At 44.4% G+C, this 144,179-nt stretch overlaps 2 protein-coding genes and 1 long non-coding RNA gene across 3 annotated transcripts; 1 reads left to right on the top strand and 2 right to left on the bottom strand.

Moving 5' to 3' along the window:
- The first annotated feature begins 48,724 nt into the window (after window positions 1-48,724).
- PHGDH (phosphoglycerate dehydrogenase) lies at window positions 48,725-85,873 on the top strand. The gene is made up of 12 exons (XM_077119725.1): window positions 48,725-49,027; window positions 60,321-60,472; window positions 62,076-62,141; window positions 65,712-65,766; window positions 65,867-65,965; window positions 75,759-75,891; window positions 76,372-76,520; window positions 78,108-78,260; window positions 81,855-81,999; window positions 83,375-83,505; window positions 84,477-84,714; window positions 85,582-85,873. Exons 1-12 carry the CDS (start codon window positions 48,890-48,892, stop codon window positions 85,734-85,736), a joined length of 1,614 nt encoding a protein of 537 aa, XP_076975840.1. The 5' UTR covers window positions 48,725-48,889; the 3' UTR covers window positions 85,737-85,873.
- Window positions 64,663-65,578, bottom strand: LOC143649778 (uncharacterized). Its single transcript, XR_013159171.1, has 3 exons — window positions 65,426-65,578; window positions 65,210-65,292; window positions 64,663-64,785 (listed from the first exon to the last, which is right to left on the bottom strand). It is a non-coding gene; the product is annotated as an uncharacterized LOC143649778 (long non-coding RNA).
- A 4,532-nt stretch (window positions 85,874-90,405) lies between the features above and the next one.
- Window positions 90,406-113,300, bottom strand: HMGCS2 (3-hydroxy-3-methylglutaryl-CoA synthase 2). Its single transcript, XM_077119724.1, has 10 exons — window positions 113,110-113,300; window positions 107,463-107,917; window positions 104,043-104,168; window positions 102,382-102,546; window positions 100,886-101,051; window positions 97,589-97,759; window positions 96,344-96,450; window positions 95,640-95,765; window positions 92,378-92,489; window positions 90,406-90,747 (listed from the first exon to the last, which is right to left on the bottom strand). The coding sequence occupies exons 1-9, from the start codon at window positions 113,211-113,213 to the stop codon at window positions 92,383-92,385; spliced, it is 1,527 nt and encodes a 508-aa protein (XP_076975839.1). The 5' UTR covers window positions 113,214-113,300; the 3' UTR covers window positions 90,406-90,747; window positions 92,378-92,382.
- Window positions 113,301-144,179: the final 30,879 nt, after the last annotated feature.

Below are 144,179 nucleotides of genomic sequence, written 5' to 3'. Positions count from 1 at the left end.
TTGAATAAATGTTTCATTCTTAGTTGTATGGCCATAGGACAATTTCTAGAGACTTCAAATGGTTCTTTTTTGTTATTTTCATCTTTAACACCAATGGTTCTTTCTCTGGGGAGAAGATCCATGGAACTTTTCACATTGCCATTTGGAAGTGTTTCATTCATCTTTATTTCTTAGTTTTAAGTCAGAGGTTTAAAAAGTCCCTTAACAACCCTGAAGGCCTCTTGTCATGTGTTCTGAATCTTTGACTCTTAAGGCGATGGACTATGCATCATGCTTGCTATAGTCATACCTCTTCTGAGAAGAGTGGCACAAATAATGGTTTTCACTTCTTCAGATTGCTATACCTTGTGACCAGTTAATTCTATGACCCTGACCATGATGGCCTGAACTAGGAATCAGAGGCAAGAGAAATTCAACTGTCCATAAGTCAGCTTCGTGTGAGACTCTGCCTATCTGAGGTACCTATTGGATGGTGGCACAACCAAATACAAGCCTGAAGTGTGCACATAGAGAAGCAGCCACACACGTCTGCTTGGAAGAGAATGTCAACTGCGTGTTCACTAGGGCTCTTTATAGAATCACCGCAGAGGTTGCTTCTGGTCATAAACCAGGCCTCACTTTGAGTTGTAATCTTGGAGAAGGGGCTGACGTACTACTTTTATGTCTCCTTGAATGTTCTTGATGTAGTCAGCAAAGTATTTGTCTGTAGATACGGGTACGGGAATGACTGTAAGTACCCAAATATGCTAATTGTGTTTTATAAGACAATGAATCCTTGTCCCAGTTCCCTGTAAAATTTGCTGCTGGGCCAAGAAATTGGACTCAAAGTGACTACATTTCAGTAAAAAAAAAAAAATGTTTTTTCCCTGTACTTTCTTATTTCCCAGTGCATCCTTACTGTGAGAAAAGCTGAGAAAGCATATTCTTGGCAATCTGAAAAGGACAAAAGAATTGTTTGTCAGAAACATATTTTTAAATAGTCAGAAAGAAGATAAAGCTGCTGGTTCAGATTTAGAGGGGAGAATTGCTCAGAATTGATTGGAAAGCGCTCAAGAACACTGCCATGGTGTTAAGTCAGATCAAAATAACAAATTACAGTCTAACCTTATTTATGAAATGTTGGCCAAAATACCAGTGAAACAAATGTGACAGTACTATTAAAAGAAAAATTGTGACGACAGATCAGGTTTATATCAAGGATAAAAGGGCAAAGTAATATTTAAAAGTCTTAATATAATAATATTATATTGTAATATAATATAACAATAATAGAAGAACGTTTCCTTAAAAATTAGAAAGAATATATACTTCAGACAATGAACCAATATTGTGCTTTGGAAGTCATTCCATTGCAATGCTTGCTATCTGTACTATTATTTATGTTTATTTGAGAGGATATGGCTACTATGTTATGAAATGAAATGGAAATCAATGTGATAACTTTTAGAAAGGTGAACACAAAACAATTTCTATTTACAAATGATAATATCCACTAGAAAACACAAAGAAACCAACTGAAGAAAATTGTTTAAATTAATAAGAACAAAAAGAAAAAACAGAAAAAAGACACCAAAAAATAATAAGAAGAAAATTTTTTAAAAATCAGTAAGAACAGATTGTCTGCTGCAGGCACCCTGCTGTAGTGGCTACTGCCATCAGCCTCTCACTTCACCGGCTGCTATCTCTCCAGACAGAAATTCAATGGGAAAAAAGGACAATTCTGAATTTTTCAGAGCTCTGGAGGAAGATATAAGCTGGAGAAGGACCTACAGATGATGAACTGACTAGAAAGGTGAATCTCAGGTACTCTCAGCACGGGTGGGGCACAGAGACACAGCTGCAATCGCCTCCACTGCGGACCCAGAATCTAAATTCTGTCACCGCATGAGACAGACCCACCGTTTTGGAGACCTGGGGGACGGGGGAGCACATCTTCAGACCCACGTCTACGAGGAGTAGGGTCTGAGAAAACACGGCCCGTCTGGACGCTTGGGTCTGAAAGCCCTTCCCCCATCCCCGAAGGAACTGGCAGCTGGTGGTCTGATCTCTGCCTGGTGATTGGCAGAATACGGGGTCAGCTGGGGAATCTTCTGGCACAAGTAAAGTGGGGGTACAGCCCCACATTGGCCAGAGTTGGGCTGGCAAAATGACACAGTAAACCCGCAATTTCAGCCCCTTCCAGCCAGAGGTACCTGAGCCACAAGGCAAGCAGCCTCTGAGCGCGCTTACGTGTCCAACAGCATCACCTGCCGGACAGACAGAAAGTGCGACGGGGTGAAGGGCTGTTCAGATACTCTCGGAAAATGTATCAGAACCACTGGGACTGGTTTGGACAACCCGTTCGGGAACCTGCCCCTTTGCTGGCTGAAAAGTACGGACCATCCAACTGTTAAAACAGTGACTTAGAACAAACCAGGTCTTGAGGGTCAGTGAAAAACAGCACCGCGGAGACCCGACGCGCCTCCTTCGCCCGCGGGGACCCGGCGCGCCTCCTTCACCCGCGGGGACCCGACGCGCCTCCTTCGCCCGCGGGGACCCGACGCGCCTCTTTACCCGCGGGGACCCGGCGCGCCTCCTTCACCCGCAGAGCCCTTGCTGCGGTGCCTCGTGCCTACCCCCATCTCACCCCTGAGGCAGGCCACTGTGAGCATCTGGTTTTGAGCCAACAAGAACCAGAAAAACAAGAGCTGGAAAACTCTGACAAGTTAAACAGAAGCTATGCCAGAGATCTAGAATAATTTTAACTGTATGCCAAAAAACAGAGAACAAAGCAACCAAAAAGAAAATGCAAAAGAATAAAAAAGACCTCCAGAATAAACTAATCAAGGGAATAAGATGCCTAAGCCAACAGCAAAAAATTATGGGTCATGTTCTAGTTTGCTAGCTGCCAGAATGCAATATACCAGAAACAGAATGACTTTTAAAAGGGGGAATTTAATGAGTTTCTAATTTACAGTTCTAAGGCTGAGAAAATGTCCCAATTAAAACAAGTCTATAGAAATGTCCAATCTAAGGCATCCAGGGAATGATACCTTGGTTCAAGAAGGCCGATGAAGGTCCCTTTCTATCTCAAGTGAGGAGGCACGTGGCAAACACAGTCAGGGATTCTCTCTTGGCTGGTAGGGCACGTGGCAAACATAGTCAGGGTTCCTCTCTCATCTGGAAAGGCACATGGTGAACACAGCATCATCTGCTAGCTTCTCCTGGCTTCCGGTTTCATGAAGCTCCCCTGGAGGTGTTTTCCTTCTTCATCTCCAAAGGTTGCTGGCTGGTGGACTCTCTGCTTTGTGGTGCTGCAGCATTCTCTGCTCTCTCTGAATCTCCTTCATTCTCCAAAATGTTTCCTCTTTTATAGAACTTCAGAAACTTATCAAGACCCACCCAAATGGGTGGAGACATGTCGTCACCTAATCCAGTTTAACAACCACTCTTGACTAAATCACATCATCCAGGGAGATGAGCTGATTACAGTTTCAAACATACAGCATTGAATAGGGAGTGGGATTTTGATTAAAAGATGGCTTTTCTAGGGGATATACATCCTTTCAGACCAGCACAGGTCACATTAGGAAAAAATGAAGATATGACCCAAAGGAACACACTAACACTTTAAAAGAGATAAAGAAGTTGAAACGACTACTTAAAGGCGTTATTGTTAATTTTTTTTTCTTATTATTATTGATATTATTCTAGGATTAAAATTTTGGGGAACAATTCTTCATGGACCCCTCACGTTTCTACACATCTTGCGAGGAGAGGTACGGGCAGCCTTTATTCCAGATATATGTAGAGACATTTCAAGGGCATATGTATAGAAAATCCTCTTAAAGCAAGAGATGAATTCTCTGTCCAGAGCAAGGGCAGGATTTTTACTGTCCCCTATAAAAAAGATAGTGCCTTCCTTCAGGACAAATTTCCTTTATCAAAGATTTGGTTTCCCGAAGCTCAGATTTCTTCTCTTGCAATGCACTCGTGCTTATGCAGGTAGCACCTGACCTTCTTTACATTGTCCGGTGGGAAGTAGGGATCAGGGAAACGGTGCAAATGCTGGCACTCTGGCTATGGCTAATGCTGTGGAAAATAAAGTCCTTTGTCTCTGACCCTGGGATCTTTGGTCTTCCGCCAACATCCACGAAACAGTGGCAGGCTAACTTCTCAACTGGCGAGTAGGGAAAAATCTCAGATCCTGCACAGGTCTGGAGAGACACAGCATGATGGAAGGATTGATTATTAAGCTTCCTAAATTAAGTTACAGTTTTAACCTAGTCCTGATGAGATTTTTGTTTTTTATTTTGATAAAATGATTCTTTGGTTCAACTGAAAGAATAAAGAACTTAGGGTTGCTAAGAATTATTTTTTAATTTTTTTAAAGAAAAGGGGAGTAAAGGGGTAGTTCTTGCCTCACCAGATATTAAATTATTCATAAAGCTATAGTACTTTAAAAAATAATTGTGGTTCTAAAGTAAGGAAAGATAGGGAAATAATAGCTCAGATGCAGATCTTACTGCACAGAAGAAGTTAAAATATCATGAGGAAACCATCACAAATCAATTATAGAATTGTGATTTGTCCTGGATCAATCACAAGCATGTGAACTACTGAACAAATAGTGGTTCCAGAAAACTAGTAGGACAAATCAATTTAGGATGCAATGATATGTTAATGCAAATATTTCATGGATATGATTTAAATATGGAGAACCTATTAAGCTATAAGCAAATAAAAACAAAATCTGAAAGAAAACCTGATCTCTGAATGGGAAAGATCACTTCAAAAAATTTTTCCAAAAATTTAAAATTATCATATACTTTGACCCAGCAATTTAAGAAAATATAAGCTTCAACTGTTGAAATGAAGATTTTATGGCTCTACAATCACTATATATCTTGCTTATTGCTGCAACCACTAGAATAGCAGACATTCAATAAATATTCGTGGAAGGATTGGGAAAAAAGTTTCACAAGATGTCATTGCAGGCCTGTTTATGTAACTCATTCTCAGTTGGTAACTCAGCAGTGTAATGCAATCTCACCCTGTCCCCTGAGATGTCAGTTAAGTTGGCTTGAGAATCCTAATATGCCCTGTAGGGTATTCATTACTCTCCCCTTGATTTCTGTGAGTTTCAGGTGTTTTATTTTCTTTCTTTCTCAGATTTCCAGCTCTGCCTGGATATTTAATCTTGCTTGCACTTCACCTCTTACAGGTGATCTCATCTCTTTGATCTGGACCAATCGAGATGTGGACCTCAGATCCCTTTCCTTGATTTTCCCTTCTTCATTAAATGAAACAGGATAAAACAAAATAGCAAAAACACCTTTTAAGGCATTCGAACCTGTAGCAACTCTTAAAGGTTTAGATAACAAATGGAATTTTTACAAGCACACAAAGGAAGCCATTCAAAAAGTAATATTAGACATCCTCACACACAAAAGTCTTGTGGCTGCTCTGCCATGAGGAATTTCTCACCGCCCACCTTTCTTCACAGCCCCGATGTCCTGCAAGTTGTTTGGTGCCCATCTCCATTTCAGAAACGTCCCACATCCTTTTAGTTCCGTGTTGCATGGCTTCCCCTGGGACTACTTATGGTTAATCAAGCTGCCTCACTGTTTTACTGTTTTATGTATTGGAACTTCACTTTCCAATGCTGGACCCATCTTTGCATATAGAAAGCTTCTATAATACTTCTGAAAGGACCGCTAATTTGACCTCAGACTTTAGCAATACAGAAAACAAGTAGAAGTTTCCACATTTGAGATATTTTTTTCTCTTTTACTCATCAGGATTTATAAGTAATAGGGATGTAGTAGATATCTGTTTCCCTTTTGATATAATATAAGATTTTCCTCTCCTCTTTCATGGCAGAAGTGACTGCAGAACAGTTTGGGTTTTAAGTCATATTTTTTCACCCAGTACCTTTGTAGTTATAAGAAATTGGAAAAGGCCTAAGTGATCAACAGTGGAAAATATCTGGTTAGATATCTATGGCACAAATAACTAAAATAATGTAACAGATTTACACTTTACAATATATAAAAGTGGACCAAGATTTGTTATTGAGTTTAAAAAAAAAAATCTAGTCACAGGAATGCATTTATAATTTGAAACTTTGGCAATGCCTGGAGACATTTTTGGTAGTCACAGCTGGGGAGGGGAAGGCTGGGAGAAGCCAGGACGCTGTTAAACATCCTACAATACACAAGACAGACCCCTCTCTGCACCCACCCCCAATAGTTATCTGACCCAAAATATCAATTGTGCTGAAGTTCAGAACTCTGTTCTAAATGAATGTGTACCATACCCTTAACAATCGTATCTCCAAGAGTTGATATATGGAGGAATTGTATCTTTTTGAAGTCATTAATTTCTGTTTGCATTTCTTCTAATATATTATAATCAGAATTATTTTCTGAAAAGCTGTAAGCAGTTGGATGAGATTTCTCTTTTAAAAATTCAATATAATGTAATCAGATTGCACGGAGGAAAGGCAGGCGTTGAGAGGGCAGGGTCTGAGCAGCCATAACGTGACTTGTTTCCTGAAGACTCTGAGCTTGGTGGGTAATGGGCTCCTGGAAGAATCAGCCTTCCACTCAAATGGGAGACTTTCCTCCTAAGAGCACACCTCACCTGGCGCCGCTTCTCCCTAACTTCCCTCTGGGGTGTCCGGTCTCGAGGAGATGGTAAAGGTGGTGTTGAAGGACAGGGGATTACAGGGGCTTTGGGTTCCTCCACATTCGTACCTCACACACAAGGTCCTGGGGGCTGGGGAATGTAACTTTAAGTCGTTTCATAAAACACAAATACACTTATGCAAGGAATCGAAGTCATAGTCTTATCTGGAATCTTCAACATTGTAAATTTTGCCTTTTTTTGTTGTTGGGAGTTGTTTTCTCAAACTGGCCTTTTGAGCGCCACCTGGTGGGCAGACTTCCATTAACGAAATCAGACGTACTCCAACTTCTCCCCGCAAACCCTGTAGTCACGTGACGCCATAGCCCACATTTAAGTTTCTCTCTGGACAGGACCGTGCCTTATTTTCAATCTCCTGGCACCGTGTACACTTGGCACATTATAGGCAACCAGAAATTGTTGAAAGAGTAAAATTGGTCCATTATATGTTGGAAGTGGATATTGAAATCAACTCTGAGCTGGTGTGGGGAGAGAAGGAAGCAGCTGAAAACCAGAAGTAAGCTGTTGTGATTGTGACGGGTGAGTGCAAGACCTGGAACTAAGAAACGAAGCTAACTCCAGGCCAAGGAGCATTGGAGATCCCAGACAGGCTGCTGGGGGCACACAGCAAGCCCAGTAGAGTTCTTCTGGAGCCTAGGCAACTTCTGATAATATCAGCCCCAGGATCTCTTCCATGATGAAATGCCATGTGTGATATGCAAACACTTGTGATTCAACTCATTCCTGTCACTTGAGCTCTGTACCTCTCGATTCCCCAATAGCACAATCAATTCCTGGCCTCAGGGAATCAGGGAGTAACTTCCCCTTTTAGAGAGGACGGCTACCTGAGTCAGGACACCAGGCCAGTGTTGCAAGGTTGTCACACTCTTCAAAGGAAACTCTAAGTCTTCATTAGTAGGTGAAATCCCTTAATTTTCCAATGTTGGCTCAAATTATTTTCTTTACAAAAAATTAACCCACTTATTATGAGCTAGAGATGTTTCCAGTTGTGGAATTTCTAATGTCTTTGGTTCCTTCAGTCTATTTTTTTTTTTTTTTCTCTTTGCATGGGCAGGCACTGGGAATCAAACCCAGGTCTCCTGCATGGCAACCGAGAACTCTGCCACTGAGCCACCGTCCCATCACCCTCCTTTGGTCTTTCGATGGCAGACTTTACTCTGACTGCAGGAGTGGTGTCTTAGATCCAGACACCACCAGCTGCTGTTTTCATGCAAGAACCACAATCCCAGACGCCCTAGTTCATTTGAGCATTTAGGTTTTGCCATAGAAGGAACAAGTGTACTTGGTACACTGGTTGACTTCAATTCTTCACCATTTTCCTGAAGAAGGTGCAGTAATGGGCTCCATATTTACCTACGGTTCTGACCTTGGTGGTGCATTCATCCATGTTGCACAAACCTGCCCTGAGCACAGAGAGTTCAGGTTACTTTCTGAAATACGCTGTGGGTCACCAGTTATTGACCCGGCAACTAGAAGACCTCCAGGCTTCTTTTGGCTCTTCTGACTGTGATTCTGACCTCTGTCCACATCTATGCATGGCTAGTTTTAAAATGAGATCAATTTATAATCTTAGGTCAATTTGAACCACAGATTAGGAGTGTGCTTTCTTTGAAGTTTCAGGACAATTAGTTTCTCTTGAGGAGAAAGACAGAAGAATAAAGAATTAGTTAAAATATCTTCAAAGCAGCGCTTCCACCTGACTTGAATGCAGCTCTCTCCATGCTTCTTCTCTGGGACATATTTTGTGCATCTGAAGTAGATCAAGCTTCTGCAGTCTGACCTTTTCCCACTGTGTTGGTTTGCAGGCGGCCGGAATGCAACATAGTAGAACAGGAATGGCTTTTATAAAGGGGAATTTAATAAGTTACAAGTTTACAGTTCTAAGGAAGTGAAAGTGTCCACCTAAGGCACCCACAAGAGGTTTCCTTCACTCAAGAAAGGCTGATGGGTCAGAAACACCACTGTCAGCTGGGAAGTTACGTGGCTGGCATCTGCTGGCCTCTTGCTCCTGAGCTCCATTGCTTTCAGACTCTGTGCCTGTGGGGGTTCCTCACTTTACTTCTCCAGGGCTGGCTCTCATTTCTTGGCTTCCCTTGACTCTCTCCAGGTTCTGGTTTGCTTAATATCTCATGGTGACGTCTGCTGGGCTCCAGGCGTCTCCAAACATCCATGTCTCTGTTCTCTGCCTGTCAGCACTGCTCTGAAGTTTCTTTCAGCGCTGTCATTTCTGTTGTTTCTGTTAGCTCTCTCCAAAATGTTTCCTCTTTTAAAGGATTCCAGTAGACTAATCAAGACCCACCTGGAATGGGTGGAGTTACATCTTCATCTAAACAAAAGTTAACACCCACAATTGGGGGTGTCACGTCTCCATGGAGATAATCTAATCAAAGATTCCAATCTACATTCTTGAATCAGAATTAAAAGAAATGGCTGCCTCCACAAGATTAAATGAGGATTAAAACATGGCTTTTCTGGGGTGCATAATACATTCAAATCAGCACACTCATGTTGCAGCCTTTTCCTAAACTTTCTGTTTTCATATACCTAGAAGCCAATGATATTATCAAACTGATTAAACCAATGCCAAACAAGAACAGACTTGATTCTAAATCAATGAGATTTCACACTGCAGTGTGAAATCAATGAGATTTCACACTTAAGCTCCTTGTGGGATCAATTCATCTCTAAGTCAGGATGGAGGTGAATCAGCAAGTGAGGACCAGTGGTTGTGCTGTGGGAAGGGGAGCTCTTGAAACAGTGAGAGCCAGGCAGGAACCAAAGGAATGTCACTGGCATTCCCATCCTTGGTAGTACTTTAAATAACAATCAGTTCAGGAAATTAGTGCTAAGCGTATCCTAAGCCAGAGGCAGGCAGTCTAAAGATATTTCCTTGGTTTTGTGTATTTACTTGTCTTCCATAAAGCAAGTGGAAGATTTGCTATGGTGGTTAAGTGCAGACTTTGGAACAAGACTGCCTGGGTTCAAACCACAGCTCTGCCACAAGGTCAGCTGTGTGACACTGGAGAGTTTTTAAATCTCTATTTGCCTTGTGTAGAGGTTAATCTAATCACTGTTGTGTTATAGAAGATAGTAACAGAACTCAACTTGTGGGGTTGTTATGAGTGATGAAGCAATGAATGAATGTAAACGTGCTGGTGACAATGTCTGACACATAATATACACTATATGTGCCAAAATATACATAAAGCAACTAAAAACATGTTATGACTCAGGCACCTCACTATGTCCTTAGTCTCAAGTGAAATTTCTGTTGTCAAGGAGTGCTCAAGAAATGATCCACAGAGGTACCTGCACGTGGCTGACATGAGGTGAGGTGACGGCCACAGGACTGCAGGAACCTGTGGAGACTTCTGGTATGTTTGGGTCTTGATTTTCTTGGAACTCAATGTGTCTGCTTAAGAATGAAGAATAAGGGTCAAAACAAAAGAATAAGGGAGAAGAAATTGTCTAGGAAAATTCACAGGATTATCGTACTAAACTTTGTCTCCCACAATATCATTCCCTTGGGCTTATAACATTTCAAGGGGGGGAAAAATAAATAACTGGTTTATCCAAGTATTTAATCCCAGTTGATTTGAGTTTCTCAAGGTCAAGAACAAAGTTCAATTCTTATTTGGTTCTTCTCTACATAGCAGAGAGCCTAAATTGTGTAAGAGGTCCAGAAATGCAATACGATGCAAAGATGCTTAATGCTGATGTTTGCCTGCGTCTAGGTTCAAAGAAATGTGAGCATCGAAGGTGAGTGGAGTAGGGATTGCCTCAGAGAAGGAGGGATGCATTATAAGAGGAAAAAAAGTGGGGAAAGAAATAATAAGGACAGCAGCAAAGGAAGCAAAGAGGCAAAGAAGTCTGCTTCGATGGTCCTGTGTTAAAGAAATGTTAAATATAGGGGTGGGGGATATTTTAGAGTATTGGGTGCTATGAGTATGGGAAATTTAGGCAAGGCAATAGTTCCAATGGCTAAGGAGTACCTATTTGTCCTCTATTTTTAATTTAGTGACCCCCAAAGATTACAGGGAGTAGCATACTTACATTTATTAGGATTTCCAGGTATAAATAATTTGAGGTCCCATATTAAGTCCACAAAAGTCTGCTCATTGGCACATTTCAACCAATGTTGGTTTCGAACACGTGTCGTAGAAGTGCAAAGACCAGCTGCATCCTTTTATCTTTTTGCTTTAAAAATATTTTGGATTTCCAGCTTGGTAAAAAAAAATTAATAATAATCCAAGGTTCGTATACCCTTGTTTTGAAAAGATAATTAACCCATTTTATATCTTTTCACTGTTGTTTTCTAACACATACTCTCAGTCTTGTGTTGGAAAATGTTGTGCACTATTCAGAAAATAATTAAAAGTTCTTATGTCAGGAACAACTTTGATCCTGCAAGCAAAGTCAGTACCGAAGGGGGGATGGCACAGCAACACGGCAGAAGGAACCTGAGTCCCTGAAAAGCCTCAGGGAGTAGAGATGCCTACCAGCCTGGACTGCTCACTATGGCGCCATCACCTATGGAAGAAGTAAACTTTCTTTTGTTTTTTTATGTAGAGGGGTGCATGGTCCGGAAACAAACCAGGTCTCCCACATGGAAGGCGAGCAGTCTACCACTGAACCACCAGAGAGCTTTCATTTTCTAAGCTAATTTTGGGACTTTTGTTATAAGCAGCTTAGCCTTTCCTAATGAATATAAAAATTGGTACCTGCAAGTATACACTGCCATAAAAAAAACCTTAAACAGTTAGCAACAGCTTAGCAGTCAGTGTTTGGCAGAGAGGAAAAGTACTGTGGCCTGGAAAGATCTTGTGAGCCCTGGTAAATTTTACAAGCAATAACAAGGAAGCCAGGCTGCACTCTCTTCTTCTGAGGAAAACTGCCTGTTTCTCTCCCAATTACGTTCCACAACACACATCGCTACTATGAAACCTTTTGGGTACCTAATTGTTTCCATATATCTGTACCCTCATAATAGTGGCATAACCTATCTGTTTACCCCCAACATCTGACCCACTGTTGGGCCTGGAAATACAGGTGGGACGAATAAATAAATAAATATTCAATGAGTGAATGAATGCATTACAAAAAAAATATTTTCTGATGCTTGGACTAATAAGATTTCCTATAAACACATGGAATTTTCAGATGTCAGGAGAGCGTTTCATTCATCCTAAACTGTGACACTCATGTTAATCATCAATCAAAGTAAGTCACTGGTGAGCCAGGGGTTCTGGACAGACTAGAAATGCCAGATAATAAATCCTAAGCCTTGTTGACTCACAATGTCACAGCTGGCCCAGGAAACTTTCTCTTGTTTCCTCCCTAATTTCTTTCTAAAAAATGGGCCATGATCAAAATCCAGAAGAATGATAAATTTGCTATTGAGGGGACGGAACAGGAAGCAAAGAAAAAAAAGAATAAAAAAATTCTTTATATAGATCTGTTTTAGAAAATATATTGGTTAGAGGAGCTCAGGATGTCTTATTTTTTCTATTCTTCTAATGCTTATGCTATGGAAACAGAAGGAATAATTTGTTCAGAAATTGTAGGACTAATAATTGGAGGATTGAATTTTGTGTATTAAGTTCCATAAAAGCCAGATAACAATAACATGAAGAGCGATCAAAATAAGGGAAAGAGGCTATCTGCAACCCTATCATCTTATGATATTTTAATTTTTCTATGTTCTGTCTCACACTTTGTTTGCTTATTTGTTTTGCAAAGATGTAATTAAACACACACACACAGAGACAAATCTTATGTAACTGCAGACTAGACCAGCCAGATCACACTAATAGTAACTAATCACACAACTTTTCTCTCCTTCCATCCTTATTCATTCTGCAGAAATTCCATTCCTCCTCAAATCTCTCCTGACAGCTTCTGGAGGCCTTGGGAATTAACCTTCCTAGCTCTCGTGCATCATCTCCAGTTTTCCTCTTCTTTTTTAGCAGCTGGAAATGGCATGTGTCGCTGATGCTGCCACAGAAACCTCCAAAACCTCAGGAGCTGCCCTGACCACCACCCCCCCCCCCCGTGCGAAACTTCCTTCCACCAGCCACGAAAACCTGTTTGTACTCCATCAGCAAACCCAGCGCCCAGCGTTCTAGAACCAGGGACACTGCTACAAAGCAGTGCAAACGAAGGCTCTCAAGGTCACGCATAGAGATTTCACTGAAAAAGCGCTTCTGGTTTTTGCAGACTTTTTACTGCGGTCTGTTCTCCCTGAATCTCTGAGTCCATGGAATTTGGGGGAGGGTAAACTAAAAGGCAGACAGCATTCTTCTCACAATCACTTTTTCTTCTTTATTGACTCTGTTCCTGGGCTGAGTGTTTGTGACTCCGTCTTCTCTTCCTTAGGATGGAGTTTTACTCTGGAGCTTCCTCAATCCTACATGCAAACATACCCCAGATGGGTCACTTCAGACAAACCTAAACATATTTAAAGCTTGGACAATCACAACTTAAGGTGCCCGGGGCTCCTGATACTGTAATGTAGATACAATTCTGAGTTCTGCCTTTTTTCATTTCACAGTTTGAGTATCTCCAGATTACGTGATCCTCAGTAATTATGTAAATGGTTATATAATAAATATTATATAGAATGGATATATCATAATTTACTTAGTTGCTCCTTTATTTTGGAAATGTAGGTTATCACTGGTTTTTCTTTAAATAATATGATTTGAGTAAGAACAATTTAGCCATCTTGACTGTGAAATTTACTTTGGCGTTACATTAGTTAAGGAAATTGTAGTTTCTCTAAGCCCCTAAATTTTAGGGCATAACAGCGTTAATGTTTATTTCTCATTCATAGTGGGAGTCCCTGGTCAGTGACCTTGTCAGAGGTCCACCCACATGGTCACTAAGAGGCCCAGGTGATGGCCTCACCCACCATGACACACGGCTTTCAAAGCATCTCCACTTCTCTGGGTGCCACCATCAGCCAGCAAATGAGGGGTGAAGAAAGGTTCATGCAAAGTTTCTCTCCCAGCTTTAGTGGGATATGCATTTCAATATGATAAAATTCATCCATTTTAATGAAACAATTTGATAATTTTTTGCTAATAGTATGCAGTCACATAACCACGATTGTGCCCCCTTATATCCAATCCCTTCTCCCAAGCTCTAGTGCCAGACAGCCATTGGTTTGTTTTCTCCCACTAGAAAGTCTTGGCTATTCTAGAATTTCATGTGAATGGAATGCAATATGCATTATTTTGTGCCATGCTTCTTTTGCTCAGCATGTTTTTGAGATTAATTTATGTTGATGTTTGTGTTGATAATTTATTTTTATTGCAGAGTGGTATTTCCTTGTATCAGTATGCCATTATTCATTTATCCATGCACCGGTTGATGGACATTTGGCTGAATTCCAGTTTTTAGCTATTATGAATAATGCTGCGATGAACATTTGGATACATATGTTTGTGTGTACATTTGTTTTCATTTTTCTTGTGTGAATACCTTGGGATTATTGGGTCGTATGGTAAGTGTATGTTTAACTTCATAAGATACTGCCATACTGTTTACCAAAATGACCATTCCATTTTGCATCTTGTATCATCTCACTAGGAATGTATGAGAGTTCTATTTGCTCCACATCCTTATTAATGATTGGAATTTCCAGTAAGTTTTTAATTTTAGCCATATTAATAGGTGTATAGTAAAATCTCATTGTAGTTTCCATTTGCATTTTTCTGAGGAGCAGTTATGTTGAGCCTCTTTTTTGTGTGTGCTTATTGACTATTAGTATATTTGATCTCGCAAAGTATTTGTTCAAGTCTTTTGCCCATTTTTAAAAAATGGGATTGTCTTATTATTGAGTTCTGAGAGTTCTTTACATATATTCTGGATACAAGCCTTCTGTCAGAGCATGTGTTTTTTCATTAGCATCTGTCCTTCTGTTTGCTTCCCAATACCTTTAGACCATTGCTTTTTGCGTTTTGTTCAGATTTTATCATTAGTTTCTGTGGGGGCACTGGTCCTGTAGGATCTTACACCATCATTGCAGGAAGTGGAAACTATGAAGGAGGTTTTAAAGGCCAGGCCTAAAATTGACTCCCATCAATTCTTTTACATTCCATTGGCTAGAATTCAGTTCCATGTCAACATCTGGAAACTGCGGTCTATATGGCCATGGTAAGGAAGAAACAGAATTGGTGATCAGCTACAGTGTCTGCCGAGAGGACCCTGGAAGGAATATGGAGAGGCAAGAGTTCTGGTCGAGGCACATGGTAAGATTCTTTCTGGGTCCCTTCCACAGTAAATAATTTTTGAGTACCTACCACATGCTAGACCCTGAACTGTAATAATCGAGGCAAACATATATTGAGCACTTACTATGTGCCAGGCACACAGAGCTTTTCTGTAAATGTTATTGCCTGTTGAATGGACCCCGTCTTCCTGGAGTGGCCTGGGAAATACTACCCAGCCCTTTTATTTCTACTGCTGTAGGATGGAGTATTTAATGAAGACTTCCAATTTTCCAGTTGCATCAGAAGTCAGGTTATGAATAATGAAGCTGCTTACCAAGCACTTCCAGTGCTCCAAGCGAAAGGATCAGTAGAGGAAGAGAGCATTATTAATTTTCCTCCAAACTTCAACCAGACCGTTTTCTCTCTGGCTCCTGTTGACCCTCAAGGTTTGGGTAAGATTCCGGTGTGCCAGCTGTCTTTTTCTCTCTGCTGTGTCTTTACACCAAGATCGTGATTCTGTACAACATTCCATTCTAGAGCCATTCACAGACCAATGTTTCCTGCCTCCCTATGTTGCCAAGTTACTTGTAACAGCCCTTCAATTCTCCAGATGGATTGGAAATGCTGCCTAAGTTATTGTTTCTTTGTCCTAAACAGCCAGACGGTATTTGGGCATTATCGCTCACAAACTGACTCCACACGCGTAGCTCCATTGGGCCCACCCTTTCCATGAGTCATTCGGACGACCAGTGGGAGATGACCAGTGGGGGATGACCAGTGGGAGATGACCAGTGGGGGATGACCAGTGGGAGATGACCAGTGGGGGATGACCAGTGGGAGATGACCAGTGGGGGATGACCAGTGGGAGATGACCAGTGGGGGATGACCAGTGGGGGATGACCAGTGGGAGATGACCAGTGGGGGATGACCAGTGGGGGATGACCAGTGGGAGATGACCAGTGGGGGATGACCAGTGGGAGATGACCAGTGGGAGATGACCAGTGGGGGACGACCAGTGGGAGATGACCAGTGGGGGATGACCAGTGGGGGATGACCAGTGGGGGATGACCAGTGGGAGATGACCAGTGGGGGACGACCAGTGGGAGATGACCAGTGGGGGATGACCAGTGGGGGATGACCAGTGGGGGATGACCAGTGGGAGATGACCAGTGGGGGATGACCAGTGGGAGATGACCAGTGGGGGATGACCAGTGGGGGATGACCAGTGGGAGATGACCAGTGGGGGATGACCAGTGGGGGATGACCAGTGGGGGAGCTACTCAACCTGTTCACACGCGTATCTCCATTGGGCCCACCCTTTCCATGAGTCATTCGGATGACCAGTGGGAGAGCTACTTAACCTGTTCACAAGCTTGTTAGAGTTAAATATTCAAGTATGACTTTAATCTTTTTTCTCTTATTCGAATCTCTTGTCATAATGCTAATTGTCATTAAAATAATCGAAGGATGGCCAGTAGGAGAAGTAAAAGGACCAAACAACACACAAGCTGGGTATTTTACAATTGAGCGGCTGTCAATCATCCACACCTAGACATTCTTTTACATATTCTGGGTGAAATCCCACCACCTGACGTCATCTACCCTGCAATCTTCCCTGTCTCTTTTTCTGTAACACATACACTCATTTGCATGACTTTCCCTGACCCCACCCGTGTCCATTCTTCTGCATTCTTGCTCATCACTGCACCCTCACGTCTTGCACTCTAACATCACCGGTCTCCCTGCTGTCTCCTAAGCATGTCATGGTTTCTCATGCATTAGTGCTTTTAGGCATCATGCTTCCCCTGCCTGAAGTATGAGCTGGTCACTGGATTGCTCCAGTGGTCTCTCACGTTCAGCTCGGTGTTCCCAACACTGCTGGCTTCCTCAGCACCCCTGCCTTGGTTTGCCAGGGCTGCTGTCACGGAATGGACTGGTTGAAACAAAAGGGATTTATTGCTTCAAAATCAAGGCATTGGCAGGGCCTGCATCTGCCTCCATCAATCTGTCTCATTCTCTGACTCCTTCTGACATCTGGCTTCTCTTTACTTCTGTGTCCAGTTTCCCTTGCTCGTAAGGACTTGGGCTACATTGGATAAGGGTCCACCCTCATTCAGTTTGGCCACGCCATAACTAATAACCTCCTCCTAAGTCCTATTTACAAACAGATTTATACTTGCAGGGCTGGGGGCTAGGAATTCAACATGACGTTTTGGGGTGACATGATTCAATCCCCAAGTCCCTTCCCTGTGTCCCCCACCCCATGCCCGCCGGCCAGTCAGTCTAATTTCTATTGGATCATCTGGGAGCACCTGCTCAGACCACCTTTCACACTGGTTTGTAATGGTGATGCTGATTTGAATGTTGCTCATTTGCTGGGATCTTTGTAAGAATATTGATTCTTTCTTAAATACTTAGTACCTGACATATTGAAATTGGTCAATAAATGTGAATAAACAATTACATAGATGAATATCCACAATTTATGCCTCAACTCTTTTGTTTGGTTCATGAGTATATGAAACACCTTTTATAACCTTGAATGGACAGGTAGGGAAAGAAGATATATTGGAACAAAGGAAAGGTCAGTGAATAAATTGGCTACAAGAAAAACAAGTTCAGTGAAAATGATTACAGAATAACAGAAAATAAGTGCTGAACTTCGAAGCCATTTGCTTTCTTTTTATTAATGTTATTAAAACATATCCGGAACAAAAGTGGATCTTATTTCTCATCACAGAACAATAATATAACGAGTATCAGTTAAGGCTTTCATTTTCAAAGCATTTTCACATTCATTTTTTTTCAGCACTGTTCACAACTGTATTTTAACAATGAAGATACTGAGACACATAGAGAAGTGAGTTATCAAAGATCATATAGCCACTATGTGCCAAAATGAGAATCTGTCAACTCGTGTCTTATTCTAGTTTGCTAGCTGCTGGAATGCAATATACCAGAAATGGAATGGCTTTTAGAAAGGGGAATTTAATAAGTTGCTAGTTTACAGTTCTAAGGCCAAGAAAATGCCTAATTATAACAAGTCTATAGAAATGTCCAATCTAAGGCATCCAGGGAATGATACCTTGGTTCAAGAAGGCCGATGAAGTTCAGGGTCTCTTTCTCAAGTGAGAAGGCACATGGCGAACACAGTCAGGGCTCCCCTCTCATCTGGAAGGACACATGGTGAACACGGAGTCATCTGCTAGCTTCTTCTCCCCTGGCTTCTGGTTTCATGAAGCTCCCTGGAAGGCGTTTTCCTTCTTCATCTCCAAAGGTCGCTGGCTCATGGACTCTCTGCTTTGTGGTGCTGCAGCATTCTCTGGTCTCTCTGAATTTCCCATTCTCCAAAATGTTTCCTCTTTTATAGGACTCCAGGAAGCCACTCAAGACCCACCCAAATGGGTGGAGACATGTAGTCACCTAATCCAGTTTAACAACCACTCTTGACTAAATCACATCATCCAGGGAGATGATCTGATTACAGTTTCAAACATACAGTATTGAATAGGGATTATTCCATCTTTATGAAATGGGATTTTGATTAAAACATGGCTTTTCTAGGGGGTATACATCCTTTCAAACAAGCACCTGTCTTTAACTCAATATGGGTGATGTCATTGGTACAGCTTCTGATTACTGGATTACCAATGTGACTTCATCTAGCTGTCTAATTTCCTTAGTCTCTGTTTGCCTTCTGGAGAATACTGAAACACGCTTCTAACCTGCTTATATTATACATTATCTAGTCATTGGTTCTAGAATTAGTTGGAGTAAGTTGCTAATAAAGATAAAACCATAGGTTTGATTCTAGAATTGACCAGTTAGCCTGTCCTTTTTTCCCACCTATTAACAGCTTGAAACCAATAAACTGTCTGAATTTAAAAATCTCTCCATGACATAAAGGCTTTTCCATAACCACTTTTCCAATAAAAGCCTTTGCCACAGTCAGGAAAGGCTACTCTCTCCATCCCACCTCTTGTACATTGCTGCTTCCACGCCAGGGTTAGAGTGCTCTGGAAAGGCTCTTCTTCACTGCCTAGTCAGTCCTATTTCTCCTTAACGCCTCAGCCTGTCCATTCACTGAAGGCTTCTGGGAATGCTAGCCTCTGTGACCTAGCCCTCCTCTCCGCTAACCACTGTTCCACTTACTTGTGTTTAATAATCCTGATAATAATCATAATAACACACTGCCTTATCCCTTCTCATAGCCTCAACATTTATTCCATCTCACAGTGGAGCCCTAATAGATGCTCATTGACTGAAAGAATAGGAGTTATGCCTTTTCTTTTTATAGTCTTCTAGTGTCTGACTTCTCACTGAGAAGTGTTTTAAGAAGTGTTTTAAGACTGTCCTGGGCCAGCAGTGCCCAGTGCATGAAGTGGCTTTGCTCTTTATTTTAAAGTGGACCATCAGTACCAGATGTAATTTGCCGCTTTGATGGTGCAGTTCTATTCTCAGGTCACCCTGAGAACTTCCTCATCTGTCCCTAACACTTGTTCTATTCTCCAAACAGAGTGTAAGCGCCATTGAGGGTAGAGCATGTATTTCCTTAGCTTTGGATTTCTCTCACACTGCCAGTCTTGCATAGCATTTTATACACAGTAGGTGTGCAGTTAGTGTTTGTTGGACTTCCTTTAATATTTCCTGTAGTGAAGGTCTGCTGGTGATGAATTCTTTTGTGTGTCTGAAAAAGCTGTCGTCATTTATGAAAGATGTTTTCGCTGGTCATAGAATTCTAGGATGATAGATATTTTTTCTCCTTTCAGTACTTTAAAGATGCTTTTCCACTTTCTTTTGGCTTACATTGCTTCTGATGAGAAATCTTCCGTCGTTATCGTCTTTATTACTATCTTTGCCCCTCTCTTACACGTCTTTTCTCTGGCCGTTTTTAAGATTTTCTCCTTATCACGGTTTTTAACAACTTAATTATGTGATGGTTGGTGTTGTTTTGTTCATACATCTCACGCTTGGAGTTCACTGAGCTTGTTGAATCTGTTGGTTTAAAATTTTCATCAAACTTGGAAAAATTTTTGGCCAATGTTACCTCAAATATTATTTCTGCCCCTTGGCCCTTCCTCTCTTTGGAGGACTCCAATTACATTTACATTAAGTCATTTGAAGTTTTCCAACAACTTATTGATGCCCTGTTTATCTTTTTACCCTAGTCATCCCTTTCCATGTGTTTCATTTTGGATAGTTTACATTGATATGGCTTAAGTTCACCAATATTTTCTTCTGTAATGTCTAATCTCTTGTTAATCTCGTCCAGTGGCTTTCCATCTCAGACATTGTAGTTTCATCTCTAGAATTTTGACTTAGGTCTTTTTTTATGTCTTCAATGTCTATATTTAATATATTAAGTGTTTCCTTTAGCTTTTTGAATATATGTAATACAGTTATAATAATTGTTTTAATGTTCTTGCCTCCTAATTCTAGCATCTGAGTCAAGTTCTGGTTTCAGTTCCATTGATTGTTTTTCTCCTTTTTTATGAGTCATGTTTTTTGTTTCTTTGCATGCCTAAATTCTTTATAATGTTACTGCATGCTTGAATTCTATGTATTGTGAATTTTACTTTGTGGCTTGCTGGCTGTTATTGAATTCCTATAAATAGTCTCAAGTTGTTCTGGGATGAAGAAAAGTTTATTTGGACACAGTTAGATCCTTTCAGGTATTTCTTTTAAGCATTGTTTTACAAGACCAAAGCAGTGGTTAGTCCAGAGACAGTTTTTCCTCACTGAGACAAACCCAATATTCAGTGAATTATGAGGGTTGCCACTCTGGCTGGTGGGAACAGGAACTATTCCTGGCCATTTGTAAACTCCAAGCTGTTCCTTCACATCCTTTCAGGTTATTTCCCTGGACTTGGATAGGCCTCTCTTACAGCTCTCCAGAATTATCTCTATTCAGCTCTTTCTTCTCCAGAACTCTGCATTGTGAACTCAAGCTATCTTGGCTTATCTCAGCTTATCTGGTCTACTGGCTCCATCTCCTTAGCTCAGGTTGACTGTACGGCTTCACCTTGGTTTTCTGTCCCTCCGCCAAGGCCTGGAAACTCTTTCCATACAATAGGCTTGGCATATAGGGCCCACCGCGTTTGTTTCCTGTTCCTCAAGGATCATTGGCTCCTGTTGCTTAGTGTCCAGTTTCTTGAAAACCATGTTTCATGTATTTTTCTTAGTGTTTTGGCTGTTTCAGGTAGGAGGGTAAACTTGGACCCTGTTATCGTGCTGAGAATGTCAGTATTATGCCTTAATGAATCATCATTACTTTGTGAGCTATAAAATTACTATGGTAATATAAGATCTTATTTGAATAGGTAAAATGTGCCTACAAATACTTCTGAGATAAATTGCTTTAAACTCTTATCTGTCACTTGCACTTTGGTGAGAATGCATTGATCAGGGCCATGACTAAAACAGACTCAGCGCTGACAGCAGAACTAGAGGCAGTGGCCTAGTTCATCCCGTCCCTTCTCACTTTCTGCGATACAAACTAGAGATGAGAGGCCCATGCAAAAGGGTGGGTTTAAGATAGAGTAGATCAGTCAAGAATTATTCCAGATTGCCCTAAAGTGAAAGGTTAAGGTTTTTATCAGAAGTCAAAGAACTGAACCTGGAGTCCAGGTAAAACATGGCCTCATCTCTTTGAGGACATGAGGGCTTAGAGAGAGGGCAGCCTGGGCCTGAGAAGGTACGAAGGTGACATAAGAAGATACAGCAATAACTTCAAGATCAGGACTAGGGCATGGGGAGGGTGCTCTTTGGAAGGTCAACACGACTTCAAGAACCTGGAAAAACTGTGGAAGTGGAGACTTGGAATTTGCTGATGGGGACTGATCTCATCCACATGTATTTGTGTCTGAAATTCCCCATGCACTGTGCTAGAGAAGCATAGACTCTTGGGTTTAGTATACGTCAAGGAAACCTGACTTTGGAGTCTGGGGTTTTAGGAGGAAAATGCTGGGGTTTGAGGGGGGCTTTTAGAGGAATACACCTCTGCACTCCACAGGTCTTTCTGGCTCATTTTGGGCAATGGCAAGAGAATGAAATGGGAAGAGTCTTTTTTATTTGGTGCCCTCCTAGATATGCTCATTTTCTCTGGAAATCCACATCCTATGGTTATGGAAATAATTTAAAAAGTGACAATTTCAGGGTTCTGTCCCAAACCAACCCTGCCTTGGACCCTCGTGGCATCAATGGATCAAACTGACTCTCCTCTATACATGGATCCGAGTAGGTGATTTTCTAAAATGGGACAGAGGATCACACCACAAACCACAGAGGAGCCCTTCATTTAGATGTAACTTACATGTTCTCAAACCTCACCGTTACATTAACAGTAAAAGTGCAAATTTCTTGGCTCATTCCTGACTTGCCTGCAGAGCGGCGTGAGGTTACCTCCCTGCTGCCACCCTGCTGACACTCACCGTGATGACACCACAGCCCTGTGGCCAGTCCTGGAGCCACCAAGGGATGCCCAGTGCCTGCTTGCTCTCCGGATTCCTGCCACACCAGCTTTCTTTCTTTCAGTGAACGTGTCACACTTCTCTCCCCATTCCTCCCAGAGGATCTGCATCACACTGTTTCCTCCACCTGGAACACCCTTTCCCTTTCTGTTGGTTCTTCCCAATGGCTGGTGTTCTGGAGCTGGCTCCCAGCAAGCCTTGGCTCCCTTATCACCTGGCCGGGCACATGGAGCAATCTCCTGGTCTTTCCCTTCTCTTCCGGATTCTGTTGATGTTCAGCCTCTTGCTTTCTATGGCTTTCTCTATATATATCTGAATTTCATGCGATTGCTATTTGTCCAGATGGAGGTAGGCCATACCTTAACCAAAGTCGCCTCATCAAAAGGCCCTACATACAATGGGTTCACATCCACAGGAACGGATTAGATTTAAGGGCATGTTTACATACAGCTCCAAAGCACCACACCCTAATGGATATGATTAATTGATTTTTTTTTTGCCTCCCCTAGATATAAACTCCATGACAGCAAGGACCCCAGTATCTGCCAGGCATGTTATATTCATTCAGTGATACGTGTTTGTGAGGAATGAATGAAGGAGTAGGGAGATGCACTCCCTTCCCTCTCCATACTCTGTCACTTGAGTGCACAAAACAGAATTCCCTTGTGTCTCAGACACACCTTCCCTTAAATAGCTCTTTCAGGTTTTGCTTATAGTGCCAAGCTCCAACGACTCAAAATGCAGCCCTTTCAACTTTGTTGGAAGATATGTGCATATTGACTTTCATTTCCTGTCCTCATCTCTGGCCCGCGACATCCTTAACCATCAACTGGTCAATTCTAGAAATAGGTATTTGGGCAGGAGAAGATGGAGAGGGTATGATGAGGGAATCCACTGTTCACGCACATTTGGTCTCACTTTAGGCTTACTGGAGACTACCAAGGTTTTGGTTTTTTAAGTGTAGATTCCATGGTTAATTAGATGCAAGAGGCCCTACTAATATTCCTTCTACCCTTTCTAACATTTGGAATGTCGTTTTGTTTCACTATTTAATCTTTCGTGAAATTTTGCGTATTCATTTTTCTATTGCTGCCGTAGCAAGTTATCACAACTTTGGTGGCTTAAAACAACACAGATTTAGTCTCTGACAGCTCTGGAGTCCAGAAATCTGAAATCAAGGCTAAAGTCAAGATATCTGGATGGTTTTTCCTTCATCAGGCTCTAAGGGACAACCCATTTCCTTGCCTAAGTTTCTAGAGGCCACTTGTATTCCTTGGCTTGTGGTCCTTTCCTCTATCTTCAAAGTGCTTCACTCCAATCTCTGCACCTGCCATCACATGGCCTTCTCTCTCACTCTAATTTCTCCTGTGTCCCTCTTTTAAAGTATGGGATTACATTGGACCCACCCAGCTAATCCAGATTAATCTTGCTATCTCATGATCCTTAATTTAATCACATCTGCAAAGTCCCTTTCACTATATAAGGTGACATTCCCAAGTCCCGAGGATTAGGAAGTGGGCATCTTCGGGGAGTCACTATTCATCTTACCACACAAGACTCACATTTGTTGAGAAACACGAATATCTTAGACAACTTCACACGCAACATAGAATCCCCATCTTCTTCCTGCCATCATAGTTACAACATTCAAGTCTTTCGTATTATAGTTTCTAGTATTGAATGTAATATTTTAGAGCTTGAAGGATGTTAGATTTCATTTTGAAAAATTCAAAAAACAGTAAGTTAGAAATCCAACTAGAGATTTAAAGAAATGCTGTCATCCCAACTTTACCACTTTTCCAGCCCAAAGGGGCCTGACCAGCCAGAAGATCAAAGAAAGCACCAGGCACGGATTGGGACAGAAACTCGATTAGGGGAAACTTACTGTGCGGTTAAAAAGGATGTGTGTACCCTAGAAAAGCCATGTTTTAATCCTAATCCCATTTTGTAAAGGCAGTCATTTCTTCTAATCCCTATTCAGAACTGTATGTTTGAATCTGTAATTAGATCATCTCCCTGGAGATGTGACTCAATCAAGAGTGGTTGTTAAACTGGATTAGGTAGAGACGTGTCTCCACCCATTTGGGTGGGTCTAGATTAGTTTACTGGAATCCTAGAAAAGAGGAAGCATTTTGGAGAAAGTGGAAGATTCTGAGAGAGCAGAACGACATAGCCACAAGAAGCAGAGTCCACCAGCCAGCAATCTCAGGAAATGAAGAAAGAAAACATTCTCCCAGGGAGCTTCACAAAAGGAAACCAGAAGAGAAAGCTAGCAGATGATGCTGTATTCACCATATGCCTTTCCAGATGAGCAAGAAACCCTGACCCTGTTCGCCATGTGCCTTCTCACTTGAGAGAGAAACCCTTCTTGAACAAAGGTATCTTTCCCTGGATGCCTTAGATTGGACATTTCTATAGAACTTGCTTTAATTGGGACATTATCTTGGCCTTAGAACTGTAAACTAGCAACTTATTCAATTCCCCCCCCTTTTTTTAAAATATTTTTATTGACAAATCTTCACAAACATACAGTCCATACATGGTATACAATCAATGACTCACAATATCATGACATAGTTGTGTATTCTTTACCATAATCATTTTTATATGAAACATGACCACATACAAAGACAAACATTCTTACCATATGATCATTCCATTCTTGTTATATAATCAATAACTCACAAAATCATCACATAGTTGTATATTCATCATCATGATCATTAAATTCCCCTTTTTAAAAGCCATTCCATTTCTGGTATATTGCATTCCAGCAGCTAGCAAACTAGAACACTTACATACAGGAGAGAAGGAAAGTCAAGCTGCTGTGAAGGCTGTTGATTCAGGTTCGGTGTGAAAACACTCTGCCATTAGGCAAGAATCAACAGGGCCAGTTATAGAGGCCAGAGACAAAGACATTCCAGTGTATTAGAAGTTGGGTAGGGTGAGGGGGTCTCATAACTATTGTCAAAGTGTGTGGGAGAAAAATTATAGGTTGCTTTATAGATAGCAGTAACTATGATAACAGCTCAAGAATTCTGGGAAAATGCAGGGTAGAGGTGAACACCCTGTGCAGAGAGGGGTCTGGTTTCTTGTGTATGTTGACCATCTGTATATTCCTTCCTCCTCAAGAAGGCTAGCTCAGCGCTGAATAACTGACCTACATCACGCAGGCTGCAGTGTGTTTTTTTAGTTTCACAGAGTTTCAGGAAAGTGCTTGAGCTCTGGGCTCCCACACTCCACCCCCAGGCAGCAGTCTGCACTGCCCATTGGACAGATATTGCATCCACAATCCACAGCAACAATACAGGAAGCAACAAAGCATTAAAAAATCAGCTCATAAAGAAAGTAATCCTCTTAACACATGGTGCCATGGCCAGGGGAAAGAATGAAACCACTCCAATAGAGGATCCTCGGATGAATGTTGAAGACTTTCTGTATGGTTCTGCACGTGGTGTAAGACTTGTATGACATTTTGTGAGTTATCAGATTCACACACAAAACGTTGGGTATTTATTAAAGCACAAGTGCCACCGTGAGCAGTAGTGAGAGTATCTAGTGTCATTCTGTTTTGCAAGACTGCTTTCCCAAGTTGTGTAGCTTCATCATTTAATGGAGATATGGCTAATCTTGATTCATTACGTGCATGCACAGTGTGATTAGCTAGAGCAGCTACATGGTTTTCAATTACTGCTGTGGCACCAACTGGAACAACTGTAGCTAAAGGATAAAACCACCAGGCGGTCTGCTTCACTCTATGTCTAGTTTTTACCATCTCACAGTTACTGAGTTTTGTGGTCAGGTGCCATAAGCAGTAGCAGGCATATAGGGTGCCCCTGTGAGCACTGTCCAATCCAGTCATAGGGCAAGTAGGGCCAGCCATTTTGCCCCCAGGTCCAGAACCACCCCTCAGAGGAAGGATAGGCTCCACTTTTACTACTTACATTTTGCCATTGAAAGTGGCTACCATTCTGCAAACGAATGGTTATATTACAGTTAGTTCAGTAGGCAACCACCCTATATCTTTATATCCTTCAACACACTCCATGCACACTGCAGCCACTTTGTCCACAGCTATAGTTTTAGCAGTGAGCCGTCCTAATCCATCAACTCTGAATACCCAAGTATAGGCCAGGACTTGTTGACAGGTTCCAAGACTAGAGAATATATATAGGAATAAATCTCAATTTGGGATAGTAAAGAACTTAGTGATGCAGAGAAAAAGAAGAAATTTTTCCAAACTTGCTGCTGGCAGGTGTTCTGCCATGTCAGCATCGTGTCCCAATCATTCACTTGGCAGGAGTGACTGTCCATGGGAGGCGGGTGGCACTGGACAACCAGATGACGGCAACTCAGTGCATGCCCAGGCCTGAGACCTGTCATGTGCAAATGTTACAGCAGAAGCCCACTGCAGAAGTGTATTTCCCACAGTGCTACAATGAAAAGAAAGACGGTGATGTGGAACAGTCAGGGAGAGGTCCTGGCAACCTAACAATATATAAGCTCAGTTCCCATTGTAGGTAGACGTGTTCCTGGAGAGGGTGTATTATGAGGGAGCTTCACATACCATAGTCTCCCCTTTGGACCTGCAGAAACCCCAGGAGTTACATCTACAGTCAGTCTAGGCCTCAAAAGACCACAATGGCATACACAGTACCTTGGGGTAGGGGTGTCCTTTGGCGTTTTATGAATATATTGCAGTCTAACACTTAAATTTTGAACACTTCCAGTACCCCAGGGGCTTAAGATTCCCAACCCATACAGCTGTATTGGCCAAAACCAAAGCTGATCGACCTCATTTTCCCCAATTTCTAATGCTTGTGGCGCAGGCAAAAGCAAACTACCATCCTTACCTCTCTGTGTTTGCAGCATTGCCAGCCCTTTTTCCTGTATCCAAAAACTTGCACAGCCCAGAGGTCACCATTTCATCAGGAGCAGGGACAGTCGCCTTCAGCTTAGAATTGATGATACTCAAAACTGGATACAGCCATCAAGTCCACTGCTATACATACTTTCTGCTGTCTTTTAGTTGTTCCTTTAAAAGGCCATGAATTCTTACAATTAACCACACCGTGGTTGGGTTGTGGGCAAGTGAAATGTTCACAGGGCATCACATTCAGTGGCCCAGGCCTGGGTCAACTGTCCAGTAAGTGGGGTCCCTCTATCACTGTCCACATGTGTAGGTACCCCAAAGAAAGTGCTTACCTTTTCCAACCCATGTATTATAGCTCTTTGATTAACTTTTCCCACTGGGAAGGCTAGCAACAGTCCTGTAGCCATGTATATGGCTGTGAAAGCATACTTTGCTCCCTCAGGCAGGGGAATGGGTTCAATATAATGTGCCTGCCACAGGTGGTTGCAGTTTGCTCATGGACGATGTGGCCAAGTTGATGAGGGAGCATTCTCAGTTATCACAGAAAGGAGGAGGGGCAGGCATCCACAACTTCTTTTAACTGCTGTCTCATGGTGGGCAGCTGGAACTGCTGCACCAATCTCTACAAAGCCTGATGCCCTCAGTGCCCCGTTTTCCTGTGGAACCACTCGGCAGCCTCACATGATGCTGACGCTATGCTACATATTTCTGCCAGAGAATCTGCTTCAATGTTGCCTGGTAAAGAGTCAGTATTATGGGCAGAAATGTGGAAAACAGTTACCTTGCACCTGTGGCAAGAGTTTAGATGTCTTCCCATATCCCATTCCCCCATAGGGGTGACCAATGACAGTCCATTGCTCTTGTTTCCATATGGTCATCCACACTGTCAATTAGTACATAGGCAATTGTCAGTACAAATAATTAGTGCATCTCCTGGCTCAAGGATGATGACTATCCACACAGCTCTCATGTGTCGGTTTGAAAGGATTTATGTACCCTCAAAAAGTCATGTTTTAATTCTAATCAATCTTGTGGGAGCAACATTTCTTTTAATCCCTATTCAGCCCTGGATGTTGGAAGCTTGATTAGGTTATCTCCATGGAGATGTGACTCGCCCAATTGTGGGTATTAACTTTTGAATAGAGGGAGATGTGACTCCACCCATTCCACATGGATCTTGATAAGTATACCAGAATCCTTTAAAAGAGGAAGCATTTTGGAGAGTCCTTCTTTAGAATGACAAGAGAGCAATGAAGTCACAGAGAACCCACGCAGCCAGAGACCTTTGGAGATGAAGAAGGAAAACGCACCTGGGGGAGCTTCATGAAACAAGAAGCCTGAAGAGAAAGTTAGCAGACGTCGCCATGTTTGCCATGTGTCTTTCCAGTTAAGAGAGAAACCCTGTACTTCATCAGCCTTTCCTGAGTGAATATAACCTCTTGTTGGTGCCTTAATTGGATATTTTTGTAGATTTGCTTTAATTGAGACATTTTCATGGCCTTAGAGCTGTAAACTTGCAACTCAATAAGTTCTCCCTTTAAAAAACCATTCTGTTTCTGGTATATTGCATTCCAGCAACTAGCAAACTAGAACACCTCAGCTCAGCCCACTGACTACTCTACATGGTTCCACTTTCCCACCAGACAGTGTCAGTGCTAGTTAGGGTGGCCACAGTGGTCCAGGTAACTGGTTGTTCATGTGTCAGTTCATCAGGACACCATACAGTGTTGGGTATATTTCCACATCCATCAATGGTGAGCATGGGGGTAGCCACCTTAGGAGGATTGGCAGGAAGAGGTAAGCATTGTTCTTCCATATAAGAAACTGGCCCTAAAATGCCATGCATTTCTGTACCTAATGGGCTGTTGTTGAAAATGCTGCATTATAGGAGGTAAGCTTTCCACTTTGTCAGCAAGCTAAGTGAGCACTCCCAAGAGCGGTTTGTTAGTGGTGTCATGCTCCCACCCTTGCATGGGGATAGCCCTGTAAAGTCACAGGACACTTGTGTGTCAGGTCTTTGATTTATAGCAGGGCATTGTAGGCCACACACAACTGCTTTTCCAGGGAGCTATATCTTAGTGCTGCCCCTTTCCAGAGCTGAGACCAAAAGCCAAGAGATACCCATTTTGCCTGTTGCCTTTGCCACAAACCCACCTAAAGCCAGTGTCAGTACTGGCCACATCTAGTTCACATGGCACATCTGGGTCCACCCTCGTCAAATCTTGTGCCTGTGCTATGGCTCATTTGTATTTTTTCAAAGGTAGCTTGCTGTGGGACAACCCACTCCAATGTCTTTCCCTTGTGGACCAGCATGTACAAAGGTTTAAAAGTTTGTGCTAAAAGAAGTATAAATGGTCTCCAATCACCTAATAAACTAAGAAAAGTATTAACTGCTTAGGTGTGTATGGAGTGGAGCAGATGAAATAGTTTGTCTTACCTGACCAGACAACACCCAGAAATTTGAGAGAGCACCCAGGTCCCTGTAATTTATCTCAATTTACCACCTATCCCTGGCTTTCAAGGTGGGGCACCACTGTGTTAGTGGTTTCTAGTTCTGGAAAGGAGTTACTGGTCAGCATAACATCATCAATGTAATGAAACAGAGTTGTATTTTCAGAGGGTTTCCATGATTTTAGGTCCTGAGAAACTAAACCATGGCAAATAGTGGGGCCATAAAGGTACCCATGTGGCAACACAGCAAATGTCCATTGTTGTCCTTCCCACGTGAAAGCAAATGCAGGCTGGCTGGAAGGATCTAAAGAGATACTGAAAAAGACATTAGCAAGATCTGATGCAAAATAAAATTGGCCTAATTGTGTACTTATGTTGCAATGTTTGGCACAGCTGCAAATGAAGAAGGGATTGCCGTATTTAGTTCTCTATAATCAATAGTCATTCACCAGGTTTCATCAGGTGTCTTCACTGGCCAGACTGGTCTAATGAAAGGACTACGAGTGGGAATGATAATGCTCAGTCTCTCTGATTCTTTAATGGCAGTGGTAATTTATTGGTGGCCCCCTGGTAATATATACTGATGCACTGCCACGGTGCATTTGGGAGAAAGTACTTTCACTAGTGACCATTTAGCATGCCCTCTCAGGACAGCTCCACCTGTCGGCACCAGAGGCAGAATTCTCCCATAGCAGTTTGAAGGTAATATTTTGCAAGATATCAATTCTTAATAAATATTCTGGGATGGGCGATATACCTCAAACACTGTATATGTTTGAGGCAGCAATCAACCAATCTGTATTAATAGTTGCTGCTGTGTTGTTTCATGCCTTGGCCCCATATCCTGCAATGGTCAGCATAGGGCTCCCAGTTCACAGTCATTTCCCATATATTAAGTTGTGTTCTGCTCTGGTGTCTATTAGGGCCAAAACCCTATGTTCAATTGTGGGGGACCAAAGGTTAGTTCTAGGAGGCTTCCCATCCCCAGTGTCCCCACATATTGCTCTTATTTGGAGATCTTAACCCCCTTAGTTAAGGGGGAAAGAGGCCTCTCAGCCTCCTGAGGCAGGGGAGCAGAGGTCTTCTTACCTGGCATCAGCCAAGTCCTTCGACCAAAACCTGCACCCTCCTCCAGAAACCTGGCTTCAAACTTAGTAATTCTTTGTTCTTTGGGTAGTTTACTCCACAGTCTAACCATTACTGCATTTGGCTGTCCATCAATATCCTCAGTAATGTTTCCTGCAGCTACTAGATCTGCCCACATTTGTTTACATGGTACCTGCTTTGGGCCATCATGCCCCCTCCAGATGCGACCTGTGGCTCTGACTCCAGCTCCCCTTCATCTTAGGTGATCTGTCTCCCCCAGGTGTGCAATCATTTGGGCAGGCTGTGAGATGGGCTGTCCCATAAGTAGGCTGAGAATAGGTACCAAAGTCCTGTACCACTGATTGGGAGCAGTGTGTAGAATTGTCTCATCATTTCCGCAGTGCAAGTTACCCTGTCTGGTCCAATGGCATTAGGTGTGTAGAGCACATGCTTCATCCTTAGCCCCCTTCATACATCTTGCAGTGTGTCAATAGTGATCCAATGGGGGGGGGTTGATGGGCCAAATGTCCCTCATTGGGCCATACTTCCTTGCACTGAAATATATACCAATTAAGTAGCTAATTTGTTTCCATTTTGGAGGCTAGCAAATACATGCATTGATGCAGAGAAGTACAAGTGGTGAGATGACAATTTATTCATCTCATGCCCTGATAAAAATTGATAAAAATTCTTTGAGTTTTTGCCTATACTGAGCTCCAATAACTCAGAGGTGGGAAAGTCTTGCACTGTACCATATATTATATATTTTCTGCTCAGCAGAGCGTGGCTAGGTCTGCTTCAGTGGCAAATCCCCATCCCTGACCACGTGGGGGCCTGGTTAGACTGGGACATGCTCTGACTTAACCTTAGGTTGGACCAGAGGGCAAACAAATGTGGGCTCCTCATCTTCCCTTTCCTAGTCAACTTGGGGGTTTTCATCATTTGCATTAAAATCCACTGGGGCCCACACCTTGGGATCTCATCAGGGGACTTCAGAGTATGTCTTGCTTGGGCCTTATGTAATTTCCATCTTTACTAGCATAAGAGCATGCCAATGTTTCTAAATTTCCATCCACTCCACGTAGCCTCTCATTTCAAGCATCCTTCAATGCTGCTTGGGCTACCCGCATATTTCTTTCTAACTTAAGTTCCTCTTCCGGGCGGCAGACGACTGCTCTGGATGTCAAGGTGCTTCCACAGCTGATCACACAGCCTCTAAGCCTGGTGGCTTTCCTTATTCTTATGAAATCCCATCCATCCTACGGCCTGTGGCAGGAGGGCTATTAGTCCGGCTGGGGAGCTATGAGCATCCCCATCCTCCCTCGATGGTCCCCACTCACCTAGGAGTGTAGCCACCCCTCCGCACATGGACACCGCAGGCCACCCCAGAATTCTGCCCAAGGAGTCTTCTTTCCCGGAGTTCGTGCCGTCGGCAGCCAGGCTCTCTTTAGTCTCCCAGCTGGATGGCCAGTTGTTCCAGCCCGAAGGGGCTTGTTCGGCCAAAAGACCAAAGAAAGCCCCAGGCACAGACTGGGCAGAAACCCCATTAGGGGAACTTACGTGCAGGAGAGGAGAAATGTCAAGCTGCTGTAAAGGCAGCGGATTCAGAGTTCAGTGAGAAAGCGCTCTGCCATCAGGCAGGAATCAACAGGGCCAGTTATAGGTCTAAGACAAAGACAGTCCAGTGTATAGTGACCTGGAGAAAACTAACTATTGTCATAGTGTGTAGGGAAGAATTATAGGTTACTTTGTCGATAGCAGTAAATATGATAATGTCTCAAGAATTCTGGGAGCATGTAGGTTGAGCATCTGTACATTCTTTCTTCTTCAAGGAGGCAAGCTCAGCGCTAATCAACTGACCTAGGCCACACGGCTGTTGTGTGTTTTTGAGTTTCACAGAGTTTCAGGGAACTGCTCGAGCTCTAGGCTCCCACAACCACTTATTGCTGCATAAATTTTGGTGAGTCATTTTACTTCTCTAAATTGTATAAGTTGGGGTACATAAAACAGCATTCCTCAGTTTTACTATCTGTAAAATGAGAAAATTGCAAGAGTTGTGAGAACTTACCGAATTATACTCATGGAGCATTTTAAATGCTCAGTACATATATATATACACTGAGGCCCCAATATCAATATATGTACTGTGATATCTTGCTTTTAATATTTAACAGTATATATTGGAGATTTTTCCAAATCACCATACAAAGAATATCTTGATTTTTTTTCTAACAGAAACATATTCTTTCTTTCACTGAATTGGTAACTCAAAATTTAGCCAGTCCCCTAAGGAGGGACATTCAGGTTATTTTCTAGCATTTGCTCTTACAAACAGTGCTGGGATGGATAATTGTAAATAAGTCGATGGGCACAAATTCATCTTAGGATAAATTCCTAGAAGTGGAACTGCTGGGTAGAAAGGTTTGTCCAGGGGTCATTCTGTGAGAAATTGCTGAATTGTCCTCCAAAGAGTTGATGCCAATTTCGGCTCCCATCAGCGACATATAAGATGCCTGCTTCTCGCTCATCATCAATGCAGTCTGATGACAAGCTTTCAATCTTTGCCAGTCTGATCAGCAAAAGACATATCTCGGGGTGGTTTAACTTACATTTACCTTCTTAGGAGTGTAGCTGTGCATACATTCATATGTCTCAGGACAGTTTGAATGCCCTTTCTGGGAAATAATTATTGGTATCCTTTGCCTGTTTCTCCACTGGGCTTGTTGGACTTTGTCATTTTGATTTATAGGTGCTCTTTACATATTGGAGATTCAGGTCTTGGTTTATGATAGGAATTGAAAATATTTTTTCTCCCAGTTTGTCGTTTACTTATTTATTTATTTGTCTTTCTTATGGCAGTTTAATTTTTATTGTTAGTTTGCCATGCGGAAAATGTTTAATGCAGTTGAATTCAATTTTTCTCTTATGGTTTTGAGTTTTGTACCATGGTTTAAAAAAGCCTTCTTCATTTTGATGCCATGAAAGAATTCTCCCATGGTTTCCTCTGATAAGTTTATAGTTTTGCATTTTACATTTAAATCTTCAATTCATTTGAAATGTATCCTGGTGTAAGGGATGGAACCAACTGTATTTTTACTTGGATGAGTTCTGTTCCTTATATTTAGAAGAGAAAATTTACAAGAGAGTACACGTAGGATAAAAGAACAACTTTGGAGATATCAGGCAAAGAGAAAATGAACAATCACTCTTGTTAGATATCTTCAGCAGCTGAATTTCTTTCAGTCTTGCTGGTGTGAAAGCACACTTAATATTATTCTTTCCCTTTTCAACAGTTGTCACTCATTTACTAATAATTTTAATCTTAACAGTGGGTTGAATTAAAAATTACAAATAGTAACACTGAGTGGAAATTTCTGGAGATGACATGGGTGACAGCACTTTATTCTCCTCTTTTCAAATGACTCCTTTTTGTAGGCATCTTATCTCCTCGATTCCCAATGCATTAAAAGCCTCTATGCAATAACAATATAATCATAAAAGTTAATAAGTGAAGATTCTGTGTCTAGTTAGTGAAGTACAATAGATTGTCTCACAATGACGGAACAAGATTAACCATTCATCTATGATGAACCTTGCATTTCATCTTCTTATAGTATATTACTGTTTTTCTATTATGTACACATCTGAACCAACTTGTCAATCTGTTTCTCTCTGCATCATCTTTTATTACTACCCAATCTGAATGGATGCCTGATTATAGGCAGAATGAGCAAAGCTAATTACCTATGGCCCAAATGGTGAACAACAATCCAACCATCTGACTTCTGTTCTATTTTGCTTAAATTCTTTTTAACTTTTTTATTGTATAACATATACACATAGCAAATAAATAAAAAAGCAATTGTTTTCAAAGCACTCTTCAACAAGTAGTTACAGGACAGATCCCAGAGTTTGTCATGGGCTACCGTACCATCCTCTCAGATTTTTCCTTCTAGCTGCTCCAGAATACAGGAGGCTAGAGGGCTTAATTTTATTTTTATCACCACAATTGGCCTTTTCATTTCTTTTTTATGAAAAATAACATATATTTTAAAAAGCAAAGCATTTCAAAGCATAGCACCACAACTACTTGTAGAACATACTTCAGAGTTTGACATGGGTTACAATTCCACAATTTTAGGTTTTTACTTCTAGCTGCTCTAAGATACTGGAGATTAAAAGAGATATCAATTTAATGATTCGGCAATCATATTCATTTGTTAAATCCTATCTACTCTGTATAACTTCACCATTACCTTTGATCTTTCTATCCCTGTTTTTAGGGTGTTTGGGCTATGGCCATTCTAAATCTTTCACATTGGAAGGGTCTGTCATGAATGTGGGGTAGGGAGCTGGAACTATCTGAAGTTCCGGAGAGGCTGGTCCTCTGGGTTTCAGGACATATCTGGTCCAGGGACCCATCTGGAGGTTGAAGTTTTCTGGAACGTTGCACTGGTGTGCATGGAATCCTTGTGCAATCTTATATATTGCCCTAGGTGTTCTTTAGGATTGGCTGGAATGGTTCTGGTTGGGGTTTGGCAGGTTATGATAGGTAGCAAGGTCTACCTGAAGCTTGCATAAGTGCAACCTCCAGAGTAGCCTCTCGACTCTATTTGAACTCTCTCTGCCACTGATGCCTTACTAGTTACACTTGTGATCAAAGGTCACGCCAGAATTGTTGATCCCACGGAGCCAGGGCCAGATTCATTCCTAGGAGTCATCTCCCACCTTGCCAGGGAGATTTTCACACCTAGATGTCATGTCCCACGTAATGGGGAGGGCAATGATTTCACTTGCAGAGCTGGGTTTAGAGAGAGGCCACACCTGAACAACAAAGAAGGTCTTCCAGAAGTAACTCCTAGGCATACCTATAGGTAGTCTAAGCTTCTCTGCTACCTACATAAGCTTCACAAGAGTAAGCCTCATGATCAAGGGCATGGCCTATTGGTTTGGGTGTTCCTAAAGTTTGACACAGTATCAGGGGATTCCTTGATGGCAGAGTTTAATAATTCCATATTTTTGGCAAAGTTTAATAATTCCATATTGTTTCTCCCATCCCTCAAGGGACTTTGCCAATACTTTTTGATTATCTGCTTAATATAGTCTAGGATATATCTAGGCATTACATTAGCCTACACAGGATTAAAGTACCTCTTTTGTATTTTGGGCTCCCTACGTTTCAGTTGTTCAAAAAAGCTATTATGTGCTACAGAAAATTTCAGTTCCACAAGTAAACTTTTCTTCCTTTGGTTTTAGATCCATCAACTATGTGTGGTTGATCTAAAACATAGACATTGTCTTCCTTACCCCTGTGTTCTGAGTTACTTTAATCCCAACCTGATTAGCTTTGTTCTGATCTCTAAATAGCATTTTGTATATATATATATGCGTGTATGTGTGTGTATGTATATGTATATGTACATGTATATGTGTATGTATATGTATATGTGTGTGTATGTATATGTGTATGTGTATGTATATGTATATGTGTATGTATATGTGTGTGTGTATGTATATGTGTGTGTGTATGTATATGTGTGTGTATGTATATGTGTGTGTGTATGTATATGTATATGTGTATGTATATGTATATGTACATGTACATGTATATGTGTATGTATATGTATATGTATATGTATATGTATATGTATATGTATATGTATATGTATATGTACATGTATATGTATAAAACCGCCTCTCAAAATCCAGAAATAATAATTACCACTATGGACTAAATGTGTCTGCTATAAAGTCTTACAGTCTAGGCCCCTGTTTTCTTGTACACATTTTCTAAAGGTGACCAAACCATTGTTGTTCTTTTGTTTCTGGCTTATTTGACTCACCAGATGTCCCACACATTCATTCACATCATTGCAAGCCTCACGACTCTGTTCCTTTTTTGTAGCAGCACAACCTTCATTCATAAGCATACACCATCGTTCACCAATCTACTTCTCAGTCAGTGCCTCCTTCAGCCACCTACATTTATCAGGGATCTTGTATAGTGTCCAAACTCCTGGACTCTCAATTTTAAATAATTTCATTGCTCCCAAGAGAAAGAAAACCAATAAACACACCCTTGTCAAATAGGAAATCTGAACCTACTCTTAACTCTTGTCCCTCCCCCCATTATTTACCTCTATTGCTGCTGTGGTAGTGCTGATGGTTTCCATTTGTGAATAGCTCATAGCATGCAATAGCAGTTTTCCCTCTGTACCCTGGACTTAAACACCCTTTTGTACATGAATCATACCTTTGAAGTAGTTCTTGCAAGAACTAAGTTATATTCCTAGTGTTAATCAGTGAGACATGTAGGTCTATACAACTCCTTTCAATCTTGTTCACCTTCAGTATGGTAATATTTATAGACCCAATGGAGAACCGCCTTCACTTCTATCTATTCCCTTACATCGGAGTTTGTGGTAGTTAGATTCAGTTGTCAACTTGGCCAGGTGAAGGTACCTAGTTCTGTTGCTGTGGACATGACCCAATGGTATGTGAACTTCATCTCTTGCTCATTACATCTGCAGTCGGCTAGGAGGCATGCCTGCTGTAATGAATGATGTTTGATTTAATTGGCTGGTGCTTAAATGAGAGACTCAACGTAGCACAGCCTAAGCAGCTCAGCATACCTCATTTTAGCACTTGCAGCTCAGCCCAGGCCTTTGGAGATGCAGAAAGAAGTCACCCCAGGGAAAGTTGTTGGAACCCAGAGGCCTGGACAGAAGGCCAGCAGAGACTGTCCTGTGCCTTCCCACGTAAGAAAGAATCTCAGTGAAAAGTTAGCTGCCTTTCCTCTGAAGAACTAATGAAATAAATCACCTTTTATTAAAAGCCAATCCATCTCTGGTGTGTTGCATTCTGGCAGCTAGCAAACTAGAACAGACTTCAACCTAATTAGCTAACCATTCACCCGTCTCTAGCTTCTATATATCTCTAAGACCCCTATATTCTGTATTATGAGCCTCTGATTTTACCTTTACCCTAGTCATAAAAGTGGAATCATATAGTATCTATTCTTTTGTATCTGGCTTATTTCACTCAACATTATGTCCTCAAGGCTCATCCATCTTGTCATGTGCTTCAGGATGTCATTTTGTCTTACTGCTGCATAATATTCCATCGTATGTATATACCTCATTTTGTTAATCCACTCATCTGTTGATGGGCATTTGGTTTGTTTCCATCTTTTGGTGATTGTGAATAATGCTATGAACATCAATGTGCAAATGTCTGTTTGTGTAATTGCTTTCAGGTATTCTGGGCATATGACAAGTAGTGCTATTGCTGGGTCATAGGGCAACTTGATGTTTAGTTTCCTAAGGAACAGCCAAACAGTCTTCCATAGTGGCTGCACCGTTATACATTCCCATCAGCAGTGCATAAATGTCCCAGTTTCTCCACATCCTCTCCAACATTTATAGTTTCCTGTTTAATAGCAGCCATTCTTATAGGTGTGAGGTGGTATCTCATTGTAGTCTTGATCTGCATTTCCCTTATAGCCAATGAAAATGAACATCTCTTCATGTGCTTTTGAGCCATTTGCATTTGCTCTTCAGAAAAATGTCTATTCATATCTTTAGCCCATTTTATAATTAGGTTGTTTGTTCTTTTGTTGTTGAGTTGTATGATTTCTTTGTATATACAGGATATCAAACCTTTGTCTGATATGTGATTTCCAAATATTTACTCCCATTGAGTTAGTTGCCTCTTCATCTTTTTGACAGTCTTTTGAGGTGCAGAAGCATTTGATTTTGAGGAGTTCCCATTTATCTGTTTTTGTTATTGTTGTTTGTGCTCTGGGTGTAAAGTTTAGGAAGCTACCTCCTATTACTAGGTCTTGAAGATGTTTCCCTACATTTTCTTCTAGAAGCTTTATGGTGCTAGCTCTTATATTTAGGTGTTTGATCCACTTTGAGTTAATTTTTGCGTAGGGTGTAAGATAGGCTATTGATATCCAGTTCGTCAATGCCCACCTTTTGAAAATGACTATTTTGTTCCAGTTCAGAGGATTTGGGGGCCTTGTCAAAAATCGGTTGACTATAGATTTGGTGGTCTATTTCTGCACTCTCAATTCAATTCCATTGATCAATGCTTGTATCTTTGTGCCAGTACCATGCTGTTTCGACTACTGTGGCTTTATAATAGGTTTTAAAGTTAGGAAGTGTTAATCCTCCTGCTTTGTTTTCCTTTTTTAGGATGCTTTTAGCTATTCAGGGTCTCTTTCCCTTCCAGATGAATTTGGTAATTAGCTTTTGTAAGTCTTCGAAGTAGGTTGTTGGAATTTTTATTGGTCCTGTGTTGAAACTGTAGATCAATTTGGGTAGATTTGGCATTTTAACTATATTTAGCCTTCCTGTCCATGAGTAGGGAATGTCTTTCCACCTATTCAGATCACCTTTGATTTATTTTAGCAATGTTATGTAGTTTTCTGTGTGCAAATCCCTTACAGCCCTAGTTAAGTTCATTCCTAAGTACTTGATTATTTTAGTTGTTATTTTGAATGGAATTTTTTTCTTAACTGACTCCTCAGTTAGATCATTGCTTGTGTATAGAAACAGTACTGATTTTTGCACATTAATTTTATATCCTACCACCTTGCTGATTTTGTTTATAAGTTCAAGTAACTTGGCTGTAGATTTCTCAGGATCCTCCAAGTATAGTATCATGTCATCTAAATAATGAAAGTTTTACTTCTTCCTTTCCATGGATGCCTTTTAATTCTTTGTCCTGCCTGATTGCTCTAGCTAGAACTTCTAGCACAGTGTTGAATAGTAGTGGTGACAGTGGGCATCCCTGTCTTGTTCCTGATCTTAGGGGAGAAACCTTCAGCTCTCTCCATGAGTATGATGCTGGCTATCAGTTTTTCATATATTCCGTTTATCATATTGAAGTAGTTACCTTTGATTCCTATCTTTTGGAGTGTTTTTATCAAAAAAGGATGCTGAATTTTGTTGAATGCTTTTTCAGCATCAATTAGATGATCATGTGATTTTTCCCTTTTGATTTGTTAATGTGCTGTGCTACATTAATTGATTTTTTGTGTGTTGAACCATCCTTGCATTCCTGGTATAACCCCCACTTGGCTGTGGTGTATAATTCTTTTAATGTGCGTGTTGGTTTGAAAGGATGTATGAACACTAGAAAAGCCAAGTTTTAATCAAAATCCCATTTCATAAAGGTAGAATAATCCCTATTCAATACTGTATGTTTGAAAGTGTAATAAGGTCATCTCCCTGGAGATGTGATTTACTCAAGAGCGATTGTTAAACTGGATTAGGTAGAGGCATGTCTCCACACATTTGGGTGGGTCTTGATTAGTTTCTGAAGTCCTATAAAAGAGGAAACATTTTGGAGAATAGGAGATTCTGAGAGAGCAGAACAACACACCCATGAGAAGCAGAGTCCACCAGCCAGTGACCTTTGGAGATGAAAAGGAAAACGCCTCCTGGGAGCTTCATGAAACAGGAAGCCAGGAGAGAAAGCTAGCAGATGATACCGTGTTCACCATGTGCCCTTCTCATATGAGACAGAAATCCTGACCACGTTCACTATGCGCCTTTCCAGGTGAGAGAGAAACCCTGAACTTCATAGGCCTTCTTGAACCAAGGTATCTTTCCCTGGATGCCTTTGATTGGACATTTCTACAGACTTGTTTTAATTGGGACATTTTCTCAGCCTTAGAACTGTAAACTAGCAACTTATTATATTCCTCTTTTGAAAGCCATCTGTTTCTGGTATATTGCATTCCAGCAGCTAGCAAACTAGAACAATGTGTTGTTGGATTTGATTTGCTATTTGGTTGAGAATTTTTGAATTTATGTTCATTAGGGAGATTGGCCAATAGTTTTCCTTTCTTGTAGCATCTTTACCCAGTTTTCATATTTAAATGAGATTAACTTCAAAAATTAGTTAGGTAGAGTTCCTTTTTCCTCAAATTTCTGGAAAAGTTTGAGCAGGATTGGTGTTAGTTCTTTCTGGAATGTTTGATTAAATTCCCCTGTGAAGCCATCTGGCCCTGGGCTTTTCTTTGTAGGAAGATTTTGATGACTGATTGAATCTCTTTACTTGTGATTGGTTTGTTGAGATCTTCTATTTCTTCCTGAGTCAGTGTAGTTTGTTTACATGTTTCCAGGAATTTGTCCATTTCACCTAAGTTGTCTAGTTTGTTTGCGTATAGTTGCTCATAGTATCCTCTTATGATATCTTTTATTTCTTCAGGGTCTGTGGTAACACACCCTTTCTCATTTCTGATTTTGTTTATTTGCATCCTCTCTCTCTCTTTTACTTTGTCAGTCTTGCTAGCGGCCCATCAATTTTATTGATTTTCTCTTTCTTCTGTCTCTTCAAATATGGTGTTGTGTGTCTCTAGTATCTTTTTTATTTGGTCGACAGAGTCTTTAATCTCTGTGATATCTGCTTTTTTCTATTTATTCTTTCAAATTCCTCTTTATGCTCTTCTACTGTCTTCTTGATCTCCTTTATGTCATTTGCTATCCCACTTATTTCATTAAGTAGAGTTATATGAACATCTTTGATTAGTTGTTCCAACATCTATGTCTTCTCTGGTGTTTTAATTTGATCGTTAGGCTGGACTATATCTGTCTGTATTGTGATATCCTTGGTGATCTGTTGTTTTCATCACATGGAAATATCTTGATTGATTTACTTTGGGAATTGATTTCCTCCAATAGTCTAAAATCTTGTGTTTGCAGGGTGGATGTGTAGCAGGAAGCAGGGTACGGGGCAGGGCACAACACAGTGGTGATGCGTTGCAGGTATAGGTGCAGGTTGTGGATGTTATGCTGGTGCTTTTGAACTTGGGCACCTGGCAGCCAGGGAGGATGTAGCTATGTGGGTGTACCAGTCTGGGGGGCGTAACTCTGGTGTTCACCGGTCTAAGGCATGGGCCCTTGTGTGCATGCACACAGCTATGGCAACTGGTCGGCATTATTCCGTGGGCTGGGGGCGGATGTGACCCAGTTGCGCTGGTCAGGGCTTTCTCAGAGCTTGGAAGCGTGACTGAGGACTGGGCGCATACGTGGGCCTGGGAGTGCTGTAAACTGATGCATGGAGCTCAGGGCAGGCGGGGTGAGGCTGTGCAACACTGTGGGCTGGGAGCAGGTGTAGCCTGGGCATGGAGGTAAGCGCTCCAGCCTTCCGTCGCTGGTGACAGCCTGCAGGGAGCAGGGAGGGGGAGGTAGTGCTTGGGAGGGGTGAAGAAAGGTGGGTTGGGTTGCACTTGGGGTGGGGATGGGGGGCAGGGGCACTTGGATCGTGAGGAGTGGGGGCAGGTGACGGGGTTCAGGTGCATGCGGTATGAGTGAGTCACCGGCTCTGCGCTGGTGAGGGTGGTGTACTCCAGGAATGCCACCTGGCTTACCTCCTAGCCCGAGGCTCCACTCCACGCACTGTGTGGGTTCCGCGCCTCTGCTCCAGGTACCAGTTCTCGGCCTCTCAGCTCCTCGGCCTCGGCAACCACGGCCGCTCTGTGAGTGCAGAAGGCTCCCCCCAGGTCAGTTGCACTCCTGAACTGCCACCTCCGTCGCCCTCCTGTCCCCTCTCTAACTTCTCCATGGAGCAGGGCTGAGCTCCGTCTACCCTATTCACCCATCTTGCCCGAACCTCTCAGTAGATACTTGTATTACCATAACTATTTTATCACTTCGTTGCAATCCCTAATCCATATTTGACATATGGGCTTTGAACCAGAATTTCATGGAATCTTAGGAGGCCTGGGGAATAGGTTTCAGGAAGTCATGAACCCCCAGAACTGTTGGCACCATTTTGAAAGAGAAAGGATCCCTGTCTTTCATCAGATTTTTACAGAGTTCACTGACAAAGCAATTTCAGGTCACTCTGGCCAAAGGTGAGAAGAGGAGAGCTGGAGATAGCAGAGGGAAGCTCTCTGACAGATTTCCCAGGAAACAATCCTCAGTTTAGCAAGTTCAAAAATGTGATTTTTATCAGGCCCCTAGCATTTATGAGGGTCTCAGAGACCACCACTAGCTCAACTCACAAGATTGATGTAAAAGCCACAATGCCATGGTGTTTACACATGGGGGGATTTCCCTGTCTAGTCATTGCAATACCAGTTCCCACCCCACCCCTGTCTCAAAGCATTCCCTTTGACCAGGAAGCCTTCAAAAACTTCAGATTATTTCTTCTTTTGCCACTGGACAACGGGATGTGTGGGAAACATCTACCCCACAGCCCTCACTGGCATCAGGATGTCTGGAAAATAAAATAGTTACTCAGAAGAATAGTAATCAAAGTGTTACTGTGTAATCAGAGGGCTATTTTCATACAGACTATGGTAAAGTCTGAATTGTCCCTTTCCCACATCAAATCACACCTTGTTAGGGACCATGGCAGCCCTTCTATCTCTTTCTCTCTCTTTCCCTCTTCCTCCCTTTCCTGGTACAGTGCTGGGACAAAACCCACCTGGGCTCATCTTTTTGAATATGCAAACCAGCCCTTTCTAGTGATGTATTCTTTCTTCAGAAAAATTATGATCAATTATGTTGCTGTTTTCTTCTATATTCCGTTATATTTTCACAAAACCGTACTCTTTTTTCCCTTAATTTGATGTGGTGTTTCCCAAGACTTCCTTGGCATTTTCCCTGAGTCAGATGGGTCATTGTCTCGGGTGGATCACCTCATCCATTATTCATTGATTCTTAACAGTTGCACTATCAGAGCGTTTCACTTCCCTGCTAATCACTATCATTGTGTTCGTTGTCACTGTCACACGGGAGCAAAGGAGATTCTGCGTGTGCCTATACAGAGTGTAAAATCTTTTATAAGTTTAGTAAAATAATGCTATACCCTCCTTACAATGAACCCTTCAATTGTCTCCCTTAGCACTTAGAATAAAATCTAAATTCCTTACCGTGTTGGAGTGGCCAACTGTTGAATTGTCAGCCCGTCCCCAATTTACCTTTTTTTTGGTTCAACACTGAATTTTCCTTTGGGTACCTACTTTTCTCGGACTCTCAGTCTGTGCTATTGGGTCCCTTCCTCAGATCTGAAGTGAGTGCTTTGCCTGGGACTGACCAATCAGCATTTTCATTTCCCTGGCCACGGTGATTGGTTCAGAATAGGCACGGGGCATGACCCAATGAGGGTCAGGTATGGAATTTTTTTGTGGTAATTATTGGAAAACTAGTGCAATCTTCTCACCTGTCAGGATGTGTGGACACAATCTTATACTTTTTCCCAACTTGTGACATCCCTGACACATCTTCCTCTCTTGGAAATGAAGTGAACCCAGAGGAAAGCAGAGACAAGAGAGACACAGATTTTCAGTGAGACATTTTGCTACTGGACAAAGTGGTGGGTTCTCTGCCTCAAGTGCTCAAATGACCAAGTCCCGAGACAGACACTCTTGTTTCAGAGAAAGAGTTTATTGTCAGGCACGGAGCAAACATCAGACAGTCTATTGGCCTGAAAAATCTGTCTGTTGAACTGCAGTAATTCTGATAGTTTTTTCGTGTCAAAAGGTGGGCAAGTTCTAGGCTCGGGAGCACAGTGGCTCTAGATGATACAGTTAGGGGGGATGACTTACTGAGCATGTGCAGAGGGATTCCACGCTTAGTCACGGGACATCTGGGAGAAAATAGTGGCCTTAACACGACAGTGGCCGTGATTTTTAGAACTATAATGAGGGCAAGTTCCCTAGAGGTTAAAGTTTACACTATTGTACATGTCAGGCGGGCCCATTTTGGTTAGACCCAGCTCCGTTTATCAAGATAACCTTGGAATTGGGGTGGGGTGGGGGTTAGTTAATGCTGGGCCGACTGGAGGCCTTTCATTAATAAACATTAGGGGCTGTCTCTAGTGAGCATAAGAGTCTAACCTTAAAAACCCGACGAAAAGGGTACAAGTGAGGGTCTGTCACATGCTTTTACAATCACAAGGACACGAGATAAAGGCTATACAATCATTATCAGAGATCAAGGCAATTGGATTAGAGTCCAGAGATTTCACGTATTTCCCTCTGTCTACTATACTAGAAAGTGAAAAAGAAATACCATATGACCATGTGGTAATCATAATTATCCCCTAAATTTTAACTTCTCGGATACAACTTGAATACCTAATAATATCCACACTTCATTTTTTTCTGGACACCTTTGCCAATGCATTCCCTTTTTTACTTAGGCCTGGTTAAATTGTGTTTCTGTTGCATCCAATAAAATCCAGACTATTCACAATGCCTGAACGATCTGCCCCTGCCAACCTCCCCCACGTCATCTCCTGTTTTATTACCATATTACAGGAGCTCTGACCTTCTGCTAGTTCCTAGAAGCCATGCTCTATCCTACCCACGGGACTTGATCTCTAACTGTTCCCTTCGCTCCAAATACTCTTCCAGATGTCCTTCAATTGGCTTTGTCTCCACCTTCGGGTCTCGGCTTAAGAGCGACCTTCTCAAAGAGACCTTCCTGACCAGCCAGGACAGAGACACTGCACCCCGGCTCACACGCTGCATTGCAAGGGCCCTGAGAGCAGAGAACTTGGGTCACTCGTCCAGCATTGCAATCCCTGTGTCCAGCAAGGCCTGGCTTATACTTAAGTGCTACATAAATATTTGCAGGCAAGTTCCTCGAATATTCCAGACAGATTCTGCTTTTCTCTCTACCTAGAAGTCTCTTTCCTTTGTTCTTTGCATAGTGAGATCTTTATTTCGGTCTCATCATCTCAAAAACGCCTTCTCTGATTATAAAGTCTAAAATAGATGCCTCTCCCCCCATCCCCCTATCCTCTGTATCACATTTGCCCGTTTTATATCCTTTTTTTTTTGGTGTTAAGTTTTTTTAATTGTGTTATATATACATAACATTTGCTATTCTAACCATTCTTAACTGGAAACTCAGCTTTATGTTCTTCATCATACTTTTATCCTGAGTATGATGTTCAGTCAGTTATTTATTTCCTATCCCCAATCAGAATATAAGCTCCATGAGAACAGAGACATGTGTTTGTCTTGTTCTAAGCTTTGTTTCCAGAATCCTCAGCACTGCCTGGCACATAACAGGATCTCAAAATACAAGTACTGATTGAATGCAATGAATGAACGATGAGTACCAGGCACTATAATACACTACACTTATTTGCATGCTTTGTCTCATTTAGTCTTAACAGCGAACTTCCGAAGTAAGCACTATCCTATTGTTAGTCCCATATTATACAGAAGGAAGCTCAGTCTTAGAGAGGCTATGTAATTTGTCTACGGTTACATTCCGGATTCGAGAATCTGGAATTAAAATTCAGACGTTTCTGTTTTGAGGCTGACAATCGTCTGCCTCTCAAAATGTCTGCTTTCTTACTGAAAATGCGAGTTTTAGAGATCACTGCCGGGCTCCATGTAGAAAAGGGGGTTCCTACTTCTCCTCCTCTCCCTATTACCCTTATCTTCACAGCTACAGGCAGAGCAGCTGAACAACTATGTCAGGTGCAGCGAGGTAGGGCCTGCTGCGGTGGGCAAGAGCCAAGAAGGGGAGGGATTGGGGACGAACAAACGACCTTTAGCTCAGGCGGGCTAATCACAAGAGTCTCTCTCTTCCCAGGGCGTTGGGGGGTAGGTCTGGGGGCCAGGGGAGGAGAAAGGAGTGAAAGTCTGGGGAGGACGGCTGAGCCATTTTTCCCAATACATCCAAGAGGGACAAAGTATTTGTTTTATGGATGCAGGCAGTAATGTAGGGAGGAGAAAATCTCCCCTGCTCTAATCCTGGAGGATAAGAGAAAAACATTCACCTTGCATTAGATGTTCCAGGCTGGTTGGGGGTGGAGCGGAGTGGGGGATTTATTATCTTCATTAGCAGTATCAGTATACAAGAAGTGTAAGTATGCATAATTGCTCAGCTCAGCCAGCACATGTAATCATTTCACTTCTTAAAAAAGTCACTCAGAGCCTGTGAACTGCCTTTAGCATTTCAACTCCTCAGGTAAGCAGGACCTGGCCCCTGACAGTCTTATCTCCTGCTCCCAGCCAGAGGAAAAGTCGCCATGAACCTCCGGCAATTCTTCCCATCTCTGGATGGTTGTAAATGTCATTCTTTCTTCTCTGTCTTCTGGCTCTTCCCATCCAGCTGCCTATTCAAGACGAGGCACTTGACCATGAGCTCGCTTTTTTTTTCATCCCCTGGAATTTGCTGGGTACGGGTCAGCTCAAAGGCAGCTTTGCTTGGAACTCCCTGGTGTCCTCAGGCTGTGCTGGGTGTTTTTCCTCCTCCCTCCCAAAGCCCTTCAGCACATCAATTTTAGATGTTAAATGTTGGTTTTCTCTCATTTTATGGAAAGAGTCTGTGTTTCATGTATCATCCTATCTCCAGTCTCAAACTACAATGCCTGGCATATAGTAGGTGGTCAAAAACTAACTTTCTTTGGGGGTGGAGGGGCATGGGCAGGCACCAGGAATCGAACTGGGTCTCCGCCTAAAGATCAGTTTTTGAATGAAACTCTCCTGAGCCTGTTACTAGGCACTGACCGAGTGGGAACATATTTAAAGCTATGTCTGATCTTAAGGAAATGAGAGTGGGAGGGGACAAGACAATGTACAAATGCATATTATACAAGGCACTGGGAGATAAGGAAGACAGTGCCTAGGAATTTAAAAAAAGGGAGGGACCATTTCTGATTTTTTATAGTAAAAATTATGACCCCTCCCCCTCTCCTTTCAATGTGGAAATTGTTTGACTCTTGTCTGTTAACTCTTCGCTTAATAGGTTCAGAAGCGCCTCTCACTGAACAACTTAAGTTCGTTTTAAAAGTAGGTGGGGCATAGATAATAGAGGGTCTCTGTGTGCAGGGTTGTTAGATAGTAGTAAAGAGGTTTGACTTGGTGGAAAGGGGTGGGATTGTACTTTAAGAGACAGCAGGGTTTAGATTCTGCACTGAAATGGGCATAGGGGATTCTGTAGGCATGAAAGAAAGTTACCCTGGAGGGAAGAGCTCCTAGGGCTGTTGGGCAGTTCCGGAGAAAACGAGAAAAGGAGAGAATACACTGGAGTGCTAGAAAGTGTGAACAACAAAATTTCTCAACAAATCAACAGGATAGACAAAATACTTTCCCACGGGGAGCATTTGGTCTAAAATCTGATATGGAACCCATTATCTAGGAATTATCCGTGCAAAAATGCTAACTCCATAGGATTAATACTGCAGTTTTATAGCATAAGGGTCTTGAAGTTCAGTTTTGTGAATGGTATAGAACAAGGGCACGCAATTGCTAACTACACTGTCTATAGAGCTGAATTCAAATCAAGCTGCTGAGCCTTCCTGATTCTGCTTGGTCCTGGGCAACCTTAAAAAAAAACCCCAAGAACACTGTGGTTGTGGGGTTTAAACAAAGTCCTAGGAAGTGCCGCCTTGGTCAGTACATAAACGAGGCCAGGCTGACATCTCATTTTCCTTTCCCTCTTTTTCATAATCAGAGGGGTAAGTGGAGGAAGAAGAGAAAATAAAAGGTGAACCAAAAATTCTGATTTAAAGTCCTTGATGTCTTTTAAACTCATAATTCTCACTGTACCGTTCATTTGAAATTAGAAACTTGCTGATCTGAGAGGTCTCAGGAACAGTTCCGCATTACTTTTTTACTGTGTAACCTGCCGTGAATGCGTGCTTGGTGCCCTTCGGTATTAAGCTGCCCAAGAAAAGGGGCTTCGTCTTTCTGACACTCCAGCCTCCTCCTGGACTCAGCACAGAACCTTGCCCACGATAAGTCTGCGCATACGCGCGCAGGAATTCATGAACGAGTCCTAAAGGGGGAAGAAGTAAAGTTCTTCTCTCAGGATCAGAACGAGGCTATAAATAAGGGTAAATTGTGTTTTGGGAAGAGCTTCGAGCGCGGCCGAGAAATCCGCGGTGGGAGAACAATGCAGCAGGCGGGTTGCTGGGAGGCTCCGAGCAGCGGGCGGGAGGCGGAGTCAGGGCGAGTTTGAACATTTCCGCCCAATCAAAAGGAGATGGTAGGAGCAGAAAGGGGATAAAGGGGCCCCGGGAGCCCGAGCAGCTTTTCGAGCGGCGCCGGCCCCCAGGTGGAGCGGTGTTTCTGGGTTTGAGGTCCCGCGCGCAGGGAGCAGCGGCTTCCGAGATCAGCCCCAGCCATGGCCTTTGCAAACGTACGGAAGGTGCTCATCAGCGACAGCCTGGATCCCTGCTGCCGGAAGATCCTGCAGGAGGGGGGGCTGCTGGTGGTGGAGAAGCAGAACCTGAGCCAGGAGGAGCTGATAGCCGAGCTGCAGGTCAGGCGGGTGGCAGAAAGGCGCGCGCTCCGGGCACCCTCCGCCGAGGACCGGCGGTAGCGCCCCCCCCCCACCATCCTCACCCCCGCCCCAGGGTCCCTTACCACCACCCCTCGCCCCGACTCAGTCAGTCGGGGGCCTCCAGAGGCTGGCCGGCGGCGGGCGGCGGGATGCAAACTTGTGCAGTTTTCAGCAGCGCGTCCCACGTGCGCGCCTCCCGCAGCAACGAGAAGCGCTGGCCCCGGATACCCGCGCGCCGCCTCCTCCCCCACCCCCCCGCCCGGGCCCCGACGCGCTCCCCCCGGGATCGGGGCTTGGCTCGCCCCACGGAAGCCCAGAACTTTCGCTGGGCGGCCCGGGGAGCGCTGGCGGCGCCCCAGCCTGACGCGTGGCTGCCGTGGGAGCTCCGCAGGGAAGGCGGCCTCGCTGGAGCAGCAAACGCTGCACCCGCCTTTCGTCTGATGCAAGACTGCGGCCGGCTTTCACCGCCCCCTCGGCCGCCCCAGGACGCCCAGAGGAAAGGGGGGGCGCCCACGAGGCGGTCCGGGCCACGGGGACTCCTCCTGACCCCCCCACCTCGCTGGCGGTCGGGACCCGCCGTGCCCGACTTGGAATGTGACCCCACACGCCCCCAGGCATGGATTTTTTTCTCCGAGCAACTCTTTCTCGGCAACTTATCTTCTTTTTGTTGTGATGCCTAATTAGCTTTATCTTCAAATCTTTATCTCCCTTGTTTGAAAAGCTCCTGCGAGATTGGGCGGCCTTGGCCCAATTTAGGGCATTTGTTTTGCGAACGTTTGCACCGCAGTTCCTGCGCCTCTTTCCGCTGCCCCGCACCCCGTGCCCTCCCGGGTATTCCCCTCCTGCTGCCTACCAGCTTCCGCACTCGTGCACCCCCTCTGCCATCCTTTCCTCCCAGGACCCCTTCAAAGAAACCGCCGAGGTAACAGCTGATGCTTTCTTTGCCTTCCAACCGCGTGGTCCTCCAAATTGCCTGTGCCCTTCCTGCTTGCTCTGGCACCTGCTGCTGTGTTGCCCCCTGGAATGCCCCTGCCCCCAGCCTATGGGGCTGCATCAGGTATCCAACTCCAGGCCTGGATCCGCAGTAAGATTCTGACGGGTCCCTTTCTACAAACAGCGCGCTGTTAGGGAGCGCCGCTACCCCTTGTGACACAATGGACATTGCACTTAAAGGCTACATGAGGCGGTACAGCAGCCTAGCCTTGGCCTGCTTGGAAAGTAGAGAAGCGGGTGACCATCGTGGGCTGGCGTGGCAGGCAGTGGCTCCAGGACTGAGCCTTGCTGTGGGTAGCCTCCAGCTTTCTGATGGAAGTTTGAAATCTTATACTTCCAGGGGAGGGATGGGGGGCAGGGAGGACAGAATTGAACACAAGATTGGGTGGTCTCACTGTAGTTGGGGGGTAGTCCATGGGGTGAGTCCTGGAAATCTGGAGCCAAAACTTGCAGAATGGTTTAAAAGCCTTACAGACTCTTGGCAGGAGGGGGCTGGGAGTGGGTTGTTGCCTGCAGTGACTTCTGGGCACTAGTGTGCCCTTTGGGAGAGCAGCTTTCATGTGTACCTTTGAGAGCATTTGGTTAAACTTCTCTTAGTCCACTGAAGGGCCCTTATTTCCACATTATGCTTTGCTCTGCGTGGAGAGGCATCTGGGATACTGCCTCCTGCCCCTCCTTGTTGGCATTGTTTTTTTTGAATACTGAAGGAATCATTAGCACTATTGCTAGGACTGGGATTGGTGCCAGTTCTCACTCGTTTGTATTCTGGGTAGGCAGTTTGCTCATTCTGTGCTCCGTGTTTAGGAAATATAATCATTCCTCCAGAATGGCGCTTTTCAAGCTTCAGCAAGCCACAGCTCATTAATGGATTCTGACCAGCGTTTGAAGAATGCTAGTAAGGCAGAGTGTTGTTTTATGAAATTTATTTCCATTATATGTGAGTATAAAAATGCAGCTTACAAAATGGATGTCTTACTGTGGGTCTCAGTTGAAAAATTTGGAAAACACTGATTTAGTATCTTGTTTGAAACACAACAAAGTAGACTGCTTACCCCGTTTCTATCAGTAGGTGCTGCATCTTAAATAAACCTATTATTTAGGAAAACATGTTTAAAATAATCTCATTATATTTCAGTAGCTTTTAAGCTTTGACCATGACCCGCCATGAGAAATTCATCCTACATCATAACGCAGTACAAACATACATATAGATTCTCAGATATATTTATATACGCACACCCACACACTAAAGTTCCCTGAAATAATGTTTATCCTTACTACATGCGATATTTTCTTCTGCTTCATTAAATAGCAAAGCTGGATAAAATCCACTTAATTAATCACAGGTGATGCATTTAACTTTTTGAAGCACATTGTTAACTTTATCTTAGAATTTCAGGAAAGATGAAGGTAGTAAATTTCCATGCAAGAATCCATCTTTTGAAAGGCACTTTTAAATGGCACGTTCCCAGCCTGCACTAACGTTTACTTTACAAAAGGTAAATCCGCAGCAGTTAATCAGGATCACACGTGTGCAAAATAGGACATGCCTGCGTTCTCCACAGCTGGCAAGCACGGCCAAGAGAGTTTCACTGACTTCCTCTATGATTTAATAGAATCAGTGGCCCGAGCCAGGGTTAGAATTACCCCAGGTCTAAGCCTGCCCTCCTTGGGGAAGGGAGCATGTGAGAACTTGAGGAGCAGGAATGGGTTTCTTCTACTGCTGAGTCTGCATAGTTTAGGAACCACCCCAATCTGCGGAACAGCGGCTTGCTGTTTTCCGATTAAAGGCAGCTGAGGGGAGGGGGAGCTCAGCCTCATGGAGGGAGCTCCGTCCCAGCCACAGCATTCATGCGTGGAAGCTCACTCATAGAAACGGTCACGAAAAATGCAGTGTCCGGCCGTGTATTTTGTTCAGAGAGTGTTGAGGAGTAGAGGGTCTTGGGACGCTGGAAAAGAAAGTTGGAATCATAGCAAACTTCACATCGGGTGTGGGCATTTGCAAAGGATCAGCTTTTGTCTGAGTGAAGGAGTGGGGATGGCAGCCTGGAGCTGCCAGGGTGGGTTTGAAGGATCAGAGGGAGCTATTGAGCACAGAGACACTCAAATATTATGTGTTGAGTGTATGACTGGATAGAGGGTTTTAACAGGTTTTTGAGAGGCCTTGAAAGCCAGGTAGTCCTGATCAGGGTGGGCTGTGCAGTTCTAGTGTGGGCCAGGGATGGTGAGTGGGTGTCTCCAAAGCCAGGCTGCTCAGAACAGGCAAGTGCTGAACCGACACTGTGATGTTTGCTGGCTTCAGCCAGTCTTTGCTGTGGACAGCAGATTCCCAAGCTTTGAAGTAGGCTTGGCCCAGCTCTTAGGGTCCAGCCGGGGAATGATTGGGAAAGTAGGGCATCCGGGCAATCCTGGACTGGAGATGTGGGCCCCAGAAACTAAACAGGAGCGAGGCTCAGTGATAAGATGACAACTCTGCATGGCCCCTGGCCTGTGCTTTCTTCTCGTCAGCTGATCTATGGCCCTTTGTCCTGGGCTGACCCTTCAAAGGAGATTTTATTTCTTCAGCATGTACCATTCATCCAAGGTGCCACTGCTGGTTGTAAAGAAATGCACGTTAAAAAATGTGCTACGTACTGCTAAATTGCCCAGCCGAAAGGTTGTGCAATTTACACTATTTCCCTGTGCTCAGCAACAGTGAATCAGTTTTCTTTCTGCCAGTATAATGTTTGATAATGTCACATTCAAAAGTTTACACTTCTTTGATATGTATGTTGTCTTTTTTATGTTGAGTCTTTTTATAAATTATTAGCCTCTTTGTAGTTCCGTGAATCGTTTGTTTATATATTTACATATTTTATTGAATTCTTTTAAAAAGATTGGTTTAGAAAGTCTTGATATTTTTCAAATAGAAATCCTTGTTCTGTTATGTTACAAGGACTTTTCTCCCTATATCAAGCCTGTCACTTCCCTTGTTACAGTATCTTTTCCTCTATAGAAGCTTAAGTTTTGAATGTTAACCAAATTTGTCAAACTTTTGTGGTTTCTGGGATTTGTCTATTGCTTATGAAAGGCTTATGATCCAAGATCATAAAAATATCCCCCTGTATTCAAATACTGATTTTTTTTAACTTTTTTTTATTGTATAACATAATACAAAGCAAAGAAGGAAAAAAGCAGTAGTTTTCAAAGCACTTGTCAAGAAGTAGTTACAGGACAGATCCCAGAGTTTGTCATGGGCTACATACCATCATCTCAGATTTTTCCTTCTAGCTGCTCCAGAACATTAGAGGCTAGAAGGAATGTATATTTTTTTACCATCATTTTTTTTTCCTTTTTGTGAAAAATAACATATATACAAAAAAGTAATAAATTTCAAAGCACAGCACAACAGTTAGTTGTAGTACAGATTTCAGAGTTTGACATGGGTTGCAATTCCACAATTTTAGATTTTTACTCCTAGCTGCTCTAAGATACTGGATACTAAAAAAAATCAACATAATGATTCATCAATCATACTTGTTTATTAAACTTTACCTTCTCTGTATAACTTCACCATCACTTTTGATCTTTCTCCCACTCTTTACGGGTATTTGGACTATGGCCATTCTAACTTTTTCATGGTGGAAGGGTCTGTCACTAATCTGGGGTAGGGAGATGGAACTATCTGATGTTCTGGAGAGGCTGGGCCCTCTAGTTTCAGGACTTATCTGGACAGGGACCTATCTGGAGATAGTAGGTTTCTAGAAAGTTACTCTAGTGCCTGAAACCCTTGTGGAATTTTTTTTTTCCTTGTGGGATCTTGCATATTGCCCTAGGTGTTCTTTAGGATTGGCTGGAATGGTCCTGGTTGGGGTTGGCAGGTTATGACAGGTAGCAAGGTCTACCTGAAACTTGGGTAAGAGAAACCGCCAGAGTAGCCTCTCGACTCTATTTGAACTCTCTCTGCCACTGATACTTTATTAGCTACACTTTTTTGGTCAGGACGGGATTGTTGATCCCACAGTGCCCGGGCTGGACTCATTCCTGGCAGTCCTCTCCCACGCCGCCAGGGAGACTTTCAGTGCTGATATTTTTAAATATCTAATGCTGATATTTTTAAATCCATGTGGACTTTAAAACTCTGAAGTAAAACAGGGGCCTTATGTTGGTGGATTTTCAGGCATGGGGCGTGTTCTAATTATTTGGGGCAAGAGGGTGGGGAGGCTTTCCACAGGCCTGTCAAATCACTGGATTAAATTTGTCAGTGGAGAAGTTTTGTTGAGTGTCAACCGGGTGCCAGCCTGTACCCCAGAGACAACTTTTGCTATTCCATTTCCAGAGGCATCTGTGCTCTCGAGTGTTTCTGCTCTCCCCAAACAGGCAGACCCCAGAAAGTAAGGGGTTCCATTAGATGCCAGACGCCTGCTTGGAGAAGCAATTTGGTGGCATTAGTCTCTTTAAACTGTATTTGGGAGATGGTTGAGTGCTAGGACTTTGGTGCTAATTTGGATTCAATTCCATCTTCTGCCACATTCTAGCTTGTGACTTCAGAAGTTGCCTAGATTCTTTGTTTCCTTGTCTGTAACCTGGGGATAATAATATCTGTCTTTTAGAATTGCTGTGAAGCACAGTGTCTAGCACAAAGTAATTGCTTAAAAATCAGTAACTATTTTGCTCATAAATCCCTCCAAGGTTTCTGACTGTGGCCTTGGCTCTGGCCTTAGCTTTTTTTTTTTTTTTAGACTTTTTAAAATTTAGAAATAATTTTAAACTTACAATACCATTGCAAAAATAATACAAAATCCATACAGTTCTGATGTACCCCTCACCCCAAAACCTAGATCCACCAGCTTTTAACATTTGCCACATATGCTGTGTCATTCGCTACCATTCTATTCATCTCTCTTCCATCCATCTATTGGAGGTCTATTTACCAATGTATTTTCTAAATCTTTGAGAGTAGGTTCTACATACCATACTCTTTGAACACTGAATACTTCCATGTCTGTTTCCAAAGAACAAGGACATTCACTTTCATAAGCCACCTCAAGAATAGCTACCAAGTTCAAGAAATTTAACATTGAACTTACATTATATATTCTAATTTTTTCATATGACCCAATAATGCCTTTTTTGGTAATTTTCTCTTACCGTTATAAGATCCATTCCAGGATCATGTATTGCCATTTAATTGTCTTGTCTTTCTCCCTCTCTCCTGACTGTGGAACTGTAAATACAACATAAAATTTCCCATCTCAGCCACTCCCAGGCAGACCGTTCGGTGGGATCAGTCATGTGCAACGTTGTGCTACCCTCACCAGCTTCCATTACCAGAAACTTCCCATCACCTCAAACAGAAGCCCTGCACCCTTTATGCATTAAGTCCTCATTCCCCGACCCCTTCCCACCCTGCCTGGCCCCTGGTAACCTTCACTTCACTTTCTGCCTATGAATTTGCATGTTCTAGCTATTTCATGTAAGTAGAATATAGCAATATCTGTCCATTTGTGTCTGACTTACAGCGCTCTATAAGATGTCTTAAGGCTCGACCATGTTACATGTATCAGAACTTCATTCCTTTTTAGGGCTGCATAATATTCCGTTGTGTGTCTATACCACGTTTTGTTTATCTATTTGTCTGAACACTTGAGCTGCTTCCATCTACTGCAAATAATGCTGCTGTGAACACTGGTGTACAAACACGTTTGAGTTCCTGATTTCAGTTTTGGGGGGTATATACCTAGAAGTGGGGTTCTCAGGTTACATGGTAGTTCATGTTTAACTTTCCGAGGAACTTAAAGTGTTTTCCAAAGCAACTACCATTTTGCGTCTCCACCAGCAATATGCTCAAGTCCCTATTTCTTCACGTCCTTGCCAGCGCTGGACACTTTCCGTTTTTAAAAACTGACAGCCATTCTAGTGGGAATGAGGCAGTATCTCATTGTGGTTTTGATTTGCATTTTCCTGAAGACTAATGATATTGAACAGCTTTATGTGTGCTTTTTTTGGTCATTTGCATATCTTTGGAGAACTATTCAAGTGCTTTGCCCATTTTTAATTGGGTTGTTTTGTTTTTGTTGTTGTTAAGTTATAACAGTTTGCGTATTCTGAACATTAAGCATTTATCAGATATATGACTTCCAAATGTTTTCTCCCGTTTTATATAATGTCCTTTGGTACTCAAAAGTTTTAAATTTTGATGAAATCCTGTTCATATATTTTTGCTTTTGTTTCTTGTGCTTTTGGTATAAAAGCTAAGAATTCATTCTCTGATTAAATGCCCCCATGTTTTCTAGGTGTTCTTAAGTTTTAGCTCTTATGTTTAGGTAGTTGATCTGTTTTGAGTGAATTTTGCAAATTGGTGTGAGGTAGGGGTTCACTTTCATTCTTTCGCATGTGAGTACCCAGTTTTCTCAGCCTCATTTGTGGAAGAGCGAATGCTTCCCCTGTTGAGTGGATTTAGCACTGTTGTCAAAAATCGATCTGTTCTATAAACACTTGTTGAAGTGTGCTTTGAAAATTATTTGCTTTTTTCTTCTTTTGCTTTGTATATATTATACAATAAAAAAGGTTTTAAAAAACAACTAAAAGATCAGTTAGCTATAGTTTGGATCTGCTTTTGAATTCTCAATTATATTTCATTGGTCTATATGACTTGGTCTGGTGCCAGTACCCAATTTTGCTTACTGTAGATTTTTAATAAATTTTTAAAAATTTTTTATTATTATTATTTTTATTACATGGCAGGCTCCAGTAAACAAACCTGGGTCTCTGGCACAGCAGGCAAGAATTCTGCCACTGAACCACCAGTGCACCACCCAGGTTTGTAATAAATCTTGAAATCAGGAGATGTGAGTCCTCCAAATTTGTCCTTAATTTTCAAGGTGGTTTTGGCTGTAGGGTCCCTTGCTCTTCCATATGTATTTGATGATTAGCTTTTCCATTTCTGTGCAGAAGGCTGTTGAAATTTTGATTGGGATTATGGTAAATCTGTAAATTGCTCAAGTAATATTGTTATCTTTAGGTATTTTAATGCATGGGCACAGACTATCTTTTCATTTGTTTATGTACTGTTCATTTCATTCAGCAATGTTTCATAGTTTTCTGCCTAGAATTCCTTTATATCTTTGGTTAAATTTGTAGATACTTTATTCTTTTAGTTGCTGTTGAAAATGAAATTGTTTTTTGGTTTCCTTTTCAAATTGTTTATTGCTCCTCTATAGAAACACCACTGATTCTTGTGTATTGATTTTGTAGTTAACCACATTGCTGATTCATTTATTAGCTCCAGTAGCATTCGTGTGGGGTTTTTTGGATTTTCTTTATGTAGGATTGTGTCATCTGTGAATAGGGAGGATCTTATTTGGATCCCTTTTATTTCTTTTTTCTTGCCTAATTGCTGTGGACAGAACTTCCAGGGCAATGTTGAATGACAGTGGTGGGGACAGCGGAAATCCTTGTGTTGTCCCTGATCCTAGAGGGAAAACTTTTCATCTTTCACCAGGAAGGACGATGGTGAGGTTTCCGTACATGCATTTTATCAGGCTGTTCCTAGCTTCCTAAATGTTGTTTTCCAGAAGAGGTGCTGGATTTTGTCAAATGCCTCTTCTCCATCGATTGCGGTGATTGTGTTTCCCCCTCTTTTCTGTCAGTGTGGTGCATTACATTGACTTTTATGTGTTGAACCGGCCTTACTATACCTGGGGTAAACACCACCTGATCGTGCTCTATAATTCTTTCCACATGCTGTTAGAGTCCATTTGCTAGTGTCTTGTTGAGGATTTTTGTATCTATATTCATAAGAGATTTTGTCTATAATTTTCTTTTTTATGGAATTTATGTGGCTTTGGTATAAGGGTAATTTGGGCTTTGTAGAATGGGTTAGGGAGTATTACCTCCTTTTCAGTTTTTTAGAAGAGTTTGAGCAAGATCAGTGTTAATTTTTCTTTGAATGTGTGGTAAAATTCCCCTGTTAAGCCATCTGGTTCTGGGTTTTTCTTGTAGGGAGATTTTTGATTATAGAATCAATCTCCTTACTAATTATTGGTTTGTTGAGTTCTTCTGTTTCTTCTTGAGTCACTGTTGATAGTTTGTGTTTCATTTAGGTTATCTAATTTTTGGTGTATCAGTGTTCACAATTTCATCTTATATTCCTTTATTTCTATGGGGTTGGTAGTAATTTACCCCATTCGTTTCTGATTTTAGTTAATTGCATCCTTTCTTTTTTCTTTGTCCATTTAGCTAAAGGTTCATCAGTTTTATTGATTTTTTTTTTTTTTTTTTTTGAAGAAACAACTTTTGCTTTCATTTATACTCTGTTCTTTTTTCTGGTCTGTTTCATTTACCTCTGCTCTAATTTTTCTAAATTTCTATTGTTTATGTTGATAGAGTCTAGTATAATACCAGATCCATACATATAAGCACCCAATCAATGGAAGAAAAGAAAAGTTGGAGGGAATAGGTGGCCTTAGCTTTTGGGGGGTTTTAGTTTCTAGCCTGTGAAACAGGGTTAGATCAGGTGTTCATGACATTCCTTTGAATGTTTCTGAAGTTTTGTTTCTGAACTGCCGACCTCAGAGGGCTTAGAGTGTCCATGAGGGGTCCTGTATCTAGGTCTCTGCAGTGACGCCTGGTTCCCAACCAGTGAGGACAGATGAAACCTGCTTCTAGACACCTCCTGAGAGATAATACCGCAATGTCTCTTGAACAATCATTCCAGGGTTAGAAACTCTCAAGACCTAAATATTCTGTAGTACAGCATACACTTCATTCCTCTTCTCCTCTCATTGGAGAAAAATAGTTCTCGCTTTCTTAGTGGTGGACACTCTCTACTTCTAATCCTATCTGTGCAAAATTGTCCCTAGGCTCCAGGCTTGCACAATAAACATAGCGTGAGCCCTCCTAGGAGCCTGTCTCCATCTCAGAATCCTTGTGATGGGAGGGGAGAGAGAAGGTTCTTAAGGGATCTGGCTGAGAGCGCCACTGGGATGGTGAGGAGAGACGCTCACAGGTACCTTATCAGACCTGGGACGGGTAACCTGTGGGACCGTCTGCTCCAACCTGCTTATTTTACAGATGGACACAGAGGTGTAAAGAGTGACCAGACTTGCCACCGTGACCCAACTTGTCATCGTCAGACCTGCAGACTAGAAGCCTAGCCTCCTGATTCCCAGCTTGGGGCTTTTGCTGAGACCCTTGTAGCTTCCTCACCAAGCTGGGGGTGGGGGTGGAGGAGGGGTTTGGGGCAGAGCATGCACTTGCTTTACCTGCCGCATATCTTTACGATTTTTACTTTGGTGTTTGGGTAAGAATATCCTTGTTCCACGAAAACACCACAGGATTTTGGATGAGCCTGAGGAAACCTGTCCTGGTGTAAAGCATAGCCCATGACTGTGATAGTCTTAAATTTTACGTATGCATGTTTTTAGTTGAATATTGCCTGGGCTCCGAACAGCCATACCCCCATTTAATTGTTCTCCCTCACCACCCCTCTCTTTGGTCTCTAGTTTAGGAGGTATTTTTCTCTTAATAGTTGTGTCCCTTGTTCACTTCATTTATTCAATCAGCCAGTCAGCATTTGTTGAGTGCTTTCCATGTGCCAGGCATACAGTCCTACAAATAATGGGCTCCCGTCCCTGCCCTCGGTAGCACAGTGTTGCCTATTGGGCAGGACCATCTATTGCACCGGCTGCTGTCCCTGTCCTTTCTGGTATCCTCCTCACACACTTGAGGAGGAGCCTGAAGCTCAAATGTGTAGCTTGGAAGGGATGGAGCTTGGGTTTGAACCCCAGCTTGACTGGTGAAGTCTGTGAGACATGTATACAAAAAACATGGCCTTCCTTCCTTCCTTGAAGATAGCCAAACTCAGCCACATCTGGGAACTCCTGCCTTGGTCAAAGCAGCATGCAGGTGTTACGGGGTTTTCAGGGATGAAGAGGAACTCTTCATCATCACGGGTTGGCTGCTCTTCTGCTGGTTCTGGGCACTCCCTGAGCTGCAGACCCTGGGGGAGCTGCCTCAGGACAGCTGGCCCAGCAGTAGGCGTTGTGGGCCAGTGTGCCAGGCAAAGCTCTTGGCATTTTAGAGTCACGGTGTCCTCACCTCTAAATGAAGGTCCACTTGGATCCCAGTCTGCATGTCCCTGCAACCTGTAGTGAGAATGGCAGAGGCGTCTCAGCACAGGTGACGGCACTGACTCTCCACGGGCCTGGGAACGAGCCGCGTGCTCAGGAGTAAGCCTGAGGTGTAAGAGGTCTCTGAGACCCACCTTGGGGACCAGGTGTTTCTCCTCCTGCCTCAGGACTGCGAAGGCCTTATCGTCCGCTCTGCGACCAAAGTGACTGCTGATGTCATCAACGCGGCCAAGAAGCTGCAGGTGGTGGGCCGGGCTGGCACCGGTGTGGACAACGTGGACCTGGAGGCTGCCACCAGGAAGGGGGTCCTGGTCATGAAGTGAGTTGTGGCGACTGAGGGGTTGGCGCGGAGGAGGAGACGCTGCAGAGAAAGCCTTGGCAGAGTCCAAAGGGCTGCCAGGGGCCACCCGGTCTGGGCCCTGCATTCAGACAGGTGGTCAGTGCTTAGTGGGTCCCAGATTTGGTGCCGTTGACTTTCTCTTTGGTTCTCAAAGCCTTTCCCAAGCCCAGCCCTGGTGCAGCGTTTGCACCCCTGCAGCCTGGTTTGGGAGTCGGGAAGTGCGGCAGGAGATGTATCTGCATTCCCTACTGCCGCTTTGCCCTCCTCTCTCGCCCCTCATGGTACCGTTGTGGTCAGGTTCCTGTCAGCTTCAGGTTGCGCTGCCTTGCTTGGGCGCACACCCATTGCTTGTACTGTGACTCTACATTTTTCCTCTTCTCACTTCCCTGCATCCTTCTGCTAAGCCCTCACTTACCTCTTTCACCACTCTAAGACCAAGAGGAAAAGGGTCCCATTTAGAGCTGTTTTTGCAGAAACCCAGGAGCAGAGATCATGGCAGCATGTCAGTGCTGGAGGGCACGCATTTCCAGCTCCCCTTTGGCATCCTGTGCCACAGATTTCTTTGCCCTCAAGCTTTGTCTTTTCCCTTGGGGACCTCCTTGCCCTCAAGGTCTCTCCCTTCCCCTTCCCCCCAAAACCCTTGTTGGGTGGGGGCTAACTGACCAGTCACTGAACTGAGGTCTGTAACCGGCGGTGTAAATGTAAACCATGACCCGTCCTCGGACACAGAGGCAGCCAGCCTTGGAGCCTGCCCCTCTCCCCACCTCTCCATATAGCCTGTTTGCTGGGAAAGGGAAGCCAGGTCATCCAAAACAGATTCTGAGAATCCTTTTATGTCCCCACCAGGACCTCTGGACTTTGTTTCTCCTTGTAACCTTCATTTTCAGGGAAAAAAGGATGGGTGAACATGTGTGGTGCATTTTTGAGAAAAGAAAAGTCGTTCTGCCCCCTTCCAGTTTCCTTTCTGTAAAACAGGTGGAGTCAGCATTGTCGTGTGTGTGTTGGGGTGTGAGGGGGCAAATCAATGACGCTTCTCTTAGTTCGAAACTTATTGAGTGATAAGAGTAGCGAGATCAAAATAGCAAGTATCAGCTTTATTACGAATGAAAGTGAGGCTAGGCAGCCCAGTGTAGGTGTGGGGGTGATTAGTGCCCACCAGTCGAGGCAGTAGGACTGATGGCATGGCACAGTCACTTCCTGTGGGCAGGTAGATCCTGAAATGGGAAGAGAGAGAGAGAAGGACTCACCACACGGATCTCCAAATCTTGTGTAACCCTCCTGTGCTTTGGGGGGAAGGGAGTTTGGGGAGGGAGCGACCAGACGTGCTTCTCTAATGGAAGTGCCTCCACATGGACACGTGCAGCCAGGGAAAAACGGGTTTCTTTCCAGCCCTGGAATTTAGGGCAGGAGGTTATCAGGGGATCCAGGCCAGTGGCACAGAGTTGGGAGTTTGTCCTTAGAACCGAGAAACTCATGTTGCAGGAGCGACACCGCAGCGGGCATGCGAGGCTTTCTCGTGGCCCCGGAGTGGGAGTGCTGGGTCGGGCCCACTGACGTGTCCCCTCTTCTCTTGGCTCTCTAGCACCCCCAATGGGAACAGCCTCAGTGCTGCGGAGCTCACCTGTGGGATGATCATGTGCCTGGCCAGGTAAGTCCGTGACTTCGCAGCAGAGCCCGTCTCTCTGATGTGTCCATTATGGTGACTTTCCAAGCAAGCAGATCCAGAGACACTTAGGAACGCGTCAGCTTGGCGAGGCTCAGGCTGCTGAGAACCTTCAAGGTTGTCAGTCCTCTCCGGAGCACTCATTACACCGGTTCCCCCAGCGCACAGAGGTCAGGTGGGCATCTCAGGTTCCTAGTGATTGCACGTGCGGACGGGGAGGGTTACGGCTGCTATTGATTAACCCAGGACCAGGCTCTTCGAGAAGGTATTGGGTTCAGTGTCATGATCTGTGCCCTCCCTCCCTCATCGTCCGTGCTCCACTCCTATCCGAAGTTCTCCAGCCATAGGAGCAGTTGCCCCTCCTCCAGCCTCCAGCCTTGCAGATGATGGGCTGGGTACCTTGCTGATTCCCCCGGCCTGAGGACTCACTTTCGGTACTGCCCTCAGGAATCTGGATTGTAGCAGAATGGACTGAAACACCGCTCTGGGAACCCCGGGCCTGGCAGTGGACGGGAACCCAAGGGAACGCAGACAGTCAGGTCTTTTGCTCTTTCTGCAGGAGTTCTGGGTGGTGAGGGGCTGATTGGATGCTGCGACACTGTGCGGCTGCTAAGGAAAGGGCACGGCCTGGGAGCCCAGAGTGGACAGGAGGCTTGCTGGGTCAAGTTGTGACCGTTTGGCAGAAATGGTGGTAGTGAATACTCATTGAAAACGGGCCATTTAGGCACTTCTTGGTCAAGGGCAAGGACAAGGGTGAGGAGCCAACGGACAGATCAGGCAGCTGTTCTGAGTCCCTCAAAGGGGACCCAAGTAGCCTGGATCTCTACTTAGGTCTGGAACAACTTGAATCCAAGAAATTATTCATTTTTTTCTCCTCTTAAGGTGTATTTTCCCTCCTGCAGGGGGCAGGACCCGGGGAAGTTAATCTTTTCTTCAATTGCCCAAGATTTCTCCCTGAGATCTCAAGCCCTGCTTAGCGCAATCTGATATTCACTGATAATTGGGGAAAAGGAGGGGACAGTTTCCACGAAGGAAGGAACCTGGCCTGGAGGAGGGTCCTGGGTTAGCTGCCTGGAGCCCCCAGACTCTGGACTGAGTGTATTTCCCCTTGGAGAAGTGTAAAGACCTGGTACCTGGTTTCACTTCGGTTATTAAATTCAGAGATTTTTTTTCCCTTTTAAATGGTGGTCATGGATCGCAGTGCAGCTTTCTATCTAGTTAATTCCCTCACTCTGATCTAGAGGTGGAAGGAAAGGCTGTGAGCTGGGAATAATTTCCCTCCTTGGCCAGGACCAGCTGTATTTAAAGGGGTAGGCTTAAGTGGTGTGATTTAAAAGAAGCTCCCCGTTCCCAGCCACCCATCCATCACTTCTATCATCAAAGGTGCATGAAAACTAGAAATAAGTACCTTATTTAAGAAGGAGTTATCAGCCTCTTGTTAGCTTAATCAGATTGCTTTAATCGCTGAGAGGCAAGAGGAGGAGGTGAGTGCCTTGCATTTTAGGGCACTGGGCAGTAAGAGGGGAGAACAGCCCAGAATGGACCTCATAGTAAGGGCTTTGAGGATAAATGCCATGAGTTTCTGGGGGGCTGAGACTCTAGAAGGCAGGAGAAGCTCAGTGATACAGAAAGAAGGGAGAATGCAGCAAATGGGAATTTCACCTTTTGCCTGGCTTACCCTCTCTTCCACCTCATGTAAGTCAGGCCAGCGATCAGTTAACTCCTGAGTCCCCTTGCCCATGTCCATGGCCCTCAGACTAGCCTGGTGAAGACCCCAAATTGTTGAAACCTGGAGAGGCTCCATGGGTAGACCCCTAGAGGGAAGGAGGGAGGGTTTGAGGAGTTCTTGTCTCTGTGTCATCGCACATGCATTTCCTAACCAGTGCCACGGAGTCAGGTGGATATAGGATGGATGTGAGAAAGACCTGAGAGGAGGCAGGCGGGACACTCACCAGGACAAAGGCATTTTATCCAGCGAGCTTTCCTGAAAGGGCAAACCTCCCCAAAGCCTGTGGCTGTCCCTCATCCCATTCCTGAAATGAGGTTCCTCTCCCGAGGCTGATGGGCCAGACACGTGAGATGGAGCCTCCCCATGAGATGCGTTCCTTAGGGTTTGCTGAGTTTACCATGAAATCACAAGGCTGTGTGTGATAGAGGAGCACAGATTCCACCCCGAGCCTTGCCCTCAGGTAGAAATCTAGGTCTCTGCCCTGGTAATGTGATAATTGGGCGATGCAAACAATGCTTTTTATAAGTAAGGGAAGCTACAAGACAAGAACAGAAGCTTTCTCTGTGCACCCACACATGCCCCTGCACACTCACACACCACTCTGAATGTGTGGGCTTCAGGAAAGCCTGCGTTTACACTAGGAGGCTGAGTGTGAGTGGGTGTCTCCCCTGATGATGACCCTGTCCAGCTACTCCCAGTTGAGCGAGGCTGCAGCAGGTGTTGCTTCCAGGGTGTCCCCTCGTGCACTTGCATTAAATGAGCTAATGTGTGTGTGAACATTTCTTACGGGATTTGTAAAGTAGAGCAGGTACTTGTTGTTCTTGGGGCTGTGAGGGTGGCTCAGTGGTAGACTTCTTGCCTGCCAAGCGGGAGGCCCGGGTTCGGTTCCTTGTCCATGCGCTTCCCAAAAAACAGACAAACAAAATTCAACAAATGGTGCTGCAATCACAGAATACTCACATGGAAAAAGAATGAAATGTGACCCACCGTCCAGCCTACCCCCCAAAAAAAGTTGTTGTTGTCTGTCTCTTCCTTCTTTGTCTCCAGAGAAGCCTCGGTGACCACTTGTGTGCCGCATGACGTAGTTTATTCTTTGACCTCTAACTTTGCCCCAGCTGCCACTTCTGTCCCCTCCAGAGAACATGGAGACTGAGACCTTCGTGTTTGCCAGTAGGACGAGGGAGACTCTGAAGTGTGTGTGGGTTTTGTGGTTTAGCGGTGGGCGGGAGGATGGTGTGGGCGTGTTAGAAGTGACAGGATAAGCAGGCAGGGAGAATGGAAGTGTCGGGGCTGTGGCAGCCTCACATCCCCACGCTGGACTAACCTGAGACCCTTGAGGTTTAAAGTATACTCAGGACAGAATAAACAAGCAGGTGTCCCCTTGATGTAGTAGCAGGTGTTGAGGCTCTGGATAAAATAAGAAGAAAATAATCCCTTGAATTTCTGGAGCACTTACTGTCATTAAAGTTCCTTGACATCCCATTCAGCTGTCCCTCACACGCTCTGGAGGATTGGCTATTGCTTAGAGGGCAAAACTCACCCAAAGCCATTGATTGATACGTCAGTGGCTGATGTGGAATTGGAACCTCCTCCAAAGCTGGAATCAGCAACCTCAGGGTTCCTAAGTCGTTGCCTGCTAGAGGTTCCTGTACTCGTTGGTGGACGTAAGCCCTAGACCCAGACTGAGCTTGGTTCCTCGGGGAATGACTGTCAGAGGCAGCAGCTGTGCGCCATCACATTGTTACATCAGAGGCGGTGATGGAATCCTGCTTACTGGGCTTCCCAGGTGTCGGGTGGGCTGCCTGAACCTGTGTCTGTCCTTGCAGGCAGATCCCCCAGGCGGCAGCTTCCATGAAGGAGGGCAAGTGGGACCGAAAGAAGGTGAGCAGCTGGCCTTGTCCCAGCCTACTCAGACCAACTGTCCAGCACCCACCCTTGGTCCCGACTTCAGCTTCTTTGTCTTTTGCCTGTCTCGTTGCAGTTCATGGGGACAGAGCTAAATGGAAAGACCCTGGGAATTCTTGGCCTGGGCAGAATTGGGAGAGAGGTGGCCACCCGGATGCAGTCCTTTGGGATGCAGGTAAGGCGTGACCCGCCCCTTTGATGTGGGGCTTCCTGCAGCCATTTTGGAAGACGCAGCCTGATTTTGAAGGCACTGATGGCTTTGTCCAAGGAGGGGACAAAGACCCTCAGATCCCCCAACTAAACGAATGATAAAGCCAGGGAGGGAGCTGCCTGCTGATCTGAACACATGAGGTCCAAATCTAGGTATGCCTGGTGGAGCTCCTCCAGCTCTGGGGTGAGCATGTAGCCCCGTGCTCCAGTAGAGCAGAGAGGGTTCTTGTTTCTTGCCTTTGCTTCCTCACTTGCAGAAGTCTCCTCGTTCAGATGGGTCTGGTCTTCCGTGACAGTTCAGAAAACAGGAGCAGATATTCAGCCCTATACCAGAGCAGTTGTCCATGCACCTCCATTACCAAAAAAGACTTAAGGGTGTTTGCACGTACCTGATGTGATTGTAGCCCCTGGTGGCTGGAAGTCTACGTAAAGTTTCAAAAATCAGCCGTGACCCTCACTTTCCCCAGGGCACTGCCTTTGCTTGCTCTGGCTGTTCGTTAGGTTTCTAGGTGAGGGAGGACCTGTGTTCAACAGTAGCTCAGCCCTTGAGACCAATCCAGGAGACCTGCAAAGAAGAGGTCAACAGCCCAGAGAGAGAGGACATGGAGAAGTGCCAAGTTAAGCCAGAGAGGTGGAGGCAGACGGGGTGCTAACGGACATCTCCAGGTTCACTGTGACTGAGGAGGGATCTGTAGGGACTCGGTTCAAGGGTGAGCCACGGTGGCGCAGTGGCAGAGTTCTCACCTTCCATGCCAGAGACCTGGGTTCGACTCCCAGAGCCTGCCCATGCCAAAAAATTCTATATATATAGGGACTAGGGTCAAACCGCAGCTGGGGAGGCTTCAGTTAAACATGAAGGAATACATAGTTTTGACAATCAGGTCATTTAAGGTCTAGAAAAATTCTTAGAAGAGCTCCTACGGAATCTTCCCTTGCTCCCTTGCTCCCTCCTGCCTTCATAAAGTTAGAAAGGACCATGTAGATTATCGTTCATTTTATACTGATGCCAGGAGATAGGGGGTATCCCAGCCCTCCACACTGGACAGCTCCCGCTCCTTCCTGAGCCCACTCCCCACCCGGTGGGCGTTACCTAGACCGCTTTCCCAAGCCTCAGCATTGGAAGGACAGGCTCAGTTTCCTAGTGACCAGTGAGTGGGGTCCCGGAGAGGTGGGTCTGGTCCAGCAGGACCGTGAAAGCGACCAAAAGCTGTGCTCCCTGTGCAGGGGTGGTGGGACGTCATTAGCCACAAGCCCTATTTTCTCCATCTCCATCCTCTTCTAAAGAATCAAGGTAAAGACTCGGCTTATGGAAAATTCTTATCTTCTAAAAACAGGGGTTAAGGTTAAAACTAAGAGCACACCTGGCCGAGCAGGGGAGCGGCTCCTTGGTGCTGCCGACACTGACTTTGGGACAGGTTGCCTCATCCTGCAGCCAGTCCGGTACTTCCAGTGTGGTCCCCACGGTGCCACAGCGCAGGCGTCTCTGGCTCACGGACAAGGGCACTTTGGCAGAGACTTAAACCAGACACAAAGCCCCACCTCATTTCCTGAATAATTGAAATAATCAATAAGCTGTCCACCCAGCTGCCAGTACACGGCTCCTCCACCTGCCTGCTTCCGAGAGGCACCGAGGCACGTAGGGTCTTGAGCATCCACGGCTGGAAGTGACTGATGTCCCTTCAGGCATCCGCTTGATTCCAGGAGGCGTCAGCGCCTGCTCATGATCTCAGCGGTGTTTTGACTCCCAGCGTGGCTGTGAGGGTGGCGGTGCATGTTTGTGCTCCAGCCATAGCTGCTGTGTTTTGGGGTTTCTTCTGTACAGATGGCTCTCTCTCTCAGGCTGTTCTAGGCTGTCTTTCTTCTGGAGTCAACTCTTTGTAAACCCTTGGAACCTGGTGGGGATGCCCCAGCCTCACCTCCATCTCTCGGAGCTGCCTGCATCTGGTCATGCCAGGGTGGCCCCATCACGTCCTGTTCAGCCGCTCACTTCATAGTCATGCTCCCTAACACACTTCTGGGTCCAGAGGAGTTTTATCCAAGGTAGAGAGATCATAATCCGCACCATGCCAACCTCCGTTGATATTGGAGCAATTGTGGAGGGCAAGATTTTCCAAGGGGAAAGGAAGATTCCTGAACCGCTTGTGGAAAGAGACGGTTTATAAGTATCTAGAAAGGAAAAGGAAACCATGATCGGTGTTTATTAAACACAAGTTGTTTCAGTCTAGCTTTGTTCTCTTCTCGGAGTCCATTTAAAGTTGGTGGATCATAGAAGTCCTTAGATGTCACATATTTGGACTGCTTAAAATTATATTTTAATGGCATGTGTAATAAGTAATCATTATCATCACTCTCATGAATAGATAAGGGTCCCCTTCGTTATCACCCCAATCCTTAGCCACATCAGGGGTACGTGAGTTGTGTGGGTGCCGTCCCAGCCCTCTTCTGTGCATTTCACACACGTATGTGCCTACAGAGAAGAGAACATTGTGTGTATGTTGTTAAGTGTGCATTTAGAATTAGTGGATTTATCTTTTTTAAACCGATGTGTGGAATTCCAGCGTACGGATCAACTGTTTTTTACTTAGCCATCCCCCAACGATAGAGGTTTAGATTGTTTGCATATGTGGACTTGAGCAAGATATGATCAAGTCTCCCACCACACCCTTGGGACTAAGATGAAGACTGCACACACGCACACACACGCACACACATGGAGACTGAGCTTGATTCTAGGGTGGCTGAGATTTGGTAACTTGTTGAAGGATGGATCTTTCTCAGTTTCAAGGGAGATTGCTCAGGATGGTGCAGGGCTCTGGCGGGTGCACCGTTGTCACCACCAGCCTAGAGAACGTGCCGTTTGTGGATGACAGGGCTCAGGGAGAGGGGCTAACCCTTAAAGGGCGCGAATTGGGTCCTAGAAAACACAGGAAGCTGCAATGGTTAGGCACTCCTCAGGAATATATTTCACTGCCTGTGGGTCCAAAGAGCAACTACACAAGTAGTAGATGGAAAGACATTTGCAAAAATTCCGGGTGAGGAGGGTGTTCTCGTTTATTAGCTGCCAGAATGCAATATACCAGAACTGGAATGGCTTTTTAAAAGGGGTATTTAGTAAGTTTCTAGTTTACAGTTCTAAGGCTGAGAAAATGTCCCAATTAAAGCAAGTCTATAGAAATGTCCAATCTAAGGCATCTAGGGAAAGATACCTTGCTTCAAGAAGTCTGATGAAGTTTCTCTCTCAAGTGGAAAGGCACATGGCGAATACAGTCAGGGTTTCTCTCTCATCTGGAAGGGCGCATGGCAAACACAGCCTCATCTGTTAGCTTCCTCCCCAGCTCTCCATGATGTGTTTTTTTCTTCATCTCCAAAAGTCGCTGGCTGGTGGACTCTCTGCTTTGTGGTTCTGTGGCGTTCTGCTCTCAGAGTCTCATGGCTTTCTCTCCTGTCATTCTCTAGCTTTTTCCAAAGTGCTCCTTCTGAAGGGTTCAGATGAAGCCAGTCAAGACCCACCTACCAAGTTTAATACACACACCGATAGAGCCCCATCTCCAAGCAGTCAAGCTAATTAAAGTTTCCAACATACAGTTCTGAATAGGGATTAGAAGAAACCATTGCTCCCACAAGGTTGGTTGAGGGGGCTCATGCCTACCTCCTAAAAAGAGGTGAAGGCACTAGGTCATTGAGCCCAGTTAAGACTTGGGAGCCTTTGGTGGTGGGAGGACAGAGGAGATGATGAGGGGGCTCATGCCTACCTCCTAAAAAAGGGTGACAGCACTGGGTCATTGAGGCCAATTCAGACTTGGGAGCCTTTGGTGGTAGCTTAGGGCCATCCCAATGAAGGGCCATGCAGCCCACTCAGTGTGTGGCTCCCCTGAGAACTGGAGCTGGGAAAATCAATGGGTATGAACTGGAGGGTACAGAGCTACACAGACAGAGCTGGCCCTAAATGGACTGGGTGGTTTCAGGAGAGAGTGAGTCCCCCATCATGGCAGGTATACAAGAGGCCCTAGATAACTCCTTGGCTAGTACCTGAAGGGAGGATGGGAGCATTGGCTAAGAGGTTGAAAGCTGATGTCCTTTAAAGCCCTCACATCCCTGCGAATCCATCATGCCATGGCTACCAGCTGTTTTATATGTGAAATGGTCCTTAGCAGTGAGTTCACTGCAATCATAGGGGATAGTCTGAAATTACTAAAGACTGTATAAATAAATCTATAATTATCCTTTAATTATATAATTATATATAAGTGAATTGTGTAAGATAGTAAAAATGAAGACATTAATAATGTAAAGTCTGAAATTATTGCTGTTGGTTATAGCGACTTGGCGGAACAACCTAAGTAAATACATGGAGTGGACTGGGAGGCAGCCTCTGAGAACCTTGTCTTGTGGATGAGGCGTAGGCGACTGTTTGCGTGGTTCTGGTTGAGCTGGCCCAGGCGGAAGTGCAAAGCATTTGAAGAGTATTTTTAGCATCCCTTTCTCTGGTGCCTACGGTCGTATCCTGAGCCCTGGACCCAGCACTCAGGCTGTTCATTGATAGTTAGGCTGCTAACATCCGACAGTTCCGGGGTATTATGGTTTCACAGCTAAGCCCTTTTATTGCAGGGAGGGACTAAAGTCCTGCCCAAATGTTGGGGATGGTCCATCCTCTGTCTCTTTTTCCTTCGTGTGTATCAGCCACATAGGAAAGGGGGTTCTAGACCTTAGTCTCCGGAGGAGCTTAGGCAGGGAGTGCCCCAGGCCCTTGGGGGTGTGTGTGTTGGGACCGGTGAAGGAGAGCTCCCGTCTCCCACCACTCTATCCACCCAGCACTGGAAGGCGCCTTGGCCCGCCACCCTGGTGCAGTTGCTGGCATGCTCAGAGCCACATGCCCAGGGTTTCTGCATAATTCTGGCATCCTGTGGAAAGCCGGGTGGTCTTCTAAGTGACAGCAGTCTTCTGCTCGATTCTATCCCTCCCATGTGAAGTTTCTTCTCAGTAGTGTTGCCAGACTACAGGTGACAACTTTGTGAACTCAAATCCATTTTTGCTGGCTTCCTCCCTAGAATGCAGTGCTGAACCTGGAACTTTCTTATCAAGGTTTTCCATGAGCAAGCAGGCCAGCTTCTCTTAACTGTTTCTTTGTGGACAGTGGTGTGATAAATCTGACGTCAGCACAAAGGGATGGACATTGAACCCCAGACACCCAGTTGTTACCCACTCTTTCAGGTCCGGCTAACGTCTGCTGAGGTCTCCTGTGTATCAAATACTAGGCCCCTGGGGGGTCAGTGTTATCCCTGCCCTACGGGTGAGGAAACTGAGACCCTGGGAGGGGGTCAGTGTTATCCCTGCCCTACCGGTGAGGAAACTGAGACCCTGGGAGGGGGTCAGTGTTATCCCTGCCCTGCCGGTGAGGAAACTGAGACCCTGGGAGGTTCTGTGACGTGCTCGAAGTAGGAACTAGTGAGTGGTGGAATCGGACACCGGCTCCCGACTTCCAGTCTGCTCTTTGCCCTGTACCACTGATACTGAGCCGCGGTGGACAGTCCCTGCACCCTGTCACTGTACTTGGGAGTTAAAAGGACGACAGCTCTTCAGAACAGGCAGCCCCTAGCTCGATTTGGTGTCTGGGATTCTTACTGCCTTAGAGCAGAGTTTTTAAAACTTTTCCAGAGCCCCAGATCTGGAAAGGTGCCTCAGGGACGAGGGTGGGAGTGGAGATGGGAGATGGGGGTCAGCAAGCAGTAGAGGAGGGCTCCGGACCTTTACCCCTGCAGCTTTGAGTTTGTCTGTTTTCAAATGGATTCTGTTTAAGATCCCATTGGGAAAAAACAGTTCCATTGCTTCAAAACCAAATTGGAAGATACTGAACTTTGGGCTTTTTGACTGTGAGGCAGAGAGAAGGGGTAACCCCTGGGGTTCCTCATTGGAGTTACTCTAACTCCAAAGCCTCCCTGCCCTCCTCCAGCCGCTGCAGAACCACAGGGCCCTTGGGGCAGGAATGTCCAGCCTCCCGGGGCCGCCCTGTGACACTAGCTAGGAGATGTCCACGGAGAATTGCCTTAAAATCAAGCCAGGATTCCTCTTTTATACCAATATCAGGAGTTCTTTGGCTTGGGGCTGCGACTGAGAGGAGAGGGGAGAATCCACTCAGGCCTCTCCTCAAGTCTCTGTAAAAGGTCTCCTTACGGTGGTGAGTGCATGCATGGACGCGCTCTCATTCCTGCGTATTCCGACACGTTGGGGCCCTGGCAGGTACCTGGCCCTTTGTGTCCTTGGCCCGATGTCACCCTTTCCCCAGCCCCCGATGTCTCGACTGGTGTAGGAACCTCAGCCCCTAGCTGAGCTCCGCCCCCGTCTGCCCTGGTTACCTCAAGTGAGAAATGAGAACAGGGATTTTCTCAGCCAGTTTCATTCCCTATAGTTGTCTACAGATGAATGAGAGACAGTCTCTGAAAGGAAGCAGCGGAGTCAGTCCTTGGCGGCCTCTGTGGAACGTACTTATCTCCTGCTCCTCCCGTCCCTGTCCCCTTGAGCCCGAGACACCAGCTAGCAGGGGCTTTGGGCCAGGCTTGGCCTGCAGGGACCCTCCCTCCTGCCAGGCCCAAGTCCCGTTTCTTGGCTTCTGAGAGCTGAGCAGGAGAAAGAGTGCCGTGAACTCAGGCTTGACTGATCTCTGCGGGTGTCCCCTTTCCCTCCCCACTCCACATGCAGAATGAGGATTAGCAGTGAATGGAGCAGTTGTTCCAGCCGCTGCAGAGCCTGCAGACAGAGTCTGTGGTGAGGAGGGCAGAAATCCCACCTTCTCCCCAGCAGTAGGGGAGAGTGGGAAATGAGTGGGTTTCTATCTGAGGGGTTGCCAGTGTTTAAAAGAAAGCACCTCCTGAACCTGTAAGCCTTTGGCGTGTGAACTAGTGTGCTCAGAGTTTATGGAGGACGGTGCCTTCTTATCCCAGAACTGCCACTGATGGGGTATAACCCACTGGGCTTTTTCTGCATTCCACAGGACAGGTGATGAGAAACATGCTGCTGAAGTTATACCTTATTCAGCATCATTTTCTTCTTCTTTCTCAGATTGGCTGAATGTGAAATAAAAATACGGGACCAGCTCTTCCATTATTATTTTTTCCCCATTATTATTGTTATTAGTTGGCATGAGCATGTCTGGGAATTGAACCCGGGTCTCTGGCATGGCAGGTAAGAATTCTGCCACTGAGCCACCGTTGCACCCCCACTTCTCCCATTATTTTAAAGATGACCTTTCTATTTTCCTAATTTCAAAAATAATCCATGTTCGATGTAGAAAACTTAGAAAGTACAAGAGAGCACAAAAAATGAAAAGGACATTGTTTATTTCACTACCCAGATCTAACTTGTGCTAAAGAATTATGTTGTGCGTTCTTTCTGATTGTTTTCATCTCATCCTGGGCTAATTCTTAACATTCTCCTTTCAGAGTTAAGGGGACTTCTTCTTCAAAGAATATTGAATTATTGGATGTTAGAGCCGAGAATGCCTTGAAATGACAACCCAGCTCCTGTGTTTTAGGGTTGAGGGCCCATGCCCAAAGGGGCACTGATGTGTGTTTTGACGCTCGGTTGACAGTGAACCGGGACTCACATCCGAGTCTTCTGGGTCCTGCAGGCCTTCCTGGCACAGTCTGCTGTCTGTCCTGCCGTCTTGAGGACACTGATGCTTGTGAGATTCTTGTAGCTCCTGTGTCTCTTTCCCCCCAGGCAGCGTGGCTGACGCAGACAAAACTCAGGGAACTCTGGATAGCGCTTTTCTGTCCTGGGACAACCCTTCAGGCGTTGTTGCACGCTCTGCCCAGTTCAGCTTTTAAGCACTGCCCTTGCACGGAGCTGCGGGACTGCTGCTCCTCAGGACCGTCTCTGATGCAGGAGAGGATGTTTTCGGTCCCTCCCCCTTCTCAGGGGGCCTGTGGGCCTCCCCACTGAGCCTCAAGTTCAGGGGAGTGGCTGTTCTGGTTTCCTTGCTGCCTTCCCCATGGCAGTCATTGTGTTCCCTGCTGCTGCTACCCAGGTGAAAGCAGGTCCCCACTGCACCCCCCTGCTCTTATCCCGTCCACCCCCCACTTCCGTGGTCCAGGGGTCCAGTTATTTTTCAAAGTGTGGACACCAAGAGGGCAGACCCCACGGTCAGAAGACCTGGTTTGTATCCCAGCTCTGCCAGGTTGTAGTGTCACCTTCACTCAATCATTTAACCGCTCTGTGCCTCAAGTTTCCTCACCTGTAATGCAGGGAAGGGTCTAACCCACAAATAGGAGTTAAGAGAAACACCTGACTCAGAGTACATGCTAAATAAATGTTTGCCATTATTTGCTGAATGCACCATCTCTTCCTTCTGAGCTTTGCTTTCCTGACTTTCCCTCTTCTCATCACTAATATCCAACGACCTTTGGCCAGTTTCCTTAGGTTCGTGGAGCTTTGACTCTCTTGGAGTTACCCCGCCCCCCAGGAACCCATCTTTCTTCCTTCGCAGCAGCCCCAGGGAGTTCCCCCTGCTTTGGGGGCCCTGCTTCCTCCTTGGCCGGCCTAGACCAGTGCTTCCCAGGCCCTTCCTGTTTGCACCATTAGGTGTCACTTCCCTGCGTGGTGCCTTTGTCCCCTGCCCCAGTCCCACCTGCCCTGCTGAAAAGATCTGCGTTTTGGTTATTTCTGTGTGGTCTTAGTCACCACGTCACGTCTTCTAAGACTAGATGCATTATTTCAGCTTGCTAAAGTGTCCGGAATGCAGGATACCAAGAGTGGCTTTGGCTTTTACAAAGGAGATGCATTGAGTTACAAGCTGCAATTCTAAGTCCGTGAACGTGTCCAAATGAAGGCACCAAGGAGGAGGACACCTTCTCTGAGGAAAGGCTGCCGGCACCCTGGGGTCCTCTGTCACACGCGAAGGCACATGGAGACGTCTGCTGGCCCTTCTCTCCAGAACCTCTCTGGGCATTTTCTTTCCCTTTCAGCATCTCTGTTCTGAACACTCTCTAGAAAAGTCTCTCCCTTAAAGAGGATTAAGACCCCCCTTGAATAGGTGGGGTCACATCTCCATGGAAACAACCTAATCAGGATTTTCCACCCAACGATAGGTTCTGCTGCCCACAAGATCGGATTGAAAAAGGACATAAGCTTTTCTGGGGTCCACAGCAGATTCAAGCTACACGTGCATTTTAAGCCTTTTAAAGAAATTTCTAAGAGAAAGACCATACCCTCCCTGCTGGTGTGTCATCCATGCCAACAAGACATCTCGGTCTTCTTAACCCTGCCCTGTCACCTTCATTCCTTCCTCCCTGACCTTTTCCTTGCTCTGTTTAAATGGTCAGTGCTCCTGCCTCTTGTCCGGAGCTGTGGACTGTCCAACTGTGGCTCTCTTCTCCCTGTCCCTGCTTCTCACGTGATCACCGTCCCGTAAAGGAACCTCTGCTTTCTAAGGGTTTTTCCCAGTTCCACCTTGTCCCACCCAGCCTGAGCTTCCCTTGCCTCTGTCGGTGGGTGGATCTTGGGCCCTGGAGGCAGACATCCTTTCCTTCGTTCTTGCTCTGATCCCTCCTTGTTGGCAAGCTGCTTCCCTCCTCTCTGAAGAGGAAAGAACGATACCGACTGCTTTAGATCGTTTTGGGAACGAAACGAGGTTTGCAGAAGGCTCAGGATAGAATTTGGTATACGAGAAATGCTCAGTCTTAAATATTAGCCACTGTGAATGGTAATAATAATGGTTCTAATAATGAATAATGACACTCACTCCTTCTCTCACTTCTGACTAGACTATAGGGTACGACCCCATCATTTCTCTGGAGACCTCTGCCTCCTTTGGAGTGGAGCAGCTGCCCCTGGAGGAGTTCTGGCCCCTCTGTGATTTCATCACTGTGCACACACCTCTCCTGCCCTCCACGACAGGTAGGCAGATTCTTCTCTTGGGGTTGGCCCCAGAAGCCATGCAGCAGATAAAGGTGGCTCTGTCTGGGCTAGCTGGTGACCAGCTCTGGAGAGGGGCCACCCAGGTCCTGGGGAGCATGGTGAAGCTTTGTTAGGTGGCCCTGCATAAGTCAGAGCGGGGCTCATCTAGCTGGAAATGCACAGGCATCTGCGTTAAGTTGGGGCCGTGTGTTTTTCCCGTGGCTCCCCCACCCCCCATGCATGCTTCCTGGGGTCCTGGCACCCATTCAAGAGTGTAATAACTCAGGGACATCTGGGGCTATTTCCATCCCAACCTCTCGGTCCCTATCTGGATGAGGGACTCCTGTCCTGAAGCATCTGGAAGGGAGAGAAGCGAGATCAGAGAGGCTGTTCTCAGACAGGACGATAGAGACGTCTGGTGAAGGCAGGGCCGCGAAGCCGGTGCCGTGACGGCAGTGTGATCTCTCCCTCTCTCCCCAGGCTTGCTGAATGACAGCACCTTTGCCCAGTGCAAGAGAGGGGTACGCGTGGTCAACTGCGCTCGGGGAGGCATCGTGGACGAAGGGGCCCTGCTCCGCGCCCTGCAGTCGGGCCAGTGTGCCGGAGCTGCGCTGGACGTCTTCACAGAGGTGAGTGCTGGTGCGGGGAGCAAAGCGGAGGCGAGGAGCAGGGAGGCCTCCAACAGAGGTGAGTGCTGGTGCGGGGAGCAAAGCGGAGGCGAGGAGCAGGGAGGCCCTGTGGCAGGAAAGCCTGGCGGCGGAGAGCGGGCCTTCAGCTTATCATTTCCAGCATCCACAGCACACGGGAAGCTGTGACGCGTGAGAAACTGGTAGTTTGAGGAGCCCTTGCAGAGCTCAGTATGGAGGCAACCGTGCTGAGTGCTACGGAGCCCAGGTTTTAAGTAGGGTCTAAATTCTGGCCTCAGGCTGTGCCAAGTGCTGACATATTAACTTCAGGAAGACGGGAGCTGCACAGCTGTTTGGGGGAGTTGCTGATCTGTGAGGTGAAGGACATGGGGCAGGGGTGACAACGGGGCTCAGTGCACTCAGACGGGTCCCTGTGGAAGCAGCATCCACTGGCAAGACTTTCTAACCAGAATCCCTTTCCTGGTCCCTCCTCCCCAGGGAGGGAAGGAAGCCTGGAGATAATGGTTAGAAGTCGTCCCTCTATCCTCAGCGGCTGCTCTCCCTAGGTGTCCCCGCAGGAACAGAAGCACGACCTCCACTCACCCGTTCTGCCCAACCTGCCCTCGTGTCAGACAGCGTGGGCAAGAGTGCATTTCAGTGAAGTCCTGCTCCTAGCATTGGAGCTTCTCTGGCCTCTCTTGGGACAGAGCATGGACTTTGATTAGGCAGTCAGGGTCTGCTTGTCACTAGCTATGGCCTGGGCAAGCCCCTGGCCTCTGAGCCCCCATAGCTCATGTGCTGTTCCATGCCCTGGCTGGCAGTGCATTTTGATTTGCCCTCCTGGTCGTCTTCTCGTCTCGATTGTAAAGCTCCTGGAAGACAGACACGCACGGCTCTTTATTCTAGTACCGTCCTCCCTCACACAGCACTTTTCCCTGGAAGTTACCCTCTCTGGCATCCTCAGCTCTTGCTTCTATGTGGTCAGGACTCATCGGCCTACATGGTCAGAGTTGAGTGGGATTCAACAAAGCTCCAGAGAGGGGGACCAGGAAAGGAGGGACTCCAGCAGCATTCCCAAGGGCAGTGCCTTCTGCTCAGTGAGCCAAAGGGGCAAAGGGACACTGAAAGGTGGGTGGAGGTGCCACAGGTAGGCAGCCTGTCGGTGCAGAGGCCTGGCCGAGTGCTTCTCAAGACCAGCACCGTTTCCAGTTTTATTTTCAGAATCTAGTGAGGCAGGAAAGAAAAACACCACCAATCATATAATAGCATGTGAGAACCTCCTGCATTAAAGGCACGTAATCTCCACAATAAAGCTGTGAGGTAGGTAGTATTAGCCCTGTTGTGGGTGGCAAAACAGAGGCTCAGAGAGATCCAGGTTCTCCAAAGGCACGTGGATGGCAAGTGGTGGAAGTGAGATTCGAATCCAGTCCGTGGTTTCTGCTCTCTGCACTGCTGTGGTGGGACATCCAAGGGTTATGGAGCCAGCGCTCCTGCCTTCCTCCCCCCCAACTCCTTTGAAGCCCGGGGGGCGGCCTGAGGAGCTGTGGTCAGGGCAGAGCAGCCAACCCGGAGGGTGTCTCTATCTGGCAGGAGCCACCGCAGGACCGAGCCCTGGTCAGCCACTGCAATGTCATCAGCTGCCCCCACCTGGGCGCCAGTACCCAGGAAGCCCAGAGCCGCTGCGGGAAGGAAATCGCCGTCCAGTTCGTCGACATGGTGAAGGGGAAATCCCTGGCGGGAGTTGTAAGTATCAGCCCCAGATGAGAGAGGACCGTGAGGTGGGCCTTGTGGTGGGGATGGTGGCCGCCTGGCTGAGTAGTGTTACGGTGAACAGATTCACCCCTGGGAGCTGAAGATAAGAGGGTGGCACAGAGTCAGCCCTGTTCTAGCTCCCGCCGTGATACCGGACGCCGAGCAGCAGGGAGCTGCCCGATTAGCCTGCTGTACTCCAGTCTCACCACACAGATTGTGGCTGTGCCCAGCCTCTAGAGAAAGGCTCCTTTGTCCTCCACCTGGGAAGGGAGGAGCATTGCTCAGTAACTGCTGGACGCTGTGGGTTGGGGGCAGGCTGTGGAAACTTCCCCAAGCTCTCCTTGTGAACTTCCCAGAGCCCTCCTTTCATCATGCCCGTCTTAGGGCCCTGGCCAAGGTCTCACTGTGCTCTCCCACCTCCCGATAGGAGCCCTTCCCACCAGCTGGCCTCCTTACTTTTCCAAATCATGGCATAGTATTCCCACTTCTTCTCTTTGCCCATATTGGGCCCTTCCTGGTGTGTCCTCATTCAGCAACTTTAAACTGACTTATGCTTCAGGCCTTTCTCATTCATTCTTTAGAGATTTCCAAAACTTTCAGTGGCCACCAGAAACTCGGCCTAGCCCTGTGGAAACACGGATAAGAAAGAATAAGTCACAACCCTCCTTCAAGGGACTCACCACTGCTTGCTTGATGTTTCTAGTTCCCTCACAATCCCTTTGGCAACAAAAACCACATTTTATCTCATTATTAAGGTTTTATCTTGTTTCTAACTGAATTCTAAGTTCTGTCAGGACTACAAGCCATGGCTTAAGCTTCTCTGCAGTTCATGTGTCACTTGACCCACGGTTTGGCCCAGAACATTTCATCGCTAAGCTCAGTGAGTCAGCGAATGGGCTGAGGATCTCCTGACCTTCCTGGTGACCCTCAGCACAGGGGCTTTGGCTGGTGAGGACAAAAGTGTGGTGGTAGCAACCCAGGATGTTTATTCCTCCCTCCCACCACTGGCCAGTGCTCCAGGATGTCCTGCCCTCTCTGTCCTGAGGAAGGAAAGGAGCCAGCTCTGCCCTGCACACCTACGCACTGCATTCCACCTGCCTGAAGTCAGGAGGCCCCTGTGAGGATGGCATTCACAGGTGCTGCAGGCCGACCCGAGAGCCCGGTGGCCAAGCTTGGTGGCCGCCCATAGGTTTCTCAGGACAGGGCGCACACACCTCCTCACTCGTCTTGCACTTTGTAGGCTTCTGATCAGTCACATTCCTTCCAGGTGACACCGACAGGAACCCAGGCTGCTGTTTGGTTCCCTGACCCTGCTTTCTCTTTTCAGCTGTTGATTGTTGTCCTTGTGAGTTATTACCATTTGTATTAGGTAGCGATGGCCTTCCTAGGGCTTCTCCGGGGAGGAACTCCTTAATACAGATTCCTTCAAATGGAACCATAAAATTTCCCCATCTCATTTAGGAGATACAATCTCTTGGTAAAATAGCCAAACTTAGCCAAATTTAACTCTCCACGCAAAGCCACTGACAGTTTCAGAGAAGATATTTATCAGGAAAGACTTTTAAAAAAATCACCTGGCATCTCCCTCTCCAATTCTCTGCTGCTTCCTCTTCCAGCTCACTTCTGTTCTAACCTTAGACACAGAGTAATGGTAGCGTCAGCTTGGTGTTCGGAGGTGCCTGGCTCTTCCTAGGAGCCCTCCAGCTCAGCTTCTAGAGAGGCTTCTAAGCCTCCTTTTGTCACGCAGACCTGCAAAGAGCATCTCCTCTGGGTTGGGCTCTGCAGGCCACATAGGGACAGGGAGAAATGAGGCCGGCACCTGCCTTCTGAGGTTTCACAACCCAGACCCTTTTTTCCTACGTGCTCTGGGCTCTGAGCCCAGCGGCTGTTTGGCTGTTGATTCCCAGGTGCTCCAGCTCTGCATTCAGCGGCAGATCTTCTGTTCCACCTCCCAGCTCACTGCCCTTCCCTTCTGTTGTCTGGACCCCTTCCCACCCAGAAGGCTCCCGTGTGAACAGCCCAGCCTGCTGGGTGGTTGTTTTTAGTGCCAAGATTCTCTCTGTCTCTCAATTCCCTGCCAGTTCTATCTTTGTGAACCAAGGAATAGAAACATCCACATTTTCATTACATCTTGTCATTGCCTGTTTGATTTACATAAAAACCTAGGTTTCTAATTAAATCCTTCTTAGTTCTCTTTACAAGTTGGCTTAATAAAAGGGACCAAATACCTAACTCAGAATCAGACCATCTTGAACTATGAATAGCAGTTTGGGCCGAGAAACAGGCTGGCTTGGTTATCAGGCCCCTGCTGGAAACCCAGCTGGCCAGGCCCTGGACTCAGAACTTTAGGAGGACCTGCAGCGCCTGTCCCCTGCAACTCCTGTCCCCTGCAGAGCCTGTCCCCTGCAGCTCCTGTCCCCTGCAGCTCCTGTCCCCTGCAGAGCCTGTCCCCTGCAGCTCCTGTCCCCTGCAGAGCCTGTCCCCTGCAGCTCCTGTCCCCTGCAGAGCCTGTCCCCTGCAGCACCTATCCCCTGCAGAGCCTGTCCCTGCAGCGCCTATCCCCTGCAGCTCCTGTCCCCTGCAAAGCCTGTCCCTGCAGCTCCTGTCCCCTGCAGAGCCTGTCCCTTGCAGCTCCTGTCCCCTGCAGAGCCTGTCCCCTGCAGCTCCTGTCCCCTGCAGAGCTTGTCCCTGCAGCGCCTGTCCCCTGCAGCTCCTGTCCCCTACAGAGCCTGTCCCTGCAGCGCATGTCCCCTGCAGCTCCCCAGCGTGCCTTGTGGACCTCACATGGGTTGGTGTTTGAAGCACAGTACCATCAACAAAAGCATCTGAAACCAGCTTTATAAATTGTCATCATGTTTGGGACAGTATAAACATTTTTCTCTTCACTGTTTTAACATAATTGTATTGTACTGTCCATTTCTGAGTTTTTATATTCAGTCCTGTTGCACAATCTGTGTCCCTTCAGCTCCAATTACCCAGTATCTTGCCCTATTTCTATGTCCTGATGGTCTCTGTTACCAATGAAATATTCCAAGTTTATTCACTAATGTCAGTTCATATCAGTGAGACCATACAGTATTTGTCCTTTTGGGGGCAGTGTAAACATTTTTAAAGATCAAGATAGAAGATAAAAATAAGGGCAAATTAGGAATGCCGTCCTAGAGACACCCACCGCTATACATGCCCAGGTAATTCATGACTCCCAAACATTTTCTATCGAAGATCCACTTTCTTGTACTGTTCAGACCCTTCCCCAGAGCAGAAAAGCAATTCCATGAGGTGAGGCCGGACCTGCACAGTTCAAGGGAGGGGAAATGTCTTTTATCCCCTCTGGCAACTTTGGGTGGTCCTGGCCTTTGGTGTCCATTCCTGGCTCCAGCTCTCCTCATCTAGAAGGTAAGTCACTGTCCTGCTGGTGGCTAATGGAAGTTGTCACCCACCGGACACCCAAAGCAAGGGTGGTCCCGTGCCTTCTCTCCACGTGGAGCCGGGTCTCAGCAACAAGACCGTGGTTTGGGGCTCGAGTGGGGTGTGCATGCCCCTGGCTGGGGTCCGACCGCAGCCCTGCACCCCGTTTCTCCTCAGGTGAACTCCCAGGCCCTTTCCAGCGCCTTCTCTCTGCACACCAAGCCGTGGCTGGGTCTGGCAGAAGCCCTGGGAACGCTGATGCGAACCTGGGCTGGGTCCCTCAAAGGAACCATCGAAGGAACCATCCGGGTGGTCACGCAGGGTGAGGCCAGACGCTGCCCACTGCCCAGGATGGGCTGGGGATGTGGAGGGAGGGGGAGCGGGGCGCGGGCTCTGCACCCGGCTAGGTGCTCCTATGGCAGGTGAGAGACTTGGATTCCCGTCCCCCTCCCTGAGCATAGCTCACTTCCTCCTGTGAGGGGTGCGGGGTGGGGGCAGGGGGCTCCAATAAGACGAATGAGACCACTGAACCCTAGTTGAGGAATTAAAATCTAAATCTGAGGTCACTGGGAAAATGCATTGACTTTTTGCACATTGTGTTAATGCAATATCGTAAAGATGCACGTGGTCTGGGTGTAAGAGATGCCTGCACAAGAGGGGAGCGGAAGGGAGCTGGTGGAGGAAGCAATGGGACATTTGGCTCTGGTTTTGAGCTTGTCACTGCTCTGTGACTTCCCTCCTCTGAGCCTTGGTTTCTTTGTGGGGACAGTGAGATTCAGGGGGCAGAGGTACCAGATAAGCTTACAAAATTCTGTATGCTGTTTGGCGGGGTCACATTTCATTGTTTTTCCACGTGACTGTCCTATGACTGCAGCACCATTTGTTGAATTTTTGTTTGTTCGTTTTGCTTGCTTGGTTTTTGGGGAAGTGCATGGGCCGGGAATCGAACCCCGGTCTCCCGCATGGCAGGTGAGAATTCTATCACTGAGCCACCTTTGCCCCCACTGTGGGGACATTTTGTACTCCCCCACCTGTTAAGCTGGGCCCTCAGGTGAGCTGAAGTTCCCTGGGACCCTGGACCCTTTGTGATGACCAACAGTATGCAAATGCGGCCAAGAGACTTGGCCCCCAGTGACTGCTGAGCACTGACACGCCTCGGGGATGTGGGGGCAGGGGGGTGGGCCCCAGAAGCATGGACAGCACCAGAGGAGCATGCAGGGAGCCCACTGCCCAGTGTGTGCCCAGGCCCCAGAGGAAACAAGGCGGAGCCCTTTCAGACCCGGACGCGGGAATCCGGGCCTCCGAGGGGGGCAGCTGCTTGCTTCCCTTGCACCTTCTGCTTCCATTTCCTGATGCCGGCAAGGGGCTGAGCTCCAGGTGGACCTGGGAGTAGGAAATTCCTCGAGTGCCCCAGGGAGAATGACAGGCAGGCCAGTGTGGCCAGGACGGTGGGTGCCAGACTGAGTTGTGGAGAGGAGTTGCCCAGGCTGGGTTAGAGGGTCCTGGGTTTCCCCAATTGCGCCACCTCTAGAGTGCTTTAAGCCCTTTGGAGAGGAAGCGAGTGCCCTGGGCAGGCTGGGTGTGGGGCCTCTGGGCAGCGAGCAAGCCACAGCTGAGGGGTATGTGCCAGTGGCCTCTCCCCGCCCCTCTGATGCTCGGTGCACAGGGACCTTATGCTGGCTTCTCTCGGTCCCCAGGAACATCCCTGAAGGACGCTGCGAGCTGCCTGAGCCCCGCAGTCATGGTCGGCCTCTTGAGAGGAGGATCCGGTCAGGCGAATGTGAACTTGGTGAACGCGAAGTTGCTGGCGAAAGAGGCCGGGCTTGATGTGCGTCCCCCGCCCCTGCCCTCCCCACCACCCTTCCCTCTTTCCCTGCTCCACTTTCAGAGTGCCTTTTCAGAGCACGTTTGCAACCCTGCTCTCTGAGTACGAGGCCTGGGTTCAAGTTCTGCCTTTGACACTGTCTGTCTCTGTGAGGGGTAGTCACCTGCAAAACAAAGAACTGCCAGCTCTGTGTGTCGCTGTGTCCCTGAAATGAAATGGTGCACATGGAAGTGCTTTGTGAGCCTTCAGTGTTCTGCGAATGGGAGATGCTAGGAGCACCCCCATTTTGCAGACGAGGAAAAGGGCAGACTGGGCAGCGTCTGACTCTTCATCCACTGCTCTTTTTTACTTCAGCCACAGCACTTCTATGGCTTGCAAACCACAGGGCTCTCTGATGCTCCTCTCCTCGCTGCTTTTCTCTGGGATCTTCACCTCTGGTTCCTTTTTAGATCAGAGTTTGTGTTTCTCAGCCAGTGGGAGCTGACGGAAGCAACAGACTGTAGAGCGTCAGAGAGCAACCACCTCCCCCCCCCGATTCCCAAACTTTTCCCACCTCTCCCACCTCCCAGCCAGACTGCTCATTCTGTTCTATGCAGGAAGCAGGAAGTCAGAGCAAGGAGGGACCAGGCTGGGTCAGCCTGCATGGTGGTCCTCCTTCCAGTCCTTTCCTGCCTCTTTGTCCTCCCTTCAGGGATGCCATCACCTCTCCCACCTCCCAGCCAGACTGCTCGTTCTGTTCTATGCAGGAAGCAGGAAGTCAGAGCAAGGAGGGACCAGGCTGGGTCAGCCTGCATGGTGGTCCTCCTTCCAGTCCTTTCCTGCCTCTTTGTCCTCCCTTCAGGGATGCCATCACCTGTCCCAGCCCCCAGCTGCTCAGCGCATGGTTCCGAGTGACTGGGCACCTGGACCGAGGGAGAGGGTCCATGTGCAGCAGCCGGGAGGGGTGACCGTGCCTTGCTGCCTCCTCTCCACAGGTGGCCACCTCCCACGGCCCAGCGGCGCCCGGGGAGCAGGGCTGCAAAGACTGCCTCCTCACCGTGGCTCTGGCCGGCACCTCCTACGAAGCTTCGGGCCTGGTCCAGGGCAGTACACCTCTGCTGCAGACACTCAACGGCGCCGTCTTCAGGCCCGAAGTGCCGCTCCGCAGAGGTCTGCCCCTGCTCGTGTTCCGGGCTCTGCCCTCCAGCCCTGACTTGCTGCCCACCGTAATTGGTGAGGAGGGGCCTGTGCGGGGGGAGCCGGGCTGGTTCTGCCCCAGGGTTAGGCCTCCCAGATCTTCTGTTTCCATCGGCCCCTTGTCGTGCCTCGGGACATCTCCGTCATGCCAGCTTCCAGACCAGGCGGGTGAACTCTGAGTTCGGGGAGGGAAAGTGCCTCCTGTGAGGTGTCAGAGCAGTGTGTGGCAGGGCTGGGACCAGAGCCCCTGCGAGCCCCCCAGTCTTGTCACGTTAAGCGCACTGTTTTTGTTTTCTTTCTTTATTAGAGAACTTGTGGGTTTAGAGAACAATCCATTAAGATACAGGATTCCCCGAACCTGCAGAGAACCGTCTCCCAGGAGCTCAGAGCCCATGAGTGCAGGTTTCCCTCACTGGGCTGCCAGCCTTGGCAGCCTGACCCCAGCACAGCCTGTCACACTGTCCCTTCCAGGGGTCGTGGGCTCCCTGCTTTCCTGCCTGTGGTCTGGGCCACTGGAGGCTTTGAAGCACTTCCAGGTTTGGCAGAGGTGTCTTACCCAGCTGTCCGAGGGCCTCAGTTCACCCTCCTTGGCAGATGCCCAGAGGAACTCTTCCCCGCTTTTCTCCTTTGCTTTTAAAGTTAAGAGATAGCTTTACTTCTTTGTAGCTGGGTCTTCTCTTCCCTCTTGCCCAATAGTCAGGATGTTCCCAGCGTCTCTGACATAGTGAGAGAGGCTGCATACATAACCTGTTGTTCCCTCCGTCTCTGAGGTCTTCAGTTCTCAGAGCATCATCCCCCCAGGCAGCTTTGATTATAGAAACCCACGGCTCCTTAGTCCATTCCTTGCCCGTGCTCCGTCATCCCCTTGCCCTCTGCCAATCAGGGGTTTCTTCTCCTCCCCAGGCCTCCTCGCAGAAGTGGGCGTGCAGATGCTGTCCTACCAGGTCTCGGTGGAGTCGGACGGGCTGCCCTGGCACGTCATGGGAATCTCCTCTCTGCTGCCCAGCCTGGAGGCATGGAAGCCGCACGTGACCGAAGCCTTCCAGTTCTGCTTCTAACCTCGGAGTTCCTTGTTCTGTGGAAACCTTACCGCTGTGAACAACAGGGAGCGGAGACCCGCTTGCCCGGGCTGATGCTCCTTTCGTCTGACCCCTGTAGTGCAGCGGTCACCGTCTAATAAAGAGGCTGTCCTAAGGCTCCGAGGCCACTTGCCGTTACTCTGCAGAGCCACCAGGGGGCAGCCGCGGGGCCAGGGTTTGGCCCCAGGAGTGGAGGTGGTGCAGAGAGGCTGGGCTTGCGGACGGGGGGTGAGTGCTTGGTGGATTACCCCACCGTCTCTTCAGGTTCATTCAGGAGCCAAGCTTAGGGCAGTGCAGGTTCCTGCGGCGCCTCCCACCTGGCACGCGTCTGAGTAAGGGCAATGCAACAAACACGGACAGCAGCACTGCCGACTACACACACCTTCTTTCCTTCCACCCTTCTCGGGACGGCTACTATGTGCCAGTTTCTAGAATAGTCGGGTGGATCCTGAGTTGAGGGGCAGGGAAAGGGCCCTGTCTGAGGCCAGGTGCTTGGTGTCAGGACGGCTGAAACCCAGCGCCCGGGCCCGGGGAAGTCTGTCTCGAGGGACGGGCCGGGCTGTGGTGAGAGGCGTGTGTAAAATTCTGGGATCCACAGGGGGGATTTGAGCTGAGGATGGGGGTGTCTCAAAAGACGTTTGGGGTGGCCCCGGTGGTGCACTGGCAGAGTCCTCGCCTACATGCCGGAGACCCGGGTTCGATTCCCAGTGCCTGCCCGTGCAAAAAACAGGGAGGGGTGGTGGAGGATGGAAAGTTATTTGGTGAGTTCACAAAATGAGTTCAGTGTGAGTGGGGTGGTGTGTTTGTCGATATGAAAGAACAAAGATGATTTTTATGGGAAATAGGGCAGACGGGCGTCCTCTCACCCAAAGTGTTTGACCCCTCGAGGGACTTTGCATGCTCCGTCTCAATCCTGCGCCCTGTGACAGCATCCTTAGCACCCGCGTGGGCTGAGAAGGCTGGACGCAGAGCAGGTCGCTCGAGCAGGTAAGACAGGCATGGACCCACCACTGGGGTCTCCTCAGCTCGGCGACGGAACAAAGCGTGGCGGAACGGTGGCAGCCCCCCACTGGGCTGGGCTCGGCGACTGGGTGTGCCATGGCCTGGCCCCCGCGGGCATCGGCGGGGACGGCAAGGCCGGCCTGGCTGCTTCGGCCGCTCTGTGACCTTGGACACAGTACCCACTTCCCCCAAGCCTGTATCCTTGCAGGTGAGAGAGATGATGACCCCTCTCAGAGCTGCAGTGGGGATTAGACAGGTGATTCATGGAGAGTGTCCAAGGCACTCGACGAATGCTGGTTTCCTCAGCCCTTCGAGAATATGAGAACTGGCTTCAGTCCCTTAGAAAACCATGAACCAGACAGCTTTCCACTTGCCCTCGTCACAGTGGTCAGTCAGAGCTGGACACTGGCTGGGCCGAGGTCAGACACCCACCTCCTGCTCCTGCAGAGATGATCTGCCTCACATGGCATTGGAGTGAGAGGGTCAGAGCTGGACACTGGCTGGGCCAAGGTCAGACACCCACCTCCTGCTCCTGCAGAGATGATATGCCTCACATGGCATTGGAGTGAGAGGGTCGCTTGAGCCCATTGAAAAACAGGCTTCAATGGATGGCGTGTCTTCCTAAGAAAAACTAAGCTCATTTTCAAACACCTTCCTCAAAAAATCCATGAACACACCCCATCCTGTGCTAGGGAGGCGTTTTCTCCAATGGCCAGAGGTAATTGCAGTAAGTGGAAAGAACAATTTCCAAATCCCAAGATTATGTGAGTATCTCAAAATATATTTTAGACAAAGGTCACCTAAGAGGGCATGAGACAGTTTCATTGTATCACCCTATCCTCTGGCTGTCCGCGTAAACTTTCCAAATTGAAAGGTGAAGTTACTTTTAAAAGCCAACTGCGGCTGCAGGAAGGTTACTGTTAACTCCTTTTGGTTCCTCCATGGCTTATGGCATCTCTGACTTGAGAGTGGGATTTCGTTCTTGTTTGTGCAATCTGGTGTGGTTACATTCCTGTGTCAGCCTGGCCAGGTTATAGTGTCCAGTTATTTGGTCAAGCAAGCACTGCCTGATTGTTACAGTGAGAATATTTCATGGATTGAAATCATCAGTACATTGGTTGCATCTGCAATCAACGCGGGGAGGCGATGTATGGGCCGGGAATCGAACCTGGGTCTCCGGCATGGCGGGTGAGAATTCTACCACTGGACTACCTGTGTGCCCTTCTCCATTTCTGGTTTTTTTGCTTGCTTGTTTGTTTTTTTTGCTTTTTGTTTGCATGGGCAGGCAGCAGGAATCAAACCCAGGTCTCCAACATGGCAGGTGAGAACTCTGCCACTGAGCCACCATCGCACCGCCCTCCACATCTGTTTTAATATAAAATGTTGAGTATTCTCACTTGAGATGAGTATAACATGGTTCCATGCCCTTGCCTTAATCACTCCATCCCTTTTACTGCTCTAGGTCACTGTGGGTGATTTTTTAAACTAAGCTTTTTATCTGAATGGCTTCATCAGAACCCAGGAGGAAGCGGTGGCAGGGCAGTTGGATGCGTATTCCGTCCTGTGCTGGCCTGATACTCGGGGAGGGCTTTGTGCAGAGCAGGTAGCAGCCTGGCGAGGTGGAGTTCAGAGCTGCCAGAGGAAGGTCTAGGGCTCAGCACAGAAGCTGGTGAGGAAGAGGCGTTGATGAGGTAAGGAGCCTCTCCATGTAACTGTTGACCGCGGTCGGCGCTGTCCTTCGTGTCCTGTGATGGAACCAGCTAGCACTCAGCTGGTCCGCGCTGGTCTCTGACTGGCCAGCACCCTGGTATCCTGGTTGTTGAATCGCCCCTTTGTTGTGCCCCCAACTCCCCTGGCAGAGTCAAGGCTGGCTCCAGCATTGAATGATGTATGGAAAGCTCTGGTTGCCAAAGCTGGTGGAGGCGATACCTGGATGAGCAGAGGCAGATCTCAGCATGGAGACTCCACAGTAAACTCCTCTGTGGGTGGGTGGCAAGGCTTAAAGCCTGTCACTGCAAGAGCTCAAGGTGAAAACGATGGGGCTTTTCTCCCATGAATGCAATCACCATCCCAGAGATTTTAGGAAAGGCTTATCTTACCCTGCCAGGGACGGCAACCAAATTGAGGAAGTCCAGACAGCTTGCCAAGAAGTCGGCAGCAGATGGGCTATTGTGCAGCTGTAAGAAGAAATGAAGTCCTGATGCTTGTGACAATGTGGATGAACCTTGAGGACCTGCTGAGTGAAATAAGTCAGACGCAAAGGACAAATATTGTATGCCCCACTACCATGAACAAAGTGTAACTGGCAAGTTCATGGTGTTGACATCTAGGACGTAGGGCATCAGAAGGTAGAATGAGGGCAGAGGATGGGTTGCTGGTGCTTAGTTTGCACAGAATATGTGATAAGGTTGATTGGAAATGGATGGAGGTGATGGGAGCCCATTATAATCAGTGTCACTCATAGCGATGATATGTGGGTGCGATTGCGGTTGAAAAGCAAAGTTTAGGGTCTGGTGTATGTCACTAGAAGGAAAGCCAGAGGATGAACGTGGGACTGTGTAACATAAGGAACCCTCTTTAGGATGAAAATGTTTCAGAATAGATTGTGGTGATGTATGCACAACTCTGAACATACCAGAAGACAGTGACTGCACACTTTAAAGGGGTCGTATGCTATGTGAATTTACCTCAATAAAACCACTGAAAAAAAAAAAGCAGGCAGCAGAGTGGTAGCCAAATTAGGCTGCTAAACGCAGCTGCAGCTGGTGTGACGGGATTTCAGCAGGCACCCCGAGGCGGGCGGAGGAGAGAGCCAGCGGATGCTGGATTAGCTGCTCACATTGGGATTTAGCTCAGGTTTGCAGGTGCCTGTTAGGACATGAACAGCCTTGCCCAAAACAGTGAAGTGGGCGGGCCCCTTATTACCAGGTGCCCAATATCCACGTGTCCCTAAGACCCCCCCCCCCAGCGAGGCCGCCCTAAAGGAAACGGATGAGGGCAGTTTCGTCTCCTGCCTTCTGCTCCCAACCCTCTTCCCAGGCCAGTCCCCTCCTGCCCTAACTGTCGTGGCTTTACGAGAGGACTCTGGAAAAAGTAGTGCCCTCACTCAACGGGGGAGAAGCAGCAATCCTCTAATGGGAAATTTTCTCGCCAGGTCACAAAGCGGTTTTTGGCTGGAGGGACCAAAACCTTAAAAGTCTGTTAAACTCGGTCCTGTACTTATTGGTCCAGAAAAGAATGGCAAGGAAAATGATCAGGAAAGTATGAGCTACGGTTCCTAACCTCTCCAGCCTCCGTCTGCTGGGCCTTCACCGGAACCGCCTTTTAGACCAGGGAAATGAGCCAAGAGCGGTAGGTTTCACCATCTCTGTTGGCCCTCTCTCCTCCCCTCTCATAGCTCTTGGCATGTGGCAGAAACAGGATGGAATTGACAGGAGACGGGGAATACAAGGGGAGCACTTGGCAGTTTCATGCAGGAGGGCAGGTGTGGGGTCCTCGGAGCCAGGCCATTTATTTGCACGGCAGCTGGTCGCCTGATAAGAGTCAGTCACTATTTTCTCTTTTAAATGTGGTATATTTAGATTTAAAATTTTTTAAAAATCACAGAAAACTTTAAGAAAGGAACAGAGCCATAACAGCACAGAAATCTAATAATAATACTATAATAACACTAAAGCTATAATGAACGGCAGGGAAGTTATCTGGACGTGAGGGCAGCACTGGTCTGTCGCATTTCTGGAGGTCAGTGAGTGCACAGTCAACCTCTCCATTCCCCCATTTCTCTCCTTTGCAAAGGGCCCTTGGTCCTCAGCGTAAGTGATGGCAGCAGGAAAAGGCGTGAAGTCCCTCTGCGGATGGTCCTCACTCCACAGGGCCCGTGCTTATGGGGCTGCTGCCCCCGGTCCATTTACCAACACAGCAGGGACATTTTTGAACGATTTGCAGGCAGGTGCTCGGTTAGCCTACTTTTGCCAGGAACTTCATGGATCTATAGAATTGAAGAAAGGACATTCAATCCTGAGTCTCATCCCCACCCCCACCCCACCTCAGCGACTACCTTTCCTGCGAGCTATGCAGAGGGGTTCTCCTAACTGCACCCCAAGGCCTGGTGGGCTCCCACTGCCACCCGGCTCCCAGCCTGCACCCCTGAGGGAACTGTGTCTGGTGCCATAGAAGCCAAGGCTGGGAGCTGGGCAGAGAAGAGAGCAGGCTAGCTGGCAAGGCAGTGCAGAGACACCCAGAGCTCCTCAGGCAGTGCAGGGACATAAAACCTCATCGCTGTCAGGGAATAGCTCCTGTGCGTAGTCAGCATGAGAAATACAAGAGCCCCAGCTTTTCTTCTTACTTGTGAGAGGCTTATGTTTTATGGGAAGAAGAGAGTCTGATTTGTCAGTGTTCCCTTGGAAACTGTACATTTCTTTCTTTGCTTCTGATGACTAAACTAGGCTAACACGTTTGATAATTCTCTGCTTCACCTGACTTGACCTTCAGAACCATATTTTAAACCATCACAGGGCTTCCTGGGAGTTACCAAAGTCTCCAGGCCTGCTTCCTGGACTTGCCTGTTTTTAGCTGCATGCTGCAGCACTGACCTGTCCAGATACTTGGGCACCTCGTAGGCTCCATCAGCCCGGCTACAATGCTTTCAGGACCCAGGAAGGCAGGCCAGGCACCTGAGTATGTTTCCAGGGGTTAGGAAACACCTGAGGGCACCCTCGCCCTGGATTCTCTCTGCTTCCTCTCGTACTGCCTTATCCATTTATACATTGGCTTTACCTCCTCTTCCCTGCTCCTCACTTAGCCTTTGGTATACCTCTGTATTCTTCCCTCTTCATCTAGCAAAGAGGGAAAAATAAAATAAAAACACAGAAAAATGTATAGGAGATATTTGTATTAAATGGTTCCATTCTGCTTATCTTACCTAGACAGATAAACTGAAACCAGAAATCTGGGGATTCCAGAATTACAAGAATCCAATTCCCAACATTTGATTCTTTTAAAGATACCATAAGGAATTCTCCCATTTCTCCTCTCACTTTGGTCCCTTTCCATTTAACTTTTCTCTTCCTATATCCCTCCCCACTTATTTCCCAAACCCCCCTGCTTCTCTCCTGAAGCAATTGGGTGACATGAGAATTGCTACTGGCCCTTTAGCTTGAAGTCCCCTCCAGCCAGGCTTCTGGCTCTAACAAAACCCCCAGTCACTTTGTTTCCTTATGCATCTGTTCTCAACACACTGGCCTATTCCTTTTTTGCAGCTATCCATTTTTGTTACTATCTCCCCTCTTTGGAGCACTGAGTTCCACAGATTCACAGCCTATGGGTGCTAATTATCTTTCTCGCCTCTAGGGGAGCTTAACGTTTACAGCACATCAGGCTAAACGAGTCTCCTTTCTGATTCACATTCAGGATTTAAGAATCTGTCCCTCCTAGCTTTTGGCCTTCCAGCATAAAGAGCCCTAAGAGTTTTCTTGGTCCACATAGTGCAAATGCCCCATGTCTGATCATTTCAAAGGCTCTGAATCCTCTCTGGCCTGGTTATAGAATCAGAAGTGCATCTGTAACCCAGAGGAAAGACATCAGAGTTCTATGTCACCAACGCTGCAAACCTCACTCACCACCCTTAGACAGGGCGCCGGGCATACTTTCGGCGGTATAGCTCATCCACTCGCTCCAGGTACCAAGTGCCTGGGAAAAGGTTGCTCGTGTCACCAGGTGGTGAGAAATCCACTGTGGAATGAAGAAAAGAGGCTATACTCAAAAAGAGCTATATGGAGGAGGGGGAGAGAAAAATATTCATAGGGATGCCTCCAGTTTCATAGGGACGCGCTCCAGGCTGTGCAGACCAGGCTGCAAGATCACCGATAAACACACCATCTAGAACGATGGACCAGTAGAAGAACCAGAGAGGTGGCGGCCTTGGATTTAGTACTGAATGTTTTGCTCTTAAATGTTTCTTCTAGAGGTATGACTTGTTCCTACAGCAAATGCCCCTTTCCTCCAATGAAATCTTCATCACGTCCTTTTTGCCAAGGTTGCGTCCTAGGTTGGGGCATATCTCAAAGCCTCCTGTTTCCTAGTAGACTTCTCCTTCCTAGCCTCAGTTCTCCAGCTCTGATGGCGTTGGACGGCTCAGTGCTTTGTCCATTCACATTCACCCAGAGTTCTTTTCTGTTTTCTTTCATTGTTTTTTCTCCAACTTGCTCTAACATCCCCTCTTTCCTATTCCAGATGAGATCAATGACCACAGGGTGTAGGTTTTCTGGAACATGACCGGCTTTGTATGTTCTGTCTCCTTTTCAAACCACATTAGAAACCATATACCATGTGCCCCCAATTTTTTGTATTAACTAATTAAATGATTATTCGAGAAGTTGTAGGTTTATAGAAAAATTGTGCAGAAAATACAGAGACCCTATATATCCCTTATTATTAACTCTTTGAATTAGTGTGTTTGTTTGAAACAATTGAAGAATAGTATTATAATTACACTATTAACTATAGTCCACAGTTTGCACTAAGGGTCACTGTTTTTGTTGCATAGTCCTATGGTTTTTTTTAAAAAATTATTCTTTATGTGTCTTCCTACATATATATATTCCTATGTCTATACATGCACACACACAAGAGGCACATACGTGATGTGTATATCGTAGGGAATTTTGTTCACCTCTTGTTTTGGGGGGCAGGTGGGGGCAGTGCATGGACCAGATATTGAACCTGGGACTCCTGCATGGCAGGCGAAAATTCTACCACAGAACTATCCGTGCCCCCCCTTCATTCTTTTTTCTTTAAAAAAACATTTTTTAATTGTATAATATAACAAATGCAAAGCAAAGGAAGAGAAAAGCAATAATTTTCAAAGCACACTTCAACAAGTAGTTACAGAACAGATCCCAGAATCTGTCATGGACTACCATTCCATCATCTTAGATTTTCCCTTTTAGCTGCTCCAAAACTCTTGAGGATAGAAGGAATATTAATATAGTGATTCAGCAGCCAGGCTTGTTTGTTAAGTCCCATTTTCTCTGTTATACCAAATCCTTTTCCTTTAATCCTTCTCCCAATCTATAGGGATCTTTGGACAATGCCTGTTCTCACTTTTTCATGTTGAAGTGTGTCGGCACTAAAAGATAGGGGGATGTAATTGATTGATAATCCTGGTGAGATTGGTCCCTCTGAATTTCAGGGTTTATCTGACCTAAAACCCTCTTGGGATTATATGTTCCAGGGAGGCAAACCTAGTGCCTGAAACCTTATAGAGTTCCAGTTAGAGCCTTAAATGTTCCTAAGAGTCAACAGGAGGGGTGCTGGTTGGGGTTTGGCAAACCACGGCAGTTAGCACTATCTAACTGCAAGTTGCCTAAGAATAGCTTCCAGAATAGCCTCCTGACTTCATTTGACCTCATCCCCAGGAGTCACGCCCCAAGTTGTCAGGGAGACTTTCACCCCTGAATGGCTTGTACCACGAAGGCACTCCCTTTATTCTTACTTTTCTAGATGAGAAGGAAAGTTACTTGCACAAGGTCACACAGCTCTAAATTCCAGAGCTGGGATACTGAGCCCAGACTGACTTGATCCCAAAGCCAATTTCTTGGTCGCTTTGCTATACTGTCCCAGGCCATTTGGTCATAACAACTAAATTCTGTATGTATCCCAACACCTCACCCTAGCACAGATGGATACCTGCTAATGAGAACTTGGGCACATTACTTCAACTCTGGGGCTCAATGCCCTCACCTTAAAAATGGGGATAATAAGATTACCTACCTCATAGGTGGTGGTAAGGTCTCAATGTGTTAATGTACGTAAAGCATTTTAGATCAACACCTGGCTGAATAAACAATAGCTACTACTATTATATAAGTTGAAATGTGCAGTGGGGAATACCATGTCTCCTGCAGCAAACAGTACACAGACATTTGACAGCCTGCAGACTATGGCTAGCCCATTAGGCAGAGCTTCACTTTTGCTCTCAAAATCAACATAATAAACTTAGGAGTTTTGTTCAAGACACTGTTGGTTTCCTATAAAACAGCATGAACTTTGTTTTTCTCTGTATATCATTCAACCCACAAGTATTATTGAGAATCTATCTCCCATTTCACTGTGTCCTAAGAGTGAGAGCGTTACACGTGCTTGTGAGAGCCCTGCCGTCAGGGAGCCAACGGTCCATTGGGAGAAATGAGCACAGGGGAAAGAATAATGAGGAATGCGGCTGTGCACCAAAGTTTACTTGCAAAAACATGGTTACTGTGATTTTGAAACTGCCATCTGGACTCTTCAGTTCTACTTTGGCTTTTGTTTCCTTTTTAGTTGTTGATTTTTAAAGTGGTATTTCATTTTTATATTTGGTGGAGAAAAGCAGTTGGGAGGAGACAGTAATATTTGCTGTAACCTCTTTTTGTGCATTAATTAATTTAACCTGTTTGGCAACACTGCAAACTTGGTATCATTTTAGAAATCAGGCAGCTGAGAAAAGCTCAATGATGCTCCCAAAGACAAACAACTAGTAAGTGGCACAGCTCAGGTTCAGATTTGGATATGTAGCTCTAACCACTAAGCACTTTCAACTGTTGCATAAATAGTACCTTTTGAAGACCATCCTTTGGCTTCAATGGACTACATTCTCTGGTATCTAGTTTTGGGAAGTTAGCTATACTCTGTCCTAAGAAGCCATGTCCTATTGCCTATCTATTCCCAACTCTCCCAAGTTCTTGACCTTCAGACCTAAAAGGTCTTCTCCCAATTATAAATCATAGAAGTCTAGACTCTGGCTAACTTTATTCTAGACTTCCGATGAGTCCCTGACGCCCTGCTGCCAGGATGGAATCTGAGAAGAATCGCCTTCTCCTCCTTTCTTCCCCCCACTTTTCTCACCTTTGTGGTAGAAATGCTCTCTTTGGTTCATTATATCAGTGAACTCCTCGGCAGACACGCGTTTCCGAGAGGCAAGGCGCTCGGGGAGGTCTGATACACTAGACACCAGCTTGTCCAGTGGGGAGCCTGGGGAGGAAACGTGAGATGTTTATACCTGGTTCTCCAACATTGTCACTACCAATCACCAGTCCAATAGAGAGACAGATTTGGTGGGAGCTCATGCCCTGAGGAAAGTGATCCGTGTGTGGCTTAGAATATCATGAAGGTCAGCGGACATACTGTTAACAAAACAAAGGGTCACTCATTAGTCAAGGTTATATCCCACATTGTGTTTAGAGTCACTGACTTGATCACATCATTTATAAAACAGTTAACAAATATTTACTGGTTATCTAAAATCCATCAACTTTTCTTTAACCACGTGCAACCAAACCACGATCATCTCTTGCCCGGACTATTAACTGGAACTATCTAACTTGTTTCTCCATATCCACCTTTGTTCCTCTTCAATCTGTTCTCTAAGTAGTAGCCAAGAAAATTCTTAAAAAACTTAAATCAGATGAACTTAATCCATTGCTTAAACCCCTTAAGTGCCCTTCTTTGCTCTTAACCACAGCATTGTTTAAGATGTGAACCTCAACAGTGGGGAGGTAAAAAGATGGTTTCTTTTTACCAGGTATGATTGGTAGAAAGATGGGACTCACCTGGAGAAGCATCCTGGGACACTCGAAGTGAAAATAAACTTGCTGCCAAACCAGAGCCATAAGAGAAGGCACCAATCCTGGAGCCAGCTATTTCTTGGGCTGAGTGCCTGCCCGGAAATAAATTTTAAAATATAACACATCATAACTATATTCTGTGCTTTAAAGAAACCAGGAAGCAATCGACCCAAATCTAGTCTCAGCCTACCTCATGCAATCAAAAGTAGAATGCTATACCTATACGGACTTCAGGTAGACCCCAGAGACAAGTTCAGCAGGTAAGAAAAATAGCAAGAGGAAAGCAACCAAGATCTAAGGTATAGAAGGGATAGTGAGTACAACAGAATTACAGGGTACAAAGGGACCTTTTCCCCACGAGGACAAGATGAATTTAGACTTTCAAGGCACTTCCAAACGGAGGTCAGATCATTGCACTCACCCTCCTGGCTCCAGCAGTTATGACTTTTGGATCATTCCCTCATCAGTAGCACTTTTTGACCGAGCATACCCATATATATTTTTCCTATGTTATACTACTGTGCAATTATTTCATTATAAAACACAAAGTAGATTAACAGTAGAAATAACAGCTAACCTTTAAGCACCTGCTGAATGCTAATATTTTGTGCATTTTTTGTTTGTTTTTTGCATGGGCAGGTACTGGGAATCAAATCCCGGTCTCCGACATGGCAGGTGAGAACTCTGCCTGCTGAGCCACAGTGGTCTGCCCTGAATGCTAATATTTTAAAATGTGCTTCGGGCAATTAATGTTCACCCAAACCCCGTATTAGGTAGGTATTGTTTATCCATATTTTACAGATGGTAAAGGTGAGGCACGAAGAGGTTGAGTAATTTCCTAAGGTCAAAGCTAATAAGTGATAGAGAAGAGCCCAGGCTGTGGGCTTTTAAGCTGCACTCTTAACCACCATGCCCTATTAAATACAGACATTTTAAATGGTGAGATGCAAACATGAATAAAAGTTCTATGATTTTCTTACACTCAAATGTATCTTGTGCATCTCCTGACGTACATGTGCTTTACTTTAGAGACCACTGTTTAATGCAGATAGTAAATTCACTTATACATGTACCTTTGAAAGGAGTTTCTTTTCCTCCCTCCCTCCTTCCTCTCCTCTCCTTTATTTCATATTTCCTTTAAACTTCAGAAACAGAGCAAGAAGTACTCCTGGGGTTGGCCCCTCAGGTCACAAGTGTGGGACAGAAGGAAGGCTCATGCATGGTACTCACTGGGACAGAAGAGATGCCAGGCACCCATACAGGGATGAGGTGTACATGTTTCCATTGCGTGTGGAGAGGTAAAGGGAGGCTTTGGTTTTCTGGTTGAACATATCAAGTGAGGCCTTTAGAAATGCTGCATCCATATCCCTATTGGTGTAGGTATCTTCCAGCTTTAGCTCCCTGTGAGGCAGTCAGAGGAATAGGTGAGGCAAGAGGCCAGGAGAAGGGCGGGAGGCAGCAAGAGGGAAAGTGACAGCTGGTGGAGAGAAGGCTTCGGAGCACTAGTTTGTTTTGTTTTGGTTTTTTCTTTTGGTAGAATACTTGGAAATACAGAAAAGCACAAAGAAAAAATATCTCCAATAGTCCGACATTCAGAGATAGCACTCAAGTATTATTTTTCTTGTGGAATCCATCTGATTGGTATTTTCACACATTTTCTTATAAAACACACTATTCTGTTTAACATGCTTCCTTCACTTAATATATATATGTGGAATATGTTGAATTTTTTCCCATAATGTGGAATCATTGTCTGTGGCATTATTTTTATTCATTTTTTTTTAAAAGAATTACATTTACTTCATTATTTAAAGGAAAAGAGACTTATGCTTTACAGAGTAGTAAAAATAAACCAGAATTTGAGTACTGGAAATATACTCTGGAAAAAAACTCCTGATATGTATTATTTTTAAAATTAAAACATGTAAATTAAATCTTAATCTGGCACAGTCAAGATATATTTTCCTAGGTCATCATGATAAGTGAAGTAGGCCCAGTGCAGAAGGACAAATACCGTATCATGTTACTTGTATAAAATAAGTATAAAATGCAAATTCATAGTCAGAAAACAGATGCAGGTTCCAGGGCTGGGGTGGGGTGGGGAGCCAGGGTCCATGCCTGGCCCAGAGGGGCTTTGGCATGGTTTGACGGTAAGATCGGGATAGTGGCAGCAGCAGCACAACACAGGAACCACATACCTGAATGCTTCAGGCTCTGCTTGTCACCAGAACAAACACTTTTACAAACCCTGAAGCTGCACAACACAAACAGTGAACGTGAATGTAAACCATGAACTACAGTTAATAGGACAATTACAGTAATATTGTTTTACCAGTTATAACAAAGATGCCACACTAATCAAACTGTTAATAACAGACAAAACTGTGCATGTATGCGGAGGGGCACGTGGGAACTCTGTTCTCTGTGTAATTTTTCTGTTTATCTACAACTGCTCTAATAGAAAAAAGATGCTTCCTGAAGTTACTTTCACTGACACAATGTAATCACGTAAAATATAAATCTGCAATGCCATGCCTATTTCTATAAAGGTATTCAATTTATATTAACATTTTTTTATTCATTTATTTTTAATAGCGTTATTTGTAGAGGCTGCAGAATGGCCCAAGGATGGATGGACTACCATCATACTACATTGAATGCACACATGCTCTTTTAAACATGTAGAATTACTGAGCTGAAAGACTTTTTAGGGCTTTTGCATCACATTGCCCTATTGCTCAACTTGAAAAGTTGTATCAGTTTACACATACACTATTGTCTATTTTTTCATAGCCTTGCTAATTCTCAGTATTTCCATTTTTTAAAATCTATGTTAAAAAAAAGATGTGATGGTAAAGTTCATGTGTCTGTCCAATTGGCCAAGTTATGGTGAGCAGTTGTTTGGTCAAGCAAACGCTGGTCTGATTTTTACTGTGAGGATATTTCATGGATTTAAAATCATCAATAAGTTGATTGCATCAATGGCTGATTATGTCTACAATCAATTGAGGCGATTGTCTTCAACCATGAGAGATTTTCATCCAATCAGTTTCATCCAATCACTTAAAAGGAGAAGTGACAATTTCAGCAGTCAGAAGGGAGAATTTCTATCTCTACTTTAACCAGCCAGCTTCTTCTGGAAAAGCATTGAAAACTTTCATCAACATTCTCAGCCTGCAGCCTGCCCTACAGAATTTGGACTTGCCCATGCCTACAGTTACATGAGCTAATTCCCTAGAGAACCAGACTAATATAAATGGTATCTTGGTTTCATATGCTATGAAATGGTTCACAGCATGCACCTTTAAAAATTTAAGGAAACTTCTTGATCATATCCTTTGCTCATTTTTCTATTATCTTGTTATTGATTGATATCTTCATATATTAATGATATTAAGCTATTATCTTTGGCCTATATTATAATTTTTTAATGGGGCAGATCTTAAGCAGTGTTTGTGCTAATTTTGATGTTTTAGTTACCGGCAGGGTTAATAGTAGTAGTTAGTGGTAGGGGCCCATGTTGGGAGAATGCTTCCAAAGCTTGAAATAAGCAGAGACCATGTACAAAGGGAAAGAGTCCCTTCCCATTGGAAAACTCTTTGTATTGAAGGAACTCTTGTTCCTACGTCTTAGAGCAATATATCTCAAACAGGATTCTTTCTGCTTTTTTGAAATCTAAATAGAACAACTAGATGATCTCATTTCAAAGATGAGGGAAATTGAGGCAACAAACAGACATTAATTGAGCCAGTGGTGAGTGAGAATGGGACCTGGCACACCCCAAGCTGCCGCACTGTGCTATGGTCACCTGCTCCTCTATGACTGTGTCAGTAGAGACTGAGATACTGTAGAGCAGGGACCAGGGGTTCATACTGATCTTGGTTTCTCTAGAGCTTAACACGATGCCTGGACCATAGCAGTTATTCAGAAAGTGTTCACTGACTGAAGATTTAGTCACACGTCCTTTGCCCTCCTTTTTTTTTTTAATTAAAAATTTTTTTTAAAACATAACAACATACAAGCATGAACATTCTTACCATATGAACATTCCATTCTTGGAATATAATCAATGACCCACGATAGCATCACATAGTTGTATATTCAGCACCATGATCACTTCTTAGAACACTTGCATCAATTCAGAAAAAGAAATAAAAAGAAAAAAAACCCATACATACCAGACTCCTTACCCCTCCCTCTCATTGACTGCTAGTGTTTCCATCTACCCAATATATTTTAGCTTTTGTTTCCCTTATTCTTTGAAGTGCTTCTTATTCTTTGAAGTGTACTTCTAGTCCCTTCATTTCCAGAGATGCCTGCAAACTCTCTGTGCCCCTCTGAGATAATACATGAAGGGCCCTAAGCAGACAATAACCATTAACATATGGAAGGACTTGGCATCATTTCTGTTGTGTGGGAAAATTGTCATTTGTTCCCCCAGGAGTTGCTAGGAGTCTGTCTCCAAGACGTCTACTCCTCTTTCCTCAGCCCTCACCTGCCACTTGGCTTCCCAGGAAGGGGACTCACCTGAAGGCCTCCAGTCCCTTGTAGAGACTGGCTTGTGTGTCACTGTTGGCTGACAGGAAGTCATTGAACATCAGGCGTGCCAGGGACTTCTGGACCAACTTGCAGAAGGGTGTGTGAAAAATCACAAACTGGAAATCTTTTAGGGTGAAAGGTTGGTCAATGCCAGCTGGAAGAGAAAGTATGCAATAAGGATGTGTCATGATGGATTAGTCATTTAGACTGACTTCTCCAAGACCTCAGCTGTGCTTACGGATACTGAGCCTCCCCAGAGAGCTGGCCTTCCTCTAGCAAACACACAAAAGGGGAAGCAGGTAAGTTTGTTTTTTCGTTTCCCAAGTATTTACAAAGCACTCTCTACATATAAGGAAAGAAGGGAAGGAAACAAACATCTGAGGATATACTATTGCCGACCTCCATCACAGATGCTTTCAAGTATATTAACTTATTCTTTCTCCAGATCATTTTCTTCAATTTTCAGAATGGGAAACAGATTCTCCAATATATTAAATCATGTGTCCAGCTTTGGATTTAGATTCGCTCTGACTCTGCGTTCTAGACAGTCTATGAAAATGAGGACAATGAAACTTCTGCCCTTAGGAAAGTTTGTAATTTAGAGCTATGATCCAAAGCAGCTTCCTTCAAATTCCACATGAGAATAAGGTGTAGAATTAAAATGTTACAAGAATTCAGGGGAGGTGAGAGCGATTAGCCAGTAACAAATTTACAAGGGATGGACAAAGGCAGAGAAGTCCAAGGAGACTCCTTACCCTTGGCTATTGCCTGTGCAGCCACGTCCCACCCAGTCCAGTGCAGCTGGAAAGGGTAAGAAGCGGCTCTGACATCCCTAAGGCATCCATGCTCTGATGCTTCTTCACGTATCTCTTCCCACATTGAAACCTGTCTTTTGCAGGTGCCCATCTTGGCATGGTAAAGCAGATAAAATTCCTTTTTATTTTTTTTGAAGTGGGTTTCTCTGTATTTTAAAAATAAGACTTATCTGCTTCTTTTCTTATTATGAAAATAATACATATATTTTAGCAGAAAGTTCAGAAATTAGAGGTGAACTTGTAACCATCCACCTATCTAGAGAAAAGTCACTGATCACACTTTAGTGTATAGAAAATATAGGTAAGAGTTTTCAACATCAGCCAGACTTGAAAAGATGGCAAACTACAAACCCAGGGCTAAATCCCTCCTGACTTAAATAGAAGCATCTGCCTTCCAACAGCATCTGCCCAGGTGGCTGGCACTCACTGATTTTATACTCCTGGGTTTAGTTTCTTTCATTTAGCAAGTCACAGAGAATTTTACACTTGAATTGGGTTGACTTCCAAGTGGGTTTTAGCATAGTTGGGGGAGAAGGTGTAAGACAGGATACAAAACAATTCTCTTGACATACTTTTTCAAAGCAGGAGACGAGATCTTGCCTTAAGTTTTTGGGACAAACTCTTGGCCTCGTAAGGAGGTCCTCCACTCTCTACCCTTGGTCTCCGTACCTTGCTTCCACTGGTTCTGGATTTTTTGGCGGTAAAATGCATAACATCGATCCAAGGCCCGAAAATAGCACTGGATGGAAAGCTTTCCATCCACCATCGGGTACTCTGAGGCCAGGTCTGGTTTGTAGAAGTCATAGACGTTCTCCATGTGGGTTCCCCTGAGCCCTGGAGAGGCACACAGAGGGATTCAGGGACTCAGGGTGCAGGTCACCTCGAACAGAAGGAATGGGGGTACCTTGTTCAGAAAGCCTCCTGGTCTGTACCTGCCTCCCGTGCCCAAGCCTCTGCCCACTCACCATCCCACATGATCAAAGGGAGTTGAAGAGATTGTATCACATAGAAAGGATTTCTGTTCCCCTCTCCAACCTACGTAGACTTAGTGAACACTGGAATAAAAGCCAAAAGTCTCAAAGGAAAGCCTTTCACTTTATAGCCAGTTATCTTCGTCTTCAATTGTCAGGTTCATTCCCTAGTGGTCCTAGAGGGCATCTAGACCGTTCATTCCACCCGTCATTATTCCATGTTCCTAGACGGCATCTAGACCGTTCGTTCCACCCGTCATTATCCCGTGTTCCTAGAGGGCATCTAGACGTTCGTTCCACCCGTCATTATCCCGTGGTCCTAGACGGCATCTAGACGTTCGTTCCACCCGTCATTATCCCGTGGTCCTAGAGGGCATCTAGGACCGTTCATTCCACCCGTCATTATTCCGTGTTCCTAGAGGGCATCTAGACCGTTCATTCCACCCGTCATTATCCCGTGTTCCTAGAGGGCAACTGGACCGTTCGTTCCACCCGTCATTATCCCGTGTTCCTAGACGGCATCTAGACGTTCGTTCCACCCATCATTATCCCGTGTTCCTAGACAACTAGACGTTCGTTCCACCCATCATTATCCCGTGGTCCTAGACGGCATCTAGACGTTCGTTCCACCCGTCATTATCCCGTGGTCCTAGAGGGCATCTAGGACCGTTCATTCCACCCGTCATTATTCCGTGTTCCTAGACGACAACTAGACGTTCATTCCACCCGTCATTATCCCGTGTTCCTAGAGGGCAACTAGACCGTTCGTTCCACCCGTCATTATCCCGTGTTCCTAGACGGCATCTAGACGTTCATTCCACCCGTCATTATCCCGTGGTCCTAGAGGGCAACTAGACCGTTCGTTCCACCCGTCATTATCCCGTGGTCCTAGAGGGCATCTAGGACCGTTCATTCCACCCGTCATTATTCCGTGTTCCTAGAGGGCATCTAGACCGTTCATTCCACCCATCATTATCCCGTGTTCCTAGAGGGCAACTAGACCGTTCGTTCCACCCGTCATTATCCCGTGGTCCTAGAGGGCATCTAGACGTTCGTTCCACCCGTCATTATCCCGTGGTCCTAGACGACAACTAGACGTTCGTTCCACCCGTCATTATCCCGTGGTCCTAGGGGGCAACTAGACCGTTCATTCCACCCGTCATTATCCTGAATGTGATCGGACAGAAACCAGAAACCTCAGTGATCCCTGACTTCCCTTCTTCTCTGCTCTCTGCTTCTTCTCCTTTTAAGGCAAATGGCACTGTTATCAATCCCACACCTCATCCCTGAGTGGCAGCTGTGAATTTGGCTTGCCATAGGCAGCCGCTTGGTAACATGCATTCACTGTGTACAGCAAACCTCGCTCGAGGGCCAGAGGAGCCTTGGGCCCGATCAGCATCGCCACAGCTCCGGCCCCCCCGGTGGGACGAGCGGTGCCACTCTCATAGACGGCAATGTCCCCGCAGACCACCAAGGCATAGCGACCTGGGAAGGGAGATAAGAAATAATTATCACTCCTACTTGATCCATGGTGAACAGAGTGCCTCCTGAGTGCCAGACACAATTTTAGGGGCTGGAGACACAGCAGTGATTAGAAGCGAAAACCCCTGTCCTCATGGAGTATAATGAAACTCATCATGACGTGCTGGAAAAGCAAAGTTAAAACTCACTGCCCTGTCACAGATTCAGAATTCTGCCCGATGAAAAATTTGTTGATTGGCACTTTGGGAACCATTTAGGTTTGTACAGATCGCCTTATCTTAAAATTCTACGATCCGTGATCTGAAATGCCTTCCATATCATAGAAGGCCAAGGGATAGGGAGGGAAACAAACATTTGAAATACTAGCTAGACACTATTTATCCTCAAACAATCCTCAAAGCAATGCAATCAGTGGGTGCTATCTCATTTACGAATGAAGACATTATCTCCCAGAGAGATTAAATAACTTGTCCACACATATCATGAATGCAGGATTTGGTATTCAACCCAATTATGCCTGGATCCTAAACTGTTTTTGCTTTGAACTACGTGGTTTTGCTTTGCCTTGTAAAAAGAGTCTCTGTCGAGTTTCTGCATTTAAGGTGGGTGATGCGTGGGAGCTGTAATAGTGAGACAGTTATGCGATAGACAATGGTTGACCTGACTTCTATTTGTTCCACATTCATTTGCTGAAAGTGCTTTCCCAAACACCTGAGTCAATGAGAGAGGTGTGGCAGTAATTTTTATATTCTATCTAACCTCTAGGAAGTCCCCAGGATTCATCCAGGCAACGTGTTAGGATCCACATTTCTGTATAATATTTAATCCTCCCGTAAGTTTTCATACCAGATAATTCTCCTTTCTTTACAGAAAAACAAACAAACACTTGTTCAGGGTACACAACTAATAAGTGGTAGGGTAAGGAAAAAGACAAGCCATGTAATAGAAATATGGTGAATAAATACGTAAAAAATCATACACCTTCTCTTATAATGGCAGAAGGCAAATCAAAGACACTATTGTTTTACTTATTAAATTTATAAAGAAGATAATGTTTAATACTATACATTATAGGAAAGTAATTTCGTGCAAGATTTTGAAGAGCAATTTTACACATGCTATCAGATTTTCAAATCAACATACTTTTGATCTTAAAACTCCATTTCTAGGATTCTATTTTCGCAGCCCATCACCACAAGCATGCAAAGCTATTGTATGTTGTTCATTGAAACATTATTCGTAATTGCAAAAACTTATGGCAATCTAAATATTGAGCAATGTGGGACAAATTAAATACGTTTTGGCATATATATGCAATGGAATGCTATTTGGCTTTTACGGGAATGTTGTAGGCTTTATATGCAATGACACTGAATGATTTCTGAGACATCAGAGAGATGAAGAACCACGAAATTGAATAGATGCCTATATGTGTCTGCAGGTCCCTAGAAAAGTCCTTGGAGACTATATAAGAACCAATCCACAGTGTTAAATTCTGGGGAATAGTGGTGGAAATGACAAAGGGGACTTGTTCCTCACTTTAAAGTCTTGTGTATGTGTATACATGTTTTTTCTTCTTTCACCATAAATTTGTATTGCTTTCATACAAAAGAAAAGAAAAGATGGAGCTTCGGGGCAATCTGAGCCTGTGCCATACCTTCCTTCCTTCATAACCTGCTCTCATCCCAGGACTGGTTCAGAGCTCCCTGGTGAGCCCCAGAACCACCCCTCCCAGCTGAGGTCCCCAGGGGGGTGGGTGGCCAAGTCAGAAGCAGAGGTATAACCCACAGCAGAGCTTTTCTGGTCTTGGCTGCCATCATGTCCAGGATCTGTGGGTCCAGACATTCAGGACCTCACTTAGATATGCTTTTCACCTTAATGCCTACTAACAGTTTGCATTAATTTTTATTATTTATTTTTTATTTTTTTACTTTTTGGCTAAGACATCCATCATTTTAAAGAAAGATGCATTTGCATTTCTCTCCTGAAGAGAGGAATCACCTTGTAAAATCTCTTCATTTGAAATGACATGCTTGAATTGGAATGACTCTTGGGAGTTATTCGTATAAGCTATTTTCATAGTTTCTCTGCATTTTGTTAAAGCTTCATGAATGCCCCTTGCCTTTTATTTCCATACTCCAACTAAATGTTTGGCTGGCCATATGGTTGGTGGTGAGTATAGCGTTTGCTGGAGAGGTAATAATCAAGAACCAAGTTGGAAAAGCACTAACTGTAAGAATGGATCTGATTTTGTAGGGACTGAAACATCCCAGATCAATGGATCCTGAATTGACAAGGAGGCAATTCAGGTAGTTAGCAGAGTGAGAATATGGAATTGCACTGCCTGGCTGCATGAACAGAGACAAAATGGTAAACTGATCTTGGCCTCTTCTCAAAATGAGGGACATTAAATTAGATAACCTCTAAGATCCCTGTTGGTGTTAAGACTATTATTCTATAATTGATGCACATTATGATGTCTGAGGATTTTAATCCTAGTTTCCAATTTGGTAAATACAGAGTTGCTTGGTGTCACTGTTCTTTCACTTCTCTATGATTTATGTCGTTCAGTCATCTGAACATCCCTGCCAGGAAGGTAGACAAATAAGAAACCTGAGGTTAAAAAGGTTACAATACTTGTCAACAATTATTGATAGAGCCGGGGTTTCTAACTCTCCACTTGTACTGTTTTCCTTGGACTTTTCTTGTCATCACAACAGGGTTTGCTCCTACAATGCAGCATTGAGGACAGGTATATAAGATACAGGGTAATGTTAGCATGCTAAGTTAGAAGGAGTTTTCTAGGAATTAGACAAGGGAGAAAGAGTAGAAATAGTCTGTGCAGCAGTCCATCCTGTGATTCTTTGGACCTATTTATACCAGGGTATTTCCCCCTTTACATCTAAACTTGTTTAACTCTCTTCACATAACCCATCTGTCTCTCAGAGATGTAGGAGAAGCTTGAGTCACAGGTGAAATGGGAAATGCATTGGATTTGGTTTGGTGTCCTACCTCTGCCACTCACTTTGTGTAAGATACTGGATCCTCCATTTTCTCATCCATAAATCACATCTAACACCCACTTCCTAGGCTGTTATAAGGACTAAATGAATGGCTTATGTGACCATGCTCTCTAACTATATGGGACTACACAATCTAAGTGATTAGTACCCTTGTGGTTTTTGCATGATAGATGAATAAATTGTCCTTCCTTGTGTAAAGGCACCTGGGGAACTGAGAACAAAACTGGGAGGATTCAGCCTTCAACCCCAGATCCTTTCTCACATAAGCACGTACCATCCCAGGAGCTGGACTCCATCCAGTTGGCAGCATTGAAGAGGGAGGCAGTGCCTCCGTAGCAGGCATTGGTGGTATCGATGCCCTCAATGTCGGTGTTCCCTGAGTCCTGGAAGAGCTCCATGAGGACTGTCTTGACGGCCTTGGATTTGTCGATGATGGTCTCGGTGCCCACCTCTAGCCGGCCCACTGAGTCCCACGGGAGCTGTGTGCGCTCCATCAGCCGCTGCACCACCGTCAGGCACAAAGAGTTAATGTCCTCCTGGACTGAGCAGAAGCCCATTTCGGTCTGGCCCAAGCCTACTGTGTACTTTCCCGCTTCCACATTGTTGTACTTCTCCAGGTCAGTTTGGTCCACATATTGTGCTGGGAAGTAGACCTCCAGGGCCAGGATGCCCACATCTTTTGGCCAAGTATCTGTTTTGGCCAAGGGCACAGCAGAGACTGTAGAAAACCTGCAGTGGAGATAACAATCATAATCCCACTGCGGGTCTCTAGCCAGTTTCCTTAAAAGACAGTGATGCACAATCATTTTATTCATTTTTTATGTATTTTGAAGCCATGTTATCAGATACATACAATTTAGAATTGGTATATCTATCCATTCAATTGATCCTTTTATCCTTATCATATGTCCCTCTTCATCTGTAGCAATACTTCTTGCCTTAACTACTACTTTTCCTGATGTTAATAAAAGCATATGGGCTTTTTCTTTTAAATCAGTGTTTGCATGGTATATCTTTTTCTGTCCTTTTATATTTTCAATGTGTCAGGGCCTTTCTATTTAACATGCATCTCCTGTAAATAGCTTATAGTTGGGTCATTTTAATTTTTAACAATTTTTGCAATTTTGTGTTTTGTATTGATTCTGTAGTTGGAGTATTTAGTCTATTTACATTTATTGTAATTACTCATATATTAGAATTAAGTTTGCTGTCTTGCTATTTGTTTCTATTTGTCTCATCTGTTCTTTGCTCTTTTATTCCTTCCTTCCTGTCTTCGTTTTTATTGAACAAGTATTTATTATTCCATTTTATCTCCTCTATGAGCTTTTAGTTATATGCATTTTGATATTTTTCTTTTAGGGATGACTGTAGAGATTACAGTACACATGGTTGGCTTCATCTAAATTAAATTAGTACTTCTATTATTTTCTGAACATTGCAAAACCTTACCTTAGTTTAACTTCATTTACCTTCTCCTTCCCTTTGAGCTATTATTGTCCTATACCTTATTTCCACATAGGTTATAAACCCCATAGGGCTTTTTATTTTTTATTTCACTCATTTTTAAAGTGTCCCTTTCATTATCCCTTTTTCTCTTATTTTCTTTCTTTATATACACAAAATCAGAGTCTTTGTTTTTCTACTTTTTAAGGAATTTTCTGTTTGATTGCACCTTTCTGTTTGATTTCTGCTTCTCCTGATTGGGCCTCCCAATATTTATTGAGCACATACTCTACACCTAATATTGTGCTGGGTTCCAGAAGCACAATAGCAAATAAGGCACCTTTTGTGACCATTAAAAGGGTACAGTCTGGTGCAGGAGGCTGGCATTTTTACTGGAAAACACACAGCAGAACAGGCAGAGGCTGTGGAAACAGATGGGACAGAAAGAACAATTCTAAACAAGGGCAGAAGAAAATAGGGGGAAAGTTCCCTAGAAAAGGGGAAAGATTATTTATTTCCTGATTCCACCCATCTCTCTTCAAGTCTTAATCTTAACCCTCCTGATTAAAATCTTTAGCTTCTGGGGGTGGGCCACAGTACCTCAGCAGGCAGAGTTCTCGCCTGTCATGCCAGAGACCTGGGTTTGATTCCCGGTGCCCACCCATGCAAAAAAAAAAAAAACCAAACAAATAAATAAATAAATAATGGGGGGATGCATGTTAAAAAAAAACAAACAAAATTTAAAAAGGAAATTTTTTAATCTATAGTTTCTCCTCCCAGCTACAAGTACAGACCCAAAGTCCACCTTCAGATGCTGTATGAATGTATTCAAAATGTCGTCACTTTTCATTTCACAGGTGGTGAAACCAAGGCACACCCTGGTGAAGCTGTGTGCTCAGAGTAATGCATTTAGTTATATGCATATATATATTTAGAAATATTAGAAATATTCTGTCCTTTACTGGCAGAGGTGCCAGCCCAGTGTGTGTGGCTAACTCTCAAGTGTGGCTCCACATTCCTTTGACATGTATTGGGTCACACAGAGAAAATTCCCTACTATGGAAGAGTGACAGGATGGCTCCACAGATCAATTTAGTTCCATGCTACAGAAGCTACAAATTATACCAAATACCCATATCATCTTTAGGATCCAGGTTTCTATGAGCCCCCACCTTCCCAACAGGCAGATGACTCTGAAGAAGTGTTATGAGGCAAAGGTAGATCAAATGATCACAAGCTAGTGAGGCAAAGTGATGAGAATGCAATAATAACCGATAAGAGAAGTTTGGAATTGAAACTTCTCCCCTATTTATTTGGTGCCCTCCAAATAACTGGAGTTTGAACTCTCAAATATTTATGGAGCTTCCCTACTGCCTAGGAGCTAATGGTTAGCCAGCTCTTGGTTCTAGATGTGGCTGTCTTTTCCCTCAGCCTCACTGGCACTCTGCCTTCTCTGTGTTGACTCCCTCCCTTTCTTCACAGTTAGAAATCCAACGTTTCAAGAACAGGCTCCAACAATCGGCCCTTCTTGTAACAAGAATCAGTAAACTTCTGTAACTATTTTAGGGGGAACTACTTCTGGAAATGAGTTCCAGAGCCTTGAAGAAAAGTTATTTTGTAGAGGCTTCCAGAAGCATCCGAGTATGAAATTGAGAGTACCTTTCTTATCTTGCGCTTTCTGTAAAGAACAACCACTTTGTTCACGTTAATATTGATTTAGTTTTGGTATTACCTGGTTCAAGAAGATGCACCAAGCTTCTATGTCTTTACTCTACCTTGCCTCTTTCTATTAAGTTTCAAAATGAGCTATTGTGTGCCAGGTGCTGTGCTAAGGGCTGTGGAGGAGGTGGTGGAGAGAGGCAAAGAAAAGAGGAAGGCAAAACAATTGCCCTCAAATAGCTCCTTAAAACCAGTGGGAGGGATGAGAAAAACACACATTACCCAACTGCAAGGTGGAATGGGATAGGGGCTGCAAGAGGGATATGTACAAAATCCATAGGGGTTCCTGTAAGTGCGAGGATCAGGAGAGACTTCAAGGAAGACACTGCACTTGAAACCAAGTGTGGGAACCTTGTGATCCCACCAAGTGTGGAAACCTTGTGATCCCGTCAAGTGTGGGAACCTTGTGATCCCACCAAGTGTGGGAACCTTGTGATCCCGTCAAGTGTGGGAACCTTGTGATCCCACCAAGTGTGGGAACCTTGTGATCCCGTCAAGTGTGGGAACCTTGTGCAGGTGAAGAAATGGAGAGGGTTGAAGGGGCAGTGGCCTCAGCAGAAGGGGAATATTCCATCAGGAGTATGTGAGGGATGACTGGATAGTAAAGGTATCTGGAGCAGAAGAGTATGTGAGAGAGTAAGGAAGCAACATGTGAGGAAAGAAAAGTAGGTTGGGACCTAAAGTGGAGAACACGATTCGTATTTAATTTTGGAGGAGCAAAGCAGATGCTGAGACAAGAGCAGCTCTTGGGTGAGACTGAGACCTGATGCAGGTTGAAGCAGAAGGGTAAACCATACAGAGAGGAGACTCTAAAGGGGATCTGTGTACCAGCTCAGGCCACGGGCAGCCGCGAGTGCACTGAAGGTGTTGGAACCAACAAAGTCGAAGGAAGAGTAAGTTGGTGAAGAAGGAGCTTTGTCTCCTGGTTGGAGGTCAAGGGTTGCTTATTGAAACAAGTAAATCCACTTCAATCCCTTCCTCCCAAACACAGATTAAACATTCTGAGCTGGAACATTTGACCTATACTCACAGGTTTGACAGGGGGGTAGGGAGAGGGGCAGGCAACGGTAGAGTCATGAAGAAATTGCGTAGGCTAAAGAGCTTCACCACTGTGTTCCCCCACTTACTACCCTACATGTCCACCCACCAGGCTCCCTGGGTACAAGGTAAGGGCAGACACTAAATCTAAATAGTTTCTTTTGAAGTCTTCATGGAGTATAAAGTGAAACCGGAAAGGAAAGAAAGACCTTGTTCTAACGTGTAGTGGTGGTTTAGGGACTAGACAATCACACCTATTTGCCCAGGAGTCAGATGCATTTAGTGATGCTATGTGACCATCAGCTCTGGGATACTGCAGCACTTGCACCACAACTGAGGGGGGTTATAAAGAAAAGGAATGCACGCACGCTTCTGTGCCCAAGCACATGCACACACACAAGTCCTTATCACTGTGTCTCATTTCCTCCTTTCCTGAAATGGGAGGGTAGGGGGAACAGGTTTCTTGTCCTCGGTCCTTTCAGAATCTTTCAGCAATGACCTAAAGCAGCAGGTTTTGCTAACACTGCAGCTGACATTAACCTCTGAGGAGCTGGGTTTGTGAAGGTGGGATGGTAGTGGAGAGGAGGGCGTCATGGACCCTGGTAGTCAGACCCAAACCACCCTCTGCTTGTCGCGAGTGGGATCAGAGTGCTTGGCTAGCAGTTTAGGGCTGGCAACTCGAAGTCCCCAAGATTCTTGAGAGCCGCAAATTCTGCGGCAGGCAAATTCCCTCACTTGGAGCCTTCCAAAGGGCTGCAAGCCCTGAATTCCCATTTCTAAGAAATGCAACCCCAAAGCGTTGGGACACCAAAGCCTTGGGACTAAGTGTAGACAATTAAAATGTTGCTTACTAAAAACCAGCAAAAGCACGTCAATCCCTTCCTCCTAAATACAGATCAAATTCCGAGCTAGGGCATTTGACCTGTGTTTAGAGGCTTGGCAGGGAGTAGGTAGAGGAGGGGACCACGATATAGAGCTACCTTTGTTTCTTTTATCTTCATTTCAGCCACTAGTTCATTTGAAACAGCATTTCAGAACTCCACATCCTTCCAGTCTAACTTCCTTCACAATGGACAAGGCCATGTTACTCTTCTGCCCTAAAGAACAGCCTGAACTGATAGAAAATCGCTTGCACTGTGAACTGTGCATGCTTGAGTGAGCCACGGCAGTTGTTAGTTTTTACGAATGTTTTTGATGTTAGGAGATTGGCGCTGAAATTGTTCAAAGGTCTCAGATCATGCCAGTGGCCGCTGATATCCTGGACTTGCTGTTCTGTTGTGTTTCTTCCTTTTCCTTTCTCTCTTCCCTCTCCGATTCCCCCATTTCTCAGAAATAGAATAAAACCAATCAGTCTTTTAAAATTATTTAGTATTGGATTGATAGTGGCTTTCAAACAGCTCATTTTGGTAATTCTCCAAATTCTGCAAATCTAAAATTCTCACTGCTCTGTGGGTGCAGCACAGTGACGGATGCTGCTGGGAAAACACAGCAGATGCCAGAGGTTGGGGATTCCGGAATTCTGTAGCCGATTGGAGCTGCTTAGAGATAAGAAAACTGAGAGGCTAAGATCTGAACTTGCTGGTCTGAAGTTGTGCAGCAAGCCCTGCCACCTTTTGACTGGGATTCGAGTGATTTTTCCTCTGTGACGTCTATCTTTTGCTGTTTCCATGCTGCTTCTCAAAGAGTGGCCTGTGCAGTCCCCCCAGGGCAAAGCAACTCACCTTTGGTAGACTGCTGGAAGGATACGAGCAGGGGTGAAGGATGCTTTCTGCACCACTCTTCTCACTTGCAAGACCCTCTTCACTGGAGTCAGCAGGCGCTGCATTTCCAGAAGAGCAAACAGAAAGCTGGGCAAGTCACAGCTCCTGGGAGAGGTGCCCAGCAGTGCCCCAGCCGGCTTTATAGAGCCTGGAAACTCCTGCCTTAGCAAGCCCCACCCCTGCTTTTCAAGGCTCCATGTGTTTCTAAAACTGGGCCAAAGTTCTCACTTAGAGAAGAACATGGGCAAGTTAAGGAAAAGATCATCTCTCTAACATGCACATGCCTGTTCTTCTCCTAGGTGTGTGGGGGCAGGATGGCTGTGATTCCTCCTCTTGGGTTTTGGGGCAGCTTTATTTCTGCCGAGCCATGTCAGGAAGTCATGACTTTCCTTGTTATAAGTAACCCTGTTTGGCCTGTCTTGGACCATGGCTCCTCAGTTTTATCCCCAACATCTCAGATTTATTTTCACTTGATGTCCTGAATCTTCTCTATGGCGCTAGCTATTATTATTTTAATGTATTATGCATAAGAAAAATCTTTCAAAACCAAAAGGAACAATACCTAAGAGTCACCCCCAGAGAACCTCTTTTGTTGTTCAGATGTAACCTCTCTCTCAAAACCAACACGGCAGGTTGGTGCCCTCCCCACTGCATGGGACATGTCTCCGAGTGATAAGCCTGGGTCTGGCATTGTGGGATTGAGAAAGTCTTCTTGACCAAAAAAGGGGAAAGAGAAATTAAATAAAATAAAGTTTCAGTGGCTGAGAGATTTCAAATAGAGTCGAGAAGTCATTCTGGAGGTTTTATTCTTATACATTATATAGATATCCATTTTCAGGTTTTATTGGGTTAGAATAGCCAGAGGACATACCTGACACTGTTGAACTGTATTCCAGTAGCCTTGATTCTTGAAGATGATTGTATAACTATATACCTTTTACAGTGTGACTGTGTGATTGTGAAAACCTGTGGCTGACACCCCTTTTATCCAGGGGATAGATGTAAAAAATAATGACAGAAAATAAATAATAAAGGGGGAGATGTTGGGCATGAGATGTATTGAGTGTTCTTTTTCACTTTCATTTTTATTCTTATATGCATTTAAAATTTTTTTTATTGAGAAAAATCTTCACACACATATTTTCTATACATGGTGCACAATCGGTGCCTCACAATATCACCACAAAGTTGTGTGTTCATCACCATGATCATTTTTGTTGGAACATTTGCATCACTCCAGAAAAAGAAGCAAAAAGAAAAAAGAAAAATTCATACATACCATACACCTTACCTCTCCCTCTCATTGACCGCTAATGTTTCCATCTACCCAATTTATTTTACCCTTTCCCCCCTAATATTTATTTTTATCTCTATTATTTTTACTCATTTGTCCACACTCTGGATATAAGGAGCATCAGAGACAAAGTTCTCATAATCACACAGTCACATTGTAAACGTTACATCTTTATACAGTTGTCTTCAGGAATCATCAAGGCTACTGAAACACAGCTCAACAGTTTCAGATACTTCCTTCTAGCCACTCCAATACACCTTAAACTAAAAAAGGATACCTATATAATGTATAAGAATAACCTCCAGGATAACCTCTCAACTCTGTTTGAAATCTCTCAGCCACTGACACTTTATTTTGTCTCATTTCTCTCCTCCCCGTTTTTGGTCAAGAAGGCTTTCTCAATCTCTTGATGCCAGGTCCTATCTTATCCCAGGCTTTCTGTCCTACGTTGCCAGGGAGATTTACACCCCTGAGAGTCGTGTCCCATGTAGGGGGAGGGCCGTGAGTTCAACTGCTTAGTTGGCTTAGAGAGAGAGAGACCACATCTGAGGAACAAAAGAGGTTCTCTGGAGGTAACTCTTAGGCGTAACTATAATTAGGCTTAGCCTGTCCTTTTTAGGAATAAGTTTCATAGGGGTGAACTCCAAGATCAAGGGCTCGGCCTATTGACTTGGTTGTTCCCACTGCCCCTGAGAATATTCTCCAAATCGGGAAGTTGAATGCCTCCACCTCAAGGGGACCCTGTAAATAATTCTTTATTCACTGTCCAAATCACTCTGGGATATATTGGGGCATCACACTAACCTGGACAAACCAACAAAATCTCACTCCCTATTCAAGATTCCATGTACTTATGGTGTTCAACTGACCATAAAAGTTAAACTAGTAAATGCACTATCCAAAATATAAATTTTGCACCAAAATAAATACCTCACTCTTTAGTCTCACCCAGAAGTTGAGTTTCTAAAATATGGATAAGGATATCATCCTTTACCCGGTCCTCCAGAATAACTTAGTCCTAACCATACCATCTTCATTAATACCTCTGTTGAAGTCTGATCCCTTTTTCAACTTTTTAAACAGTCCCTGTAAGGGGTACTGCTCACTTTCATAGCCTCAGAGCTCTAACTTTGAGTCTCAGGTGTCATGCATTTTTTTTGGAGTAATGAAAATGTTCAAAAATTGTGGTGATGAATACACAACTATATGATGATACTGTGAACCATTTGTGTTAGTTAGATTCAGTTGTCAACTTGGCCAGGTGAGTATACCTAGTCTTGTTGCTGCGGACATAAGCCAATGGTATGTGAACCTCATCTGTTGCTAATTACATCTGCAGTCAGTTAGAAGGCATGTCTGCTGCAATGAATGACGTTTGACTTAATTGGCTGGTGCTTAAATGAGAGAGCGCCAAGTAGCACAGCCTAAGCAGCTCAGCATTCCTCATCTCAATACTAGCAGGTCAGCCCAGGCCTTTGGAGATGCAGAAAGAAGTCACCCCGGGGAAAGTTGTTGGAACCCAGGGGCCTGGAGAGAAGACCAGCAGAAACCATCTTGTGCCTTCCACGTAAGAAAGAACCTCAGTGGAAAGTTAGCTGCCTTTTCTCTGAAGAACCAACAAAATAAATCCCCTTTTATTAAAAGCCAATCCGTCTCTGGTGTGTTGCATTCTGGCAGCTAGCAAACTAGAACATCATTGATTGTGTACTTTGGGTGATTATATAGTATATGAATATATCTCAATAAAATGCATAAAAAAACAAAGGGGATGACTCTTTTAAAAGTAGCCCTTCATGTTCATATCTTTATTGTCAACACATATATTTGTATAGCTCTAGACACTTTCCTAGTGGGATATATTCAATGATGCAATACAAGTACAAGTTTCAGAGAGTTGACTCAGTTGAGATATTTTACAGATGGGGCTATAGATATGTCGAGGGGGGAAATGACTTTCCCAAAGACATATGGCCTAGAAGTGGTAGACTGGGGACTTAAGCATATCTTTTGACCCCACATTCTGGTCTTTCCACTTTGTCCTTCTACTTCTCGATGAACAGTTTCCTGCCCTGTGATCTCCTAAATACTTATCTTCCTCCATAGCTCTCTCAGGGCATGGATGCTCCTCTATTTTTTTTTTTTTTTGCGTGGGCAGGCACTGTGAATCAAACCTGGCTCTCCAACATGACAGGCGAGAATTCTGCCACTGAGCCACCATGGTCCGCCCTCCTCTATCTTTTATGAGGGTCGTGTATTCATTCATCAGTTCACGCAGTTAACCCTCTGTTTCATAGGCTCTGTGGAGGTCTTAGAGAAGAACCAGAGTGGCTCCTGCTTTAGGGGAGACAGAGATGGCTTAATGTTCCTAAGACTAAAGAACCTCTAGGTGACTCCAGAAATCCAAGTCTCCTAAGTCTTCCATCATCTTTAGTGTCCTGTTTTCATATAACTCAGTGCCTACCTGTCTCCCAATCTCGTATCTCCTTTTGTCACCCCTTAAGTTTCCAGTTGGTCTTTTTGCAAAGCTTTGTCTTCAATCTAAAATTATGCACTTCCCATCTCTCCCCTGAAAATGTTCTTTGCTTCTTGTTCTGTCTGAAACTGATTTTCTTCTGCATTTCCTCTCAAATGGTGGCTGCATCCCTTGCCCCCTTCTCACCCCACTCCAACCTTCCCCCATTAGCCACCAATATCCCATGTACCGCAGGACTCAGAATAAAGCACACGTTCTCAATACTCTTCCTCTTCCTTCTTTCAGAAGCCCAAGTTCTCTTACAGCACTTGCCATCGTTCACAATCCACATGCCGTCGTTCACATAACACATGCCGTCGTTCACATAACACATGCCGTCGTTCACATAGCACATGCCGTCGTTCACATAACACATGCCGTCGTTCACATAGCACATGCCGTCATTCACATAGCACATGCCGTCGTTCACATAGCACATGCCGTCGTTCACATAACACATGCCGTCGTTCACATAACACATGCCGTCGTTCACATAGCACATGCCGTCGTTCACCAAGCACATGCCGTCGTTCACATAGCACATGCCGTCGTTCACATAACACATGCCGTCGTTCACATAGCACATGCCGTCGTTCACCAAGCACATGCCGTCGTTCACATAGCACATGCCGTCGTTCACCAAGCACATGCCGTCATTCACATAGCACATGCCGTCGTTCACATAGCACATGCCGTCGTTCACCAAGCACATGCCGTCGTTCACCAAGCACATGCCGTCGTTCACATAGCACATGCCGTCGTTCACCAAGCACATGCCGTCGTTCACATAGCACATGCCGTCGTTCACCAAGCACATGCCGTCGTTCACATAGCACATGCCGTCGTTCACCAAGCACATGCCGTCGTTCACCAAGCACATGCCGTCGTTCACATAGCACATGCCGTCGTTCACATAGCACATGCCGTCGTTCACAAAGCACATGCCGTCGTTCACATAGCACATGCCGTCGTTCACAAAGCACATGCCGTCGTTCACATAGCACATGCCGTCGTTCACAAAGCACATGCCGTCGTTCACATAGCACATGCCGTCGTTCACATAGCACATGCCGTCGTTCACAAAGCACATGCCGTCGTTCACATAGCACATGCCGTCGTTCACCAAGCACATGCCGTCGTTCACAAAGCACATGCCGTCGTTCACATAGCACATGCCGTCGTTCACATAGCACATGCTGTCGTTCACCAAGCACATGCCCTCGTTTACATAGCATATGCCGTCATTCACATAGCACATGCCGTCGTTCACATAGCACATGCCGTCGTTCACCAAGCACATGCCGTCGTTCACCAAGCACATGCCGTCGTTCACAAAGCACATGCCGTCGTTCACATAGCACATGCCGTCGTTCACCAAGCACATGCCGTCGTTCACAAAGCACATGCCGTCGTTCACCAAGCACATGCCCTCGTTCACAAGCACATGCCGTCGTTCACATAGCACATGCCGTCGTTCACCAAGCACATGCCGTCGTTCACATAGCACATGCCGTCGTTCACATAGCACATGCCGTCGTTCACAAAGCACATGCCGTCGTTCACATAGCACATGCCGTCGTTCACAAAGCACATGCCGTCGTTCACATAGCACATGCCGTCGTTCACAAAGCACATGCCGTCGTTCACATAACACATGCCGTCGTTCACATAGCACATGCCGTCGTTCACATAGCACATGCCGTCGTTCACATAGCACATGCCGTCGTTCACATAACACATGCCGTCGTTCACATAACACATGCCGTCGTTCACATAGCACATGCCGTCATTCACCAAGCACATGCCGTCGTTCACATAGCACATGCCGTCGTTCACATAACACATGCCGTCGTTCACATAGCACATGCCGTCGTTCACCAAGCACATGCCGTCGTTCACCAAGCACATGCCGTCGTTCACATAGCACATGCCGTCGTTCACATAGCACATGCCGTCGTTCACCAAGCACATGCCGTCGTTCACATAGCACATGCCGTCGTTCACCAAGCACATGCCGTCGTTCACATAGCACATGCCGTCGTTCACCAAGCACATGCCGTCGTTCACCAAGCACATGCCGTCGTTCACATAGCACATGCCGTCGTTCACATAGCACATGCCGTCGTTCACAAAGCACATGCCGTCGTTCACATAGCACATGCCGTCGTTCACAAAGCACATGCCGTCGTTCACATAGCACATGCCGTCGTTCACATAGCACATGCCGTCGTTCACCAAGCACATGCCGTCGTTCACATAGCACATGCCATCGTTCACATAGCACATGCCGTCGTTCACATAGCACATGCCGTCATTCACCAAGCACATGCCGTCGTTCACAAAGCACATGCCGTCGTTCACATAGCACATGCCGTCGTTCACATAGCACATGCCGTCGTTCACCAAGCACATGCCGTCGTTCACATAACACATGCCGTCGTTCACCAAGCACATGCCCTCGTTCACAAGCACATGCCGTCGTTCACACAGCACATGCCGTCATTCACCAAGCACATGCCATCGTTCACCAAGCACATGCCGTCGTTCACATAGCACATGCCGTCGTTCACCAAGCACATGCCGTCGTTCACATAACACATGCCGTCATTCACCAAGCACATGCCGTCGTTCACCAAGCACATGCCGTCGTTCACCAAGCACATGCCGTCGTTCACATAACACATGCCGTCAGTCTTTGCCACTCGCTGCCCTTCATAGCTCTTGTCAGCTGACAGTCTCACCCTACTTCCCCTTGTTAGTGAAGACTGAAGCACACGGATCATCATCAGTTCTCTCAACACCCTTGGAGACATTAACCTCCACATAGTTAATTCATCCCACTGGCCCCTCGCGTTCATTGCTCATTCTCAATGATCTTGTCCTCCCCATGCTTTCAGCCTCCTTTTCCATAGCTGTAACCTAGACCTTGATATTGGAGTAGCTGCTCCACCATTGAAATTTTAATTCCATGCAGTTTAATCTCTAAAGGCCCATATCTTCTCAGCTGACTTTTAAAATACCCCTACTTTTTACCCCTCTGGGACCACAGTTGACTCCACCACTTTTTCACCATTCATTATACTTCAAGACCTCTTTTTGCTCCTTCCCCAGCTCAGATTACCCTAGGGCTCTTTAAACACACTGTGGATTCTGCTGACAGGGCTGGCAGCAAAAGGGGAATAACCATTGCTGTTTGTACTTTCTTGGTGGCTGCCCAGTCCCTTTTTTGCCAGGTCTCGCCTCTTGTGCTTGCCTGGTGCGATATTCTGATCTTTGATATCAGAGCCTTCAGAGTCTGGGTGAGAGAGGAGTACCGGCTCTTCCAGTAACGTGAATGGATTGTTATCTAATTAGATGAGAGGTCCTGAGGAAATAGGGGAAAGAGCATGGAGTTTGATCAAAGTTCTCTGGAGAAAGAAAACAATGAGCACTGCTGTTGTGATGTTTCCCAAGTCTTCTGATGTCTGGTGTTGTTTGAAGCCAAGGGAAAAACCTAGTAAGAAGACAAGTGCAAAAGGCCTTTTGCACAGGGGAGACATGGTGAAGAGGTGTCATTGTGGGCTGTGATTCTCGGTGAGGAAACCCTAGCTTCATGTGTCTTCGCGTGTATTTCTTGTCAACACTTCATCTTCAGACATTTAAACTGTTTGAAAGAAATTACATTCCCACAATCATTTTTGTTTCAATAGTAAATAATATGTCACAAAACACCTTATTTGTGTAATTTCCTTTCAATTTTTCATCTCTCAGAATTTCATTGGTAGATAATAGTCAAGTATTCGTTCTAATTATTATCATCATAATTTATATTTGCACAGCATTTTATCACGTCAAAACTCTGCACCTGGCAAAATGGCCAACTGTGATAGGTTATTGAATACCCCCTCCAAAACCAAACTGGAAAACACTAGGAAAATAAGTGGAAAATATGAATTTAGAGGCATCGAAAATAAAAGGAAAAGCTACGGGACATCTCTGAGGCATGTGAAGGGTGCATTGGCTGAGTCTGTACGATGTGGAGGCAGGATGGGCTGGGAGGTGGCTGGGACCTGTGGTGGAGATAGCTGGAAATGACAGTGGGAGGAGAAGCAGTGCAGAAATCCTGCTGTGGTGCTGGGTTGATGAGAACAATTGCAAATTGACTAATGATAGTGTCGCAGTCATTCTAATAAATCTCAGTTTCCAAACACCCAGACTGGTGGCACTGCAATTGCGTCTCCTTGTTTAGTAGCAGTTTAGATGTGAAACCTTGGCTAGGGGAGTGTCAACATGAAGTAGCAGCAAACAGGGATGCTCAACAGTGGTTCTGCAGGACCTGTGGGTCTCCTGTTTGATGCTTACCCCCGCAGCTCGGTTAACTATTCCTGGAGGGACAGAAACCCAGAACTGACCTTCAGTGTTTCCCCAACACACAGCACCAGAGAGAGTAGTTGATATCCTCAGGAAACACGAACCCACCAAAATAAATATATACTTGAGGACCTCCAAAATAGGACATCACACTGGAACAATGTTTGAAACAGTCAGGCCAAGAATTTAAAGCAATCATGATGTGCACTAAAGAAAACAAGGGAAGACTTAGTCATATAAATCACTAACAAGAAATCACAACAGAGAATTACATATATAATTAATGAAATCCAAAGTTGAAATAAAAAATACAATAGATGAGAAATATTACAGGATGGACATAGTTAAAACAAAAGTGATTAGGAAGAACCCAATTGAGGAGCTCACAAAAAAGGCCAAGAAAGAGCAAAAAGAGAAAATGCGTTTTAGAAACTGAAAACAAACAAACGAACAAAAAACCCCTAAGAGATTGGAAGGCTGGATGCAGAAGTGCCAATGTTTGAATAATAGGAATCCCCAAAGAAGAAATATTGGAAAAATAGCAAAGATACTAAAAATAGTAACTTTCTCCACAGTTAAAGAAAGATGATACATCTCAGTTTGAAAAGACTCATCAAAGAACAAAAAGGAGACAAAGAAAATTGAGGGAGAGCACTTTTAGACAAAGAGGACATTCTAAAATTTTTTAGAGAGAAAGAGCAGATCACCTAAAAAGCAACAAAAGTCAAGAAGTGTCACACTTTACAGGAGCTACACTGGACTTGAGAAGAACATAAAGTCATATATTTAGAGAATTGAAGACAAATGTAAGAGCATAGGAAATACGTTCTCCAGTACTCAAAGACCGATAATGAAACAAAATTGGGAAAAGTAGTCAATTGAAAAGGGAAGCAAATTCAGAAGAACACAGTACTGGATACAGAAAAATTAAGTGATTAAATACTTTGGTAAATGTATTGTTCTCTAATGGGAAGTTTAATTCAAAATAAAGAAAAAGAGGAAGTGTAACTCTAACAACCATTTTATTTTTTTTAATTTTTTAAAACAATTTTTATTGAGAAATCTCACATACATACATTCCATACATGATGTACAATCACAGGCTCACAGTACCATCCCATATTTCTGTAATTATCACCATGATTATTTTTTAGAACCTTTGTAAAGTTCTAAAAACTTTACAAAGAAAAAGAAAAAGAAATATAAAGGAAAAAAAAAACTCCACTAGTGTTTCCATCTACCCAGTTTATTTTACCTGTTGTCCCCCTATTGTTGATTAATTTTTCATCCATGTTTTTAATGCATCTGTCCATACCCTAGACAAAAGCAGCATCAGACACAAGGTTTTCACAATCATACAGTCACTTTGTAAATGTTTTATCTTTGCACAATCGTCTTCAAGAATCAAGGCTGCTGGAACACAGCCCAACAGTTTCAGTTACTTCCCTCCACCCACTCCAATACGTCGAAAACTAAAAAGGCATATCTATATGATGCGTAAGAATAACCTCTTGACTCTGAAATCTCTCAGCCACTGAAATCTATTTTGTTTCATTTCTCTCTTCCCCTTTTTGGTCAAGAAGGCTTTCTCAATCTCATGATGTTGAGTCCCGGCTCATCCTGGGATTCCTGTCAGGAATCAGGGAGATTTACATCCCTGGAAGTCATGTCCCACATAGGAGGGAGGGAGAGATTTCACCTGCCAAACTGACTTAGAGAGAGAAGCTACATCTGAGCAACAAAAGAGGTTCTCTGGGGGTAACTCACAGGCATAATTTTAAGTAGGCTTAGCCTATCCTTTGCAGGGCTTGGCCTATTGATTTGGTTGTTCAGTTCTGCTTGTGAGAATAGCAGAAATTTTCCAAGTGGGGAATTTGAATATTTCCTCCTTTCTCTGCAGTCCTCTATGGGAATTTTGCAAATACTTTTGTATTCACTGCCCAAATTACTCTGGGATGTATCAGAGCATCACACTAACCCGGACAAACCAACAAAATCTCACTCCCTATTCAAGATTCCACGTTCTTATGGTTTTCAAATAAACCGATCATACAAGTTAAACTAGGAAATGCACTACCCAAAATAGAAATTTTGCACCCAATAAAGATCTCTCCTTTAGTCTCGCATAAACGTTGAAGTTTTACAACATGGATGACACCATCCTCCCTGTATTCTGATTATCTAAGTCCTGTCCAGATCCACCTTATTCATATCTCTACTTGAAAACTGATCACATTTTCTTTTTTGGCACGGGCAGACACCAGGAATCAAACCCGTGTCTCCAGTATGGCAGGTGAGAACTCTACCTGCTGAGCAACCATGGCCCACCCAAAACTGATCACTTTTTCAACTTTTTAAACAGTTCCTGTATGGGTACTGCTGACTTTCATAGCTTCAGAGCTCTCAGTCTGAGTTTCATGTGTCACATAAATACCCGAGGTTTCTGGGAAAGACCATGTTATCTACAAAAAGCTCAGTATCTCAGAATTCAGAATTAACAGTTCCACCTCCAGACTATATGTGACGCTGTAAGTGCTTAGAATCTAGGACCCTTTACAATAGGCCCCAACCTGACAACATTACTTCACTTAGTTTTTATATTATAGTTAGCCTATATGATTGAGTCATGATATTTGTCTTTTCGTTCCTGACATTTCATTCAACATACAGTTCTTAAGCTTCGTTCACCCAGTTGCATGCCACACCACTTCATTCCTTCTTGCAGTTGCTCAGTCCTGCGTTGCATGTATACACCATAGTTCCCCCTTCCATTCCTCTGTCGTTGTACCCTTAACCACCTCCATCCATTGTGAATCTGAACACTGCTGCCATAGACACCAGTGTGCAAATGTCCATTCATGTCCCCACACTCAGTTCCTCCAGGTATCTACTGTAACTTAACAATCTTAACTACAAATCTAGATAATGTCTGCATTGCTGGGGGGTGGGGGGGATGGAAAGACTAAAGGAACATGAGGTCTATTTTACGAGCAGTTCTCATGCTGGCTACCTGCAACCCTGGGGGTTTCTTGGCTTTCTAACTTTTCTCCCTGTCTCATGGTGATGTCCTCTTTTTTCTTTTTCTCCCCTGGATTCCTGCTAACATCTGGCTTCTCTCTGTGGCCTTTTCCTTATAAGGTCTTCAGGAATCTGGATTAAAACCCACCCTCAATTAGTTTGGCCACACTGTGGTAGTTAGATTCAGTTGTCAACTTGGCCAGGTGAAGGTACCTAGTTCTATTGCTGTGGACATGAGCCAATGGTACGTGAACCTCATCTGTTGCTCATGATATCTGCAGTCGGCTAGGAGGGGTGCCTGTTGCAATGAATGACGTTTGACTTAATTGGCTGGTGCTTAAATGAGAGAGCTCAATGTAGCACAGCCCACGCAGCTCAGCATACCTCATCTCAGCACTCACAGCTCAGCCCAGGCCTTTGGAGATGCAGAAAGAAATCACCCCGGGAAAAGTTGTTGGAACCCAGACGCCTGGAGAGAAGGCCAGCAGAGACCATCCTGTGCCTTCCCGTGTAAGGAAGAACCTCAGTGAAAAGTTAGCTGCCTTTCCTCTGAAGAACTTACAAAATAAATCCCCTTTTATTAAAAGCCAATCCGTCCCTGGTGTGTTGCATTCCAGCAGCTAGCAAACTAGAACACCCACCTTCATTAAAACCAATGTTTTTAAGAGGACCTATTTACCATGAGCTCATACTCATAAGACACAAATTGAGATTAAGAACATGTCTTTGAAAAGTGATCAAACTACAAGTAGATATATGAATGATGCTGATCTGGATAGCATTAAGGTAAATCAGAATACCGGGTAAAAGATGATATTGTCCACATTTTAAAACTTTAACTTCTGTGTGAGACTAAAGGGAGAGATATTTATTTGGTGAAAAAATTATATTTTGGTTAGTGCATTTCCTAGTTTGACTTCTATGTTCAGTTTAGTTGAACACCATAAGTATACAGAATCTTGAATAGGGTGTGAGATATGTTGGTTTGTTCAGGTTAGTGTGATGCCCCAATATATCCAAGAGTAATTTGGACAGTGAATAAAGAAGTATTTGCAAAGTCCCCTTGGGGAACTGGGGGGAGAAAAGAGGAAATATTCAAATTTCCCATTTGGAGAACTTCTGATAGTCTTGCAAGCAGTGGGAACAACCAAATTAATAGGCCGAGCCTTTGATCTTGGGGTTCACCCCTATGAAACTTATTCCTGCAAAAGATAGGCTAAGCCTACTTAAAATCAGGCTTAATAGTTACCCCCAGAGTACCTCTTTTGTTGCTCAGATATGGCCTCTCTCTCTCTAAACCACCTCGGCAGGTGAGCTCCCTACCCTCCCCCCTATATGGGACATGACTATCAGGGGTGTAAATCTCCCTGGCATCATAAGACATGACTCCCCATATAAGCCAGACCTGGCAATCAAGGGATTGAAAAAAGCCTTCTTGACCAAAAAGGGGAAGAGAGAAATGAGACAAAATAAACTGTCAGTGGCTGAGAGATTTCAAATAGAGTCAAGAGGTTATCCTGGAGGTTATTCTTATGCATTATATAGATATCTCTTTTTAGTTTCTGGAGTATTAGAGTGGGCAGAGGGAAGTAACTGAAACATTGAGCTGTGTTCCAGTAGCCTTGATTCTTGAAGACGATTGTATAAAGATATAACTTTTATAACATGACTGTGTGATTGTGAAAACCCTGTGTCTGTTGCTCCTTTTATGGTATGGACAGATGAGTAAAAAATAAATAAATAATAGGGGGAGATAAAGGGCAAAATAAATTGGGTAGAAGAAGGGGTAAGATGTATGGTAGGTATGAGTCTTTACTTTTTTCTTTTATTTCCTGTTATGGGGTGATCACGGTGATGAATACACAACTATGTGATGATATTGTGAACCACTGATTGCACACCATGTATGGAATGTATTTGTGTGAAGATTTGCCAATAAAAATATTAAAAACAAGACAAAATAAAAAGAATATATCTTTGTTGGTGTATATAATTCAACCTACCACACCCCCATTTGAAAAAAAAAAAACTTCAAATAGGATCCTTTCAAACTCAGTCTCGTCACAGTCAACTGGTATTCCAAAAATCAGCAGTGACTCCAAGCATCCATGCTGTTGTTCTGGTTCATAAAAGCTGCCAAAATGTGATATATCAGAAACAGAACAGCTTTTAAAAATGGGAATTTATTAACTTGCAAGTTCTAAGGCTATGAAATGTCCAAATTAAGGCATCCAGAAAAAGATACCTTGGTTCAAGAATGTTGATAACATTCAGGGTTTCTCTCTCAGCTGGAAGGGCACATGGTTATGTCTGCTAGCTTTCTCTCGGGGTATTGTCAACAGCTTCCCTGGGGCTCTGTCTGTTCTGTTAGCTCTGTCAACCTCTGGTGGCTCTAACGTTTTTTCCTAAAATGGTTTCCTCTTAAAGGGCTCCAGTAAGCGACCCCACCTTGAATGCATGAGGACACATCTCCATGGAAACCATCTAATCAAAAGTTACCACCCATGACTGGGTGCATCACATCTCCATGGAAACAATAAAAAGGATTCCACCCAGCAATACTGAATGAGGATTAGAAGACATGGCTTTTCTGGGGTCCAGAGCTGATTCAAACTGGCACACCGCCCCTGTATACAGCTCCTTCAACAGAGGCAGGTCGCTCTCTCAAAGATAGGTCTACTGCTGCTGCAGCTCTCAGTCTCGCTATTGTCCTGACTGTTGAAGAGTGGTCTGGCATATTTAGATGATGCATTTGTCCACTGTCTCAGGAAGGACACTTCTGGTCCAGCAGTTGGCCCACACTTGGGTTCTAAATGTAATACTGCCTCAGGCCATCCTCTAACACTCAGCCAGTATTTTCCAAAGCACAGCCACTGCACTGGGGCACACATTCCCAGGAATTTGCAGAATCAGCCACAGGCCAGGCTCACGCCCGCCCTCCCATTCTCTGGAACCCAGTGAGTTAGTCCTGCTGGAGCTGCTTTTACAGATGATCTACCCACTTTTTCCCTGGGATAGCTTTGTTTACCATGAATCCCAAAAAATTTAATAAAGTCTCCAAAGTTTCTGTCAAATCCTGATCTCAGGATGATATACACTTGCTGTATGCTGAGAGCAGCCTCTCAAGAGCTTCTTCCCTGAACCAGCAGAAGAACTGACCCTTCCAGGGGTCGAGAGATAAATGCCACTGGGCTCCTAGTTCAGTGCCCACCTTGGCCTTGGGAAACAGTTTCATTTATTTTTTACCCGTATACCATTTTGTTCTTAAGTCCTTGCAGTGGTGATGTAAATTTGTTCTAGTTCATGAAAGAACATTTTTATATTTGTACTACTAATCATCCACCACAGGGTTCACTGTGTCACCTAGTCACCTGTTTTACCCTCTATCTTTCCTTCCAGTGACACACTCTGCCTTAAACCTTCCCTTTTAACCACCATCACCCACATAATTCAGCAACAATTATATACCAACTGTTCTAGTTTGCTAGCTGCCGGAATGCAATACACAGAGATGGACTGGTTTTTAATAAAAGGGGATTTATTTCATTAGTCCTTCAGAGGAAAGGCAGCTAACTTTCAACTGAGGTTCTTTCTTACGTGGGAAGGTACAGTGTAATCTCTGCTGGCCTTCTCTCTAGGCCTCCGGGTTCCAACAACTTTCCCCGGGGTGATTTCTTTCTGCATCTCCAAAGGCCTGGGCTGAGCTGCGAGTGCTGAGGTGAGGTATGCTGAGCTGCTTGGGCTGTGCTATGTTGAGCTCTCTCATGTAAGCACCAGCCAATTAAATCAAACATCATTCATTGCAGCAGGCACATCTCTTAGCCAACTACAGATGAGGTTCACGTGCCATTGACTCATGTCCACAGCAACAGAACTAGGCACGTTCACCTGGCCAAGTTGACACCTCAACCTAACTAGCACCCCCACCATATTGCATTACCATTTCCTCCTTCCATTTCCAGACATTTACATTCAACGTAGTTAAAAATTCTGCACACATTAAGCCTCCACTCCCCATTCTCTACCCACATTCTATTTCCTGGTAATCTCTATTCTAGATTTTTACTCTATGAGTAATTATAATCAGCTCATTTTAGTGAGATTACACAATATTGATCCTTTTGCAATCTGACTTATTTGACTCAACATGATGCTCTCCAGGTTCATCCATGTTGACGCCTGCTTCGGAATTTCATTCCTTCTTTCTGCTGGATCATATTACAATCTTATGTATATTACACATTTTCTTTATCCATTCATCACTCGATGGACACTTGGGTTGTTTCCATCTTTTGGCTACTATGGATAATTCTGCTGTGAGTACTGGTGTGCCAAGTTGCACTACTTTACTCATAATCTAGCGGCCAGGAACATTGGCCGATGCTATTGATACAGTTTGACTGGACACATGCTGCTGCAGGGCTCTTTTGCAATGAAGGTTTGGATGGAAAAAAGTAAAGTGATGTGCGTGCCACAACCTGTTGAATTTCAAAAGAAGCTAAACTGCAGTAAAATCTAAGCAGGCTCATTTTATAACCTAAGTTTAGTCGCAGGAAACCAACATTTTCTGTTAAACCAGGTGTATGTGAATTTGAAGTTTATTAGATATACAGCTTCATGTGGATTTTTTTTTTTGGTATGCTGTATAGCAGGGCCATATTTCATTATTTTTCCAAGTAATTATCCCGTTATCGCAGCACCAGGTGTTTAATTTTTGTTTATTTTTTGTTTGTTTGTTTTTGGGAAGTGCACAGGCTGAGAATTGAACCTGGGTCTCCCATGTGGCAGGCAAGAATTCCATCACTGAACCATCCTTGTACCCCCTTCATTTGGATTTAATATGTCATTTTCTTGGTTTTGAAGTTAAAGGCATAAAGAATATATGCTCTGATAATGTTTCAATATTTTTAATGTAAGTAGATAATTTTCTTATACTTTGGAGATCCACAAGAATATTTTCCTATAAATAGTTGGAAAATCATTCAAGTCTGAAAACATTTTTTTAATTAAAAGATAATGGTTTTATTGTTTTTGTAAAAACAAAATATGCATAGTATAAAAATTGAGCAATTCTAAAAACGGCAAACAGCATAAATGACAATAAAAAACGTGGCCTCAATCCCATCATTGCAGTCATAAGGATTGTTAGGAATTCTGAACCTGGTTTTAAATATCTATATACATGTTGATGGCAGCAGAGAGAGAAATAATTTGACAGATAACTTATTATTTAGATATAACATTTAAATATAAAAGTATTAAATTGGGTGCATGGGTGGCTCAGTGGTAGAATGTTCACCTTTCATAAGGGAGACCCGGGTTCGATTCCTGGACCATGCACCCCCCCCCCCAAAAAAAGTATTAAGTCTACTTTCGGAGAAAATAGGCATATATAGAGAAATTAAAGAAATTGCATGACTTCGAATATATATTCTTTGGGAACAAAGACATACGCTTTTGAAGAAGCATATAAAAAATATGTGAAGGACTCCCAACCACTCTTATTATTATAAATAATACATTTCCACATTAGAGAGTATCTATGAATTCTTTACAAAAAGTGAGGAAATCATACATTTACACCTTATTCCATATCCTACTCTTTCATATTTCTAATATTAGTATAATTTTTTACATCATTATGGTCTAAAACACCTGCATTCCATTCCATTACTATACTTTTCACAGTTATTTGGCCTTGGCTCTATAATTAATTAGATTCAAAGGCTACCAATGGTTTAAACTTATTTATTAATTTCTGTTAATTATTATTATTATTATTTTTGTATGGGCAGGAGCCGGGAAGTGAACCTGGGTCTCCGGCATGGCAGGTAAGAACTCTGCCACTGAGCCACCGTGGCCCGCCCTGTTAATATTTTTAACTACGGTTTTTCCTTTGCCAGTTCCTTTACTTTGTTTCCTCTTTTGGTTGGTTTGATGTTATCAGTAGATAATTTTTTTTGACCGAGAGAGGTCATGGAGCTGGATTCCCTGTGTTCTCGCAGCTTTATTTCTGGGGAGTGTAAAATTACTGGTCATACTTTTCCCTCTGGAAGTCTGTAAATAGCACTTGACCATCTTGTACTAGTGAATGCGCTGCTGGGCCAGGCTGGCAGCCCGGTGCACATAACAGCCAATCTATTACACCAGGGTTTCAGAGAGAGAAAGAGCTTTTATTGCAAAGTGCGATGCAAGGAGAACAGGAGGCTTGCAGGCCTCAGATCCGTCTCCTGGAAATGGAGAGCTTCTGAGAGTTTTATAGCATCTTGGCAGAGACGGGCTTATGATACTTAGTACAGTGGTTCGAAAAGACGAGGTTAGAGATGGTCTAGTTATGGAGTATGGGCACACAGCTTACATACATGGCCATAGGGCGTTTGTAAGGAAAATGGCGGTGTAATATAATTTTTAGTACTACACTGAGTTTACTGTAGGTTAAAGTTTGTGCTGCTGTGCATGTCAGGTGGGGCAGCTCCGGTTAGAACTGGCCCCGCCTAGTGCAATGAGGTTGGAATTGGGGTGGGTTGGCTCAGGTTTCTTCATTCATAAACATTAAGGGGGCTGTTAACGGACTAAGAAGACTTTTAAGCTACAAAACAAGATAAGTACGGGGTCACTAGATTATTATGAGGCTATTCAGTTAAAGTTACAAAGCAAAACATCAAGGCGTCAGGGCTCCCATGCAGTGAGTTATAACAGTTACAGTATTACCTTTTGGCTACATGGCAACGTATCAGAAGGTTAATAAACATCTAAGTAGAGTTTGGTAAGCTACAATTGTATTTGTTAATTCTCGGTTACAAACATTGCTGAGAAAAAGTCTGAGACTGAGGGGACATTGAACCCCACATATGTAACTGTATATTTTGCCCCCATGCTGTCTGGACTTTTCTCTCAGAGTGCAGACATGTCTTGGTATTTATCATTCTGAATACATTTTTTCAGAATACATATTGTTTTTCAATGAGTAGATTCTTGTCCTTATTTCAAGGAAATTTTCTTGTATTTTACCTTTAAAAACAATTTTTTTTTTGTTTCACCTGCTCTGTTCTTCAGGAGCAAAAATCATACATTTGTTTATTCTTTTATGTTCTCCATATTTAACATCTTCTCTCCAACCATTTAAATATAGTTGACATTTTCCTTTTCTTTGTGTGATTTCTTTGTCTATTCATCATGCCATATGATTTTCATAGTAATATTCTTTCCCTTAATTATACCTATAATAGCTCTTATCTTAGTGCCACCTTCATTTTTTTCTTTCTTTCTAGATCCTTGCACAATTCCCTTATTATTTCTTCTTTGAACTCTTTTTGGGGCTGGGAAATAGAGTTGGTATCACATTATTTGCGATTCATTTGAATGAATGGAGAATTAGTTTTCTGATTTTTTCCTTTGTTTCTTTGAGTAATTCCTTTTGGGATGTTTATCTGCCTTTCCCCCTCCCCCCATGTTAATCTCCCCTTTAGTTTTTTATTTTCGTTGAAGTGAAATTTACACAGAATAAACCATTTTAAAGTGTACATTCAGTGGTACTTAGTCCTTACAATGTTGTGTAACCACCAGCTCTCTCTAGTTTCACAACTTTTTCATTACCCCATAAAACACTATGTATCCATTCAGTCAACCTTCCCATTCCTTCTTTCCCCCAGCTGCATGTAACTTTGAATTTGTCTGTTTTCTTTCTCGATGGATTTGCCTGTTACAGATATATTATATCAAAAGGAATCATACACATGTGACTTTTTATGTCTGGCTTTTTAGCATGTTTTCAAGGTTCATCAAAGGGGTTGCACATATCAGTAATTCATTACTGATTATGGTTGAATAATATTCCATTGTATGCAATGGAATATCCCAAAACCTGTTTATGCATTCATCTGTTCATGGACTTGTGGTTTCCACCTTCTGGCTACTATGAATATTGCTACATAAACATTAGTGTCAAGTTTCTGTTTGGATATATGTTTTCATTTCTCTTGGGTATATACCTAGGAAGGGAATTGCTGGGTCATATGGTAATTCTATACTTACCTTTCTGAGGAATCACCTGTTTTCCCCAACAGCTGCACCAAATTACCTTTCCACCTGCAATTTACAAAGCTTCCTATTTCGCCACACCCTACTGAGTGTGAAGTGGTATATTGGTGTAGTTTTGATTTGCATTTTGTTAATGACTGATGACATTGAACATCTTTTCATATACTTTATAACCTCTTGTATATCTTTTTTGGAGAAATGTCTATTCAATTCCTTTGCTTATTTAAAAATTGGATTGTCTTTTGGTTGTTGTTGACTTGTATGAGCTCTTTATATATTCGGAGTATTAAACACTTATCAGATATATGAATTTCAAATATTTTTCCCATTGTCTGGATTGTCTTCTCACATTCTTGGTAGTAGCCTTTGATTCATGAGTTGTTTTTTTTTTTAATTGACCTTTTTTTTCATTTCTCATGATTTTCTCATGAGAATCTAAGAATCCAAATCTAAGATTGCCATAGCCAGGGTTAAGAAGAATTACTCCTATGTATTCTTCTAAGGGTTTTATAATTTTAACTCTTATATTTAGAACATTGATCCATTTGAGCTAATTTTTGCGTATGGAGTGATAAGGGTCCAAGTTTTTTCTTTTGCATGTGGTTATTCAGATGACCCAGCACCATTTGTTGAAGAAACTATTTGTTCTGCATTCTGTGGTCTTAGTAGCCTTATCAAAAATCAGCTTGCCACAGATGTTTAATTTATTTATGGAATCTTAATTCTATTCCATTGGCATTCTCTGTCCTTATGTCAGTACCACACTGTTTTGGCAATGGTAGCCTTCTAGTATGTTTTGAAATTGGGTACTATCAGTCCTCCTATTGTTTTGGCCATTTGGGGCCCTTAATTCCATATAAATTTGAGGATCAATTTTTCCATTTCTGCAAAAATGTCATTGGAATTTTGCTAGAGATATCATTGAATCTATGGATTACTTTGGGAAGTATTGTCATCTTAACAATATTAAGTCTTCCAATCCATGAACATGGGATGCCTGTTTATTTAGGTCTGCTTTAATTTATTTCAGCAATGTTTTATAGTTTTTATGTACAAGTCTTTCACCACTTAGGTTTGGTTTTGCCCTAAGTTTTTTATTCTTTTGTATGTTACTGTAAATGGAATTGTTTTCTTAATTTTCTTTTCAGATTGTTCAATTCCAATGGGTAGAAACATGACTGATTTCTGTGTTGATCATTTACACTGTACCTATCTGAATTTGTTTATTAGCTCTAATGGGTTGTGTGTATATTTGTGTGAGTGTATTTTATGGGATTTCTATATACAGACTCTTCCTGTCAGTAAGCAGAGGTAGTTTTACTTCTTCCTTTCCAGTATGGAGATTTTTTTAAATTTTCTTTTCTTTCCTTTTCTTTTCCTTTCCTTTCCTCCTTCTTTTTTCCATTATTTCTTTCTCTCCTTCCTTCTTCTTCTTTTTGCTTAATTGCTCTAAGACTTCCATAAGTGGCAAAAGTAAGCATCCTTATTTTGTTTCTGATCTTAGGAAAGAATTTTCAGTCTTTCACCACTGAGTGTAGTATTAACTGTGGAATTTTCATAAATGCCCTTTTCATGTCAAGGAAGTTTCCTTCTATTGCTAGCTTACTACATTGTTTGTTTTTCTTTTAAAGAGTAGAGAATTTTAAACTTACTATTTAAATGCAATCTGATGTTACACATGGGAAAGTTGAGTCACAAAATTTTAAAGCTAGTTCAAGCCTTTTATTTTACAAACACATAACAGAAGATTAAAGAGAGTAACTGGCTTGTACAAGGTCGTATGAAGAATTATCGACAGAAGTTAGACCATCAGGTCTTTTTATCTTCAACCTGTACTTTTAGCAGATCGTACATACCAAGTCAGTGTATGTTTACTAATTTGATAGAAAATTTAATCTATCCTTCAAAGAAGAAGGAAAGACATAAAGGTACATATTCACTAAGATTTCTCCATGTATCTTTCTAAGGCCTTTTTACTTTTCCATACAAATAATCATTTTGCTTACAGAGCATTTTTATCATGAAAAGATGTTAAATTTTGTCAAATTCTTTTTTTTTCTTTTTGCTTCTATTAAGATTGTGCTGGTTTGAAAGGTTTATATACCCTAGAAAACTATGTTTTAATCCCAATCAATCTTGTGGGAGCAAGGGTTTCTCTTAATCCCTATTCAGTACTGTAGGTTGGAAACCTGATTAGGTTATCTCCATGGATGTGACTCACCCAATTATGGATTAGAAGGAGATGTGCCTTCACCCATTCTGGGTGGATCTTGATTAGTTTACTGGAATCCTTTAAAAACAGAAACATTTTGGAGAGAGTCCCTTTTTAGAGCCACGAGAGACCCTACAGAAAGGAGAGTCATGAGAACCATGAGAGTCCACACAGCCAGAGACCTCTGGAGATGAATAAGTAGCCCTGGGGGAGCTTCATGAAACAAGAAGCCTGGAGAGAAAGCCAGCATGTCGCCATGTTCACCACGAGTCTTTCCAGTTGAGAGAGAAACCCTGAACTTCATGAGCCTTTCTTGAGTGAAGGTAACCTCTTGTTGGTACCTTAATTTAAGCATTTTTATAGACTTGCTTTAATTGGGACATTTTCATGGCCTTAAAACTGTAAAGCAGCAACTTAATAAATTCCCCCTTTAAAAAGCCATTCCATTTCTGGTGCATTGCATTCCAGCAGCTAGCAAACTAGAGCAAGATTATCACAGAGATTTTTTCTTTTCTTCTATTAATTGATGGATTTTCTTATGCTGAGATAAATCTCACCTGGTCTTGGTGTTTTTTAATGTGCTTTTAGACTTGGTTTGCTAGTATTTTGTTGATAAGCTTTGTGTTAACAGGCTTTGTGTCTTTTAGTTGTCTTTTCCTGTGGTATTTGTCTAGTTTTTGTATCAGGATAATACTGGTCTTGTAGAATGAGTTATGAAGCATTTGCTTTCCTCCTATATTTTGGAAGAATTCAAGTATGTTAATTTTTCTTTAAACGTTTGGTAGAATGTTTGATGCCATGTGTTCCTGAAGTTTTCTTTTTAGGGAGGATTTTGGTTACTGACTCAAACTCTTCACTTGTTATAGGTCTGTTGAGATTTTGTATTTCTTCTTGAATCAGCTTTGTTAACTTGTGTGTTTCCAGGAATTTGTCCTTTTCATTTGCATGATATTATTGGCATACAGTTGTTTATATTATTCTTTTTATAATCCTTTTAATTTCCATAAGAATGGAGTAATGTTCCTCATTTCACTACTAAGTTTAGTTATTTGTTTCTTCTTTCTTTTCTCAGTCTCACTAAACTTTTGTAATTTTCCTGAACTTTTCAAAAGAACCAACTTTTGCTTCAATAATTCTCTTCTTCATTGATTCCTGTTCTCTGCTCCCAGTCTATTATTTACTGCCTTCTGCTGATCTGTGCTTAATTTTCTCTTCTTTTTCTAGTGTCTCAAGATGTAAAGTTATACTGTTAACTTGCAATCTTTCTTCTTTTTTGCAGCATCCCATAAGTTTGGTATGTTTTGTTTCCTTTTTCATGTGTCTCAAAATATTTTCTAAATTCTCTTGTGATATCTTCTTTGACCCATTTATTGTTTAAAGTGTGTTTTAGTTTCCTAGGCTGCTCAAGCAAATACAATGAAATGGGTTATGTTAGACAACGGGAGTTTATTCATTCATTGTTTGAAGTCGGGAAAACGTCCAAATCAAGGCACTGTCAAGGTGATTCTTTTTTCCCTGAATACTGGCTGCTGGCAATCCTTGGCTTTTTTGTCACTTCGTAAGGCACATAAAGGTGTCTACTGGTCTCTTCCTTCTCTTACCTGTTTCATTGATCTCACCTTCTAGTTACTGTGGCTTTCTCTCTCTTTGTTTGCATTCATTCTCCTATAAAGGACTCCATCGACAGGGTTGAGACCTACACTGATTGAGGTGGATCACACTTTAACTGAAGTGGCCTCATCAAAAGGTCCTACTTACAGTGGGTTCATGCCCACAGGGATGGGTTAACTTTAAACTTTAAAAAATTTTTATTTGGCATGGGCGGGCTCCAGGGATCAAACCCAGGTCTCTTGCGTGGCAGGCGAGAACTCTGCCACTGAATCACCATTGCCTGCCCTAGGTTAACTTTAAGAATGTATATTTTTCTGGGGTATATACAGTCCCAAACCATACCAAGTGTGTTATTTAATGCCACATTTTTGGAAATTTTCAATTTTTTTTCTGTGTTGGACTTCTTACTTCATTCCATTGTGATCAGAGAAGATACTCTGTATTGTTTCAGCTTTTATAATTTCATTGAGAGTTGTTTTATAGCCTGACGTATGGTCCATTCTGGAGAACGCTCTGTGTGCCCTTGAGAAGACTTGGCATTCTGCTCTTGTAGGAGGGGCGTCCTCTCGATGTCCAGCAGGTCTAATTGGTCTATTGCGTTGTGAGTCTTCTATTTCCTTATTGACCTTCTCTCTAGATGTTCTATGACCTTTGCTTTTACAACACGTTTACATAGGTATTGCAATGATTACATTCTAGTTAGGAATGCAGACAAATAGTTTTTGTTTGAAAGGAAAACTATGTACTATCTATAACATATATTTCCAAGTTATCAGATTCTAGCCCTGTTCAATGTCTTTGAATTATTTTGCAACTCTCTGTGATTTGTAGGTAACTGATAAATATGTAAATTCTGCCCTTTCTGATTAATTGAGCTTTTTGAAGAACCAAAGGGCATTTTCTTTAAATGTGTTGTAACTATTGATATTTTTCATGTTGAAAATTGAAATAGAAAATGTTGAGATGCTTGTTTATTGACTCATTTGAAGAGAGCAACAATAAACACATTGTTTGGTAATAACATCTTTGTAATATTATGTAATTAATTCTGACCCCACAGATCCCCTGAGATAGTTATAAGTATCGGTTTTTCCCAGAATATGAAAGAGCATAATGAAAGATAAAATTTAGAAATGAATTTGTTTGCCTCAGTTTATGGTCTCTGAGTTTGAAAAGCTATGAAATGTGTTAAGATCTTTGTAAAATGCGCCTCATTTTGGTGGGCATGTTTCCAGGTTCACTGTTTATCACCTTCAACTGTCATATAAAGAGTTCTTCCTTTTTATCCGATGTAATATACCTACATAATACAAATCCTGTGTTTTCCAGAACAACTTTCCATGGCTTTTGTTAACTTTATTATGTCCTTGATTATTTAGGAAAGTAAAAGTTTCTTACTTAGGAAACAACTTAAACTCTAATCATGTTGAAACAAGATAAAATAGGACAACTGTATAAGTCTGGTTTCCTATTCAGCTCTGAAAGAGTTAACAGACAACCACAAGTCCCTTGTTATTTATCTAACTCCAAAAGAACTAATGCAAACTGCAAATTTTAGCTGCAAACTCCCTGGGACAAAAATTTCCCTAAAGCCCCCAAACCTCCTCAAACCACTGAAGCCTCCCCAAACCACTGAAGCTTGTGAAATCATGGGCCAAAAGCAAATTCTTAGTTAACGATAAGAAGCCTGGGGTCATAAAGATTGTTAAACATCTTCCCCAAAACAAATTTCAGCTATGGGACAACAGCTGACAAATTTGCTGGCTATCTCCTCTTATAACAAAGAAGACACCTGGCTCCAAAGGTTACCATGGAAACCTCCCACCAGTAAAACGTTCCTATGGAACAAGCTAGCCCATTCCACTCTGTGCTTTTCCCTCCCTTGGGACGTCTGTACTAACCTCTTTAACATGTACCGTCTCTCTTTCTTTTTAATAAATTCACTACTTATCCCTGCTCGTCCTCACATCTCTAAATTCTTTTTGTGTTGAGACTAATGAACCTGGAACAGGGCCCAGCTGGCGCCATTGCCAGCCGGGCACAGGTACATATTCTGGCGAGCCCGGCAGGAGGAATTCTAAAACATCCCAGGGGAGCGGCTCTTCCACTAAGACACCGGCCCCTGAGATTTTGTAAGTCGCACACCCAGACACTGATTCTTCACATTCTGCCTGCCCTTTCCCTTACCCACCTTTTCTGGCCACTGTCCCCTCGCCCTGGTCCCTCCCATGCGTCTCTACCTCCTTCCATCCGGGTAGGCTGCCCAGCGTGGGTGCCTCACCCAGGCCCCTTCCCTTCCTGCCCCACTTCAGGTGCATTGTCTCTTCTCTCCTGCCTTTGCTGCCAACCGCTAAGCCCAGGTATTTATTCCTTCACCTCCTCCACTGTTCATCCTTCATCCGAACCTGATGTTGGGTTTGCAAGGTTTTTCTCAAGGAAGTTTCCTGTGTTGCAAAGGTTGTAAGGACATAGCCCCCCAGGTTGTGTCCTGAACAACTGGAATAATCTGCCGACCACCAAACTGAAAAAAGAGAAAGTTGATCTCTTATTGTAGTGTTTCTTGGCCTCAATATAAATTAAGAGTTGGAAAAAATGACTGCAAGATGGTACTCTTGGCTTTAACGCCACTCTCCGATTAGATCTTTTTTATAAAACGGAAGGGAAATGAGCTGAAATTCCTTATGTCCAGCTTTTTATGACTCTATATGAGGACAAGACCATGAGGGGAGCTCATAAATTGTGTTATCTTAAGGGCGGATCAAAAGAGGAATCCTTTCTATCTCAGGAAGAAAAGGAAGCAGATTTTTTAAAAATATATTTTTATTGAGAAACCTTTACACACATACATTCCATACACAGTGTACAAAGAATGGCTCACAATGTCACCATTTAGGTGTATTCCTTACCATGGCCATTTTCTTAGAACATCTGCATCACTCCAGAAAAAGAAATATAAAGAAAAAAGAAAAAACTAATACATACCATACACCCTGCCCCTCCCTCTCATTGACCGCCAGTATTTCCATCTACTCAATTTATTTTAACCTTAGTTCCCTCCATTATTTATTGTTTTATTCATTTTTTAACTCATCTGTCCATAACCTGGATAAAAGGAGCTTCAGACACAAGGCTCCCACAATTGCACAATCACAATGCAAATGCTATATCTTTATACAACCATCTTCAAGAATCAAGGCTATTGGAACACAGCTCAACAATTTCAGGCACTTCCCTGTACCCACTCCAATACACCATAAGCTAAAGAGGAATATCTATATAATGCATAAGAATAACCTCCAAGATAAACTCTCACTCTGAAAACTCTCAGCCACTGAAACTTTGTCTCATTTCTCTCTTCCCCCTTTTGGTCAAGAAGACATTTTCAATCCCTTGATACTGGGTCTTGGCTCATCCTGGGATTTCTGTCCCATGTTGCCAGGTAGATTCACACCCCTGGGAGTCATGTCCCACATTGGAGGGAGGACAGTAAGTTTACCTGCTGAGTTGGCTTAGAGAGAGAGGCCACATCTGAGCAACAAAAGAGGTTCTCTGGGGGTAATGCTTAGGCATAATTTTAAGTAGGCTTAGGTTCTCCTTTGCAGGAATAACTTTCATAGGGGCAAGCCCCAAGATCAAGGACTCAGCCTATTGATTTTATTGTTCCCACTGCTTGCGAGAATATCAGAAATTCTCCAAATGGGGAATTTGAATATTTCCTCCTTTCTCTGCAGTCTTCCAAGGGGACTTTGCAAATACTTCTTTATTCACTGCCCAAATTACTTTTGGATTTATGGGGACATCGCACTAACCTGGACAAACCAACAAAATCTCACACCCCATTTAAGATTCTATGTAATTATGGTGGTTCAACTAAACTGACCATACAAGTCAAATTAGGATATGCACTACCCAAAATAAAAAATTTTTCACCAAATAAACATCTTTCCCTTTAGTCTCACACAGAAGTTGAAGTTTTAAAACATGGACGATATCATCCTTTACCTTGTGTGCTGGTTTGAAATGATGTATGTCCCCTAGAAAAGCCATGTTTTAATCAAAATTCCATTTCATAAAGGCAGAATAATCCCTATTCAATATTGTTTGCTTGAAACTGTAATCATCTCCCTGGAGATGTGATTTAATCAAGAATGGTTGTTAAGCTGAATTAGGTGACAACATGTCTCCACCTGTTTGGGTTCGTCTTGATAAGTTTCTGAAGTCCTATAAAAGAGGAAACATTTTGGAGAATGAGAGATTCAGAGAGAGCAAAGCAGAACAACATAGCCACAGGAAGCAGAGTCTACCAACCAGCAACCTTTGGAGATGAAGAAGGAAAACGCCTCCTGGGGAGCTTCATGAAACAGGAAACCAGGAGAGAAAGCTAGCAGATGACGCTGTGTTCACCACGTGCCCTTCCAGATGAGAGAGAAACCCTGAACTTCATCAGCCTTCTTGAACCAAGGTATCTTTCCCTGGATGGATGGCTTTGATTGGACATTTCTATAGACTTGTTTTAATTGGGACATTTTCTTGGCCTTAGAACTGTAAACTACCAACTTATTAAATTGCCTTTTTTAAAAGCCATTCTGTTTCTGGTATATTGCATTCCAGCAGCTAGCAAACTAGAACACCCTAAATTCTGATTTACCTTAGTCCTATCCAGATCAGCTTCATTCATATCTCTACTCGAGGTCTGATTGCTTTTTCAACTAGGCGGCAGATATTTTGAATGACCCATTGTTAGTTAAACCCCTCAAAAGACTCAGGCATGATACTCCCCCAAACCCAGATCCTGAGCCCACTGGACCTGAGGCTCCCACGGACCCTCCTTCTTTAAAGGGAAAGGCTTCCAAGCCCATCGTGTCCCCTCCTTACCCCGGTTTGGAGGCACACACTCACAGTGGCGCCCTTACCGCTCCCCAGAGGAGAAAAGGAGTGCCAGAGGAAACCAGGTGTAACCTCTCCAGGGAGCAGCCAATGGGACAAGGGAACTATAAGGGTCCACAACCCTTTTTTTAACGAACAACTTAGCACTGGGTAAGAAGCAATTGGGAAATTTTTCTGAGGACCCTTTCAAGTTTCTGGATGATTTAAAAACCTGGTCCTCATCTATGAATTCATCTGGAGAGATATCTAAGTTATTCTCTCCTCCTGCTGAGCTCCTGAGGAGAAATGAAGGATTCGGGTGGAAGCCCAAGGGCACGCAGGTAAGCCAGCACAACACAGGGCAGGGACCGTAGCTGTCCCAAACGCAGACCCAGACTGGACCATGTGGTTACTTTTTCATAGAAGGTATGAAAAAATGTGTTATCAAGCCTGTAAATTATAACATGCTACAGAGCATGACTCAAAAAAAAAAAACCCAACCCAAGGAAAATTTTGCTTTGTTCCAGGGAAGACTAATGGAGACTATGAAAAACCATACCAATGTTGATCTAAATTGTAAAAAAAGGACAAGTCATGTTAAAAATCTACTTCACAAGGTGGGCCACGGGGGCTCAGCCAGCAGAGTCCTCACCTGCTATGCCGGAGACCTGGGTTCGATTCCTGGTGCCTGCCCATGCAAAAAAGAAAAAGTAAAAATGTACTGTACAGGCCAGTCACCTTCTGATATAAAAAAACTGTAAAAGATGTCTTTGAGACCCCAAACTCCTATGAATACTGCTTTTTCTGTCTATAATACCCAGGACAGAGTTGCAAAGGAGGGAAAAGCCAGGAGAGATGAGAGTAAGGCAAAGCTCTTAGCTTTAGCTGTGATGGATAAGCAGCCACCACAGGGCCAAGGGGGGCAAAGCCCCCTGGGAACCTGTCATCAGTGTGGAGAGTTGGGGCACTGGAGGCAGGAATGCTCCCAAAGACCAAAGGGACCCCGAGAATGGAGAGAGTGAGCCCCCAGGGCCCTGTCCGCAATGCGGGAAGGCAGCGCGCTGGGCCTGAGAGTACATCAAGACTCCAGGCGGAGGGAAGCCTCTCCAAACGCTCTGTTGGTCACCCCTGACCAGGTCTGAAGGGGTCCGGAGCCAATGGCTCCCCAGATTTCACCAAAGAGTATAAAAATCACAGCGCCCCGGATGTCACTAAATGTGGCAGGTAAGACTGTTATTGTTTATTTCTCTATTTATTTTTGGCATGGGCAGGCTCCAGGAATTGAACCTGGGTCCTCCTCTAATATCCCGTTCTGCCCATTAAAAGGCCAAATGGATCTACTGGTTACTGCAAAATCTTACATCCATGAACTGATTTGTCATTTCCCTCCACCCTCTGCTACCCAACCCTTACTCCACCTCAATAAAATCCTGGGCCCCATCCTGTGTGTGCTGGTTTGAAAGGATGTATGGACCCTAGAAAAGCCATGTTTTGATCTAAATCCCATTTCATAAAATCTGAATAATCCCTATTCAATACTGCATGTTTGAATCTGTAATCAGATCATCTCCCTGGAGATGTGACCCAATGAAGAGTGGTTGTTAAACTGGATTAGGTGACGACATGTCTCCACCCATGTGAGTGGGTCTTGATAAGTTTCTGGAGTCCTATAAAAGAGGAAACATTTTGGAGAATGAAGGAGATTCAGAGAGAGCAGAGAATGCTGCAGCACTATGAAGCAGAGAGTTCCATCAGCCAGCACTTTGGAGATGAAGTAGGAAAACGCCTCCTGGGGAGCTTCATGAAACAGGAAGCCAGGAGAGAAAGCTAGCAGATGAAGCCATGTTCACCATGTGCCCTTCCAGATGAGAGAAGAACCCTGACTGCGTTCGTCATGTGCCTTCTCACTTGAGAGAGAAACCCTGAACTTCATCGGCCTTTTTGAACCAAGATATCTTTCCCTGGATGCCTTAGATTGGACATTTCTATTAGACTTGCTTTAATTGGGAGATTTTCTTGGCCTTAGGACTATAAACTAGCAACTTATTAAATTCCCCTTTTTAAAAGCCATTCTGTTTCTGGTATATTGCATTCTGGCAGCTAGCAAACTAGAACACTGTGGTATTAGGTTCTTGATTTTAAAAAAGCTTTCTTCTGCATGCTGTTACACCCAGACTCTCGGTTTTTATTTGCCTTTGAATGGCAATGCAGTTCCAACCCAGCTTACCTGGACAGTCCCACCCCCAGGGCTCAGGGACAGTCCACATATATTTGGGAATGCGCGAGCTCAGGGCCTAGCCCACCTGCATGTGGAGTCTCTCTCTCTCTCTTCTTCAGCATGGAGATAATTTATTAATATGCAGTCCTACAAGGAAAGCCTCCTTCAGGGATACCATTGCCCCCCTTAATTTCCTAGCCAAAGAAGGGTACCAGTTTCACCTTCTAAAGTGCAACTTGCCTTACAAGAGTTCTTGACCCTAAGCTTGTCCTCAGCCCAGGTAGTTCTCTTTGTCACTCCAAAGAGTCCAGACCATTTTCTGAATGCCACCTGCCAACATGTAAGCCAAACCAAACCATAAAGAAGAGGAGGCATAAAAGAGCAACAACGAAGTGGCAAATAGCAAAATTGGTACTGTTTCAAAATGCATTAAATTTATTCCAACAGGTTTATTTTAATGGCAATTGTATGTTGTGAATGTTTTTTGAAATAATTTCCAAAATTGTTTTGATAGATTAAATATGAAAGATATTAAAAAATGCGTTTTTTTATTAAAAAGAGTATAGTTTTTGTCCTAAAATAAAATAACTATTATAAAATAGGAAAATTTAGGGCAAAACCTAAATAGATATGGAAAATTGTAGAAAGTTTGTAGAAAGAGAAATTATGGTCAAAGTTAAAGAAATTTAATGGGTCTATAATATACTAACATAAACCTAAAACTTCGCTTTCTGTTAAAGTAACAAAGTTTTCTTAAGTTATTATTCCATTTTGCCTGCCATGCTGGAGACGTGGGTTTGATTCCCAGTGCCTGCCCATGCAAAAAAAAAAATTATTATTCCAAATTCAGTACAAAGTTTTCCTTAAACAGTCAGTGTAAAAAGCAAAACATCCATAGTCTGTCAAAATA

The sequence above is a fragment of the Tamandua tetradactyla genome, chromosome 11 (genome assembly GCF_023851605.1).
Source record: "Tamandua tetradactyla isolate mTamTet1 chromosome 11, mTamTet1.pri, whole genome shotgun sequence".
Classification (NCBI taxonomy): domain Eukaryota; kingdom Metazoa; phylum Chordata; class Mammalia; order Pilosa; family Myrmecophagidae; genus Tamandua; species Tamandua tetradactyla.
Note: the sequence above shows the minus strand (reverse complement) of the source record. Positions and strands in the feature narration are given on the sequence as shown.

Bases quoted from the DNA above. Each gene is read 5' to 3' on its own strand.
- PHGDH (XM_077119725.1), top strand. From the start codon at position 48,890: ATGGCCTTTGCAAACGTACGGAAGGTGCTCATCAGCGACAGCCTGGAT. The intron at 49,028-60,320 runs GTCAGGCGGGTG...CTCCTGCCTCAG, and splicing joins AGCTGATAGCCGAGCTGCAG to GACTGCGAAGGCCTTATCGT. The intron at 65,767-65,866 runs GTGAGCAGCTGG...GTCTCGTTGCAG, and splicing joins GCAAGTGGGACCGAAAGAAG to TTCATGGGGACAGAGCTAAA.
- HMGCS2 (XM_077119724.1), bottom strand. From the start codon at position 113,213: ATGCAGCGCCTGCTGACTCCAGTGAAGAGGGTCTTGCAAGTGAGAAGA. The intron at 101,052-102,381 runs GTACGGAGACCA...TTTCTCTTCCAG, and splicing joins CCAGAACCAGTGGAAGCAAG to CTGGCATTGACCAACCTTTC. The intron at 95,766-96,343 runs GTGAGTCCCATC...TTTCCTCCCCAG, and splicing joins GTCCCAGGATGCTTCTCCAG to GCTCCCCACTGGACAAGCTG.